At 41.3% G+C, this 144,179-nt stretch overlaps 5 protein-coding genes across 9 annotated transcripts; all 5 read right to left on the bottom strand.

Annotated features, from left to right (window-relative positions):
• Nucleotides 1-39,186: 39,186 nt before the first annotated feature.
• LOC115373726 (kelch-like protein 10) lies at nucleotides 39,187-52,816 on the bottom strand. Of its 2 annotated transcripts, XM_030072243.1 has the most exons (8): nucleotides 52,696-52,816; nucleotides 52,348-52,416; nucleotides 50,491-50,548; nucleotides 43,427-43,688; nucleotides 42,402-42,888; nucleotides 41,442-42,059; nucleotides 39,770-39,919; nucleotides 39,187-39,682 (listed from the first exon to the last, which is right to left on the bottom strand). In XM_030072243.1, exons 4-8 carry the CDS (start codon nucleotides 43,570-43,572, stop codon nucleotides 39,317-39,319), a joined length of 1,767 nt encoding a protein of 588 aa, XP_029928103.1. In that variant the 5' UTR covers nucleotides 43,573-43,688; nucleotides 50,491-50,548; nucleotides 52,348-52,416; nucleotides 52,696-52,816; the 3' UTR covers nucleotides 39,187-39,316. The 2 variants fall into 2 exon arrangements, with proteins under 2 accessions (XP_029928103.1, XP_029928112.1); XM_030072252.1 differs by lacking the exons at nucleotides 43,427-43,688; nucleotides 52,348-52,416; nucleotides 52,696-52,816 and adding an exon at nucleotides 51,942-51,998.
• A 3,115-nt stretch (nucleotides 52,817-55,931) lies between these two features.
• Nucleotides 55,932-107,410, bottom strand: lrrfip1b (leucine rich repeat (in FLII) interacting protein 1b). Of its 4 annotated transcripts, XM_030073510.1 has the most exons (19): nucleotides 106,524-107,410; nucleotides 82,633-82,719; nucleotides 80,855-80,872; nucleotides 79,724-79,771; nucleotides 76,724-76,768; nucleotides 75,891-75,941; nucleotides 72,159-72,236; nucleotides 71,333-71,368; nucleotides 70,357-70,482; nucleotides 69,254-69,424; nucleotides 68,639-68,731; nucleotides 68,179-68,271; nucleotides 67,347-67,439; nucleotides 66,660-66,795; nucleotides 61,187-61,236; nucleotides 60,836-60,950; nucleotides 60,084-60,163; nucleotides 59,434-59,538; nucleotides 55,932-58,675 (listed from the first exon to the last, which is right to left on the bottom strand). In XM_030073510.1, the coding sequence occupies exons 1-19, from the start codon at nucleotides 106,611-106,613 to the stop codon at nucleotides 58,565-58,567; spliced, it is 1,626 nt and encodes a 541-aa protein (XP_029929370.1). In that variant the 5' UTR covers nucleotides 106,614-107,410; the 3' UTR covers nucleotides 55,932-58,564. The 4 variants fall into 4 exon arrangements, with proteins under 4 accessions (XP_029929370.1, XP_029929378.1, XP_029929394.1 ...); XM_030073518.1 differs by lacking the exon at nucleotides 80,855-80,872; XM_030073534.1 differs by lacking the exons at nucleotides 67,347-67,439; nucleotides 68,179-68,271.
• On the bottom strand, nucleotides 61,599-66,650 carry LOC115374521 (uncharacterized). Its single transcript, XM_030073499.1, has 2 exons — nucleotides 62,083-66,650; nucleotides 61,599-61,964 (listed from the first exon to the last, which is right to left on the bottom strand). The coding sequence occupies exon 1, from the start codon at nucleotides 66,047-66,049 to the stop codon at nucleotides 62,795-62,797; it is 3,255 nt and encodes a 1,084-aa protein (XP_029929359.1). The 5' UTR covers nucleotides 66,050-66,650; the 3' UTR covers nucleotides 61,599-61,964; nucleotides 62,083-62,794.
• Nucleotides 107,411-112,133: 4,723 nt separating the features above from the next.
• On the bottom strand, nucleotides 112,134-129,255 carry mlpha (melanophilin a). The gene is made up of 14 exons (XM_030073537.1): nucleotides 129,146-129,255; nucleotides 125,006-125,227; nucleotides 122,918-123,030; nucleotides 120,930-120,971; nucleotides 120,304-120,362; nucleotides 120,055-120,144; nucleotides 119,488-119,599; nucleotides 117,955-118,142; nucleotides 117,747-117,830; nucleotides 116,917-117,147; nucleotides 113,938-114,099; nucleotides 113,042-113,098; nucleotides 112,495-112,540; nucleotides 112,134-112,265 (listed from the first exon to the last, which is right to left on the bottom strand). Exons 1-14 carry the CDS (start codon nucleotides 129,253-129,255, stop codon nucleotides 112,216-112,218), a joined length of 1,566 nt encoding a protein of 521 aa, XP_029929397.1. The 3' UTR covers nucleotides 112,134-112,215.
• A 13,212-nt stretch (nucleotides 129,256-142,467) lies between these two features.
• LOC115369694 (E3 ubiquitin-protein ligase TRIM63) lies at nucleotides 142,468-143,588 on the bottom strand. Its single transcript, XM_074933727.1, has one exon. It carries the CDS (start codon nucleotides 143,515-143,517, stop codon nucleotides 142,468-142,470), a length of 1,050 nt encoding a protein of 349 aa, XP_074789828.1. The 5' UTR covers nucleotides 143,518-143,588.
• Nucleotides 143,589-144,179: the final 591 nt, after the last annotated feature.

Genomic DNA, 144,179 nt, shown 5'->3' with positions numbered 1-144,179 from the left:
TAAAATAAAATAAAAAAATAATAACAACAATAATTAAATAATTAATAAATAATTTGTAATATATATGTATATGTATACATATATATATATAATATTTGTAATATACAACATAAAAATAATTCAAATAACTTGAAAAATATTTTTAAAAATAAAATTACATAAAAGCATAAAAAAACATCACTTCAAAATACATACCTGCATACGTAGATTCACTCTGCTCAAATGACTGTCAGGGATAAGCTTTTCTAATTTCAGCAGTTTTGCTTCCCTTGTGGAGTGTACTATTCAAAAGCTTCCCAAAGTTCGATAGTCTTGGGACCTAGTAGAATGTGAAGCTATAATATGTTATGTAACAATAAAAGCTATTATTGAAAAGACATGTGAGATACCCCGGGAGATCATCAAGAAGAGTGCTGTAAATGAATAGCATGCAGAACCAGCACACTAAAAGGCACTCTGCTCGTCTTTCTTCTCTTCCCCTCTGATTTCAAAAACACCCAAACTTGGACAAAATAGACATGATTGAAAAAACAACTGTAATTTTGCAGTAATAGCCCCCCCACCCCACCCGCTATTTCAACATATCATATTTGCCGTTTATGAGTAATTTTGCTCAACATGCAGCATTATGAACATACAGAACTCTCGAAATCCAATCACCAGAAAAACTCGTGGACTTTTATGGTGGGAAGAAAAAAGCGCAGGAGCCCATTACGGTGACACAGCAGCTCATTCTCAGCCCTGCTATTATGCAGGTGACTCACTAAGTAGCAGGAGACGTCGACTCCCAACGGAGAGGCATGTCGAGTCCGAGGCAAATGACGTGAATGGCACAGGAAGAAAAAAAGAACGAAAAGAGAAAAAAACAGAATATTTTCCTTTGCTGCATGTAGATGAATGTAGTGCTGGGAATGAGTCAAAGATTTAATGGTGATGAGCAGACGGATGGAAGTAGTGAATGGCATTTTGAGCTGTAATGTTTACTCACACACACACACACACACACACACGTGCACTAGAAACGTGTCTTAATGCAGGAACATGCATTGCAGAAATAGCATGCAGCACATATCGCCCACCTCCCTCACACACACACACACACACACACACACACACACCAACCTACATAAGATTTCATCTGCTAATGTCCTTCTTCTGCGTGGTTCTGTCTTCTCCCTCCGTTTTCCTCTCCAGGATTTTCATGTCACAATCCCCAGAACAGGCGAGATTTGGGCCCATATGGACAGATTTCTGTTTCTCTGTTGACTTAATGTTCAGTCGCAGAGCTGTAATAGAATTTATAGCGGTGAGAGTCAGGCCTGTGAACACAACAGTCGATCTAACACATGCTCTGATTGGGATATTATCACGGAAATTAAATTACCATGGAATTAAACTATTCCTCATGTTGCTGGGGAACCGCCTGACTCTGAGCCGCAAAACCCAAAGCTCCCAGATAACTGTAAAAATAATGATAATGATGATCATAAACAACTTTAGTTGTGTAGCACCTTCCAAAACATTGTCACAAAGTGCCTCACAACAGCATAGTAAAATACAGAATCCAATAAAAGGCCATTAAAATAAAATAAAAGCATTAATTAAGTGTAAAAATAAGAATTAAATGAAATATGATAATAAAATAATCATGTGACACACAAATCTCTGAAGAGAAACCCTGGAACCCACTAAAGGACCTCCAAACCCCTATCAAAGACCTCTGGAACACCCTCAAGAACTCCCAAACCTCTTCAAGGACCCTGAAACCTCCCTGAAGGGACCCTAGAACCCATGGACTCTGACACATATCACTAACAAAAATCACTGGGATCCCCTCATGGACCCAACACACTTGGCTGTAAGACCTCTGGAACCCCTTTTTAGTGGGTTCTAGGACCCCTAGAATCCAGTAAAACACCCCTAAACCTCTATCATGGATCACGGAAGCCCTTCAAGGACCCGCAAACATAATTTTTGTGCCTGAAAAGACTCTAAATGGCATATAAACTTAGCAGCTTTCTCAATACAAGGTGAGAAATCCACTCGTGGGATGATATAGTTCCAGTTATTTCCAAAGCAGTTTCACTTGTTTCAGGAATTTAAGGAATTTCAAGGACATCCAAACCTCCCTCAAGGAAACGTAGAACCGATGGACCACCATATCTCTTACAAGAATCGCTGTTCCTGACAAACCACGAGGACCTCTGGAACCCACTAAAGGACCCCTTACACTCTGCTAAAGATCCCCAAAACCCCTGTTAAGGATCCCAGGAACACTCTCAAAGATCCACCCATACCTGCCACAGGGACCCATGAAGTTCCATCAAGAACCCTCAAACTTCCAGTAAGGACCTCAAGACCCCCAAGCCATATCAAGGTGCCATGGGACCTTCTGAAGGACCTCCAAACCTCTATTAAAGACCCATGGAACCCCCTTAAGAACTCCCAAAGTTCTATGACGCACCCCCAAACCTGAAATCCCCCCAGGTTCCCCCGAACCTCCAACAGGAACCTACAGCACCCACAAAAGGACTCCTCTTTTTTAAGGTACTGAGGCAGATTTTTCAGGTATCAAAAAATTTGTGCTTATACTTTCTACATTTTAACATAAATATCTGCACTCTCTGAACTGTACATTTTCAAAACAGTGTTGTAAGGACCCATGGAACTCCATCAAGACCCCCAAACGTCCCATAAGGACCTCTAGAGCGCACAGGAGGACCCCAAGCCTTAATCAAGGTTTCTTGGGACCTTCTTAAGGGGTCTCAAACCTTTATTAAGGACACCTAGAACACCTTCAAGAATCCCAAAACTTATATCCAGTACCCGCAAACCTGAAATCCTCCGAAGGTCCCTCAAACCAACAACAAGTACCTCCAGAACCCAAAAAGGACCCAGAAATGTATCTGATCAGTTTAGTTTTAATACATTTGAGGGATTATTGATTATTTTTATTTTGCATTGCACATCTTCCCAACATCATGAGCGATTTCAGTCTAATTGGGTGGGACAATAATGTATAGGAAAGACGACTCCTTGGTGTATCCATCCGTGCACATCCTGCATGACAGTCGTAACAAGACCAAATCGACAAGAGAGGGAGGCTCAGTGGATATGTTGAATGTGACGTCTGTGACAGGGAGAACCAGCGGCAAAATGGACGAAAATGAACAAGCCAACACTGCTGACGGAGCAGATTCACAGCAGCAATTAACAGAAACAGCCTGTTATCTAAAAAAAGATCTGTAGAAATGTCCGTCAGATGGCTTCTTTTCACTTTTATACTTTGGGTACATTTCAGAGCCTGTACTTTTTACTTTTGACTAAAGAAGTCGAAGCAGCACTTTTACTGGAGTCTTTTTTTCTTTACATCTATACGTCTACGTCAGTACAGACTGTTTGTACTTTTGCTATCAGGGATCTTTGGACATCCCTATGTAATGACCAGGGCCCAAAAAAAGACTCAACTGCAGGAACCACAACAAACGGCAGGTGTAAAATCAATGAGGGGTTTGCTGAGAGCCAGGCAAAGGGTCATAACACGGGTGGTCAGTCCAAACAGCAGAGGTGCAGATAAGGAGCAGAGAAAACCTCAAACAAAACCAAGCATGAGTCAGAAACACTGCAGACTTACATGTGGACACAGACGTGATCAGAGTCAAAAGGCAAGGTGAGGTCAATAACATGCAGAGGCAGAAACACGAAGAAAGCGAAGGCTGGGAGGTTCGGCATGAAGGCCAACAGTGAGTGAACCAGGAGCTGCTTAGACACTGACTCTGATGGAGAACAGGTGTGACTGATTACCTGCGGGAACTAGAGGGAAGTGAAGTGACACGATGAGGATACACACAGAGGTACAAAATAAACCAGGAGATGCACAAGAAACACTGAGTCCTTCAATTTTTAATTTATTATTTTGCTTTATTTATCCATTTTACTGACTTTACTTTGTTCATTTTGCACTTTATTTATTTGTTTTACTTATGCAATGGTTGGTGACCTTCGTGAACACAAAAGACACCAACAATTTATACTATACTATTTATACTTATAATGTTATTGTTATCGTTATTGTTGTTATTGTTGTTGCTGTTATTGTTGTTGTTATTGTTGTTACTGTTGTTGCTGTTGCTGTTGTTGTCACTGTTGTTGTTGTTCCTGCTACTGTTGTTGTTACTGTTGATGTTGTTACTGTATTGTTGTTCTGACTACTGTTGTTGTTGTTCCTACTACTGTTGTTTTTACTGTTGCTGTTGTTGTTGCTGTTCCTGTTGTTGTTACTATTGCTGTTGTTGTTACTGTTGTTGTTGTTGTTGTTGTTGCTGTTGTGGTTCTGTTGTTACTGTTGTTACTGTTGTTGTTGTTACTGTTGTTTTGTTGCAGTTACTGTTGTTTGTTGCAACTGTTGCTGTTGTTACTGTGGTTGTTATTGTTCTTGTGCTTGTTGTGGTTCTGTTGTTATTGTTGTTGCTGTTGTTGTTACTGTTGTTTGTTGCAACTGTTGCTGTTGTTACTGTTGTTGTTATTGTTCTTGTGCTTGTTGTGGTTCTGTTGTTACTGTTGTTTTGTTGCAGTTACTGTTGTTTGTTGCAACTGTTGCTGTTGTTACTGTTGTTGTTGTTGTTATTATTGTTATTGTTATCATTATTATGCATTAGTTTATTTATTTGTATGTACTATGAGTATTATCATTACCAGTAGCTGTTGCCTGGCCAGTTTAAAAATAAAAGCCCAGTCTGTCTCTGTCTCCAAGTGGAGTGCATCAGTCGGAGCGCTCGGCTCACCAGCCTCCCTGTCTGTAATTACATCTCCATCTCCAGATTGTTGTTGCCAGCCTGATATATCGGGATGCCAAATGGGCTGAATAGATTAATAGGTGTCTGTGTGGGTGGGGGAGAGACTGTCAACTTGCTTTAAAGCGTGGCTAACCCTGAAAGACTTTCATCAGGCGGGTTTCAGGGGAGATTTTTTTTCAATGTCCCATGATGCTCTGAAAATAATGTTTTGAGAAGCAAACTGTATGAAGAAAGGCACGGAAACACTGAATCCAGGGAATTTTTCAGCGTGAAGACGGTCCGATTTAGAGACTTTGAATATTGAACATCTCAGTAACATTACTGAGGCAGTATTGTACACACAGATTTGACTTTTGTGCCTGAAAAGCCTGTAAATGCGTATCTGAAGGCGCATTACACAGCGGCTGCCCTTTCAACAAGTCATTCAGTCCCATGTTAAGTGTTAAAATCTTCCTTAATACAAGGTTGCCTAACAAATCCACCAGTGGGACGAGATAATCCCACCTGTTTCCACTGCACTTTCAATTGTGTCAGGGATTAATAGTATAAACATGCTAAAACAAGGCAGAATAAAGCAGGTCAGCCACTAGGATAAAAAAAAATGACACTTGATTAAAGAAAATTCTGGAAACAAGTCGATTTAGCACTGGAAACAAGTGGCATTATCTCATCCCACTGGCAGATTTTTGACCTTGTTGGAAGAAAAACAAGATTTGAACACTGAGGATGAGACTGGACTGGTTAATACTGATATTTTTTGCAGCGCAGCAATGTTAAAATCTATACTTCCAGAGAGAGAGATATGTAATCGGAGACGTTTTGATGATGTATTTTGCACCTCAGCTCTGGCACTGCAACCAACGCTCTCGTCTTGCCAGTAAGTCTCTTTTCCACCGAGCTGAAATCTAAATTGAAAGACGGCGAGGAGGACGGATGACGGGCACAGCCACGCCATGCCGTCTTCTCACTCGCCAAGCCGGGAAGTCGGCGTCGACATCAGCGGCCCGGCTTTGCTCCTCCGCCTCCGCAGCTCAGACGGCGGCTCGTCGTCCCCGGGAGCCCTGGCGTGAGCCGCGGCGCCTCGGCTGCATCTGCCGCGGAGCCTTTGAACAGATTGCAGCTAATGCAGTCTCTGGTTAATTCAGGCCGTCAAACAGTGACAGCCGGTCCCTGGAAACTGTCACGGCAGCTCCGAGAGTGCTGAGGCAGTGAGGAAAATCTGACATGAAACGTCTGCCGGAGAGCGTCAACACCTGGAAGGAACTGTGAGGAAACTGTTGAAAGTCAAACGCTGTGCTTTTATAGCTCCAAAAAAAAAAAAATCATCATAAACACAGCATCTCTTTATTTCCAAGTGTACAAATCCAGTGAAAACATGTGGTGAGGCTCCCTGTGGTGCAGAGGACCCTGTTTGTGGTGGTTTGTGGTGGACTGGCGGGTGAAGTGAACCGAAACATGAAAAAGCAATCGAACGCACCATCAAAAGCAACAAAGACAGACTAAGAAACACAAAAGCAACACAAGACAGAAAGAGATGAAGGTTAATATATATATATATATATATATATATATCATTTGTCATTTGAACTCTGGTGGCACCAAATGAAAATGTCTTTTACCTCTAAATTACTTTAACTCATTTTTCGTGAAGTGACCTTTCGTTTTTTGTTTTTTTGTTTGGAGCAAAATCCATCTTGTAAAATATTTCTTAAAACAGAATAAAAATATGACATTGCATCTCCCGGCAGCTCAGTCAGGTATATTCCTTATAAGTGACATTGCATTATGCAGAGACGATCACATTATGCAAGCGCAGTAACTCATGACAGAAGGTTGTAGTCACGAACGTTTTAACACACACACTTTGTTTCTGATCTGGTAGCAAAAAATCAATCATCTCTGAGGGAAATTAATGAAGTTATAACATTTGGATGTTTGTTTGTGTATGTAAAAGGAACAACATCAGTGTCTTGAACAAAGAGAGCAGATCGGACAAAGAAATGGACTCCACGTGTTTTTTTTAGTCCCATTGAAGAGGGAAACATGCAGATTAATAACATGTTGTCTTAAATTACAGTTTATGAGAGGGATGATGATGTGAAAACCTCATGGATTTACCCCACAGAGGCAAAAGCGCTGAATCCCGACTTGAATATTTGGCTAAAAGTTTGTGTTCAGCTTAACCTCTGACCCCTGAGGCCTTTAAGCGCTCACACATCACATGATCACTTTATCGACATCAGTGGCTGAAGTGCTTGAAAACCTAACGACACAGGCAAAAGTCTATTTCTAAATCGTGTTAAGAGGTAATATATGGCTATTTTCCCCACAGGCCTTTGATAACAAAAACAATAATGAAAAGTTATTACATCAAAGCAAAGTGGTTAAGATAAGTTGGAGTAATTTAAAAGTCATTTAAAAGATATGTTCAGGTGTCTCGGTGCTGTTTCGTCTGAGTGAGCGAGCCGAGCTGAAGGGGGAAATGCTGCCGAGCGTGCACAGCGGAGCGCACCTGAACGCATCGTGCACAGATGTGACTTGGTGCTGCTCCGAGGCTGTTCAAAACCAAACCGATGCATTTACCAAGGGTGTCAGAGTGAGTGCACGCTCTCTGCTTTACATGCTTTTAAGACATTTTGTGCAAAACTGTAAACACGGGTTGTTATTCTGCCAACTGCTTTTACCTGTTTTTATTTGCATTTTCAATTTGTGCATTAAAAACCCCAATGGAAACACTGAATTTTTAAAAAAAAAAAAAAAACTTCCCAATATCGCAAAAAAAAAAAAAGTTTTGACGCTTGAAGGAGGTGGAAAAGTTGGTGTATCAATAAAAGGAAAATGCGAATAAGTTGCTATGGAAACAAGTTTAGAGAACAGTGAGCTCACTCAGAAATCAGAGAGGAAGAGTGTGAGAACTAGAGGAGGAAGAGGAGGAGGACGAGGAAGAGGAGGAGGAGGAGTCTGGAAGAGAATCTGCCTCATCAGAATTGGAAATTTCAAAGCCACTGGATTTTTAGTGCTGAATTTTTTCACATTGAATTTATGCATTTATGAGTATTTTTTTTTTGCCTCTGAATTCAAATATTCAGATTTTCAGATTAAAAAATTCAGTTGAGTTATGGCAAATTTAACACGAGGAGGAGGAGGAGGAGGTGAAGAGTGCAGATCGGGACGCATATTTTTGTCTGAATTGACCCGACTGTCCTCCATCCCTGAAGTAGCCTACGTGTTGCCTTCAGCATCATCACGTAAACCCCAGCACTGTACAGGAAGTTGCCCAGAACAGACAGCAGGTCCACCATTTTCATTTCGCTCACACTTAAATTACACCGAGGTGGTTGAACCCGAGTATCATTTCTACATTTTTGTCCGAATCGAGTGCATCAGTGTGTCGTTGGTGCCTGGATGATGGTGTGTGTGTGTTCTGTGTTGACAAAAAAAACATGATTCTGATGTTTTGCTGCTTTGGTGTGAGGTCTTGTGGTTAATGTGTAGGCACGGTAATGCACCCAACTCCAACACCCACACACACACACGTACACACAGAGCACACACAGACTGTACACACCACTCAGCAAACACAGCGTCCACAGCCAGGCAATGTGTGTGTGTGTGTGTGTGTGTGTGTGTGAGGGGAGATTCACGGTTCACGAGTTCAAAGGTAAACAGCTCGGGATGAGGGCGATCAGACTGAAACTGATTGGCTCGGCTCGTGTCAGAAAAGCAACCAATGATGATTGAAAAAAAAAAAAGAAATAAAGAAATAAAAATGTGTGTGTCTAAAGAGACTGACAAAGTGACGAGGTAACGCTTCCAGAAAAGTCTTACATGCGCATTCGAGAGGCTTTCCTCCACAGAAGCATACACTCATGCAGCTGCACTGAATATGGATGAAACTCGGAGGCCGGTCTGCTCGCTTTTCACTCCACGCGGCAACTGGACCGGAAAATTATGCCCATATTCCACTAAACTGTCCTGTGGTTGGCTCTAAACGGGCCTCGCTGCTGTATTAGTGAATGCATTAGTGAATTAACCGATTTAACAGCAGAACGACGCTGCGGTTTTAAATGAGTGCAAGTATTCAGTCACTGAACAAACAAAAAAAAAAAAAAAAAAAAGGAAATGGAAAAGAAAACATCCGCCGCCATCTCTCTGACATTTCACTCGGCCAATCAGATTATTCCTGCTGTCGGGAAACGCTCAGATAACAAAAACCCCTATTTGCAAAAGATAAACAGGAACTAAGGACGGAGATTTTAAAAATGTCAGATAATCATCTCAAAGCATGAGGGTCGATATGTTTGTTTTTTTTTTTCAGATGCGGTGAGGTCATCGGCTCCACTCGACAGCCGATCTGATTGGCCCGCGCGATGGCGAGAGGCGCTCGGCAGAGATTCCCAGAGGGTTCCCGGTGGAGCCGGAGATGGCCGGGGCGAAGACCGTCGACTGTCAGCTACCTGGAGTCTCTCCTCCTCGGGCTGACGACGCTCTCAAATATTCATGAGCGCTGCAGCGTGCCAGTAAATACTTCTGTCAAATCTGTTGTAGGAACAAAACGTGACGAGTGTAAATATGCAGCGAGCAGATGGAGGGGCGGGAGATAAGCGGGATTATTCATTTATGAGTTTGCATGTCATGGACACAAACAGGGATACGCTCCTGAACTACAAAAAACAACTTCAACATGAAGCCAATATCCAATTTGCAGAAACCCGGCGTCTTTTCTGCACGTTTGCAATGTAAAAGTCAACAAATTGAACATCTAAAAGTGAGATACGGGTGCAAAAAGTGAGATGCAAAAAGGAAATGCGTGCACAAGCGGCGACATGTGGAAAAAGGAGCAGATATGACGGTGCAAGTGCAGAGGGAAGAGTAAATTAAACTGAAGGCAGAAGCATATCGGCCGCATTTGAATATTGTTTTGCAGCATTTCAAAGTGTTTTTTTTCAGTCACTGTGAGGCCATTTGAACTTTAAAAACCAACTCTTACATCAGGATTTGTAGGACAAGTTAATACCGCTGTGCTTTTGAAAAGGTTAATAACTCGTGTCCTTGGTTGTCAGAGTAATTTCACTTTCGCAGACACCATATAATGAACTTCAGCGGGTGATATCTCCCAGCTTTGCTTATGCGCCGCCGTCGTGTCTTGGAAACGAGCTCTTCAAGTATTCCCCCGGCTTGTAATTTTGTTTGACTCTCTTCCCGTCTGTTCTCTTTGACAGGCCTCGTCTGGCGGAGCGCCCTTCCTCCCTGTCTGATTAGCTCGCGCTTTCAGTTGCATATTTGTATATAATTTGCATCACATTGAGAGCGACGCCGCTTGAATCGAATCCAAAGCCGGAGCCGAACGCCCTCCTTTCCGTCCTCATTATCTCGTGCATTAGAAAGCACTTTGTTTACCGCCAAAGACGAGGCTGCGTCCAAGTGGGGAAAAGTAATTACAGATATTCGAAAAGTCATATTTTGACATGTGGGCAACGGGAACTGCAAAATTAACAGTTCATATTTAAAATCCAGCGTCTCCTAGAAGCTGCAGTGATGACATACGACCGGTGATGTTTCTGCTCTGCGGCCTCTGGTGCAAACAAATAAGAGATAATGTGCAACCGAACCGGTCACTGCTGCTCATTTTACCCTCGTTAGGCCAGGGATAATAAATAAAAGAGTTTGAATGCTGGAGGTGTTTTATTTTTATTTTATTTACACATTTCCACTTGTTCCTTCTTATTTGTGGACACAGAAATTCATCTAGATGTATAAAATTTAGAGCAAATTTAGTTTGTGTGCTGCTGATGTTGGAGTGTATCATTAACGTTTCTAAAAATAGATTATATAAATTATAACTACAGCATCATCAAAAGGAATATATGTGCATATATGAATTGAAGGTATAAAATGTCTGCAGTATCCAATTAATCCATCATGTTTTTCTTTTTTTTTTCCTAAATTTATTTATTTACTTAGTTATTTTTGGTAGATTTCGAGTAAATTTTTTTTTTTTTTTTTGTTTTTGTTTTTTTGTCTTGTACTTCTCTTCTTTGTGTTTCTTTATTTAAAAAAATTTTTTTGACATGAAAGGTTGATTGTGGAAGCGGTAAAGCTGCAGATATGTCAACAATGATTGAAAAAATAAAGTATAAAAAAATAAAAATAAAAATAGATAACTGAATATGCCGATGATAAACTTTCATATGTCGGCCGTTTTTTAACTGAACTATGAAACTAAACTTACCCCTGCTTGAAAACTATTGTGATAATTTTCCAGTATTTGACGTTGACATGACATTTACACCAACACTGAGCTAGCCAAGTCATTTGTATGTAGGTATTTGCCGTATTTAATCCATTTATGCAATTAGGTGGTAATGTTTCCGTATAGCTCGGCTGTCTGGCTGTATGAAATATAGTGTAGGCAAAAAAAAAAAAAAATGTTTTCAAAGCTTATTTAACTAAATTTATTCCTCTCGTCCTATTTCTATAATGCATTCCCAAAGTGTGCAATAAATATCACCCTGTCGGGATTTGTGTTGCAATACTGACCGGCCGGCTGTACTTTAACCCGCTTGTTACACGACTATGTATCAGAGAAAGCGTTAAGGAAATATGACACATAATATTAATTCTGAAGCTGTTTTATTTGCCTCCAAAACTGAGGCTGAAACAAGCAGCCCATGCACACTGTTTGCATCCAAAATAGCAGCAGTTCTCAGCCTTTTTTTTAATAATGTGCTGCCTTTGAAATGCAAAAATAAAAATCCTATATGCAGAGGGTCCAGTTCAGCTCCATCAGTGTGAAACAACAAGCTGATACTGAGCAGATTCTCTTGTTTGTGTTTCTGCTTCTTCTTCTCTTCTTCCTCCTTGTTTCCAGCTGTATCGCTGCTACACTTCAACCACTGATCCATATCCTGGATTTTTTTTGTCTTGTCTTCCTGGTCAGCGTGAACAAACGTCCTTGCTCCACGACCACGGCAGCAGATATAAACCACAAACACACACATCTGACACCGTTAGGAAACCCAGAGGGAAAACTGAAGATACAATGTGCTTTATCAGACTTACATTTTGATTTTTCAAATAAACTTATGACATTGAATCTTGCATACCCCCTGCAGTACACCAACATACCACTAGGGTGCACGTAGCCCCATTAGAGAACCATTGACGTGGATGAACTGATAGTCCGACTTCTTCTTGTGGTTCATTTCTTCTGTTTTCAGTGAATCGAGCTTTTTACGTTCAGGTAACATCCATGTTGTAATTACATCTCGGCTCCAGTAGGTGTCACTGTCAGCTAGCCTGATTAAAGATTAATAATAAAATGAACCAAACTTTCTGCACGGAGTTGCATCTACCAAACCGCCTTGATCTGACCACTCATCACCACAGCATTTTGTAGCAACAGATATTTGAAATTATTTTTATTGTTAGGGAATTATTACGGACTGACTGACCAATCAGAGCAGAGTATTCCACAGGTCCTGACAGTGTGTAGATGGGTTTTTGTTGCTGTTTGCTGTAATGCTCATGTGCAGCATTGAGCGAAAAAGTTAATCAATATGTCTGCACTGCTTTATTTTTTACTTTTTATGCTTTTTTTTTTTTTTTTTCTCCAGAAGGTTGTAACTTTTTTCTGTAACTTTTGGCTTTTCTCTCTCTCTCTCAGCTCGGCCGCCATGCATTTTTCATCCCGTCCGGCAGAGTTTCGAAGGAGTTTCGCAAGCCTTGAGTGAGCTCGAGCAGACGAGCATGTCATAATCCTTCAGCTGCAGAGAAAAAAAAAAAGAAAAAAAAAAAGCTTTCCACAACAGATTTTGTCCGAGGCCGAGCGAAGTGAAGATGCTGTGATTTTTTTTTTTCTGTTTTTCCCGTTTGCTCCGACTCGACTTCAGTTGGAGGGCGAGTTTCTGCAGCCGAGCGCCAGACGGACCGCCGGTGAGAGCCGACCGCAAACCAGAGCAATCTGTTGACCCCCGGTGAGATTATAAAAGAGTTTTATTGATGATCCACAGAGCGAGGCTGGAGAGAGAGAGAGAGAGAGGGAGAGAGAGAGTTGAGCTCATTTTCCCTCAGCATTGAGTAACCTAAACACAGTGTACTGCATGTACTGTAGGCACACACACACACACACACACACGAATACACATACACACACTCTCTCTCTCACACACACACACGCACCTTTTGCCCCCTTTCTTTCTGCGTTACAGCCGTTTAAGGTCGATTTCTGCAGTAAATTCATATTTTGCATCATAGAAATCAGTAGAAAAACTTGATGTCACTTGAGGACAGATTCTTCTAAAGCTCTTTTAAAGACATTTTCAAACGGCTAAATGTCTGTTTTGTCTTGTTTTTTGTCCTTTTATTAATCGTTTCCATCGCCTGGTTGCTCTTTCTGTGCTGCACAGGAAGTGATGCGGTTTATTTGGAACAAAAAAATGAGAACGACCGAAAGTATAAACAGGAAAAAAAAAAGTAAAGAAAGTAATAAACCCGTCAGTCTGCACAGGAATAACTGGTGTGTTTTTATTCTTATTCCTGTACTGATTCTGTATGAATGAAGTCTGTTTGTTCCAATGATGTTTTTTAATAAGTTTAATTCACGCTCCTGTTTCTTTGTACAGAGTCAGGGTTAGCTGAAGGCAGAACACCTCAGCAGCGCCCCCTGCCTCACCACACTCATTCATTCCCAAAATACTGAGCACATTAATGAACAGACTTTCTATAAGGTCCACATTTCTGCACTATACATCCTTTTTTTTTTTTTTTTGGATTGGTCTTATGTGCTATTCTAATGTTTTGAGATACTGGATTTCTGATTTCCGTGAACTATAAGTCTAACTGTGGTACTTTTTGGTTTAAAGTATGGAAAAAAGTATGGAAAAAATTAGCTTTTCCATGATAATCAGTTTTTTTTTTTTTTGATGCACCTGCATGCTACAAGTCCGGCCTTTGGGAACTGGGCCACACGGGTCAAACACTCAAACATCAGTTTAAGCTGCTAAATTATGTCGTGAACTGCCGGCATCGTTTCCAAACACACTCGGCTCAGAGAAACACAACCCGCTTGGCCGAGATCTGCCACGGGAGGTGGGTTAGATAACCCGGCTCAGACCAGGACGCCCGTCTCCGCTCCGCTTTACGCCACGGCGCCATTTCCCATCAGGCGGCGCGCTCACCGTGAGAAACACGAGGTCTGAGGGCCGAGTGTGAGCAGCAGGCCGGCCTCACAGGGCCCATTCAGAACGATGGGTCAGCCTGATACTGGGAGATTAAATTCCTCTCAGGAGTGTCGGGATACTGGAGCTGCTGGAGGAGAGAGAGAGAGAGAGAAGGAGAGAGAGAGAGAGAGAGAGAGAGAGAGAGAGAGAGAGAGAGAGAGAGAGAGAGCAGCTTCTTTTGTGCAAATTCTACTCAAACTTTTGACAACTTTCACGGCTTCGTTCATGGCTTTGAGATAAGGCTCGCCGTGTGTGTGTGTGTGTGTGTGTGTGTGTGTGTGTGTGTGTGTGTGAGAAGCCGGGACCACCCATCAGCTGCTCTGTGATTGGTCGACAGCTGCAGAGGCTTATGGGTATTGTATTCCTTACTCGGATCCCCATTCATTCCCAAAAAGCGGTCGCAAACCAAATATGAGCCAAGCGTAAAGATCGGTAAAAATTACTTTTACGTATGAAACACAAAACAGAAACCTGCAACGAGAAGAGAAATGAAATTATCAGACATGCAATAAGAAACAACACAAAATTAAATCATTAAATCAAAACTTATGGAACAGAAAAAACACAATAATATCTACAAGAAAGTCATCTGTTTTTCTTTTGGTTACCTTTTTAAAAAGGAAAATCCGCTGTTAGTCTGTCTGATGTCATCATTTGTATTGAAGTGTGTTGTAGTTGGTGTCACGGAAACACACAAAAAAAAAACTTATTTTCTAACTTAACGAGAGCTTTAATTTCTTCTCCCTGCTGAAGACTATCAGCTGACTTGATTCAAATCAGCTGCAATCAGTGATAAAGGTTCATTCTGTATAAAATTGACCAAATCAGGAAAAATGTCCCACCTGACCGCCTCAGATTCAGCTGATTTTTTTCCCCACAGAATCTTTTACAGATTCAGTGACACCATGCAGCGTTTTACATTCACACTGTGAATATCTTCAGAGTTACAGCTCCTCAGAGGTCATGCGGGTCGGTCAAAATGTCTCACTTTTTTATCAACATCGATTTCTCTCGAAGTTTTGAGCCTCATAACTTGACTCCTAGCCGAGAGAGCCACATGAAACTTTCAGGGCTGAGAAACACTCTGGAGCTCTTTTGAAAACCGCAACCAAGTCAGTTTCACAGCCAACCTCGCTGTCGCAGTCCTGAGACAAAACTGCAGATTTATGTTTTCTCTCCCTTGATGACGGCTGCTCTCTCTCTGCTGTCTTCTTTTCTTTTTTGGAGTGAAAACTTAATTGAAACATATTGCATTGGGGAAAGAAGTAAAGTGGAGTTTTTAACAGCAGAAAAACTCTGACTTATGCATGGGCAAGAGCGATGTGTGTGCAAATGTGTGAGCACAAAAAAAAATTAAAAATAAATTAATTAATTTTAAAAAAATGATGTGCATTACCCCTTCAAGGACAAAATCATAACAAATATAGGCTGCTTCTAAAAAAATCTTAAAATAATCTTCACAGATTGAGAAAGGAGGCACTCCAAACAAAACCAAAAAATGTAATAATAAATAAATATAATTATAATAATAAGATTGAGACAAAAAAAAAAAAAAATTAATTCATAAAAAAAAATAATGTGCATTACCCCTTCAAGGACAAAATCATAAGAAATATTTTCCAAACAAGACGGCTACTGAAAAAATCTTAAAATAATCTTCACAGATCGAGAAAGGAGGCACTCCAAACTAAACAAAGCAAAACAAAATAATAATAATCATAATAATAATTATGATTATTATTATTATTATTATTATGATAATAATAACACGTCATAGGTGGTGTAGGTTCATTATGTCCTAAGTAGATTACCACTACTACACTAAAATTGTCCGTAAAAAGAAAACGTTGTGGTAATAACACGTCATGTTTCAAAATGCATCAAACTGAACGGCGTCCTGAGGAGGTTCTTGTTTTTCTCCGTCTTGGCTTTTGGTTTCTATTTTGGGTCGACTTATCGCTGCCTGGAGGTCACAGTTCACCTTTAAACCAACGTCAACGCACACACACACACACACACACACACACACACACACACACACACACACAGAGGCTCGTTCCTGTTCCCTGGCCTTCTGTAAAATCCGGAGCTTAAAGCGGCGGCGTGTGTCGGGCCCGGCGAGGACGGGGCCCCCGGTCACACACCAGCCCAAACTGTGTGTGCGCTGATCGGCCCGTATCTGCAGCCGAGCCAACGGCCCGAATCAGAGATAAGCTGATGGAGGGGGTGGGGGGGGTCTCAGCACCCGGCAAGAGCCAATCACGTGAAACGGCGAAGCCTCTCATCAGTGTCTTCAAGAGGGGGTGACAAAAAGAAGATGGCGGCGGGGCTTTATGATTTATTTAACCAAAAGGGAATTTAAACTATGCTTCTTAATTTTAATTCTAATTTTAAAAGCCTTTAATTTGGCAGAAAGGAACTTAAAACTTTGCACAAATTGCTGTTTGGGTACAGACACGCAAAACCAGGTTGTCTGAGGAGCTATTTCACCTGTAAAACTTTGAAAAATTAAAATCAGAACTTCATAATTACCGTCTTGCAACAACAAAGAGCTGTCAGTCATTTTGTTAAAGCATAAAAGCAGCTCTCGCTTTTTGTAAATGGTGAATATCTCATTTTCGGAGGATAATTAAACCTTTATTTTCACAAAAGGAACAGTAATTAATAAAATGGTGACATGATGAGGAATAATCTACCTGTAATCTAGTGTATTATCTGTATGTACGTTGATTTATGTCGTCTAAAATGCCACCAGGCTGTGTGTCACTGCCTTGATGCTCCAGTGCCACCAAGGCAGAGTCCTGATTCCTGATTCCTTGATTTCAGTGAGACCGCTGAGTCGTGTCTGCAGTGTGGAGCTTTTCCACCAGTCAGTTTATGTCAGTTCTTGTCAAAAAAAAAAAAAAAAAAAAAAAAATCTGACATTCACCATCAAAGCAAAGTCAGATCTGTGAGAGACGGTTTGCAGAGTTCAGATAAACAAGAGCGGTTTGTGTGGAAGGGAACTCGGGACGGAGACGGGCTTGAATTTAGATACGAAAACATCAAAACGCCGCGTTTACTCGCTGAAACACGACGCGGACAAACGTGTTACCTAAATCCAGAGGCATCAATCTGGAGTCGGTCCCCAGATTAATGCCTTCCGCTCTTCTGGGAGGCTTTCTGCCAGATGTTGGAGTGTCTGTGGGAGTTTTTGATGTTTTTGATGTTCTGATGTTGGACCAGAGGGCCCGGCTCCCAGTCTGCGTTCTAGTTGATCCCAAAGGTGTTGGATGGGGTTGAGGTCGGGGCTCATCCACACCAAACTCAGCTGGCCACGCCTTTATGGAGCTGCTCTGTGCACTGGGGCTCAGTCCTGCTGGGACAGGAAAGGGCCTTCCTTCCCCAAACTGGTCCCACAGAGCTGGAAGCAGAGAATTGTCCAAAACGTCTCGGTGAGCTGAAGCGTTCAGATTTCGGCCGTGAAGCTCCCGACACTTTTACGCACTATGAGCCTCGGCGCTCGGCGCTGTAACTTTACGTGGTGCCGCCCCCTGGTGGCCGAGTCGCTGTGGCTCCTAAACGCTTCCACTTTGCAATACAGTCGTCCCTCGCTATAACGCGGGTTCACCTTTCGCGGCCTCGCAGTTTCACGGATTTTTTTTTGTGCAATTTTGCATGTTTTTTTTTTTTTAACAGTGCATTGTGTTCTGCATCCTGATTGGCTAATGGACGGTAGACCATTGTCAATCAATCTCCTCCGTGCCGTGTCTCCTGTACAGTACAGAATGCGTTCATTCATTAATACTGGACTTATTTTTCTACGAAGGTTTGAACTTTGAGAGTTTAAACAAGAGAGAAAAGTGAGAAAATGTTAATGCCTGTCTGAGAAAAGTGTATAAAGTGTGTAGTGAGGAGTTTTACAGCCTTAAAACATCTAGAATAATTGCAAAAAATAAAGCTGACTACTTCGCGGATTTCGCCTATTGCGGGTTATTTTTAGAACGTAACTCCCGCGATTAACGAGGGACCACTGTAATCCCACTTCCAGCTGATGGTGGAATATCTAGGAGGGAAGAAGCTTCAGCAGCTGACTTGTTGCAGCGATGGCTTCCTGTTCCATCACTATTCCAGCAGCACCTGGAACTCAGTGAGCTCTTTAGAACCAGACGCTCTGTCACTGATGTTGGTGAAGGCAGACTGCATGGCTGCTGCTGGAGGTTACACACCTGAATCAAACACCTGAACTCAGTGATGAAGAGCTGTGTGTATGTGTCCAAGCGTGGGAAATGAAAAACAATCTTATATTTGTGTGTGTGTGTGTGTGTGTATTGCAATGCTAAAAGTTGGAACAAACTTGGGGTTTGAGCCGTCTACATGTGCAGACAGACTCCCTTCATCTGGTCGTATGCGCTCTAATTTTTGATTTTTGGTTCTCTTGTTGGGAGTTTGCTCCGCCTCTCAGCTCACCTCTCCGGCACAAAGCTTTACCCCCTTATTTAAGCGTATTTTTGCGCATCAAGCAGGACCATCATGCCCTTCGATCCCAAGATGCCCTTCAGCTGGTTGTCCCCAGAGTGCGAACCGAATTAGGAAAAAGAGCTTTTAGTTATTCTGGTCCATCGGCCTGGAACGAGCTGCAAAAGGACCTCACACTGCCAGGACTGGTCACGCTGGGAGAATTTAAAACTATTTTAAAAGGCTATGAAACCAGATCTCTTGGACAATGCAGCTGTGTCTGATAACTCACCTGTAATCTGAACTTTGTCGTGAATGTTATGTTTTTTTGCCTGTTGGAATGTTTTTAGTGTCTTTTGCCGGCTCGCTTGGCCACATCGCTCGTGTAAAAGAGGTTTTAAATCTCAGTGATGCTCATCTGGTCAAATAAAGGATTTGATTTGATTTGATCACCTGCCAATCAAATCGCGTCAAAGCGTGCCGGTTCTGCTGAGACCAGCCGACAGGAACGCATTCCACTTGTGGAAAATCAACAGTATTTTCCTTCTGAAATCACAAAAAGGGCTCTAACATGACCGTGCATTGTTTATCAGCTTGTTTACCAATAAATAGCGACACACTGCTTTTTTTTTCACCTGTTACCTGTTTACATTTCAAAAGGTAACCTCCCCAGCCCCGCCACAGAAGCATCACTGTAGTAAACAGAGAAGTGCAGCTGGAGTGATTTCAGGCAGGTCGAGGGAACATCCTGCAGCTCATGTTTTTTTTTTTTTTTTTTTTTTTGTCAGCCATGCTTCAATTTTCTTGTCTTCTGCTCGTCTTTTCCTGGTGTATAAACAAGCCCGTGAGAGCGCTCAGGTCACGTCAAGGAGGAAGGCGGCGGGCGGAGGAGTGGAGGAGGATGAGAAGGAGGAGGAGGAGGGGGGGGGGTTGAGATATGACTTGGTGCTGCTGAGGTTCAGACCAGATCCCATTACAGGTAATACGGCCTTGCACTTAATCACCCCCTTGCCTTTTCCTCTCTCTCATTACTTACTACTTAAATGCTGTGCGCTGGGCAGATTAGCTTCTCTGTGTGGATCAATCAATTTCCATGGCAAATGGAGCTCTCAGCCCCAAGGAGGATGAGGAGGAGGAAGGGGAGGAGGAGGAGGAGGGAGGGAGGGAGGGAGTGTCGAATGAAAACCGCACATCTCCACAGAAACGTGCATTTCCACCAGATGCTCGTGTGCTTTTTTATTTTATTTTATTTCTGAAAGGGCACGACGAGGGTTTCGACAGCTTTCGAAGCTCATTCGACGCGTGCCAGCTCTCGTTTCGAGGGAAAAAAAAATAATAGAGAAGCATACACGGCAAAGGAAGCCGCAGTTGCGAGGTATTTCCCCCCGTTCCCAGAAGTGGTTTGACGGCGGGACGCTGAAGGATGATCTGCTGAGAGGACGGGTTAAGAGAAGGGGAGATTGTCCCTGGAGGTGTTACGGGATAATTGTTAGTCAGAGGGTGACGGGGAGAAGCTCTCCACAACCGGGAGAGGTTAATATCCAGGATTAAGAGCCTGCAGCGAGACAGGAGAGGAGAGGAGGAGGATGTTAACCCCTTCATCGCTCACTGAAATCATGTCGTGGACTTAGACGTGCAGGGCTGAGGTTTAAATGGAGCTTAAAGGTGGAATCTGATTCGAGTTTTTCCGTTTAGCGAGACTTGCCTCTGCATGTCACGGGGAAATCGTGCACCTTCTCCTGCAGCACGTTTATCTGACGGCTGCAGGAGAGGAACATTTGCATGCAAAACATCGAATGTGCTGCACTGTTAGAGTGTAAACCAGCCAGATGCAACATTAAAACACCACTTATGGGTTAATGCAGCAATTATTTAACTCTCTTAAATAAATACTACTTTTACTGAGAATACTGCTGTACTTTTACTGAAGGAGCATGAAGGAATGCAGGACTTTAACTTTTAATTTCCATTATATTATTGATCCTTTTACTTCTGAGAGGATTTGAGGACTTTTTTGGTTTTTTTATTTATTTATTTATTTATTTATTTATTTAGCTCCACCACTGGCTGCGTGCAGAATCCTCCACAGGGGATTTTGGACTGCACGCTCCAAATTTACCGCCTCCAAAACGGCATCAGGCTTCTGGCTCTCTGCAGGATTATTTCTGCCCCTGAGATACATTTGCATAACTAAAACTCTCTATTTTAAGATTGGTGGTCTTGATGTCTCTCCAGTGGCTGTAATTAAAGACAAATTCCTCTTCATGCTGTTGTTTACTGTCGAGGGAGACAACATTCACTGGTTTAAGTCAATGGGAGAGACGCCTTGGTGTCAGTGTTGAGGTTGTTACCCCAAAAAAGACATTGCACATTACTTGTTATTTTTAAAAAAGTAATTTAAAGGAATACTCCAGTGTTTTGGTAAAAATACGATTTCCTGACTTCCTGACTGAGACCAGATGTTGGACACCATCCTCACCTCTGTACGTCTTGTGGTTCAGTTGCATTTCATCTTAGCTTAGCACAAAGACTTGAAGTCTATAGGAGTGGTTAGCCTAGCTCTGTGCAGGTGAAAAAAATAAACTAACAGCAACTCTGAAGCTTTTTATATACCAAACACAAATGATCCTCTGTGTAAATAAGACAGCTTTGGAGATGTGGTAAGGTTTGTTTTTTCACTTTGAAGGAGCAAGGCTAACGACTCCCATAGATTTCAAGTCTTTATGCTAAGCTAACATGAAATGCTACCCATAGGAGCTGAACCACTGGACGTACAGAGGTGGGTCTTCCTTTAACTCATTCTCTCCTTGGAAAGTAATTGGTTACTCTACTCTTTACATTACTTTTGCTTTACTCCACAACATCACCTCAGATGCATTGTTGCATAACGGCCATTTAACAATATAATAGTTAATGATTCCATGTGATGCTGCAAGCCTGTTCACCTCTGCCTTTGTTTCCTGTTTAAAACCAAGTTTTTTTTCTGCTCGGTCGAGGTCCTTTGCAGGAGCGTGGACAGATTTGATGTCGTGTTCCCAGCAGTGGACAGTTGTTTCCTGCACCTCACCATCACATTCTTCTCCTTTCGCGCAAAAAAAACCCCCCAAACAATTAGAAGTAATGTGCACGTCTTCTCCACCCCTCAAAAGTTGTAAATCATTCTCTCTCTCTCTCTCTCTCTCTCTCTCCCCCTCTCTCTCTCTCTCTCTCTCTCTCTCTCTCTCTCTCTCTCATGAACTCTCTCCAAAGTCACAGTAGTTCAGGCGACTGTTGTGCAAACATGCATGGAAGGCATGTTTAATGATTATGTAATGCAGACGACGACGTAACTGTCTGATAAGTGACGTGCCGTGTTCGATGAACTCAGGAACAGGAACGCTGCAGGAGACACTTTTGTTTCTGTCAACGAGCTCCAAGGCGACCGTCTGAACTGCAGTTTGAGTTCAGATGACACAACCCTCGCTCGTCTTTCACCAGTCAGCATCCTGCTATATGTGTGGAAGAGGGGGTGGGATCAGATAAGTTTGACTTCCTCCCACTCCTTTTCAGACATGTGAGTGGGATCTATGTCTTCTGGTTAGGTCTGCCTTGTAATTTAATTATTTTATTTTACTTTTTTTCTATTTATATTTTTTGTCTTTTCATTAATGCATAGTAATCTTATTTTTTTCACGTTTGAAATAAGCAAACTAACTAACTAACTAACTAACCGATATAAAGTTTGTTTACCTTTAGTTTTCATATTTTACCAAGTTTAAATTAGCCGAGTCGAGTCTGCTCACACTGCAAAAACTCAAAATCTTACCAAGATTATTTGTCTTATTTCAAGTCAAAAATGTCTTATTTCTAGTCAAAATATCTCATTACACTTAAAATAAGACATGATCACCTCAGAAGTAAATTGTTTTTAGACAATTGTCTCTTGTTTCAAGTGAAAATTTGCTTGTTTCATTGGCAAAATTTGTTTCTTGTTTCTAGCTAATTTTCACTTATTTCAAGTGAATTTTCACTTTTTCCACTGGCAAATTTTGCCAATGAAACAAGCAAATTTTCACTTGTTTCAAGTAAATTTTCACTTGAAACAAGAGACAATTGTCTAAAAACAAGTTACTTCTGAGGTGATCATGTCTTATTTTAAGTGTAATGAGATATTTTGACTAGAAATAAGACATTTTTGACTTGAAATAAGACAAATAATCTTGGTAAGATTTTGCGTTTTTGCAGTGCAGGCTCTTGTCTCCACTGCAGGCAGAGACTGAAATTCACGAGACGCTTCAAGACATCAAGGACTGATATAATTGGCTGAAAATGCTGCACATGGCCCAGCCGGTGCCAACATTGGCTGTGTATGTAGTTTAATTAGGAAGTGGACCTGTAAAAGCGGAGACTCGTGGGGCTCCAGCGTTCAGCCAGTCAGTCTTCTCTCCGCTCCCTGTGGAGGAAAATCTCTGGAGTGGCATTCTGTGAGTTTGTCTCCTCAGAATGGATGCGGTTATGGTCTGTTTGCTCAGACGCCACAAACCAACACCTGAGAAGGAAAAAGGCGTTTGCAGCAGAAGCACTTCAACCCGCGCAGCTGTCACACACACTTTCCCAGATGTTCTGCGAACACAATCCAATAAATCAGCGAGCGAACAGCGACAGGACGTCGATATCGTTCAGCGCCGGGTTTTAGTCGCGGGTCGGGCTTTTAAAGAGCTGCAGATGAGACAAAACACCCGTGAACATAACATTTAGAAAGTGGAGCAGACAGGGTGTGCACGTGCAAACATTCATAAAAGCGCTTAAATGCAAAGAGTGTAAAAAGAAGAAACCAAGGAATTAAATAGTGCCTAGAAAGAAGATTTGATTCACTGTAAATGCACCAGGCCTGACCCGAACCCAAACCCTGCAGCAAGTAGAGACGCAGTATGGATGAGACTTTATGGAAAAATGATGCTTTTTCTGAGTCTGATGGGAAATTTAAGGTGGAATCAGGGGTTCAAGGGGTCGACATGATAGAAATCTGTCCTCTAGAAGTGGCAGAGCCTTCATGCAAGGCTTTTCTCAGGTCGTGGACTCAGGAACACACGCGACAGAGGAGTTCAAAAACAAAAGTAAACAGCCACAACAAGTTATTTCCTCTTTTGGTGAAGAGACACAAACAGGACAGAGTCGGGCGGCGCGGCGCGGCGAGGCGAGGCAGCTCCTGGTTTCCTCCTCCGCCGGCGAGCACGCAGAGGAGGAGAGGGTTCAGAGAGTTCAGCCGCCGCCTCGCCGCCTCCTGACCGGCGCTCCGCCCCGCCTCCGCTCGCCGCGCCGACGCCGTGAGAAACAGGATTTGCCGAGGAACCCCTGCATTTAACCCCGCGTCGGCTAAAAACCTGCGTTCGTTTGCTCGCTGGCACCGGCACAGGCCTCTCGCGCTAATCCGTCAAATTCGAGCGCCTCTCCTTCGTCTTTAATTTTTCTGAGCTCCACCTGAGGCTCTTGCCTGTTTGAGGCGAGAGGGGGGCGGAGCCGAGCGGCCTTTGATGCCAGAAACTTTGTTCATTTTCGAGGAAGTCGGCGGTGGCTTCCAGAAATAAAGGCTGTTGATTTGTCGAGCTGCGCCCCCCCCCCCCCCCCCCCCCCCCCCGCTCCCCCCGACCCGCTTCGCCTCTTGTCAGCCGGGGTTGCCGTGTCCAAAATTTTTTTCTCATTTGGCTCCGTCTCTGAAATTCAGGCGGGGAGGAGGGAAGAGGAGGGGGGGGGGGGGGGGCCAACCTGCTGAGCCGCAACAAAGAAAGAGCAACTTTTTTTTTGTTGTTTTTTTTGCTCACTTTGCAGGACTGCTGGGTGAGAAAACCCTGTCAGATATGTGGCGACGGTCCAAGCCAGCTGTTCTTTTATGAAGGGCTTTTATTCTCCGTAATGACCCTCTTTATTCACCAAACACCGACGGCCCGGCCCTGGTATCTGTGCCATTCATCCCTGCAGCTCGCAGACCTGCCAGCTGTCAGAGATGCCGGATGCAAAAACCACTGCTGTCAGGCCTGCAATTAACTGAGTGTGCGTGTATCTGTGTGTGCATGCGTCTTTGATGTGTGTGTACGAACATCCACACTGGAAAATAATCTCCGTTTTGAAGCACCCGGTCGCATCTTCAGCGCTCAAATCTTGTTTTTTTTCTTCAAACAAGATGAAAAATCTGCATGTGGGATGAGATAATCCCACTTGTTTCCGGGATTTTCTTGAATCAAGAGTCATTTTCTGGATCCTGGTGGCTGATCTGCCTCATTCTGCCTGGTTTCGACATTTTTATACTTAAAAAAAAAAAATCCTGAAATAAGTGAAACTACATCAAAAACAAGTGGGATTATCTCATCCCACTGGCAGGTTTTTACATTGTTGAAGAAAAACAAGATTGTAACACTGAAGATGAGATGGAAATGTTGACTTAAGATGGAGATTTTGCAGTGTGTGTGTGTGTGTGTGTGTGTGTGTCCATCAGTTGCCGCAAGAGCACTATAATTCTCACATAATTAAATATAAATGGAGTAGTATGGTCATTCAATGCTATGCAATATGCATTTGTGTGGGTTTCTGGGAGTTTGCATGCTCTTATACTCTCTCTGTCTGTTTCTCTCTCTGTCACTCACACACACACACACACACACACACACACACACATGCCAGGCCACTCAACAGCAGCTGTAATTCATGCACAGCGTGACACAGTCAGAGGCTGCAGTCAATACAGTGTAATCTGGCTCTAAAGCGGCATCATTTCACCCCTGGTTGAGCCGGCCGATCGATGAGCGGGGAGCGGCTCGAGCTCCGACAAACTGTTTCCCCCGCCTGACAGGCCGGAGCGCCGCCGCCAGGGCCGCCACGCCGCCGCCGCCACCGCCTGCTCCTTCTCAGTGATTAGTGAACATCGGCGAGCGGATTTAACACAACGTCATGCAAACACAAACAGCTGGCTGACAGACGGAAAAGCTCCCGTGGTTTTCTGATGGAGAAGCTGACAGCCGCCGCCGTCAGAGGAGCGGCGGAGAGCTTTCTGGAAACGAGACGTGACTTCTGTTTGAGTTATCAGGCCGCTCTCGCTCCCGCAGCTTTGTCACGCCCCTCTGCATCTGATACTGACACCAAAGGAACTTACGAGAAGCCAAAGGCACTTTTTGGCATCAGTGTTGTGGTATAAAGAGCGAGAGAGTCCACAAACACACAAACAGAAACACACAACGTTCACGCACGACACCCGAATTCAATTCTTTATTTCAGCAAGACTTTTTATGTGTGACCAAGTTTCTGTTTTGTTGCCTAAATCTAACCTTTCCCCTAATTTAAGTAGTTTTTGTTGCCTAAATCTAACCTTTCCCCTAACTTAAGTAGTTTTGTGCCTAAATCTAACCTTTCCCCTAACTTAAGTAGTTTTGTGCCTAAATCTAACCTTTCCCCTGACTTAAGAAGTTTTTGTTGCCTAAATCTAACCTTTCCCCTGACTTAAGTAGTTTTTGTGCCTAAATCTAACCTTTCCCCTAAATTAAGAAGTTTTTGTTGCCTAAATCTAACCTTTCCCCTGACTTAAGTAGTTTTTGTGCCTAAATCTAACCTTTCCCCTAACTTAAGTAGTTTTGTGCCTAAATCTAACCTTTCCCCTGACTTAAGTAGTTTTTGTTGCCTAAATCTAACCTTTCCCCTGATTTAAGTAGTTTTTGTGCCTAAATCTAACCTTTCCCCTGACTTAAGAAGTTTTTGTTGCCTAAATCTAACCTTTCCCCTAACTTAAGTAGTTTTTGTTGCCTAAATCTAACCTTTCCCTAACTTAAGTAGTTTTTGTTGCCTAAATCTAACCTTTCCCCTTACTTAAGTAGTTTTCTGCCTAAATCTAACCTTTCCCCTGACTTAAGTAGTTTTTGTGCCTAAATCTAACCTTTCCCCTGACTTAAGTAGTTTTTGTTGCCTAAATCTAACCTTTCCCCTAACTTAAGTAGTTTTGTGCCTAAATCTAACCTTTCCCCTGATTTAAGTAGTTTTTGTGCCTAAATCTAACCTTTCCCCTGACTTAAGAAGTTTTTGTTGCCTAAATCTAACCTTTCCCCTAACTTAAGTAGTTTTTGTTGCCTAACTCGAACCTTTCCCCTAACTTAAATAGTTTTTGTTGCCTAAATCTAACCTTTCCCCTGACGTAAGTAGTTTTTGTTGCCTAAATCAAACCTTTCCCTAACTTAAGTAGTTTTTGTTGCCTAAATCTAACCTTTCCCCTAACTTAAGTAGTTTTCGTTGCCTAAATCTAACCTTTCCCTAACTTAAGTAGTTTTTGTTGCCTAAATCTAACCTTTCCCCTGACTTAAGTAGTTTTTGTTGCCTAAATCTAACCTTTCCCTAACTTAAGTAGTTTTTGTTGCCTAAATCTAACCTTTCCCCTGACTTAAGTAGTTTTTGTTGCCTACATCTAACCTTTCCCCTAACTTAAGTAGTTTTTTTTTTTGCCTAAATCTAACCTTTCCCCTGACTTAAGTAGTTTTTGTTGCCTAAATCTATCCTTTCCCCTAACTTAAGTAGTTTTGTGCCTAAATCTAACCTTTCCCCTAACTTAAGTAGTTTTGTGCCTAAATCTAACCTTTCCCCTAACTTAAGTAGTTTTTGTGCCTAAATCTAACCTTTCCCCTAACTTAAGTAGTTTTTTTTTTTGTTTTTTTTTTGCCTAAATCTAACCTTTCCTTAACCATAACCAAGTAGTTTGTTGTGTAAACTTAACGTTTCCTTAACCTTAACCAAGTGTTCTTCATGTCTAAACCCTAACCCTAACCAGGTTGTTTTGTTAACTCAACCTTAACTTTTCCCTAACCCTAACCAGGTTGTTTTGTTAACTCAACCTTAACTTTTCCCTAACCTTAACCAAGTAGTTTTGTTTCTTAACCTTAACTTTTCCCTAACCTAAACCAAGAGCTCTTTATGTGTGAACCCATCCTAACCTTAACCAGGTGGTTTTCTTACTTAAGCCTAAAGGCCCATTTATGCTCCCTTTACGTATGAAAATGTATACGTCTGTGTCAAACGATGTTACCGTCACTGCCCGCGTACTTCCATGAGTCCTTTACGTCGGCATGGATGTTAACCAATATATCCACCAGGGGGCAGCCCTGAGTCAAAAGTTTATGACAACAACAAACTCAAAAACAAGCACAGCGACTGTGGAGGAGATATTGATAATGCACCTCTTGCATAAAAGACAAAAACTGAGGTGACGTTGTAGGAGGCGGTGGTCGGTGAGCATCTCATCCTGATGCCAAAGGGGTCAAAGTGCATTCCTCAAACCGCCATTTTGTGTCCTTCGGTCTCATTTGGGAGGCGGGTTTTTCCTTCCTCGGTCCAAAACGGTCCCTCATGATGTTTTTTATGTCTTTCCTGCTGACAGACGGACGGACAGCTTTCCTACGCAGCGTCGCTTTACACCCTGAAACTGCTTTGAACCAGAATCTCTATCAGCCGTTTTCACTTTTTTGGAATTAGAGATGCTTTTGTTGACGTGACCTCTTTTGAATTAATGAATGAAGAGGAAACTTCACCGGGTTTCAGACAACGCCATTGATCCAAACCTCTCCCTCTTTCTCTTTTGAAATGAAAGAAAAGCCTGACGGACGGACAGCTTTCCTATGCAGCGTCGCTTTACTCCATGAAACTGCTTTGAACTGGAATCCCTATCAGCGGTTTTCACATAGAGGTCATATATTTATTTTGGAAGTAGAGATGCTTTTGTTGAAGTGACCTCTTTTGAATTAATGAATGAAGAGGAAACGTCACAAAGCCATCGATCCAAAGATCTCCCTTTCTTTTTTGAAATGAAAGAAAAGCCTGTTTTGTGTGATGCAGACCAAAACCACCATACTATTACAGTAGAGCAACACCCTGTTTTTTCCATCAACATGCAGATGTTTCCCGCTGGCACAGATCCCAGATCAGATGCTGGATCCTGTTTATCCATCTTCAATCGGCAGGAGGAAAACGGGAAGCTGAACTTGGATCAGCCGCTCGCATCAAAGATGATGTGGGTTGTTGTTTTTTTTAGCACATAAGCACATCTAAGTATTTCCTGTTATGACTTGTGCCTTGCCTTACCTTTAATTTATTAATTTTGTCAGTTTATTTTATGCATTGTTGTGTTTTAAGTGCCACTACAGTGTTCCAGATCACACTGGACGTGATAAACCTGCCCCCTCGCTGACCTTCTGTCCGCCGGCGACTCTTTCCTCAACCAAGAGGAAGCTGTCAGGGCTCCGATCACACGGCAAAGCACAAGTCTCTTTTAGCAGGAAAGCAGAGAAATTTAAAAATATATATATATATTGTGCGCCACTGATAGAGCAACCCAGTCGCCAGAATAAAGTGTTGTCAGTTTATGATTCTGCAAACCAGCAAAATCTGAAACGCGAATAATTTGCATATCAGCATTTAGAATTACAGCCAATGTGGAGGAGCCTGAGTCAATGTCATGTGAGTTAACTTTTGCAACTTTAGTTACTCTCATTAGCTTCGTTAGCCACCAAAACTACTTGGAAAAGGTCATGGTTTACGTTATGAAATGTTAACTAAAGTTACAATATTAAATAGTGAATATTACCTAAAAACATGTAGTTCTCGAACTCCGGTCTGCAGAAGCAAAACCTCCAAACGAGACGTGCTTAGCCCACTTTATACTCACATTTCAGCGTCTCCTTGGTTAGCAGAAACATAAAATGCCAACATTTTTTTACAAAAGGGGGCGTGGCTTATCACAAAAAGGCTCATAATATAACTGTTCAATCAGAGAAAGGGCGTGGCAGTGGGCGTGGCCTACCTCAACAAGCCACAGAATGTTTTAACAGATGAATGTAAATTTTGACACAAGGTTTGTCCTTGAACAACACCTAACGACCTGATTGGACCACTCCAAGGCCACGCCCACTTCTGTTTGGAGACAACATGTTTATTTGTATTTTGATTCTAAAACCAAACGTCTTGAATTAGTTATTGACATGCAGGAAACTGAATGTATCCAGCTGCATGTTTATAAAATGCTACTCTCATATTTACATTGGAATTCCAGGACTCTTTAATAAAAAGTTTGTTCCCTGTAAGCCTCAATAATAACCTTTTTAATTCGTAATCATCCATCCTCTCCATTTGTGAATTCCAAACAAACTGTGTCTGTTTTATTGTGGAAAGTTTGTTTTGTGTCCATCTGAGTTTGGGTTGCCATTTGTGACTGAAAACCCAGAACAAGGAAAAAGAAAACACCGTCTGGTCATTCAGCCGTCAAGCTGCCGAGTTTTTGATTCCTACGTCACCATCAGGCCGCGAAAAAAAAAAAAAAAAAAAAAAAGGTAGGAAATTAACCGGGAAAGGTCACAGCGTCCTGAGAATATTAATGTCACAAAAAAGATCTCAGAGAGCAAAAAACGGCATGAAATCGGCAAAGAAACGAGAGAAATAAAACCTAAAGAGAGAGATAGAGCAGGTTTTTTTTTTATCAGTGTGTGTGTGTTTCAGTAGAGGAGAAGATACAGGACAGATGGATACTGTGGTGAGATTACACAAACTGTGCACTTGACCGGCGGTGAATCAGTGTGTCTGAGACGCTTTTCTAGCTGGAAACGACCCGCAGACGAGGCGAATCAGACGAAGCGGCCCGTCCGGCGGCGGCTCGGCTTCCAGCGGCCAGACAGCGGCCGGCGGGCCTAAGAATAGCAGCTTCCGCCTCGGCGTACAGGAAGTGGGTCACAGGAAGTCTCAGGAGGGTCATCTATCCTGTTTTAACTCTGCTTTGCTTGGTAAGCATGAAATAGGCCACAGGATTAAACCGATTCCTGGGTGACAGAGGAATCCTCCAAAACGGTGTGTTAACAAGTCTTCGCCAGTCAAATCTCGCTTTTTCTGCAAAGGTAAAAAAAAAAAATTAAATCTGCCAGTGGGATGAGATAACCCCGCTTGTTTCAGTGTGTTTCAGGAAAAGGAAAACAGCTACAGATGAGTGTTTCTGTTGCAGAGGTGGAGAAAGTGCTGCTGCTTAAAATACCTGCAGCCTCGTGTGGTGCTTATGCAGGGAATTAATCAAGTAAAACAGCAGCAAGCAGGAAGAGAGAAGAGAAAAAAAGAAAAAGAAAAAAAAAGTCAAGTACTTAGTTAGCTGGGAACAAAAATAATGTGACGGGACGTTTTTAGGTCAAGGTTTCAGCAGCTCGTTCCGCTCGCTGCAACAAAGAGTGAGGATCAGGTGACACATTTACATGCACAGCAACTTTCTATTATTGCACAGAAAATGACAATATTCCTAATTTGGATATTCCTAATAAGAGTGAATGTTTATATACAGCACATTATAGCAATATGCGCCTAATTTTGGGTTTTTGCCATGGTTTATGACCCCATCTCATGCAATATTCATCTTCATTATTCATGTAAACAGCTCAGTAGGACTGTTGTCTTTCTCAGAATAAGGGCATAAACCGGAATATCTTGTGCATTTATTCCCTGATGGGCACTGTAATCTGTGATTTTTGGTGCTGAAGCTCTATGATCATTGCCTCCAATGTCATTTGGCTTCATTTAAGTCTGATTGAAATGTTGAAACGAGGCAGGATGAGGCAGATGAGCCCACTGGGGTCAAGAAAATGAGACTTAATTCAAGAAAAATTCGGGAAACGAGTCAAATAGCATCTGAGACAAGCAGGATTATCTCATCCCACTGGTGGATTTTTGACCTGGGTTGAAGGAAAACAAGATTTGAAGATGAGACTGGAGGACTTGTTAGGATGGAGATTTTGGACAGTGAGACTCATTAAATTTCACTTTGTGAGCCTCTAAGCAGAAAAATTCACAACATTTCCTCTCACAGAAAATGTAATTCCACCGCTTTAACTGTATGATAAATTCTTAATCTAAACTAAAAGCTGTTTCAGTCCTGGCTGCTGCCATGTCTCACTGACATGTTGTGAAGCCAAAAATATAAAATGATGACTTATCAGCTGCTGTATGAACACGAAGCAGGGAAATATTTAATCTTTTCATGACAGTGATGGACGTCGAGTTGAGCCTGAGCCTCCTGAGCTGGAACCGCGAGTGAAAATAATATCTTCACAGTGACAAACACACACACACACACACACACACACACACACACACACGGCTACCTCACTGAATGCACACACAGGGCGTTTTTCATCATACACTGAGTTTGGACAGGAATGGAAAACACACTCACAAATGTCATCTTAACTGTGTGACGGAGCAGATGTGGTGGCAGAGAAATAAAATTTTTAAAAAATTTAAAAAAAAAATAAAAAACTGTGTCACAATGCCAGACATCAGACTTCTGTGATTGGCTGCACCGGCTGTCAGTCACCTTTAAAATCTGATGACATCAACAAAAAAATTGATGATGACTGATTCACAGAGTTTTGTATGGATTACTGCATGTTTTTATGTTTTTAAAATGTAAATTCCTACATTTAACCCTTTCAAACTGAGGACGTGTGGGTGGGGATTTTTATGTGGGTTTTTTTTTTTTTGTGTTGTTGTTGTTTTTTTTTTTACTATTTTTTCAGGAATTATGTGGTAATTTTATGGTAATTTTCTTGTCATTTCATTTAAAATATGTAATTATAATAATACATTTTGATTTGTTGTAAATTCCCTTTTTGGCTAATTTAATGGTAATTTACGGGATTATTTAAATTCAAGAAATTAAATTATTTTTTTTAAATTTTGAACTTTTGTTGTTTTTACATTTTTTATTTTTTATTTTATTTTTTATTTATTTTTTAATTTAATTTAATTTAATTTAATTACAAATTTTTATTTTTTAATTTTTATTTTGCTACTTCCTTTTTCCCCATAATTTTTAATCAGGAATCAAGTGAGTTAACTTTTTTTTTTTTTTTTTTTTTTTTTTTTAAGCATATTGACAGGCTGTTCTTGTTATGTCTTTGTTTTGAGTATTTTTTATTTTTTTAAAGTAATGTTGATGTTTTGTGTGGGAGGAGCAGCTGTTTGACATGGCACTCAGATAACTGGGATCATAATAAATCAATAAACCCAAACAGGCCAGATTTGGTTTCCAGCAGCATTTTCAGACACGGGCGACTCGGCGTTAACAAACTCTGTAAAACACACGCCGTTCGCATCAGGAAGCCGCTGGAAAAGGTCAAGGCCGGCCTGGTGCTCGGTATTGATTTGCCAGCCGGGTCGTAACCGTCCAGTTTCAGGCCCTGGAAGAGGCTCTGCTCTGGTCTGGACCCTCTGAAGTGGCCGTCAGGGGAAACTGAGCATTTAAAGTCAGAGACGAGCTGCTGCGACAGCCTGGAAACAAAACCTACACCTCATTAATGCAAATACATTATGTCAAATTTACACTGATACACTGATATTCCTCTTTTATTGTTATATTATTCACTTTATTTACATCTGATTGCACATTCGTATCTATTCCTCTATCTATTTACTTATTTTTATGGTTCTAATGTTGTATACTTTCAGTTATTTATCAATTTATTATGTTTTTCCCCCTATATATACTTGTCTGTTCAGTTTAATTGCATGTTTCATTGCTTCATTTTGTCTCCTTTTACTGTTTTTCCGTGACTTCTTATTGCATCCACTTGCATGAAAACCACTCATTAAGTAAAGTCTGGTTCACTGATTGATGTAAATTTATTAATGCGAACCAATTTGTGCAAATGTGGATCCTGATTTGCAAAAAGCATGCCCAAATTTGCAAATGTGACTCAGTATCTATCACATAGCCGTGTCAAATATGTGTATGTATAATTACTGATCATTAACTGATGGAAAAGTGATGGGGTTCAATAAGTCGGCACTTCTTTCCACTCCTTTGCGAATATGAAATGTGTTTTGGTCATTTCTTTCGCACTGAGCTGTTTATAGTTCTCTGTCTCTGCTTGTTTTTTTTTTGTTTTTTTGTTTTTTTTCATGTTTTCCTTCCTTTTACATGTTTAAAACAAATAAAATAAGCAAAAAAAAAACAAACAAAAAAAAAACAAAACAAATAATGTACATATATTAATTGAATCATTGGGGTTATTTTCTATATGATTTTTTGCACATTGTGTGTAATTGTATATTTTATTTATTTGTGTCAATAAAACTAACTGACTATGACTTTGTAGCATAAATGTATAATTGCATATAATATTTTTTCAAATTTTTCTCACTAGATTATTCCACTGTTTAAGACATGTTTTTATGTCTTGTCCCTTTATGCTGCTTTTTGGAAAATGTACCATATAAAATGTTATTGTGCTTCCAACAGTGATAATACTACTTTTTTTTTTTTTGTTTCTTGCATCCAGATTTATGAATCTCGGTGCACATTTGCAGAATCAGACCCTGTCAAACAATCAGCATGTTTTTTTGTTTTTTTTCTTTTTTCCTACCGCCCAGTTTCCTCCAACGTGTTCGACATGGCAGGTGGTGCTGCTGCTCTGCTGTCTGGTGTCTCTCTCCAGTGATCATCACGTCTCTGCACAGACGCTGCACATCTGCTGCTGTGGCCGGGCGGCCGAGACGTGTGAGCCTGTCATCAGGCCTCCAGGAGGATTTTAAACTCTGACAACAGGCTGCAAAAAAAAGAATAAAAATGACTGCAAATGTTTTTAATCTGGACTGGAACAAGGCGGTTTTACAGTTTCACTTATTTTCTGTGTCCAGGAGCCTCAAAGTTACGAGGAGAAAGTGGAGATGCTGCTGGACTGCTCCTCATGGACTCTTCTTCTCTTCTTCTTCTTCTTCACCATGCAGCCTGCCATCCTCACCACAGGGTCTAACTGTACTGGTTATGGACTTTGAGGTGATGAGCTGACGAGGACCAGGTGAGCTGGATGGCTGAGGCCCAGCAGGTGTGCATCACAGCAGGGAGCCAGAGCATCTTAACTGTAACTCCACTGTGTTTGGCAATAACTCGAAATGTAACTAAATACTTTTGCAAATGAAGTAATGCAGCTGCGATGACTGAAATATACTCTTTACTTGATGTACATGATGCAATGACTGAGTGAATCCATTAATCAACATTACAGTGAACACAATGAGCAATGTGAGCTCTCTGTCCTGGTTATTTTTCCCTCTTTGACATACACAACCAGTGAGTTGTAGCCTCTGTGCAGGTGTGCGCACTTCATCCACCTCAAAGCAAAGTGTTTCTCATCTTCTGAGGCACAAGACTCGTGTACGAAGCTCATCGCTCAGTGGACGAGGACGAGCCGCTCCATCCAAACAGCCAAGGCCTCATTTTAAACCCAAGAATCCAAGAGTCTGTCGCCTTCAGACAAATAATGAGCGAAACAGCCTGTGTGGGCTTCAGTAAGAGAGCTGAGGCAAAGTTACTTTCCCTAGTAGCTGATTACTTATATGTGCAGGATTTGGTACTTTTAAGAGAAGTAACTGTATCTCAATGCTAATTTTCAGTCCTTTTCCAAGCACCATCATTCGACAGCACCCTGAAGTTTGAGGAAAACACAGAAGCCATAATTTAAAAAAAAAAAAAAAAGCATGCCATCAAAACTGAACTTGTTCAATATCCAAAACAAAATGTCCTGCAAAGCTTCGACAGCTCCTTCATGGAGAGTGTCGCCCTGGTTCCCGTCCCTCAGTGTCAAAAACAAAAACCGCCTCCACACCTCTGCAAGCCGCTGCTCTGAAACCACCCGGCCTCATTCCTCCAGCAGCAGAGGACGGTGGACTCAGCCCTGAGCTTGAAACATGCCAGTTCACAACTTTATGTCACATATTTTTTTTTTTTTTTTTACACAATGCACATATTCTTACAAAAATCGAATGCACATTTTGCTTATTTTCCTTCTTTATTTCTTCTTATTCCACTGCTTATTACTCTCCAGAATCTGAGCAACTGCAGCTGACCCAATTTATTATTTATTTCAACTCTTGCACTTTAACATTAGTCAGATGTAGCTTTTCCATATACTTTTTCAACCGCTTGTCTTCCTTTACCCTTTTCATTTTCCATTTTCGTCAGTTTGAAACAACTAAAGTTTACAACTTTATGTTCACATATTTTTTTTACACAATGCACATATTTTTACAAAAATCTAGTGCACATATTGTTACATCTCTTATTTCCCTTCTCTATTTCTTCTAATTCCACTTATTTCACTGCTTATTATGTACAGTACAGGCCAAAAGTTTGGACACACCTTCTCATTCAATGCATTTTCTTTATTTTCGTGACTATTTACATTGTAGATTCTCACTGAAGGAATCAAAACTATGAATGAACACATGTGGAGTTATGTACTTAACAAAAAAAGGTGAAATAACTGAAAACATGTTTTATATTCTAGTTTCTTCAAAATAGCCACCCTTTGCTCTGATTACTGCTTTGCACACTCTTGGCATTCTCTCCATGAGCTTCAAGAGGTAGTCACCTGAAATGGTTTTCACTTCACAGGTGTGCCTTATCAGGGTTAATTAGTGGAATTTCTTGCTTTATCAATGGGGTTGGGACCATCACTTGTGTTGTGCAGAAGTCAGGTTACTACACAGCCGACAGCCCTATTGGACCACTGTTAAAATTCATATTATGGCAAGAACCAATCAGCTAACTAAAAAAAAACGAGTGGCCATCATTACTTTAAGAAATGCAGGTCAGTCAGTCCGGAAATTTGCAAAAACTTTAAATGTGTCCCCAAGTGGAGTCGCAAAAACCATCAAGCGCTACAACGAAACTGGCACACATGAGGACCGACCCAGGAAAGGAAGACCAAGAGTCACCTCTGCTTCTGAGGACAAGTTCATCCGAGTCACCAGCCTCAGAAATCGCAAGTTAACAGCAGCTCAGATCAGAGACCAGATAAATGCCACACAGAGTTCTAGCAGCAGACCCATCTCTAGAACAACTGTTAAGAGGAGACTGCGCCAATCAGGCCTTCATGGTCAAATAGCTGCTAGGAAACCACTGCTAAGGAGAGGCAACAAGCAGAAGAGATTTGTTTGGGCCAAGAAACACAAGGAAGGGACATTAGACCAGTGGAAATCTGTGCTTTGGTCTGATGAGTCCAAATTTGAGATCTTTGGTTCCAACCGCCGTGTCTTTGTGAGACACAGAAAAGGTGAATGGATGGATTCCACATGCCTGGTTCCCACTGTGAAGCATGGAGGAGGAGGTGTGATGGTGTGGGGGTGTTTTGCTGGTGACACTGTTGGGGATTTATTCAAAATTGAAGGGACACTGAACCAGCATGGCTACCACAGCATCCTGCAGCGACATGCCATCCCATCCGGTTTGCGTTTAGTTGGACCATCATTTATTTTTCAACAGGACAATGAGCCCAAACACACCTCCAGGCTGTGTCAGGGCTATTTGACCAAGAAGGAGAGTGATGGAGTGCTGCGGCAGATGACCTGGCCTCCACAGTCACCGGACCTGAACCCAATCCAGATGGTTTGGGGTGAGCTGGACCGCAGAGTGAAGGCAAAGGGGCCAACAAGTGCTAAACACCTCTGGGAACTCCTTCAAGACTGTTGGAAAACCATTTCAGGTGACTACCTCTTGAAGCTCATCCAGAGAATGCCAAGAGTGTGCAAAGCAGTAATCAGAGCAAAGGGTGGCTATTTTGAAGAAACTAGAATATAAAAGATGTTTTCAGTTATTTCACCTTTTTTTGTTAAGTACATAACTCCACATGTGTTCATTCATAGTTTTGATTCCTTCAGTTAGAATCTACAATGTAAATAGTCACGAAAATAAAGAAAACGCATTGAATGAGAAGGTGTGTCCAAACTTTTGGCCTGTACTGTATATTTAACTCTCCAGAATCTGAGCAAATGCTTAAGTATTTCTAAAGTATTTCTGAGCACACAGACTTATTTATTTAAATTCTCTTGCACTTTAGCCTTACTCGAACATGGCTTTTTTATATACTTTTCAACCAACTATTACACTTTTTATTTTCTATTTTCATGTATCTGTGTCTGTTTGTCTTGTTGATTGTTGCTCCAAAACTGAATTGCACCTTCGGGATTATAATAATAAAACTGTATTGAACTGAATTGTGAGTTTAAAGAGGAAATGGAGGATTTGAACAATTCGAATGTTTAATATAATAATATATAATATATATTAATAATATATATATATATATATATATATATATATATATATATAATATATAATAATGCCATTAACAATATAGAAGCCATATATCCATGTTAAGAGCTAAGTCAGGCTTCAAATAGGAAACCTTCCAAAAGAGGATGAAAAAATAAATAAGTAGTTTCACAGCCACCCAGCAGCAGGTTTCACTGAGGATGAATTGGCAAATTACACACGTTTTTGGATGCTTAACCCTGAAAAAGACCCTGACACACACACTTACACACACACACTTTTGAGTCAACAGCTTCTACTTGTATTGATGAAACAGACAAAACTGCGAGCTTTCAGATTTCACACTGATCTGCAAAACGCCGCCACTCTTCCTTCCTTTGTGATCAACTTGGCAACAGGTATGAAAAAAAAAACAAAAAAAACAGGACTTTTCAACAACTTCTGCGATAATTAGCTTTTAATGAGCTGGAATAGACGAGCCAAGGCCGGGGCTAAATTAAATTATTCTAGCCGTTGTATCTGGTCTACAAAGGCTGCGTTTCCAGCAGAGAGCTCTTTAAAAGAAAAGAAAAAAAAAAAAACAGAGCGCAGCATGACAGATTGACTGCAGCCTGCGCGCCTTCGTCAGGAGATGAAGCGATGACTCACAGCAGATAAAGGGTTTTTAATCGGGGACTTAAACTGAGCCTCCCTCCGTTGGCAGAGCCGGACCTGCCGGTGCCAGATGCAGATGCAGAGATGCAAAGAAAAGTGCCAGGCGGAGGGTGCACGTCGAAAGGGCGGCTGCTAAAAAAAAAAAAAAAAAAAAAAGTCTCTAGTCTCTAGATTCCAAATTTCAGACTTGGAAACAAACCCAGTGTACTGCTGAATACCATCACTGACAATACATGACCATTATATTATATTTCCTGCTGTATAACATATCCTGCTTGTATTTTAATTGGTTTGTTTGGTTGTTTTTACTTTGGTTATTACTGTGTTTGTGCTGATATTCAGAGCTAAACCTAGTAAAGTTATCATATTTGTCATGAGTTACATGAGGAATGGGACGATATTAAGTCAAAATAGATTATCATGATGATCATAAATCGGGATAATCGTGAATTTCCTCACATGAAAAAGCTGTCTAGCTCAATGACATACAGTCCTATATATGCATATATGCAATTAAAATATTTGTTTCTTAACACAATGTAAAGTAAAGTGGTTCCAGTATGATTTTGCTCCATTTTTAAGATTTTTTTTTTTTTTTTTTTTTATGAATGAATTGCAATTATTTTGGATGCCTGTGTTGGATAGAGTGATGCTACTTTGTGCAGCTTATGAAGAATTTTTTTTTTTGTCTTTCCCTTTCACAGGGAGGTCAGAGGTCAGGATCGCCTGTAGAGCAGCACCTGGTCCTGTAATACAAAGCTACCAAAGTGTCATGGAAACCAGGGCCAAAACCACCATTTCAACATTGGGGGGGACAGATATTGAATTTGCTATTGAATTGCTAATATATTCCAGCAATATTGGGGGGGACATTGTTGGAGTGCCTGAACATTGGGGGGGACTTGTCCCCCCCAATGTATATGGACGTTTGGTCCCTGATGGAAACTGAAAAACATATGTGATATTATAGGAGTCACGAAGGAATCTGTTTTTTTTTTTTTTTTTTTTTTTTTTTGATGCAGAGAAATTAATTTCATTTATTTACTTTCCAAAACCCAGTCTGTGATGCCAAGGTGTGCAGGCAGGGGGCAGCACTGAGCTGAAACTCCGTCTGGACGTTAGAGAGATTCGATCGACCCTTCGGAGTCGGCCTCCGCGGCGGGCGGGAGCAGCAGGGCGGCGCGGGGCGCGGCGTACTCGGCGATGTTGGGGAGCCCGTGCATCACACAGCAGCTCACGGCACTGCGGAAGATGTCCATGTTGTGGGCCTCGTACCACTCACCATCGTCGCCGTCGTAGCACTCCACGTTGAAGGTGGTGGTGAAGCCGTTGAAGCCGCCGACCGCGAAGAGCAGGTCGTCCACCACCTCGATGCCGAAGTTGCTGCGCGGCGTCAGCATGGAGGGCATGTTGTGCCAGCTGTTGATCACGGGGTTGTAGGCCTCGACGCTTTGCAAGCGGTTGGTGCCGTCAAAGCCGCCCACCTTGGAGATGAAAGGGTCACGAGTCAAACACCGGTAACTCTTTAAGACAATAACTCGACTGTTTCAAATGGCTCGAGCGTTCCTTACTGCGTAGATGTGTCCTCTGTAGGCGACGACGCCCACCCCACTGCGCCGGCTTCTCATTGGTGCAATCAGCGTCCACTGGTTGGTGTCGGGGTCGTAGCATTCGGCCGTGGCCAGGCACTCATTCCCATTGAAGCCTCCGCAAATGAACACCTATGGGAAAGCAATCAGCGTTGAGCTTTAGCACATTAATTGGGGATGCCTTGATTTTTTTTTGTGTTCCAAAGTAGAGAACACCCACATGATGATAGGCCAAAGAGTGATGGATCGATAAATGAAGCTTTGGAAGCCGTTTTCTCTTAGATTTCCTTGTGAGAAAGATCCTAAGGAAAGTCTATGTGGCATTCAGGAAAAAAAAAAAAAACAACACACAAAACGTTTGAGCTCAAATCTTTGTCAGCGTTGTGGTTATTTTTAAAAGACTATAATGCTTTGTAAAATGAATAAAACAATTCTTAAAAATATTACAAATGATATCCACTCTGTCGACTTTATCAGCTCCACCTGGCCAGTGTAATTCAGTTCAGGTCAGCAGCTCTGCCATAAATTCTACTTTTAAGAAAGTTTATAATGTTCAGTTTGTGTTGGAGAATGTCTAAATTTAATTCTGTGTTTATTACTGAGGTTGTAGTTTGAAGAGCTCTTACTGGACTGCATTACACTGAGAGGTGTTTCCGATTTTTTGTCCTCGCCCATTTATATACAAAGAGGTTGGACAGAATAGTGGAAACAGCTGTCAGTAAAGTGCAGCACTAACTATGAGCTCAATGCCAAACACAGAAGTGAATGAACACCTCTGTTACCGTGACAACAAGACAAACTGAGCATTACAGGCAGCAGGAAAGCAAACTTTATGGCACAACAGGTTGGATTAGATTGGATTAGATTGTACAGGTGGAGCTGATAAAGTGGCCACTGAGTGTAAATATTATTGCAGTTTAAATCCTATATTATTATGTAACTGTAGAACTGAAGGAAACAGAACAGGCAATTATACAACATGTAATTGTGTTGTAATCAGAGTTAGTGTGTTAGTTGAAATCATGTTAATGTAACTAAAAAAAATGCCTTGAAAGCTGATTACTCTCAGGCTGCAAATCATACTTGTGCTTGTCAAAGAGCCGACAGGTAAAAGAAATATTATTTTGACTGGAGCAGTCATGATCATGCTTCATCAACCCTCCCACTACCTCCAAATTTAATAACATTTTTTTAGGTAAATTTGTCCCCAGAAATTTAAACCCCCAGACAATGATTGTAATAAAAATTGCTTCCCATGTTTATGCATCAGCTACTTTATGTGTCTTGTTGACCTGAATAGCCCTTTAAATAAAACATCCTCCATACATCAAAGTTTTTGTGGGAATCATGTTTTTTCCCTCCCAAATGTCATATTAACTATCATTATTCTATTCAAAACAACTAAAACTTGTTGTAAAATGTGTAAAATGCTGACATTTCTCATATGTTGACCACAAAGAAATGTCCAAAATATGTTTCGGAAAAGTCACGAAATATGTAGAAAGCGATGTTTATCGTGTATTTAGAGACGTTAAACACCCAATGTGCTCAATTTGACCTCAAAGAGAATAGGAGGGTTAACTTCTGTGTCCTGTCCCAGGGTTTTACAGCTGATTTTTTAAGTTATTTCTATCCGCTCTTAAGCTCCGCCCACCTTGCCGCGGAGTGCTGCGGCGCTGGCATCGCTCCTCTGTTCGTGCATGTGCGGCAGCAGAGTCCACTGGTTGGTCCGGGGATCGTAGCGCTCGGCCGTGTTGAGTCGCCCGTGTCCGTCGTAGCCTCCCATGGCGTAGATGCAGCCGTTCAGGGTGACCACGCTGACGTAGCAGCGGCACGAATGCATGGGCGCCGCCTCGTGCCAGGTGTGGGTGCGCGGGTCAAACCTGCGCACGCTGCTGAAGTAGTCGATGCTGTCAAAGCCGCCGACGCAGTAGACCATGCCGTCGAGGAAGGTGGCGCCGTGGTACGCCCGAGGACTCTCCTCGTTGGTGGTCACGTTGATCCAGCGGTCGGCGCGGGGGTCGTACGCCTCGATGCCGTTGGTGGGACCGCCGCCGCTCCAGCCGCCGATGGCCAGCAGCACGGCGTAGGGCAGGCGCTGGCCGAACAGAGGGGTGTGGCCGTCCGAGTTGGGGTCTCGGTTGTTGAGGAGGTTATACATGGCCAGGAAAGTGCTGTTGATGATGGACTGACACTCGGCGTCGTCCTTCACCAGAGCGTGGTACTTCACGTCGTTTATGAAGTAATCAGTGTTCATGATGGTCAGGCGAAACTAGGCAAAGATTACAAAAAAAAAAAGGCAACAGTTAGATATTTACCAATCCTAACAGAAATGTGAATTAAGGAAGATGAAGGAGAGCATATATTAGGATATTAGGTTTCTGTGATGTCCTAAAAACAGCAGAATACGTGTTGTGTCTGTCATCTGAAGACTAGCTTTGGCCTTTGCACTCCCTGAAATTTGATCTAGGAATGCAACAGTGATACTGCAGACTGCGATACTTGAGTCTGATCTCAAAGCGGCTTTTCTGACATCTCAGGTCAGTCCTGATCTCTTGTTTGGGCACAATCTCAGTTGGCTGAATAAAAAAAAACTGAGTGTATCGACAGGTACCTTGGACAACAGCAGAGCCATGTGGCGTTGGCGGTCCTCAGGCGAGTGGCTGATCCAGCGGACGACGGCCTCAAATACGGTTTTCTCCTGCCTCGCGTTGAGATCGTCCCTCCCGATGATGACGGCCAGCTGCTCGGCAGTGAGCTGCAGGAACCCCTCGGAGGCGACGACCTCCTCGAAGCGATGCAGGATGAACAGGAAGGCCTTGCGCTCGAGTTCGGGGCAGCAGTAGATGTCCGCGAACTTCCAGATGCCGATGCAGTTGTCGGACCTGAGATGCTTTTCTTGGAACCTGCAGCAGGCGTCGATGATGCCCTTGACGGTGAACTGGTCCGCCACCGCGCAGAGCTCCTCCACGTTGTCCTCGGTCACGGGAACGGAGTGTGTGTAGGCGTACTCGATGATCAGACGCATCATCTTGGACGACAGGCCGGGGATGTTGTACACTTTGTCCTCTGGTTTCGTCCACTGGGAGTCAAAGAGCGCTCTGTGGGTTCAGGGTGGAGATTATAGAGGGTCACTGAAATCTGCACAGTATTTAACATTGTTGTGTTAGGGTTAGGGTAAATTCATTAGTCTGGCCTTATAGTCAACTCTGTGGCCTTATTCAATTCAACTGCAGCAAATTTTGACCAATGCAGACATGGAAAATTTAATTTAGGAGTAGTGTAAATTGTTATGTCTACATGTACGTAACATTTCCCCGAACTTTTTGAAATGCTACTGTATTAAATCTAGATTGAAACTGTCATTGCATGAGTCTGCACCTTGAACTTTGATTTTTATGTTCTTTGTTGCTTTTAAAATACATTTTGAAATTTTTTTTTTTTTCATCAAAAGCACCATGAACCAGTGACTTGATGTAAAGAGAAGTTAAGGCAGGCAGAAGTTTTGCACTAAATCTTGTTGTTTTTTTAAGTTTATTCACTATTTTCATTTTTAAAAATATGTGTTTTCCCTTTTTTGTTTATTAAAATAAAAATATAACACCGCTGACGTCCCTTCGCAGAGGGTAAGCAGCTCACCGGAAGTACGGGCTGCAGCTGCAGAGGACGACCTTGTGGGCGTTAAAGTCGACGTTGTCCACTCTGATCACCACGTCGCACAGTTTCCCCTGCAGACGGAGCTGGTTGAAGACGGCGAACGCGGCGGCTTTGCGCTGTCCGTCCATTTTTGCCGTATCGATCAACAACAACAGCAGCGAAATCTTCAAACTGGACCTTCGGGGTGATCGATGAAGTCGTGCTTCTCCCAGGCAGGCGTCCCTGGTTGTGCTCAGGCCAGGAACTTATGAGCCAATCAAGAAACTCTCTGTCAGATTCTGGAATGGGCCTTTATTGAGTCACAAAGCCTCACAGTGGACACAAATCAAAGCAATGGGTGTTATTAACACTGAGGTCATCCATGGCTACCAATTAAACAAACGAAAACACCCCAAAAACCACACAAAAATTCACAAAAAGTTTTTATTTTAAAGTGTTTTCTCTTCCATCCACATCATACAGTAAAGCAGTAAAGCATGAAAACAATACAGTTGCTATGTGGAGATTTCCACCGTGGTCATTCTGCATTTTCCTCCAAACTTTTTTTTTTCTTTTTTTTTTTTTTTTTAAATATAAATCACCCATCTATAGATAAATAAACCAAACTGCAGCAAAATATTTCCCTTTTTTTGACATTGCCATGCATGAATAATGTAGTTTATTTTGTTTATTTGCCAACACAAAAGGATTTTAATATCAGTTTTTGACACATTTTTTTTTGACACATTGTCTTTCCACATATTTAATACATGCCATTCAAGTATATTTGTCTTTTCTGCTTATTGATTTCAACAAAGAAAACTGTTTCATATATATTCTTGTTGCAAACGTCTACATAAAAAGTTTTGTCGGCTGAAGTTTACAGCTGAAGTGAATGGTACGCCGCTGATTGTATTTGAATCGTGCATTAATTTGATTTGAGCGTTTGCACGGTGCGTTCAGTTTTAATTTGTATTTTTATGAATGTTGCTTCGTGATACTCGTCCTCATGGGGGTTTCCGGGGAGACGAGTGAGCAAAAGAGCAGAGAGAGAAACGAGGGAAACATGCAGAGTGGATGGCGGCTTCAGGTTCAGCAGACTTGGCCGCTTTGTGCTGTTGTCACCGAGTTTCCATGCACAGGAAAGACTTTCCTCGGCTCCTCGGCTGGCAGAGGTTTTTGTTTTTTTTGTTTTTTTTAAATCCGAGTGCAGCAGAAAAGCTGGGAGGCGACCTGCCGGCGGAGATAAGCAGGGAAGAGGAAGAGCTCCATCCAAACTTTTTTTCTTTTACAATGAATAACTGCACACACACTTTTTCATCACTGCATTGTCTGTTTTATTTATTTATTTATTTTTTAAAACCTTTTATTAGAAGTGACGCTTTAACATTATGATGCTTTGACACCGGTGATGAAGTGAAGCGATGCCACTCAAAAAAAGAGGATTAAACGAAGAACTACACAACTGAATGGACATATTTATGCATATACACACATGAGCAATTATCTGCATTATAACATGGGCATACACACACACACACACACACATAAACACACCCCTGCAGAAATTTGCATAGGACTCAGCACACGTTTCCCGCTGTAGGGGAAACCGGGACATCACATGTGTTGAGCCTTTACAGCAAAGAGGTTTTCACAAGTGGCAGCTATTTTATTACTTATTTATTTATTTATTTATTTATTTCTTGCTTCAGACATGAGCACGGCCCCAAAACAACCGACAAAGCCAGTCGATCTCAAACAAAAAAACAGCATAAAATCAAAGTCAAGGCTCTGACCTTTTGCTTCACTGACAAACAGGAGAAAATAGATGTAAAAGAAAATCAAAACTGCTGCTTGAAAATGAACAAAATCCAACTTTTTACAGGTCATACACTCTTCTTCGCGCTTCAATGTGCACATTTACCAAATCTCACAACTACAGATGAACGCTGATGTAAACGCTGCGTAGGCACAGAAACACACAGGCACTATTTCCTGCACAGAAATCAGTATTTATAAGAAAAAAATAAGACAGACTTCACAGCATGCAGAGTTTAGGCTGCAGGCTGGGCGAGAAGGGGCAGAAAATACGATGAAAGTCTGAATTTAAATGACATTATTATTGTAATTTTATCATGTCAGTATAGTAACTGTCCTTAATATGCATATTGTATACATTGATGCACACTGTTTTTTTGGTTTTTTATCATCTATTTATCATCTGGGTGCTATTTATTTATCATCTGTTTATACTGTAAATTTGCACATTGCCCCCATCTCTGCACATTGGATACATCGATGCACACTGGTTTTATTGGTTGTTTGCACATTGTTTTTTTGCACATTGGGTACTTAGATCTTTAGATCTCGAGGGTCATCTTTTATTCTTTATTTTTGATTTACTTATTCTTTATTTTTGATTTACTTAATCTTGTAGTCTGTGGATACTGCTGAAAACTGTGACTTTCCTTCGGGATGAATAAAGTATTTATCTATCTATCTATCTATCTATCTATCTATCTATATCCAGTTTCACTATGCATGTTTAATCTGGACAGGCCTATTTATCTATTTTACTTATTATTAGCACATTTATGAGTGAGAATGTGTGTGTTGCAGTGTGTCACACATAATCCAGATGTGTGTGACGTCAGCGATGGAGGCTCTGTTGGTGCTTTTAGTCGCCATGTCTGAAAAAACAAACAGGCGTATATATGGAAATGAGCTAATTAGGGGCGTGTCAGCGTGCATTAACGGCTGATCGGAGCGTGCATGAGGCTCGCGCACGTGACGCGATTACACACAGACTCAGATTTATACAACAGAGGCATGCACGGCTTTAAAAATCTGACTAAATGCATGTGCAAATCTCTGGCTTTGTGCAAACACACTCTTTTCGTCACGAATCTGGGCGGTTTCACACATGTGGACGTGACATCGCCTCGCCTCCGGTTGGATCCTTCAAAGAGCCAGAAAAACACACCGAATAACTTGCAAAGTGCATCTGCAGTGGCTGTTTTTTTTTTTTTTTAATCAGAGGTTCCTTGCATGCTGTGTGTCGGGAAACGTCTGACAAAAACCTCTGCGGGTTTCAGACCAGCGGCCACGATCCAAGCCTCCGCCTGTGGAGAAGCGGAATAGCAATGAGCGCTGGAGTTCAGCCAAATGGGTCTCGGAGAGGGTTTGTGCTCCAGTAAAACACACGGCCGCGCGTCCACCAGCATCCCCGAGCAGAACACAAGCAGCTGATTTGGGAACAAAAGAAGGAGAGACTAACTAGCTCCCCGGCCTCCAGTCGGCTGTGGCGTCTAACCCGCATATCCATAATTAAAGCAAATTCTTGGCCAATTATCCCTTGAAGAAGAGATTTCTCAATAGGTAGAGATAAAACTGTATAAAGAAGCAGCCCTGAGGGGTATTATTTCCAAATTCAAGATGTGGGTTTTTTTTATTTTTTTTTTTTTATGTAAAAGTAGATCCTTTTTATCTGTGGAAATCACAAAGTGAGGCTGCAGCGGAGAGGAAATTCACCCAAATTAACCTCCGGTGTCGGTGAGGGAGACGGTGGGAGACGCAAAGAAATGAAAAATTAAAAGCTGCGAGACACTGAGGGCCGATCCCGGTTCAGCCCTCACTGACACCTAAACCTCCGTCTGGTGCAGAAGTGGGGCGTCCCGACTCTTTTTGAGATGCAGCGTGTGCATAAAACTAACTAAACTAAAATAAAAATACACAGAAACTGTCTTTTAGTTTGTCAGTTTGGTCGAATGTGTGAGTGCAAGCAGCAGGAGTGTCGGGTTTCTATTGCAATTTGTATTCTGAGCTTCTTACATCTCGACCCTGACAAACAACACAAGAAAAGACACAAACTAGTCAAAACTCAATATTTTATATTTTGCAACAATAAAACTAAACCGAAACAAGCAAAACCCACTGCGGGAACTAAACTGAACTGAAAACAAACATTTAAAAACTGAAATAAATTATAATATCTCTGCTCCAAACCGAGTTTTTTTTAAACATATAACTTATATTTGCAAATTTACCACGCAAAAATGAAAAGCCTCGGTTAAATGATGATTTTGTGCATTGTTTTGACTTATTTCCACGTCCTGCGAATGGCGTTTGAAAATGTAAATCCAGCTGTGAATTTAATTTCCCCGCTTCTGTGATGTCAGCGCGGGGCGGAGTCAGTTGCTACGGTTACAAGCCGCCGCCCCCTCCTGTTTAATGTTTAATCGTACGGAGGCTTTACTCCACAAACCTTTTCAGGGCCAAATGTTTCTGCGTTCGATCGAGGGATCTGTTACAAGTCTGTCTTATCACCTTTACTGATCTGTGGATTTGTGATTATTGATTATTGATCTGTGTTATCAGATCATTCAAGAGGAGGAACTGGTCTGGTTTCCTTTGATCGACCAAAAACCTGCAGAGATGAGACCTTTAAACTTCATCTAGAATGAGTCTGAAGTGATAAAAGTGAAGAGAATGATTTTTTTAGGTGGAGATGAAATATTTTCAGTTTTGAAAGAAACTGAAAAATCTAGAGGAACTGAGCTGTGAAAAGTTACACACAGCCTCCCGGTTCACTTGAGTCCAACTAAATTAATATCAAGTTTAATGAACTGGAAAAGTAAAGCCTGTTTGAATCATCACTCAACTTTTTTAAATCTCAACTTTTTTTTTTTAGTTAAAACAAAAAGTTTAAGTGCGGTGACATTTCCTACATAAAAATTAGAAAAAAAGGCTCTCTGACTTTCGGGTTAGGGCCCCGAGAAGATGAAATGTGTGTGCACTTCACTGACATCGGGACTTCTGGCTATCAGAATCCTCACACAGTGACCCGTCGCCGCCGTTTGGGGGCGTCTGTCGTCGGGTAAAGTTCACGGCAGACTCCAGCGTCTGTGGCCTTTCTATCTTTCGGTTTATTCTCGTTTTATGTAAAAGAAACAAGCCGCTTGACGCCTTGCAGCGACTGTGGAGGGCGATCTGTTCGCTTCAGCGTGCAGCGAGAGAGACGAGTCGGCGTTAAAGCGGCGTCGGAGGCCCAGCTGTCCGCATAATCACACAGCTGGAGCGATTTCCTCCTCTGTTTTTCCAGATTTGCAACACCCCCACCACCCCCCACCCCCTCTAATTACCTCTAGCAATTTCTGATTCAAATGTGAAATATGCTAAACGAGTGCAGATCCTGTCTGCCGCCGCCGTGCATTTGTGGAAAATAAGTTAAAGATCTAAGTGGTTTGCAGTTTCTTTGGATGCTGATCAGCAGCTTTAACATTAAATGGAAACACTGCGTATGGCATCATCACATACAGGCATTTTGCTAGATAATACTAGATAATATATATAATATAATATAGATAATAATATAGTGTACTAGATAATAAACACTTTAATTTATCATACATTACTATGAATCCAAATTTCTCTCACCCAGCATAATGGGTGAGAGAGAGACTTTGCTGCTCGTGACTGGTCCAACACTTTCATGCACACACACACACACACACACACACACACACACACACACACACACACAGCAGCCCACGACTCTCAACAACTGCATCTAGTGGACTGCAACAACCCCAGACCACCTGGGACGTCTCTGCCATATTGCAACAACAACAACAACAAAAAAGTCAATAACCTGAAATAACCTGACTGACCCGCCCAACACACAGCCAGTGATTTCAGGCTGGGTTTTTTTTATTTGTTTGTGAAGTAAAATGCTAATTCAGACAGGCTTGCAGATGCCGTTGGCAGCTTGGTAAGCAGGCAACACTAGCCAACAAGTTTAAAGTCAAAATATTATCAAGAGAACGTAGAAAAGTAGGAGAATATAGGAAAGAACATAGGAAAGTAGTGTTTGTTTCTATTAGGACACTGTCTTGTTGGAAAAGTAAAATAAAATCCAGACTATATAGAGGAAAGATGAAAAAGAAAAAGACAGCCAAAAGAAAGAACTAGCTGATTTAAAAGTAGGTCTTGAGTTTGCCTCTAAAGAATAAGTCAAACACTAAAACTTTAGTCCATTATAAGACGTCAGAACACAATAAATTCTGCCGTTATGATGTTATTGGTTATATGAGGCTAATGCAGTGCAGCTGTTTGCTGTACTGATGAATTATGGCTTCTTTGCTAAGCGGGAAGCAGAAGATTTGCTTTCAAAAGGGCCACAAGGGCAAGAAAATGCAGAGGTTCCAGCTTTTTATTTATTTTTATTTTTATTTTTTTGCACTCTGACCTTGTTCAGGCTGTATGAGGCTCCGGTGGCTCGGTTGCCCCATTTACTTCAACTGAGTGTTGAATTTCACCATAGTAGATCAATCAGCCACATTGTTGTGTTTGTTGAAATATGATTTACGAGTTACACTGTTAAAAATGTCATATTTAATGTAACTTATTACGCTGATTACTTTGTGATTACTTTTCTAGCAAATGTTTAAAAATGGACAATGAAGCTGAAACACCCTAAAAATAAAAGTTTAAAGCAGCAACAACAAGCCGCCTCGAGGTGGTCAGACGCGGAAAGACACGCTTCGATTTGATTGGCAGACGAGAGGCGGAGAGGCGGGGCAAATTCAAACGAGCGAACCAATCAAAACCAGCTCACAAAATTGGAGCAAACAGAATGGAGGTTATATTCTGCATAGGAGCTTCAGGAAATATTCAGATATAACCCCAGGATTTTCATCAGTAACTGTAATTTAGTTGCATTTTGTTTTTTTCTCAGTAACTGTAACTGATTGCAATTACATTTATTTAGTAGTTTAATCTCATGTATTTTGCTGTTGTGCCTCACTTCTAAAATACAGAAGCCGTCCTGTGAGTCTCTAAGTTTTTTTTTTTAATAAACTCTCATGTCTGCAGACAGTCCAGAATCACAATTATTATTTCTGCTTCAGCACGAGATCGGCTGCAACGTCGAGGTCAAGATGAAAGCCACACGAGAGGAACTTGGAGATGAAAGCTCTCTCTCTCGTGTGTGTGTGTGTGTGTGTGTGTGTGTGTGTGTGTGTGTGTGATCGTGTCGGGTGTCCTGGTGGTGAAACTCATCATGTTACCTGCTCAGGAGGGTCCAATAAGGAAGGTCCTGCTCCACATTTCAGACACTTTCAGGCACTACAAATCACAAAACTGCAACATTAAAATACCTCTTACAGGTTCATGCAGCAAGAATTTTACTGGGAATACTGGTGTACTTTTACAAACCTAACACTGTCCTAACAGAAGATGCATGAACAGTGAATAATTAGGTCATTAAATAGGATGTAAACACTTTATAAATCATCAATAAGGTTTTCATACGGCGATGCAGGCTCACTATTTGGCAAGGTCAGCTGGAGAGAGCTTTAAAGTGGGATTTCAATGAGAAGATGCAGTGCAGCAGTACGTTGATCTTGCCAAATAGTGAGCCTGCATGTAAAGCGCTGACAGCTTAATTTATGACCTAATTATACGGGGTGCTCTTATTGTGAAGTGGCGTTCAGTAAAGGATCTGGGGGCTTTTTCATTTTTCCCCGAGCAGTTTTAACACATGCAGAGAAAACTGTGTATGTATTTTTTTTGTTTGTTTTTTTTTCTATAGCGGCTCTTCCTCTTTTTTTAATGAGTGGGTTATTTGAATTCTGCATTTTTGGAAAAATTAGAAAAATTAAAGTGGTAAGCCCCAGTGAAGTTTGCTTACTTTTAATTCTTAAACCTGAAAAAAAAAAGAAAAAAAAAAAGAATTGATTTAGTGCCTAAACCACTGTAACTTCAACATATGGACGGTACATGAGGAGGAAACAGAGTATTACTGTCTCCCAGCTTTAAAAAATATCAGCTGGCATTATTAAATATATGTTTTTACTGTTTCTGAACCCTTTAAATCTCGGTTAGAGGGCAAATTAGAAACAGGAAAATTGGCAGGAAAAACAAAATGCTCCAAATAAACACAACCCATCCAGGCACAAACTGAGAAATTTGTAGATTTAAAAAATTGGGTTTTTCAATCTTAAATTAAATTTGTCTTAAGGATTTTTTTTAATGTTTTGCTGTGCCTTGTTGCTTTTTTTTCTCAACATTTTAAAGTAAACATGTAAAGTTAAATTGATTTCTTAACTCTTGAACTTTGGATTCAGATTTCCTCAGAAACTACTAAAAACTCATGGATGCAAAAGTCCCATCGGCTCTGTTTTATTTCCTGTCATGTCTTTGGGACAAGACCTTGTCCTGATAACATGACATGCCTTCAACCTGCTGGATTATATATATGATGCGATGCTGCCCCCTGCTGTCACAGAGCTCAATTGCACCAGTCCAAACACAGACTGTCTTTCTCCTAAACTAAACTAAAATAAAAAAAAAAAAAAAAAAAAAAACAAAAAAACATGAACACATGAAAACCTCTCATTATTCCTGGATTTGCACCATGAGGGCTATTTAACATTTATGTTCCTTTCATTTAATAATTAAATCAGACCACTGCAGCTGCAAAAGGGTTAATTTAATCTGGATAGCTCAGTAGACGTACTTCATTGATCACAAATTGGTAAATCCTTGTGTTGCAGCAGCCGCAGGTTGTTCAAATGTTGAACATGAGCAAACTAAGCCTCTCCACACTAGGAGAGAGAGAAATATATTTCTTTAAGAAAAATAAACCCAACAAATAATAAAATAAATAAAGTGGATCAATGCAAAGAATATAAGAAAAGAAAAAAAAACTTTGTATGTCACTTCTCCATGCAATGACCAGATGAATGAATCATGTTCTTCATGTTTTTTTGTTGTTTAGTCTCTGTTGTGTCTTTGCTCATGTGTCGTTTGGTCTTTTAATTTGAAGGTGAGAGACTTTTCCCTGCAGGAGGCAATTAAACGCATACGGTACTTCATTTTCATTTTCATTTTCATTTTAAAAGAGAAAAGCTCGTCTGACTCACCATAAATGTATCTGTGGTATTACTGGGAGTGATTCTGCACTGATGGGGGATTCTAGTGTTAGTCTGGCACTGGAGGTCAGTAAAAAAAAAAAAATGATGTTGACTTGAGAAACAGCTCAGGAGACAGAGGTCTGTGCCAAAAAAATAAATAAATAAATAAAGGGCTGTGGTTTCATTAACCAAAAGCAACAACCAAGCACAAGAGAGACACTAAAGTTCTGGGAAACTCAACAAGGAGCAAACAAACTGAAGTTGCTACCAGCGACACAAAAAAAAAAAAAAAAAAAAAAAAAAAAATCAAATTCAACCACAAACAAGCCGGAGCTGAGCAAACATTTAAATACTAACAATATTTTAACTGGTGATGAACTCCTCCCTGGATGAGTTTAATCAGTCAGCAGTCAAGAGAAGGGGAGCGTTCAGACACACTGCACATAATCCTGACCAAACACAACCTGCTCCATGTCATTTCTCTTGGATTAAATGAGCGACAGGCCCTGCTAATCACCGGCTCCACCCTGCACCTACCTGTGCACAGGTGTCCTGCACGGTCCGGCCTGATGACAGGGACTGCTGCAGGGAGAGGCAGGGACTATAGAAAAGGAACAGGGGGAACCTTTTCACAGTGTCTTTAGGTTGCTGAGGTTTGCTTCATCATGTTGAAGGTTTCAGATTATTTACTGGATTATTTCTACAATGCTGAGCTGATCAAACCCATGGCTGTTTATTTTCTATTCACCAAAATCCCCCCATCTTTTGTGGCCACAGTTTTAATCCCAGGAAGCTAAAATTTGTCATGGAGGTCAAGGGTGTGTGTGTGTGTGTGTGTGTGTGTGTGTGTGTGTTCATGCCAATTGGCAAAAAGTGTGTGTGGAAGTGGACGAAATCCCCTTTTTTCTGAGCAGAAAAAAGCTCTGTACATCCAGTGGTTCAGTTCCTATGGGTAGCATTTTGTGTTAGCTTAGCATAAACAACTGAAGTCTATGGGATTCGTTAGCCTGGCTCTGTCAGAGTGTAAAAAACAAACCTCACAGCAGCTCTGTAGCTGTCTGATTTACACAGTGGATGATGTGGATTTGAAACAGACGGAGGGATAAATGTGTCCAGCCGCTACAGATCCACCATCCAACTTCTCCTACAACAATATTTATATTTAAATATGTTAATTCATATCAGGAAATACAAGGTTTGCATGTACAACGGTGTTAAGAGAGGAAAGACCCTCTGGTTGTTCATGCAGGGCCAAAGGATGGAGAGGAACATCTATGCTTTTGCAGAAGATTTCATGTTTTTAAATTGCTGCGCTTGTTTTTTTTTTTTTTTATTTTATTTTTAACTACTGAATATAAAAACCCCACAAAAGGAAATGCTAAATAACTTTTTAGAGTCATTACTTCGTCCTCACATAACCAGCGATGAGGTGTCTTTATGCAAAACACATGGAAGACTCTTCAAACCCTTCTTATTAATTTTCTGGACCAACACTGACTCGATGTAGAAGCTGAGATTACAAAAAGTGCAACCAAAATGAGCAAAAGAGAGATAATCATAACCAAACAAATAATTAAAATTATTTATCAGGGCATAAATATTTATATTCAGTGTTTCAGTCAAAGAAAAACAACAGCAGTAATACAAAAAAAGGAGATTATCATTATTATTATTATTATTCTAAAATGCAAAAGAGAGCATGTACAAAAAGCAGAGCTGCTCCTTTCCTCTCCACTGGAAACCATTTCGGTTGTGATTATTGATTAACTTAAAAGAATTAATGCTATTTTAACACATTTTCCTGGATGAAATCGAAGCTATGACAAATAAAAAATAAGAGACAGAGAGCAGGAAGGTGAGTTGTTGTTGCATGAGTTTAATATAGTGCTTCAAAACGTCGCCTCCAGGACCTTTGACACCGATCAGGAAAACCCGCCGCACCAGTATTGGCATCAGATCAAGTCGATCAATCCCACATCCTAATCAATAGGACAGAACAGGAAACCCAAAGTCACCCCAAAGTCAGAGCACCCCCCCTCCTCCTCCTCCTCCTCTCTGGAAACACACACACTGAAATATTGCACAGTGTTTAAAACGAGCCGCTCGTTCTCCGCCTCGCCAAAGTCGACCAGTTCTCATGTTCGGCGAGGCCGGGTCGCCGCGGCAACCACATACATTCAAAAACAAAAGTGTTATTGCGGTACATTAGTCAAATGATATTGTTTGTTTTTTTTCCCCATGTATTTTTTTTATGTATTTGTTTGTTTTGTTTTGTCCCGTGTGAAGAGTTTCGTCCCAAACAGCTGCAGCTCACAAGCGCACCTGATTCTGTCCAAACCGGCGTTTGACTGTAAGCGAGTCCTAAAACGACTACGAGAGCCCGTCCTCCCGCCAAAACGACCCCACAGGGCGTTCACACAGCAGCTCACAACCACCTGTAGTGAAGCGCCCTCTGGTGGTGGTGTGAATAACATAAACACTGCGGCGGCGTCGGATAAAGTATAAAGAGAGGACACCAGGGTCCAAAATGTTTGAAAAGTCTTCACAGCGGCCACAAACTTGTTCCAATTTAAAAATTAATTTCATATTTTTGTAGGAATTTTCGTCCTCTTTCCGTCGGCATAATTTTCGAAGCCGTGCGACGTTTACTTTAGACGCCAGGGGCCTAATTAGCGCCAAGTGTGCGCCTCTTCACGCCAAACTCCATGGAAAAAACGACGCCCTTGAAGTCGGCAACGTTAAATGGTTAAATGGTTTAATGGTTGAACTCAAGTTCAAATCCAGGCTAAGGCAATTCTAGGTTGCTAACGTTAGCTAGCTAGTATTAACAATCGTTCACTAGTGTTTCCTAAGCTTAACCATGACGACAAACCTTTCCCTAACTTTAACAATAACCATTTCCGAACCTTAACCGAGTGTTTTTAGTGGCTATAGGGATCTAACGTTTTCCAACAAGCGTTAGCCCGCTAGCTCACTCAGGTTGTGTTAGAGATGCTCTCATGAGTCGTATGCTTGTATATTAGCTTCCTAATATTAGCTTATGTTTTGTAACCTTAACCCTGATCTTTCCCCAAAAACCCTTCACTAAACCTTAACAAAAGCCTTTTCCTGATCTTAACCAAGTATTTTTTAGAGGATAGCGAGTCAGCTAGCTAGCGAGCTAATAGCTAGCGAGCTTGAAAATGCTCCTGAGGCTTATTTATGCTACTTTTACTCATGAAAATAAATACATCTGTTTCAAATGATCCTCCTTTATGGCATGACTGAGCCTTTAAAGCAGCGACAAAATCCTAGTGTTACTGAACATTCGCTACAGTTCATTCACTAATATTAACGTTCGCTAACATTTCGTGACCTGTACCTTGACCTTTTCCTAACCTTAACCAAGTACTTTTAGTGTAGCAAGCTCGCTAGTTAGCACGCTATTTAGCACGCTAGCCTGCGAGCTTATGGCTAGCTCACTGAGGAAACGGCCTGTGTGGTCGTCTGGACCGGAGGATTTTTTTATTAAAACTACATTGATATCATGCCAGCAGTGGTTTTGCGAGAGCAGGCGTCTGCATTTCCAAAGTCTTGATTGTTTTTTTTTTTTGTTGTTGTTGTTGTTTTTGTTTTGGAACCAAACTCTTCACACGTTCATTCATTCAGCAAAGAGCCGCGACACTCACACATTTACAGGCTGGTGATGTTACATCCCACGTGTCATGACAGGTTTCAGAAAAACAACACACACAAAATAATATTAATAGCAACAATAATAATAATGATGATGATTAAAAAAAGGACATGTACTGGATATTCCTGATTCAGTTGTGCCAGGTGTGTTTCCACCTTTTTATCATATACTGTATATACATATATTTATGTGCACACACACACACACGCGCGTTGTGGCCTTGTTTTCATACCAGAACACACACATTCTCCTCTGCTTTCTTAAACTGAGGTGAATCACACTCCTACATGAAAATGTAGAAAACCTGCGGCCTCTTTCCCAAACCACACGGCAAAAACGTCTCACTCCGTCTCAACGTTCCGGGTTAAAATCTCGTTTTTGTTCAGCGGGATGAGATAATTCCACTTGTTCCCAGTGCAGTTTCAGGATTATTTTTCTCGTGGGAACAAGTATAAATCTGGTGAAACAAGGCAAAACAAGGCATTTCAGCCACAAAGATCAAGAAAATGACTCTTGATTCAAGAAAATTCAGGAAACAAGTTGATTAGTGTTGGAAAGAAGAGAAACCATCTCATTGCAACTGGCAGATTTTTGACCTTATTTAGGAAAAAACAAGATTTTAACACTGAATATGAGACTAAATGGAGATTATGCACAGTTTTCGTCACTGTATACATTTAAATGCCTCAGCAGGCGTACTAATAAATTGATATGGTTGTTTTTTTCAGAAATAATACCCAGCCCGACAGATCTTTAGACAGAAATAAGACGGAGGGAACGAGGCCCGATCAAAACACAGAAAACTGGAAAAGAAAGAGACAAAACCAAACCAGCACAACTTGACTGCTGCAGGGAGGCCAGCCCAGTGTGTGTGTGTGTGTGTGTGTGTGTGTGTGTGTGTGTGACAGCGGCCCCTAGTGTCCGAGAAGAGGTAGCGCCACACGCTGCACAGAGGAGCTGCACGTCGACGGAGGCGGACTCGGACCAAACAGGACTTGCAAAAAACTCTGCAGCTGTTTGTGTTGTCCGACTTCGCGGGCCAAGTGGGCGGGGCTTAAAAAACAAAACAACACAAACAATAAAAAAACACACACACTCAACTGCCTTTTAAATGCCTTGTCGCTCCTAAATCAAAACGGGGTACATCAAAATTTATCATAAACATAGCATGCACATAACTTGCCTTATTATTGTTAATCAATTACTTAAATACTGTTTTTGTTGATTTATTGATTAGATTAATTGATTGTTGTTGTTATTTTTTGTGGAATAATCCCTAATCCCTTTAGAGTATGAAAAAGAGAAAACATAAGAACAGTTGGCCACAAAAAAATGATAAAAATTGTGATACGAAAATGTGACAGTATGTATGGGAAATTATTTATGGCTTGGAAATAAACATAACCCTATAATTGGAATTATAAAATTTTTTGTTATAATTTTTTTAAAAGTTACATTGTTTTGTGGTTGAATTGAACAGTGAAGCCTGTATTGAATCTTACAAGCAAATTTCAAAACAAATCTGCAGTTTCTGTTATTACTTAATGTGTCAAACTCCGCCCACGTGGCGCGCCAAGAGGTCGAAAACAAACCCCGGGCAGAGTGTGTGTGCAGGCGCTGTTTGGCCCGGGTCGGGACTCCCGTGTGGCCCAGAGCTACAACACGGTGCTGCCTGGTGGAACGACGTTTTCCTCGACAGATAACTTCCTCGAGTTTGTTTTGTGCTGCTGTCCTTCTACCGACACCCAGATCAAGAAATGCTCCACGCTGACTCGTTTTATGGTTTGTTTGAGCTTGCACAGACGCCAGGCGGGTGGAGTCAATAAATTTAGACAAAGACCGGAACAACTTGTTTGCTGCTCAACCCGTCAATTTCTTCTTTTTTTGTTTTTTTGTTTGATTAATTGATTAACCACAAGTACAAGTTACGGCGTCTTCAAATTGCTTCCTTCGTCTGACCAGCAGCCAAAAAAAAACTCGCAAAGTTTTTATTTTATGATATGAAGAGAAAAGTAAACTCATTTTCGCATTTGTGTCGCCAGCAAACGTTTGATATTTTTCACTTGATAAACGACTACGAGGATGACTCGATTATCAAAAGTGGAATCGATTTGGAAGTCGTCGAGTACTGAGGGAAGTTATTCTGATATTTCCAGGTGGCTCTCTGCGCAGAGTGAAACAGGAAGAATTAAAATGAAAATAAAATTTTTTTTAAAAAGTGCAGGGAGTATTGAGCGAATCCTCTGTGACGGAGGTGTGTTTGTCCTCTGAGAGCGCCGCTGCCTTTCCTCCACTCGTCTGATTGTCAGTCCGTCGCTGTCGGAGGTGAAGATGAGAACATGGCACGAGGCGGGTAACTGTGTGAGCCTGACGTTTCCTCGTATCGGACAGCTTTTGCATCACAAGCCTTCGCTCGCTTGGAGCTGTTTTAGAGTTTTGTTTTGTTTTTGTTTTTTCTCAACTGGCCGGTGAGGTTACCGCTAACCTCGCGGGACAGTTGGAGAAGGAAAGCCCTCCTCCCCTCCTCCTCGCTCGGCGGTGCAGGAGGCGTCACTGCTGGGCCAGCAGGGCGTTGCGGTTGGCCTTCATCTTCTCCAGGCGTTTGGACAGGTGGCTGTTGGCCGCCTCCAGCTCGTCGATCCGGTCCAGGGCCGACCTCAGCTGCAGCAACAAACAAAACAAAAAAACAACAGAAAACAGGAAATGAGAACCTTTCCATTTCTTTGCACGTTCACCAATCAGAAAAAAGAGACTGGCCTCCACCACAAAACAGCCCACATACAGCATTTGCACAGCAGCTTATTATGACATATACTTATGTTTTAAAGTTAAGCGACCTCTAGTGGTCATGTAAATAATGACACTGTGGTTATCACACTTACTCTGTTAAATTAAATAACTTCAATTTCGTTGTACAATGCACAATGCACAATAAAGATCTATTCTATTCCAATTTATTATGTTTTTAATTGTTGGATATTAACCACAAATAAATATAAAATGCTCATTAAAATTATGTACGTTTAGGAAACCCACTCTAAGGACTATGTATTCTGCAAATCAAAAGAAATATTAATATTATTCACATTTTTTGTGCACCATGACTGCTACTGTCGATTCTTTTAGTCGATGTCCCTCTGCTGTCAAAGAGAGCCTCATCTTTCACAAGTTTACTCATGTTGTGAAAAGACTGTGTGTATGACTTAAAGCCGAATTTAAAGAAAAGTGTTTGGAACGGTAATTTATTTGGGAGAAAGCCATTGTTCACACCTGTGGTTCGTATTAGAGGGTAGAAACCAAACATTAAAGAAAAATCCGAACTTTGCAGGCAGTGCCGTAAAAACTGAGCCGTGCACACCGACCACACAGGACAGCCGCAGCAGGACAGGTGAAACATGGACAGATGGTGGCGCTCTCACCTCTCGCTGCAGCTTGCGCTTCTCCACCTTCAGCTCGTCCTCGACTTTCTCGGCGCTCTCCGACGCCGTCTTGTAGCGCGTCACCTGGCCCTCCAGCCGTATGATCTGAGGAGACGCAGCTTTAGGTCAACACTTCATTGTTGCTGTATTATCATTTATAATCTCTTTGTTCATTTATCTTTATTATTTCACTCTTATCTCTTATTTTTTCCTTCTATATAGGTTTAATCTCTATTATTTTGCTCTTCTCGATTGTGTTGTGTTTAACTTTGAACTTTGTATTGTGTTGCTGCAACTTTTTTGGAATTTTTTAATTTCTTAAAATCCTACAAAATATGACTCACAGAACATTTTACTCCTCAAGATCCACTTGTTTATTGTTTTCTTTTGTTTGAAAGATTATTTCATATTTGCATTTTGGGGATCTGGCTGACACTCTAATCCAGAGTAAGTAACAGGTAAATTTCATTTCCTAAATTCCCAAATTCCTCAGTAACATTACAGGTAAAAAAAAAAAAAAAAAAAAAAAAGTAAAGAATGAGGTCACTGTACTCCAACATTAAAGGTAAAAAAATCATAATTTAAGACAAAAGCTACTCAAGCTACTGAGAGAGGTAGGACATTTATTTTGAAGAAAATTTTGCACTCACGTTTTGCTCCAAAGCGGTGACTTCCTGCTCCGATTTCACGAGTTTGAACTTGAGATCGCTGATCTGCCTGTTGGCGTCTCCTGTGTGGAACAGAGCGACGTTCAAGAGCTGTGTCAACTCAACTGACCCTTCACAGTAAAAGCCTGACAAAGACTGACATCAGTTTGAAACATGGCACATGTAAAGTTTCATGGCATTCAGGCTCAGGGTTAGGGTTAGGGACTCACTTTCAACATCCTAACACCTGCCAGCTGGGATTTTAGAATAAACCAGGACTTTCAAACTATCATTGGTTCCTACTAAAGCATTCTAATGTGAAAACATTATGCAGCAATTGCTAAAAAAGAGAAAAGAAACATAAAAAGGAATGAATCAACAATAATAAACTTTCCAAAGTGAAAATATATAACTCTATCAGGGAAAAAAGCAATACATAATCAGTAAAATGTTTATTACAACTCAAAAATAATATTGTGCCACTTAAAGTGTATACAGTACCTGAGAAGGTTAAAAAAAACTGTGTTAATTATCATATATCAGATATGCATCAGAACGTGTCCTGATGTTCTGAGCTGTGACGCATTTCTTTCAGCTCTTTTTAAAACAGTTTTGCCTGTGAAGTGTGTGATGTCTGATCGTCGGCAGAGCGTCGCCTCACGTTACTTTTGGGGATAAACCTTAAAAGTTTAGTTTTAGGGCTCAAAGGATCCAGAGTGTAAGCGAGTGTGAGGCCAGACCGGCGGTGAACTCACTCTGCAGATCCAGGATGTGGGAGTCCAGGCCGTTTTCCAGACCGCCTTCCTCCGGGCCGTGACCGTCCGTCCCGTTCTTCTGTCTCTGCTCCAGCTGGGACTTCAGACGCCTCACCTGCACACACACACACACACACACACACACACACACACACATAAACACACACACACAAGAAAATACACACATTTCAAAAGGAGGTCAGATGAGCATCCAGGACACATTTGGGAATCAGCAAATCCCATATTTTTAATATTATTTTGAGCTAAAGCAGTTAAAATCTTTTTTTTGTTTGTTTGTTTATTTGTTCTGTTTTGTTTTTTTAATTCCAAATGATTTTAAATTGTTGTCACCTGATCCAGCAAACTCTCCCGTTCATCGACCAGTTTCCTCAGCCGGAGCTCTGAAACAGACAGCAAACCATCATCAATTAAAAAAAAAAAAGATAGATAATGTCTGAAAAGAAACGTGTAAATCAGCATTAATCAATAAAAAATAAGAATATTAAGGTGAACATAAATTAAATTAAACAAAAATTTAAAAAATATTCCTCATGAGGATAATAAGGTAATTAGGCTTTTTGTGTTTCTTTATGTTTTTGTATTTGTAAAAAATATATATTCATTTTTAAATTATACATGGTATATTTTCTACTTTTTTTTTTTTTTAATCAGAACTGTAAATATATAACTCTGCCAAATAAATTAACAATAATCCCATGAGGAATGCTGAATGTAACAACAAATCTCTGATAATAATCAATCAAAATCCTGCACTTTGTCTTTCAAATTATTTCACTTTGAAATCAAATTTATATTGGACAAACTGATTTAAATTGTGGATTATGAGTCAACATTCAGAATTATCTGTTATCAATCATCAAATACTGTAAATCTTCATTACTAAGAATATAAAACTGAAGTACCATAATTATTGAGTTAGCATCTACTTCAAGATTAACCGTTAAGATTTAATTTGGTCTTTCAGTCGCTTACCCCTGCAAAGGTTATGGATGACACCGCAGTGATCTTAAGGCAGCTGATGAATAAATCGCTGTAAATTAAGTTAACATGGCTGCCACTGGTTTATTCATTATAATCCCTCTGCAGAAAATCAAGGAACCAAGAAACACTTTCCAGCTGTGCTACTTTGGATGTTAACCACTGTTTAATTTGTGGGCTCAGTGCAGACATTTAATAATGGAGATGAAAGAGAAATTTTCATTTGCACATGTTTAAACATTAATCACAAAGTGCCAGCAGTCGATCATATTGATCTAAGAAACCCCAATCTTAGGACATTCAAACAGTCTTTATGATGATGATGATGTATTTTTATACTTTGCAAGACAACAACATACAAGTTTCATTGTCTACTTGAGTTTTTAAAGACTAATTTTTCAAGAAATTGTTTCACTCACTACTCAAAGCAGTCTTATCCCTAACAGGAAAAATGACTCACAAAAAAGTGACAGCTTTTGATTTTAGGCTTCATTTTCTCACTAACAGATTTTGAAAAATAAATTCTCAGAGTAAAGTGTGGCATTTCCTGCACCTTTGATATGGAATTCAAATTACGGTAATAAGCAGCCTCTGTTTACAAAATAATTTTAATATGCAGTTTGAGCACAGATTGAACATGAGGAACAAACAAAATAAAAGCCACAACATGTTTACTCTTGGCAAAACACAATAATACTGTAACTCTTGAACTTTTATGCACAAGACACACAAAAACATGCAATACACACACACACACACACATGCCAAACAAACCATTTACATCAACAACAAAGTTAAAACAAATCCATTAATCAACTGGACAAACAACTGGGCATCGCTTAAATTACCGACTTCATGAAATCAATGTTAGCAGCTATTCTCATGTAAACCATGTAAACCTTTTTTTTTTTTTTTTTTTTACATTTTAAAGAAAAAATTCACAAGTTTATTTTTATAAAACTAAGAAATCTTGCAGTCAGTGTTGTCTTTGTCCAAACTGAATCTTTTAAGTCCACTGCGTTTTTTTACGCCGGCCACCACGGGAGGGATTTCCACTTTTTGCTCTTGTGCTATTGGTTGCTCTTCCTCTGCCGCCTCGTTTTCAACAAGAAGGTTGGCTTCTTCACAGCTGTCCATTTCTACAAACGATGCCACTGTCTCTTGTTCAGGGGCCTCGTTATTTAGTCCTGGAGACTCGTCTGTCATCAGGTCCACCTCCATCCCTTCTTGTCTTCCACAAACAGGGAAGCCCGTCATAGTCAACTCTGGAACAATCATCACCTCGATCTCATTGGCAATCATCTCTAATTGTTTTTTGACCTTTTCTGAACTTTTACCAACACTGTGAGAGCGTGCCTTTGACGCTTTATGCAGCTTAAGTCGTGTGTCCTTTGGACCTTTTTGAATCATCTCCTGGTGGCTTTGACTTCTAGGAAAGTTCCTAGGTGATTCAGGGATCACTTGTTTGTTTGAATTACGAGCATCTGCTGTGATTGTGTAACTCAATGCTGCCTGATCTTGAAGAGCACTGTGTCCTTTATCATTCTTGCGATTACCCAATGCATCCATCAAACCAGGGTCTGACCTGGATTTAGCTGTTTTGGTCACAAGCGGTTCATCAAAGTAAGACTCATTGAAAACAAGATCATCAGAATCATTCCTCGTCAGTGGGTCGTCTTTTTCAACATTGAATTCCTGCATAAAGTCAGCAGAACAAGCCCCTAACATTTGGACCTGGGTGGACTTGACCTTTACCTCACACATAGCGGATGAGGCAGCCCGGATATTGTTTGGCGTTTCTTGGTCAATCATCGCCTGATGATCTCTAACCTTCTGCTGAACTGAACTAGTGGAACCACATGAATCTTGGACATGCAAAGGCCTCATCAACATCTCCTTGTCTGAACTTGAGCTCTTGAGAGCCAAATAATCCTGTGTTGTTGCAGAATTAGCTATCATTGGATGTCCAACAGTAATCTGCTCAAAATTTACAGGCTCTCTCAGCTGATATGGTGTGGGTCCATTCCTTTCTGCTGAGTCCTTAACTATTTCAACTCCTGCAGTTTGTTTAACATCCACTGGATTATCTGTTGATGCATCACTGATATCACTCCATATATTCTGTTGATTATACGTAGCATCACATGAGGGATTGCTCTGCATTGGATCAGACACATTTTCTAGGGAGTTCCTTTTCGTCTCCTCCACATCTGATATCCACTGGTGGACGGATCCCGCAATTTTGGGAATTACTCTTGAGGCTATTTGAGTGGCAACATCTTGACTTTCCATAAACCCTCTTATCATGCTATGAATAATATTTTCCAAACCATTCCAATCGCCATCAGGGAGATCAGATGAGACAGTGGACATCTTTGGCATCTGCTTTTCATCTTTACATTCTTGATGTTCGAGTACGCTGTCTTGACTTCTGTCTTGGTGCTGTGAAATCTGGACCACTTCCCTCTCGGCTTCCTCATCACTTCTAGAAATCATCTGGTGGACCTTGAATCGCTCAGGCATACCTGACGTGGCCTCCATCAACGGCATGTACAGGTCAACGTCATTTTCAAAGTTTGTTCCACCAGACACCACACAAGAATTAAAAACATCATGGTTACTGAAGATAATATCTTTCTCCAGCGTATCTGCAACATTCTGCACACCTTTCTGTTGATGCTTCTGGACACTTTGGGTAGCAAATGTCCTATTGTTTGATACAGCACCACAGTCATCTAGAATTGTCTCCTTTGCCATGGCTGTGATATGTTTTGCTCTTTTATCTTCCACTTTGATATTTTGAAGACTTTGACTGGAGCCTCTGCAGCCAATCATACCCAAATTGTCACCGCACATGTTGTTTTCTGGACTTTTTGGACTTTCTGGACATTCGGAGGTTCTGCACTTAAGCACAACTTCTGCACCTTTGCGGAGAGGTGGATTCTCTGGTGTAGCTTTACGATACTTTCCATCCATTTGATCATTTTTCAAACTTTCTCTGCTTGTGTCCCCACATCTTGGTGCTTCGTCGTAGACATGCTTCACTGATGACAGTGTACAAGGCTTGTTACTTTGCTGTTCTTGCGCACATGAAGCTGCGGTAATGGGTACCACATCTATGTCACTGCAGGCACTCTCTTTCCCCGCTTTTGCTGTGAAGTGCCTGGCAATTCTGTCTTTATTCTGGGAACTTAGATCGACACTGAATGAACGTTTTATCAAAACTACCTTGTCAGAAGATGGCGCCTCATTTTCTACCATGTGTGCTTTTTGCTTTTGTTCATTTAGGTTTTGTTGTGATGCTGTTCCTTTATGGCCAAGGATAATGTCCTTTGCAGTCCTAGGAGGAAGAAGCCCTGTTTTGTGTGCTTTTCCAATGCATTGTCCACTAGAAGCTCTGCTAATAGGCGAGACTGTCTCCTCGCATTTTTGTTCAGCTTTATTCCTCTTTGTTTCACTAATACATTCAGGCTGCAAAACTCTTGGAGTTCCTCCCAAGTCTGCTTGAATTCTGTTATTTTTGTTGTCATATGAATGTCCCATTTCCAATTTGTCCGATTTGACGGCTTCTTGATTTGATACGGCACTTACATTAATTTCTGCGTCACAGAATTCAAGCTTCTTTTCTTTTGAGTTTTTCTCGGGTTTGGCTCTGCCTTTCAAAAGTAGGTCATCGGCAATTAATCTGTTGATTGCAGGTTTCACCTCGTAAAGCTGGGTGGTGGAGGCTGGCTGGGTGTGTTCAGTTTCTTCTTTCCTGACCGAGGATCGTTCTGTTCTGTCATTTATAATTGGGTGTTTTTTCATTCCTTCATATCTGGGCAGAAGACTTCCATCAGGCCTGCTTTGACATTTCTTACTTCCTTCATGTTTAGTTTGATCCTTGTCACTTCCTTTGTTTCTGGGTTGTTTTCTTAAGCTCTCCTTTCTGACGAGATGTTTTTCCTTGTCCTCGTTTCTGATTGAATGCTTTTCCATTCTGTCTCTCCTGTCTCTTGCCTGCTTCTCTGCTCCCCTTATTTGCTTTGATGTTTCTGTTTTAATTTGTTCAGTGGAGAACATGTTCAGTGATTGGGACCGTTTATATAACCTCTGTGGGCTAAACACAGTGCTCTCCTTTGGAAGTTTACTGCTTTCTGATGTCTTGCCCCCGCCATAATGCAGCCGCTCCCGTGATTTCCCTGGAAGACCATGGGAGGACCAAGCACAGTTCATTGGTTAGAGATGGACAAGTAGAAAAATGAAAATTATTTCAAAAAATTGATTATTGCCTTGGTGGGAATTAACCCAGAGCTGAGTCGACGACAGATGAATCGAGGTCTTGATCACAGGAGAAACGAAGAAATCAGAAGTAACAACAGGGTTGATTGTAATGTTCAGCAGGATGATATTGACATGTTGACATTTCATTTCAGTTTCAGTTAGTTGGGTTGTGATTTTTAAAACATCAAAGCAATACAAGATGATCACACAACAATTGAAACTTTATTTAAACAATTATAAATCAGCACAAAGCTGTCACTGTCACATTTAAACACAAACACAGTATTTTCAAGAGTCTTATTCCAAAATTTTCCAAATGTTGTATTCCAACAATGCACATTTTGAAGTTCATTATCAAATTAATAAAAAAAATGTTGACAACTCTTGTTGTTAAAAAAAAAAAAAAATAGCATTGTTCTACAAATTATCTTGTAAGAGATGGAATACAAAATTGTGGATCTTTAATTTCGGAACAAAACTCTTCATGTGCTAAATAACAAACACTATGTTAGCTACGCACAGTTGCATGTTAAAAAGGGGGGTGAATAATAATGGTGCTTACCGAGCATTCCCTCTCCACCGCCATGAGAGGGATCCTGAGCCAATCGGGAGGCAGATTCTGCACTGACGTCATCAGCCTCGCCCTGTCCCGTCTCCCCATTGGTGGTGACCTCAGGAGAAAGCACGACTCCATGTTTCTGTTCGGGAGGGAAGAAGCAAAGCGAGTGAACCAATACGCAACAACAAGGCTCAAGTGAATTGGAAATGCAAATTGGAGGCAGCAGTTTCATCTGGAGACATTTTTCTAAGGGTTTGCCCGCTTTGCCTGGTTCTGATTAATGATTCTGTGACTCTTTGATCCACATAGTCAGGGAAATTATCTTCACCATCGCTACTGAAGATGTAGGGTTTTATTTGGAACATTTTCTCTTTGATTCATGGTGCCATTTAGATGTCACCCCACCAATGGCTCTGCTTATCTTTTGAGAAACAAAACGTCAACAGGAATGGATTCAACCTGTGAAAATTTATGTGGACGGTGCCAGCAGAACTTAAACATTAGCATCAATCTACACAACACTGGCAATAGATACGGAAGCAAAGCATGTTGTTAAATGTGTTTAGAGAAGTCGGGATGATGCTCTGGCTTTGAGTTGGCCCAGGAAATGCATGCATGGTTATTTTACTTTGGCAGCAGCATGGGACGTAAGCGGTGACCGCGGTCCGAAACCATTTTCTACTCCTGTACCTTGAGCAGATCTCTGAGTCGGACCACCTCGTCCTTGTGCCGGTCGCGCTCGAGCCGCACAAGGTCCGAAATTTCCCTCTGCCGCTCCAAGGCCTGAGAGCCGGCCCGGTGGCAGAGGAGGAGGCGGCGGTTAGTAGAGAAAGGAAGGAAAACACTCAGGTTGGTGACGGAGAAAGAGCAGCGATAAAGTCAGAGGAGATTAAGTGGAAATGTGTTGGAAAGTTAGCAACATGTTAAGACTGAAAAACTAGAAATTAGAAGGCTAGCAAAGTAGGTGCAGGTTGAAGTTTTACACATGCAAACATTTCTCGAAGGTAGAGCTGCTGTGGCGGCAGAAATAATCTCATTGGTTGAGTTAAACCTCTTTGGGCGGAGCCAAATAGTTTTCTGGATAAGTACTTTTAGACTGAAAGGATTAGAAGGAAGAGTTATGAAGGGAATGCTCCAATGATTTGGGCAAAATAAAATTTTTCTGACTGCCCCAGACAAAGCCAGGCTAACAACTCCCATAGACTTCAAGTCATGCTAAGCTAACACGAAATAGGAACCAAAACAGTGCACGTACAGAGGTGAAAATGGTTTCCATCATCCTGTCTCAGTTTATTTTGCCCCACATCGTTGGAGCTTTCCTTTAATAAATTTTCCTTCTTATCCTTTCAGTCTAAAACTACTTAGTCAGAAAAATATTCGTCTCCACCCAGAGAGGTTAAACTCAACCAATGAGATTATTTCCTCCTCCAGCTCAGCTCTGCCTGCGAGCAGCGCTGGCATACGTGAAGCTCCGCCCTACAACCTAAAACTCAGCGGAGGAGTCGGTGTTGCATCCTCGTACCCCGATCTTCTTCTCCTTCCACTCCAGGGTCTCCTGCAGGTCGGCGATCTCCCCGGCGTAGCTCTCGCTTTTCAGCCGGAGCTGAACGACCTCCTGGACACAGGAGGTGACCGGAGGCACAGCAAGAGGAGGAGGAGGAGGAGGAGGAGGTGAAGGAGGGACAGTGGACAAGAGGGGAAGATCAGCCAGGAGAGAAGATTAGCCAGCAGGAAGTAAAGCAGAAGTGGACACAGCTGGAGAAAGGTGGATTAGTGAGAGCTGGGGCTGCACAGTGCTGTCGCTGTTGTATCTGCAGATATGATAGAACATGCAGATACAACTTTTATGTCATAGATTTTGGTCAAATCAGAAGAACATAAGGTAGCCATTGGTTTGATTTGAGTGTTTTCTGGGTTAAGTGTGCAGCCCCAGGATGAGCTGAGTGTTGTTCAGCGGCCGGGTCAAGGACGTGAGGACTCACCGTCAGCAGCTCTTCACTCTGCTTCAGCGTCTCTCTCATCTCCTTAAACTGGAACTGCAGGACGCTGTGGGCGTGACGCTCCCTCTCAAACTCCTGCAGGGGGAAACCACACAGCCAACACACAACACGTGGAGTCCGATGTAAAAATGAGACCTGAAACATCTGAAAAATGTGACACAATACTCTCACTAAATGATTGCTAATGCTAAAGAGCATATGATCATTGGATAATTTGATAAAAGTCAATTTTTATGGCCAGCAGTAGCCCCTTAACATACAGAATAATAACACATGTATGATGCAATTATTGGCATTTTTATAATATGAAGTAATTTACTGTTACTTTACTTTACTATTAGGCTTTTTTTTTTTTTGCTTTTATTACAGTTAAAAAAAAGTTATTATTCATTTTTTGGGAGCTTTTTTTGCAGCTACTGAAAAAAAACTTTTACTATGCACTTATTAAAATTCCTGTCCAAACAAATAAAGCAGTGTTTCTGACTTTATCCAGGTGATACTGATATTTCTGATAAGCCGGTATCAAAAGCATCAATATGTGGGTGCGGCTTGACTCTGAGGCTCCTGCCTGTGACCTTTGACCTCTGGCCGGCTGACCTTGGACTTGTCTTGGCACTCGCGGCGCGCCTCCCACAGCTGCTCCTCCATCTCGATGAGCGCCTCCTTCAGCGTGTCCACCTGGTACATCAGGTTGGACTTCTCGTTGTGCAGCTGGGCGTTGGACACCATCGCTTTGCGGTACTTCTCCTCCGACTCCGCCAGCGAGTCCTGAGGCGGAAACAAGAAAATAAATAACCACATAAACCCACTAAATAAATATGTACTAAATATGTACTAATACTCATCAATCAGCCGGTTCATTTTGTGTGGAATTTACTCTGTGAAATAGACTGACGGTCACATAAATTCACACAAATTAAGGTTTTGTTTGTTATGATGTACAACTGAAATAAAGTTTTCATTCTATCAAAGGAGAAAGGGAAAAAGAAAGAAAGAAAGAAAGAAAAAAGACACAAAATAGAGGAGGAAAAGAAGGAAGAATGGGAGGGAGGGAGGGAGGAAAAGAAAGAGAAAAAGAAAGAATACAGAGAAAAAGGACAGAAAGAGAAAAATACAGAAAATAGAAGAGAAAATGAAGGAAGGGAGAGAGGAAGCAGGAAGACAGGGAGCAGAAAGAAAGAAAGAAAGAAAGAAAGAAAGAGAAAAAATGAAAGAGAAAGAAAAAAGAAAATTCAGAAAATAGAAGGAAATCAAGGAAGGGAGGGTGAAGGAAGGAAGAGAAAGGTGCATAAAATAGGAGGAAATGAAGAAATACAGAAGTACAGAAACACAAAAGAATACAGAGAAAAGGGAGAGAATACAGAGAATAAGAAAAAGAAAAACGCAGAAAACAGGATAAAATTAAGGGAGGGAGGAAAGAAAGAAAGAAAAAGATACAGAAAACAGGAAGAGATGAAGGAAGGAAGTAAGGAAGGAAGAAAGAAAGAAAGAAAGAAAGAAAGAAAGAAAGAAAGAGGAAAAAACATAAACTAGAATAAACGAGAGGAGCAAATGAAGGAATGAAGGAAGGAGGGGAGGAAGAGAGAGAAAAAGAAAAGAAAAATACAGAAACCAGGAGGAAATGAAGGGAGGAGGGGAGAGAGGGAGAGAGAGAAAAGAGAAAAGAGGACAAACTGCAGACAGAGGCGGCGTCTCCGTACCTTCATGTCCCGTATGGACGCCTCCGTCTCCACGGAGAAGGACGTGTCGCAGCTCCCCCTGCGGGACGACGCCCCGCCCAGCGAGGCCAGCGTGGCCGCCGACAGCGTGGACGCCGTCCTGGAGCCCTGACGGGACAGAAGAACCAAAACCTGAGCTGGGACACACACACACACACACCTCACACACACGAGCGTGGACCGAACCGCCAGCGTGTCAGAGAGCAGCCAGCCAGCAAACTCAAATTAATTATTATTATTAATTATTACAGCATTAGTAAATAAACATGACACATTAATCACAGCATTAGAGGAATATTCTATATTAGATTATGTGTCTATTTCAAATCCACATAATCCACTGTGTAAATCAGAGCTCATTAAATGTGTCCAGTCTGTTTTCTATGAATTAATAACATTTAAATGTTGGTTTTACCTGCTTTTACTTGAACTGAATTAGACAGTAGCGCTTTACATGAAGGTGCTTGTGATAAACGTTAGTTAAAAGGAAATAAGGCCCTTATTTCCTTGGAGACAGACGTCAGATCAGATACAGTTTTATTTCAATAAATAAGTTAAAATCTAGGGGAGCAGCACAAAATGCAAAACACAAAACAGCTCGTGACAGGCCGCCTCCTCCTCAGGTGTGGATAATTAAGCTGCACTGCACTGCTTATTAACATTAACAGGTGTTAACTATATACATGTATTAATAACAGTATCATAAACATGTTTACTCCTAGATTATAAGACATAGATTAGCACTTACAAGAAAATGAACAGTTCATAGACCACAAATAGATGTAAATAAGTTTCTTATAATTATCTGTAATAGCATTACGAACTAATTTATTGAGTTTAACTTACCTATCATGTCACTGTTAAACCTTTACTAAGTGTTTTTATTATTATTTGACTTATAAGATAGATAATAAATGCATTTCCTCCATGCTAATATCAGTATGACAGTATTTCTTACTTTATCCAGGAAGTCTCTGTCGGGCCGCTCCTCCACCTGCAAATAAAAACAGAAATTTGACTGGTTGACTCGGGCACTGCTAACTTTTGGTCAATGACAGTGATAATTCAGTGTATTTCTCTGATGACTTCAAGCCAAAAGAGGCCCATCCTGACAAAAACACAGACGCAGCGGACACAAACACACAAAATGGAAACTGCAAGGCGTGAACGTCAAGGAACACATCCGCCAGGCTTATAACGGTGACATTAAATCATCAAATGTACACTTTAAACTGTTTGAATCCTTAGTTGGCACCATCTGCTCCAGGCCGGGCAGGTGAAATGCCCTCTTAATCCGGTTATTCAAGCAGGTAAACATCATAAGCCAATCAGAATAAGGCATCAAAAGCTTCATGTAAGCAGCGTAACCCGATCAGCTGCGGCGGGGTCAGTGGTCGGGTTTCTCCGTGCAAAACGAACCCGTCAACTTCACCTGGAACTCACTTTCACCTGGTGGATCATTTCACCACTGGCTGAGATCAATAAGAGAGTGTGAGTGTGGAGAACGGCCACCAGGGGGCGTAAGAGGCTGCAGAGCAAAGGATGTGCTGCAACACCTGCAGGGAGGTGTCGTGCAGGACTTGGACTGTACCACACCTTGTTTTTTTTTTTTCTTTCTCTATATTCTCAAGGAAAACAAACTGGAGGAGGAGTGTTTCTATCGGTGTTGTTGTTGTGAATGTGAGGCAGAAAAACGAGTGAAGGAAACGATCCGGAGGAGGTGTGGAGGTGCTGACGGCAGCAGGGGCAGCGGGTGACAGAGGTGACCGAGGACGAGAGCTCACCACTGGGCTGGCACGAGCCGAACTCGCCCTGGAGGAGGCCCGAGAGCTGGAGCCAAGAAAACCACTGTAGTCTGAAGGCTGGAGGGAGGGAGGGAGGAAAAGAGGAAAAGAGGAAAGAAAGGGAGAAGGGAGGGTGGAAGGGAGCGGGGAAGAGAAGGAGAGACGGTGGAAGGGGGAGTGAAGGGAGCGAAGAGAGCAAAGTGGGGAGGAAGGGAGGAAGGAAGGATGAGAAGGAGATGCGAGAGAAGGGAAAGATGCAAGGGAAGGAGGGAGAGAGGAAGAAAAGGAGGAAGGAAGGGAATAAGAGAAGGAGGGAGGCAGGGTGGAGGGGAAGGAAGGAAAGAAATAAGGATGCAAGGGAGGAAAGAAGGGAAGGAGGAAGGAAGGAAGGAAGGAAGGAGGGGAGGGAGAAAGGGAGAGGAAGGAAGGAAGTGTGGAAGAGAGAAGGGAGGGAGAGAAGGAGGGAGGGGAGAGGAAGGAAGGGAGGGAGTAAGGGAAGGAAGGAAAGAAATAAGGATGCAAGGGAGGGAAGAAGGGAAGGATGGAGGAAGGAAGTGAGGAAGGAAGGAAGGAAGGAAGAGAGAGAGGGGAAGAAATTTGAGGAAAAATGAAGGGAGGGTTGAAGAAAGAAAGATGCAAAGAAAGGAAAATACAGAAATAGACAACAGAGAATTAATAGAAATAAAGGAAGGAAGGAGGGATGAAGGAAGGAAGGAAGGAAGGGAGAGATAAAGGAAGGAAGGAAAGGAGAGATAAAGGGAGGAAAGAAAGGAGGGATAGAGGGAGGAGTGAGAGAGAAGAGAAGACAGAGTCAGTGCTGTTAGTTTTCAGGTTAGCAAAACATTCAGGAGGAAGAGACAGCAGCAGGGAGGAATAAAGGGACAGTACACCGTTTATAACAAGTCTCTCTCTCTCTCTCTCTCTCTCTCACACACACACACACACACACAATTGTAAAATACATGGTAATCTAGATTATTTTTATCATGTCAGTGAGACAAATAAGCATCTACTTTATATAATACTGTGAATATATATATATATATATATATATAAATATATATGTGTGTGTGTGTGTGTGTGTGTGTGTGTGTGTGTGTGTGTGTGTGTATATATATATATTAGGCCTTTATAGTCACTGTGTTAGTAAGTTAGTATGTTAGTAGATTATTTTATATGATTAGAACAGAATTAGATTAGGATGAAACAGAGTTATAGAGATTTATAGAGAGTTAGAGAGGTCAAACTGACAGGCCATGTAGTCTTAATCTTATTTTATTTTTTTTTTAAATAGCTAACCGAGTAAAGAATAACTTCACAAAATGAGTGCAAGTTTCCATTTTCCATTTGCATCCATTTATCATCTGTCCATTCAGCTGATAATCCCTCCATCCAGTCATCCATCCATCCACTCATCTATCAATCCATCAATCTATACATTTAATCTATATCTCTCCATTCATCAGTAACGACAGAATCATCCTTTATCCATCCATCAGAACATCTACACGTCCACGTTCACGTCCACGTCTATCCAACCCTACATCTACTGACCAGACTCTATCAATATCTATCGATCTATCGGTCTATTGATCTATCGGAGTGAGACCTCGGTGTGCAGGCGGGAGCAGAGGCCGGCCCTGTGGCTCTGGCAGAGCGGGGAGGGCTGCAGGACAAACACACACCACAGGTTTCCTCATGCCTCCGCTCAATATTAAACAACAATAATTAATATTGATCAATATCAAACACACTGCAGGAGCTGAGCTGAGACGTGCCGCTGTCAAATCACAAACTTTTTGTCACACACAAACACACAATTTATCCATCAAATCAACAGAACGGCTAATTTAATGAGGTGTTTTTTTTTTGTTTGTTTGTTTGTTTTTTTGATAAGAGGCATCATGATGATATGAACTGATCAATTAATCCATTCATCTAAATTTAACAACACAAGAAAAAAAATAAAAATAAAGAAAAAATAAATAGCATATAATTAAAAGAAATATATGAACATATATATAAACAAAACAAAAAATAAATTAAATAAATTAAATAAAATTAAATACAAATTACCTGAAAATTAAAAAAAAAAAAAAAAAAACATATAAAACTATACTTTGATTATTAAAATGATATATTCAAACATCAGATGCTTGTGCTTAACTGAGTTTAAATGTTTATGAAAAGAGTCCGGACTAAGTGGACAGAAAATGACCCAAACATTAATAAAAAATAAATAAATAAATAAATAAATAAATAAAAACTGAAAAAAGGTATAGTAGAAGATAAGCACCCCCCCCCCCCCCCCCCCCCCCCAAAAAAAAAAACCCTTTAAAATAAAAATTAAAACAACATAAAAAATCATGACTGAAAATGAGAATCAGGTCTGAAGAGAATAATAAAAGTAGGTATCACAGAGACGAAGATAGACAGGAGTTGAAAGAGAAAGAGTGTGTCGCTGTTAGTCGGTGGAGTGTGTCCAAGACAAACACATCCGCCGACGGTTCACACCCTCCCCCAGAGGCCGCAAGAAAAAAAAAAAATGCAACCTGACTTTCCTGTTCTGCAGATATTCATCCCACAGCCACAGCAGCAGGCGGGCAGTCTTTGTTGGCAAAATAAAATGTTTTTTTTATTTTTATTTTTATTTTCTTGTCGTCTGCCTGTTTGGACGGAGGGAAAGCTCCCACAGCCCGAAGGATGACAACAACATTTTTAAAACCGACAGATTCTCCATTCCTGCTGAGACGTGGACACACAGACCTGATCTCAGCGGGACGTTTTTTTTTTTTAAGAGTGTCTTTTGCCTGCTTGAAGCTTTAACCAACCACTTAATTAAATATATTTAAATTCCTGCAAATGGCGTCTGAAAACAGCCTCGATTAAAGTCACAGAAAATGACCAAAAAAAGTGGAAAAAATACAAAAAACTTTAGAAAATCAACAAAAAAGAAAGAAAAAAAATAGATTTTTTTTTTTAAGGATAAAAATTTTGAAAAAAAAAGAAAAATCACCATAAAATTCCCTCCAAAAATTATAAAAGTAAATTTAAAAATATAATACGATACAAAAAAAAAAAAAAACACTTGACATGAAGCGATAGGAACTGTCTTTTAATGCAACATCCCACTTTTCTTCGACAAAAATGTAAAAATGTCACGTTATACGATTTCAAACACATTATCTAATTAAAGACCCCATTAAGCGGACTCTTACTTTCTTGATTTGAAGTTTGGTGCCATGGTACAGGGAAGGATCATTCACAAGTGCAAACCAACAGGATGTCAGTTTGGGAGAGAAACACGCTTTTATTTTGAAGGAACAGGTGGCTGAGAGAGGATGTTTACAGATTTTGTGAGGGTTTTTATTGGCTGAAATTTTAATTAGCAGCCTCTGGTGCAGGATGATGTCACTTTTTTAGGATGTTTGACAGGAAGTCGAGGTCACGTGAGGTCGTTTCCACGGGGGCTTTAATTTAAAACTGAATCTCTGACACAATTAGACACAAATTAGATGTGAAATTATTAATTTAGAAATGCAGTCAAATCAAAATGAGAAAAGAGGGAAGTCATGTTTTTAAAAAAAAAGACAAACTGGGAGACCAACCAAGAGTCTGGTCACACTCCTGTCGCACGCACGGCTGAACATGTGTGTTATGTAAGAGGGTGTGTCACCGTCAAGGTGTGTGTGTGTGTATGTGTGTGTGTGTGTGCAGACGTGACACACTCACCCTGAGGCTGCCCCGACTCCCCACCGACATTCGCTCCTCATCGTCTGAGATCTGAGAGAGACAGAACACACACACACACACAAAACACACATACACAAAACACACAAACACACAAAACACACAGACACACACACAGAGAGGGCGGATCAGCTGGTGTAAACACACACACACACACACATACACAAACTTTATCAGGAGAAGGTGCTCCTTGCTTCAACTTTTAGGCAGCATTTTGTATCCCAAAAATAAATAAATAAATAAATAAAAATCACAAATCACAAAAAAATCCAACCTGCTTTGATTTTACATTTTGAATGGGACTTTGTTTTTTGGGAGGAGGAGATCACAGGGAATATGTTTATTATATTTTTTTTTAATTCATGTTTGAGTGTGATACAGTTTGAAGTTTGAATAAATTACAACTTGGAATATTTCCCAAATTTCCCAGCTCAACTTCCCATGGAAAGTTTCTGGAAATTTTCCTCAAGTTTTCCACCCCTTTTCAACCCCATACCTGTGTGAGATATTTATCCACCTGTCTGTCTGTCTGTGTGTCTGTCTGTCTGTCTGACTGACTGATTTAACTGTCCTGCCTCACAGGAACAGCCTTTAAGTGTTTTTGGTGTCATTCCCCTTTAATTTCACTGACATTAAGGCAGCGTGGTTAGAAGAAAAAAGAGAGATGTATCAGTCCAGGAGAAAGCAAGAGAGACAGAAAAAAGGATAGAAAGAGAGAAAGAAAGATAAGTGAAAAGAGAAGGAGAGCGACTGAGCAGGACAGACTGAAGAGAAGTGAAGAAGAGGAGGAGGAGGAAGAAGAGGAGGATACAGACCGAGGTGTGTCTCCGCGAGTGGCGAGAGTATCTCTCGCTCTCCTCCTGCAGGAGCCGCCGGGAGAGAAGAACAGAGCAGGTTAGAGGAGGAGGAGGAGGAGGCAGGGAGAGGAGGAGGCAGGGAGGAGCGGAGGTGAACAAGGTTTTCCTCTGCAGGCCTCAACCAAGACCAAGACTGCTTTTATTTTGAAACTGAGCTTATTTTAGGGGATATTATTCTGAAAATACTACCAGTTTTGTTCAGCATCAGTTTGATTATTTCTTGTGATTCGCACACATTTAACACAAATAAACACATATAAAAAACTGACTGTCATGATATGGATTTTAAAACAAATTGCCTTACTTTGATACTTAGCTTGGTCATTTTATTTTATAGAGTGGTTTTTACTGTGATTTATTTTTGTTTTCCACTCATTTTTGCTTGTTTTGTTTCCTTTTGCTGCCCTTATCTCTAGCCTTATTTTGAAAGATGCTGTACAAATCAAGTTTTAATAATGGAAACAGTGGTTTATTTCATTTTTCTTTACTTTTGCAGTCTGTTTCTAAAAAAAGAAAAAGCAGCACTCAGAAGAGTTTATATTTATTGTTTCTGGTTTTTGATGCTTCCAGATGATTCCAGCTCTGGAGGCACGAGGCTGGAACCGAAAACCCCAAAATTTAATCCAAGAGGAGGAGAAGCTGTGAGTTCAGCGCTCTGCAGAGGAAAACTGCTAACAGACACACAGCAGCCGGGCTCCGCTCCATTTGGATCGCTCACACACACACACACACACACACACACACACACACACACACACACACACAGGGAGAGGAGCAAAGGTTCCTATAAGCTGGCTGGAATAGAAATGAAACGCGGCCCGACCTCCAGACACACTGACACACACTGAAGAGACTACTGACATACATGCTTCAGGGGGGATTAAGCACACACACACACACACACACACACACTGCTGGGGGCTCTCTATGTGTGTGTGTGTGTGTGTGTGTGTGTGAGTGAGAGAGAGCCCTCCAGGTCATGTGACACGGGTGTAATCCTTTCCGTACGAGTCACTGCTATCTAGAATCCTCAACCTAGACACACACACACACACACACACACACACACACACACACACACACGTGCACCTATCTACTCTCATGCTGAAAGCTTATGAGTGGAAATTTAACTAGCTAAAGTCATAATACTACTACTAATAATAATAATAATAATAATAATAATAATAAGAGCAAAACTAACACTAATGACAAAAAGAATGGAAACTAGACAATTTGGCCTTCAAAATAAAAGCATGAATAACATTTGTCATCATTATTTCCATTAGTAGTGGTGGTAATAACAGCACTTATATTAAAACTATACAAACCAATATCTCTTTGTAATGTATTATAGCCTTATAAATATTAACTATAGCAAATGCATTCATAAATATTGATTATTTAGGCATTAAAGACACACTTTGTTATTGTTTTTATGTCACTAAGCTGCTGAGCGATGAACACAAACATCAGCTCTGACTGTGCTCGCTAAATAAAAACACATAACGCACTAATGCAGCGTGCAGCGCCGCTCAATCAGACATGGATTAAGAGGCGATTGGCTGTGAGGAAACTGCTGCTCTAATCCGTGTGTGTGTGTGTGTGTGTGTGTGTCTGAGCCCATGCGGGGAAAACAACAAGCAGACACTGATGCTGAGGGCAGCGAGCAACAAGCATTCCCTCGCCGTCATGCAACTCTCTACGTGGCCGCCGCCGCCGTCTGGAAACCTCGTATCTCCGGATTCAGCTTTTTTTTTTTTTTTTTTTTTTTCATAGTATAGAGGGAATAAAAGTGTGTGTGGAGGCTTCATGAGTCATGATTTAGCTGTTCACAAAACGCTGAGTCATCTGTGACCTTCAGTCGGTGAAGCAGCTTCAGGCAGATGAACACCGATATCAACTGAAATCAGCCGTATTGTTGGAAAAAACATCAATTTATGCTTGTTTTTTTACATTTTTAATTTATTTTTTCTACTTTCACTCACTGTTTATCAGTTTGAATTTAGGATCCTGCAGTTTCCTTTTTTTAAAAAAAAAAAAAAAAAAAAATTAATAAAAAGACGTAGGATCTATTTGTCTCCTCCGTCTGTGCTCCTTATTTTATATATTTTGTTTTATTTTCCATGTGTGAAGCACTTTGCCACTGTGAATGAGAAATAAAGCTTTATTTACTTATTTGCTATTATTTACCTGCTTTGTCTTCAAATCCACATCTCTAATTATTGTGTAAATACTTTATAAAAGCACCAATAGTCATCCCTTTAATGTTGCTGCCGTATCAACATCGAGGTATTCAAAAAAATAATGTGATGTTTGAGTTTGTCCAGTTGCAGGTTAAATTTAGTGAGAAAAAACACACATTTTGCAGCGTAATCTGGATTAAAACAACCAGAGTTAATGCAAATTCAGTTGAATTTCTACTTGAATTTTGTAGTTTGTAGAATTTTCTGGTTGAATTTTTGAATTTTTTTCTTCCTACCCCAAATTCCCTGTTAATTCCCATATATTCCCATTCATTCCCATGGAAAGTTCCTGGAAATATACTGGGAATTCTCCGCCCCTTTGCAACCGTAATGGAAACACACAGTATTGGTGACTTTGAAGACACTTAATGGGAAATTTAAGGGGAAATCAGCATTTTGAGTGTCTCCTGTTCTAGTCTGACACCGGAGTATCTGCAGTTATCGTTTGTTTGTTTGTTTGTTGTGTGTTAACGAGGTGGAGCCGGAAAAACAGGCAGAGCAAAGCATTGTGGGACGGGTTAACAAACTCCAAGAGTCGTGCCAGAGGCCTGAGCAGGATTTTTTTTTTTTTTTTTTGTGGTCCGGTTCTGGAGGCCGACACAGGTCACAGATTACTTAACGCCCCCCTCCCCCTTTCGTTTGGCAGCAGGATGAATGTGTGGCGATACGAGGTTTCCGTCGGCGCGGCGGGGCTCATGCAGTCGCTCGCTCCTACCATCCACTGCTCAATGTGGCCCCACTTGCTGTCCAGACCATAATACTTCTGCAGGCGAGGCAGAAGAAGAAGAACAAGAGGAAGAGGAAGAAGAAGAAGAAGAAGAGGAGGAAGAAGAGGGAGTTTAAACATCAGCAGGGTGAAGGGGAGAGTTAAAGAGAACAAGATGAGAAAACCAGCAAATGCAAAATCCTCTTCCACCACGGTGTCAAAAAAGTCAATTTAACACTTTTTAAGACTCATTTTTGGACAAATTGTCTTTTTTTCTTATCCAAATGTAAGCATGAAGGCAGGTCTAGATGTTTGAGGTCAGTTTTAGGAAATTATATGGTCGGAAATTTAATTTACAGCATTTTAAGGGTTTAGGAGACCTGCAGACACCCTGATGTGGTGTTTGTTTTGTTCATCTTGCAAGAATGCAGGAACACTCCAATGTTCTGGGCAAAATCCCCAGACGTTGGACACCATCCTCACCTCTGTACGTCCAGTGGTTCACTCCCTATGGGTAGCAAATTCCTGTTAGCTTAGCATAAAGACTTGAAGTCTATGGGAGTCGTTAGCCTGGCTCTGTCAAAGTGACAAAATAAACATTCCAGCCGCCCCTGAAGCTGTCTTATCTACACAGAGGGTCATGTGGATTTGAAATACACACTCTTCACTTTGACAGAGCATGGCTAACGGCTCCCATAGACTTCAAGCCATTATGCTAAGCTAACGTGAAATGCCACCCATAGGAACCGAACCACCGGATTGTCTCAGTCTGGGGAAGTCGGGAAAAAAAAACAATATTTGGCCCAAAATGTTGGACTATTCCTTTAACATCAAGGACCACAATGGAAATAAGTCTTTAACGTTATTGTATCATCGCTGCAACTGTTTGAATATATGTGCAATTGCTTAAAAAAAAGAGGAAAAAGAAAGAAAAGCATGATAAAATGCAGATAATGTTGGGTTGAAAAAAACTTAAATACGTCCTGATGCCTCAAGACAAGCAAAACCAACACTTTGAGAATCATTTGCAAATGCCGACACTGAGAGACATCTGAGATGAATTAGTAAGACAATTAGTGAAGAAAATTAGAGAGGGTTAGAGGGCAAAACGAGGAGCAGGATGTTAGGGAGGAGTCCTACCTTCTGGGCCTGGTAGAGCTGCACCAGGCCAGGAGGAGCCGGGACGAGACGGAGGAGAGAGGAAAACCCAAACAGAGCCGAGGTTAGAGACGGGACAGGAGCGAGGAGGGTTAGCAGCTCGGGTTAAACAGACACAGGTGAAAAACCTCAGCAAAACACCAAAGCAGCTCCGTGTTTTTAAAGACTTTAACGTTTTGATTCCCATTTCCAGTGCTCTTTTATGATTCATGCGGCTTGGTGGAGCTGAAAGGTTGCAGCATCTTCAAACCAGGTATAATAAGGCAGATCAATGATCAAAGGGAAATGATGAAATATGCCGATTTGCACTGGGAACAAGATGAATGATGACAGTGTTATCTCACCAAAACAGAAAAAAATAAGAAATTAAGACCAGATATTAGGTTAATTTGATTTCTTTCCCCAAATTGTACAGGCTAATTTGTTCCAAGAAAGGGTTTCAATTACACCCTCCTGACATTTTCCGGTGTATTTTGGCTTTTTGCAGGATGCCGACTCTTATTAAAAACCTGACGAGGAGCTTTTGGCCGGCCGGCACATGAATCACCGCCGTCGAAAACAACACCTCTCTCGAATGAGGCGTTAAATTCGACCAAAATAATCCAAATTCAAAAGCATCCGGCTCAAACTAACTTCACTTTTAAACTCTCAAATCAATGCTGCAGTCAAGATAATGCAGTGTTAATATGTTTTCTCAAGCAGGGCACAGTGTGTTATGTAATTTAACACAAATGCAAATATGTAATGACACAAATTAAGAGTGTGTGTTCAAAACGAGAATGAAAGCGACTCATAATTCCACACTACTTTGTTTCTACATCTACACCCAAACTGCCATTAATCCCGTGTGTGTACATTTGCATTTGCATGTAGAAAAGAGAGTTTTTTTTGGAGTTACTCACCACAATGGAGTAAGGCATATCCAAACACTAAACCAGTTAAGCTAGCAAAGCAGCTCCTGAGCTCCTGTGGGCCCAGCGAGCCGCAGAAAGCTCCTCCTTCCAGCCGAATCAATGGGAAATGATTAAGGCCGCCCGGTCTTAAGGATATTCCAAGTTACCTAATCAATACTTTGACCTTCAGCCCTGGAACTGGGTTTACCTCTGGCCCCCGGTCAGATGGGGATCAGCCTTGTTAGTTAACTCCTCTGGCAGCAAAACAATAACCTGGAGCCAATAATTCATATTTGCTGATAAAACAATGAAGCCAGGTGAATTTTTGCCGAGTACAGACTGGAAAAAGGATCAAAACGCTGCAGTTTGGGGTTATAATCATGCAAAAATACCTTGGAAAAGTATTGCGTCATTTTATTTTTTAATTTTTTTTTAAACCAACTGGAAATGATGTAAGACGTCATGTGACCTACATCTGGATGTCTTCTGTCATCTCCCGCCAAATTCAAAATTCAAAACAACAAGCGCACCAATGCAAAAAAAATAAATAAATAAAATGAATATGTAAACAGATTTTTTTTTTTTTTTTTTTAACGAATGTCTCCTTTAATTATTGCCCCTCATTGTGGGACAGTCTTGCACAGGAGCTGCATATTTACATTTTTCAGTATACTGGATTTGCATACTTCTATAGTGCAAACATGCATTTTAAAAACTTGTTTATTATGGTATGTTGTTCGCTATTTATCATGTATTTTTTCAGTTTGTGGCAGTTCAGTGGAGTGGATTTTGGAATAGAGTGGCGAAATAATTATTTAAAAAAAGAAAGGAAGGAAGGGAGGGAGGGAGGAGTGGTGCCCGGCTCACCTCCTTCTGCTGTCGCTCCAGCTCCTTCATCCGAATCTCCCTGGCCTCGGCCCTCGCCGCTCGCTTCGCCGCCAGCCTCGCCTCCGCCTGGACCACAGAGAGAGAGAAGTTTCAGTTCATTCATGTTTTTCCATGTTTTGGCGCCGTGTTATCAAGACTAATAATCAGGCTTATTGTTGGGATCATATTTTATTTATTAAGGAAAATAATCGAGATGTGCATTTGAGCTGTGATCATGCAGCTCTGTGTTAAACATCAGTATTTTTGCACTTTTTCATTTTTTTGTTTTTGAGAGACCAGAGAGCAAGAGAGAAAAAAAAATGATAGTGCAGCAGAATCTAATCTCAAACGGAAACAGAGAAAAGAATAAAATAAAATCAAATAAAATAAACAAGGTGACACACAGAAGCCTAACTGAGGCAGATAACAGAGTCCAGATGAAAATGAGGATGAAGACAGAAGATTAACAACATTAAAAGTAAGGAAAGTGAGACTGGACAAATTTAAAAATAAATAAATAAAGTAAAATAAAAATAGTAATGTTAATAAATGAATTTTAAAAGATAAATGAAATCAAAATAAATTGAATAAATAAATTACATAAAATTGAATTAAAGTAATTAAATTAAAAATAAAAACAAAACCAAAAAATAAATTATAATAATAAATTAAAAAAACAAGCCCAAAAAAATATAATGACTTAAATCAAATTAAAAATAAAAATACAATTAAAGTTAAAACAGAACAGCAACAACAAAAATAATGATAATCATGAACAAGACCAAAAAAAAAAAAAAAAAAAAAAAAAAAAGCAAAACACAACAAAACAGCAAAACAAGACAAAACATCCGTCAGCGTCCGCTCGGCCGGCCGCTCCCCTCTGACTCCCAGCAGATGAAACGAGGCTTTGATGCTAAATTAGATCAGCGAGGTGCTGCTGCGCTCTGCTTATCAGCGGATCCATGATCTCATCAGTTACCGCCTCTGTGTGAGGAAAAGCCCCTGACAACAGCGTTTACAGCCATCACGGGACACTGGAAATCAGTTTCAGGCACATTAGCACCGACACGCCCGGGGCTGCCGACAGAGGAGCCGGCAGAGGGAGGTCACCACCGGGGTCACGTGTGTCATATCTCAGGCCAGGCTGTCGGCAATTAGGATAAATATAAATGTGTGCAGACTGGGGCCTAAACAGTCTTGGAGTTGCATCAGTTGGCTTTGACTGGAAAGCCGAGACTCTTGTGGATTCAATGAGCCACATTTGATTCATATGTGATGATGTTGGCCCCCATAGCAGCCACTTCACTGTAGAAAATGACCTCTAGTGACCTCTAGGAGAATCACAGCCTCATCAAACTTTACAGACACAAACTAGAGAGCGAGGCCGTTCAGAGGAGCTCTGGTTTTCCAGGTAGATCTACAATAAAGGGTGATTTTCTGACTCATTTCCACAACAGAACGCTAAACAAAAAATGCGCTTCTTACAGAAACTCTCCAAATCTTACGAGTTTTTGACACCAAATCAACACATGAATTTTCCTGTGGTGTCCTAATGTGGTGTTTTGACCATTTTTATTCATTCTCAAATGGCAAAAATGGTTAAATTTTGCAACAAAGCAAGCCAAAAATTGCTGCAAAACTTTATGACACATGGGAATGACTATCACATGTTCCTATCACAATGCCCTATCCCTTATACACTTTGAATATATAAAGAAAAAAAACTCATCTAACCAAAACAACGACATTTAATACAGCTTTATGACTATAATAACTTGACACACAGAGCTAAGCTGCATATCAAATTAATCTTCAGGTTCCCAGTTTTCAGATGATGTTTCCCACTTCTATTTGGTTTCTACTGTTGATCTTTTATTTCCCTCTGAATATCTCCTGCGCCATTAAAGAAAATGGCTCTAAGAAAGGGCCGAGATATTAAGGGGTTCACTACTTAACCTTAACGTACATCATAAATGTCTAATATAAGGATGTATCGCAGCCAAATATGTATGTAAATGGTGTTTGACGAGTGAAAAAGTAGGCAAACTGGGTTTAAACGGGTTCATCCTCAACTTCCTCCACACAAGTTTGAGCTGAAAGGGAGATCCGGGGCTTTGCTCTATGAAAGGTATCCTAGTTTTCCCAGGAATCAGCAGCGGGGATTTCTCTTCAAAAAGCCCGCAGGAGGCTGTGTTTTATCTCCTCGGCTCCGCACTGAAAGCAAACCGGGTGACAAGATGATGGAATGAGGACTGAGACGCTCTTTGTTTCTCCGTGAAGTCGGGAGGCAGAGGAGCTGAAGATCCGCCGGGAAAAACTGAAGATTTTACTGCTTTATTTTGCCTTTTCCTTTATTTTTCAGTGAACCAGGCATTTCTACTGTGACACCAAAACTCGACACTGAACCAACAGCTATCACATGTACACTCTCTAAATCAATATTCATGACATACAGTGAAAATAAGACGGCTTCAGAGCTGCTGCAAGGCTTAGGCTTAGTTTATTCTCTTTGACACGACTCCCACTGACTTCGAGTCTTACAGGCTGCTGGTTTGAATCCCCGAACTGACTTGAAAACCTAAAGGCCCCATGAAATGGACTCTTATTTTCTTGATTTGATGTATTTCCTGTTGAATCGGGAAGTTTGGGCCTGATAAAGTGCAGGGAAGGATCATTCCCAAGTGCAAACCAATTTTATTTTGAAGGAACCGGTGGATGAGAGAGGATGTTTAAAGATTTGTGAAGGTTTTATTGGTTGAAATTTTATTTTGAAGCCACAAGGGCAGGGTGATGTCACTCTTTAAGAGGCGGAGGTCATGTGAGGTCATTTCATGGAAACTTTAAAGCTGCATAAATAACTACTTTTACTGCCAATTCAGCAATCAATATTTTTTTTCCCCCAATCATTTAGTGTATAAATCTGATGGAAAGAGATTAAAAACCAAAGTGATGATTTCAAGCTGCCTCCTTAGCAGCCAAAAAAAGCAAAAGTATTAATTTTATAAAGATAAGAGAGAAAAGGAAGCCAGTCTCAGCATCTCAGTGAAGCTGGAATCAGAGAATAATTGGATTTTTGACTTGATAAATGACTAAAGTGATGAACTATCAATCGATGAGGACACGCAGAGGTGGATTTCAGTCTGTTAGAGCAGTTTTTAGGCCTGTGGTGTTTCGGCCAGCAGGGGGCAGGATTCCCCGGTGCTTTCGGCTGCAGGGGGGGAATGTGGATGAGCCGGCGCTTGTTGTCGTGCCGGGCGACACACCCAGAGAGGCAGCGCGCCCCGCGGCCTGCATACCAAGTCGCTCTCAACTGTCACTCGCCGTCACCGTCTATTATCAAACCCTGCAGCCCGGCAACCTGACACGCTTCCTGCTCGTCTGGCTGCTCCCGCCGTGTGAACGAGGGCACGACTCTGCAAAAAAACCCTCCTAACAAGCTGTCCAGCCCCTGTCTCTAAGCCTGGTGGAAAAACAAAAAAACAGTTTGATTTGCTCTTTAGTTTCATGCCGATAAAGAGCAGACGGTGATCAAACCAAAAGAAACAAGATAATATCACAACAAAAGTTGAGCTGCAGTGGAATGAACTGGCATTATGTCACCTCATGATTTCTTGTTTTCTGTCTTTTAACCCTCTGAACCCTGGATCAACGTCACATTTCTTGTGCTTAAAAGCTTCTCACATGCATGTAAGCCTCTGAAACCTGAGCAAACTGGTTTGTCTCCATGTTTCAAAGACAAAGAGGAAAAAAGGCAACGAGCAGCTGAGCAAGAAATGAGCCGACAGCTGATATATACTGAAATAACAAGGAAATGACCTGAACATTAAGCCAAAAACAAAAAAAACCCCTGAAAATTAGTTCAATTTTTTTCCTGTAACATAATGATTATCATTATTATTTTCTCCATATTTTTTCCCTAGTTGTTTTTTTTTTGTCGTTGTTGTTTTTGTTTGTTTTTTGGGGGGGCTACTATTTTTTAAAAAAAAACTTTTTATTTATTTAGCTATTTATTTAGTTATTTATTTCAATTTTCATTTTTTTATTTTATTTTCATTTATTCATTTTTAAAATTTTCAGCTAATTTCCAGTTTATTTTCTTGCAGCCTTTTTCAATTTCTTGCATTTTTTTTTTTTTTTTCATTTTTTTGCTAAGTTGCTCATTGGCTTTTTCCCCATGTTTTTGAGAGAAATCAAGTCAGTTGGCTCAGGTTTCAAAGGGTTAAACGCTCGTGACGGGCGTCTGAACGCAGCCCTTTGCACGGCCACTTGAAACACGAGGAACCTGCCTCTGCTCCAGGTTTCAGCGGGCCGAAGAGAACATGATTTCAGGATTACGATCGTCGCGGCATGAAGGAGGCAGAGGTGCCTCAGCTACTCAGTGACCTGATAGAAATCACTGTTTCCTGCAGGGAAACGTTTTGGCTGCAGGCCTCTGGGTAATAAAGCTGTAATCACTTAGAGACGCCGCACTGCCAGGAAATATTGGATATTTGTGACCCCGGCGTTAATGCCTGTTGTTCCACGTCCGTCTGCTCCCGGCGCTCTCACAGATTAAATCTGTTAACGAGCCGGGAGAGACGAATGGCCGCTCTCCAATCTGTGCACTCCACTTCTGCCTTCTCCTCTAGGTGAATTATTCAGTCCAGATTGATTTGAAGCTGAAACTGATCATGTGTACTGATTTCCAGCTCCGCACCAGAGCAGCCGGGAGTGAGATGCCTTGCTCAAGGGCGCTCTCATAGCCGTGGTTACACAACACATGGGTGGTTCCCGTTCAGTTTCGACGGCCGGATGATTCAGGCGAGTCAAACCGGCACAGCTCCAGATTCCAGCGTGACTCTGTAGCCGCGACGTGAGGGATTGGCAAACCCAAATCAAGCGAAAATCATCAAAATCATCAAAAATCACTGTGATGGAACCGAAGCTGTCAAATCTCACACAGAAACCTAATCTAATCTGAACACGCACGCCTCTACACCAGAGGAACGTGGTTTATATGTAACATTTATATTCTTACTCTTTGATACGTATTTGACCCATATATAAGACCATATAAATTGTGCATGTGCATATCAGAATCAAAAATACTAATAAATATTGATGCAAAATGTCAAATTAGGTCGGCTGCAGTCGCTCAAACTCTCAAGAGAAGAATTAAATTGCACGAAATAGAAAAAGAAATAAGAAACATAAAAATATGGGCCTTAGAAATGAAAAAACTGTGTGCATTATGTCCAAATATGTGTATTAATCCTACAAAATATTATCAATATAAACACATAAATAAGAAAAAAAGCATATATGACAATTAAGGGTTGTGAGGGTAGTGATTAAGGGACAGAGTGTTAAGTAACTGGTGATTTCTGATGGTCCTTGAATGCATCACCTGCGCCACAAACCACTGCATTCAGTCTAAAAAGGTATTTACATACATGCATACAAGCTTTTTATTCTAACAAAAAGCCGCTGATAAAAGCCGCCAGAGCCACTGGCATGCGGCTTGTTTTCAAACGGCTGAGTTTTTTGGCTGCGGCGTTCTTAATCCCTTAATCTCAATCACATTTCCACAGAAGCAGATCCAAATTAGTACGAGTCAGGATGGGGTCACAGTTTCTGATTCCAAAATCCAAACGCTTCACACTCACAAAGAAGAACGAGGTCCTCAAACGCCTCAAACATCAGGAAAACGTGAGATGAAAGGAGTCGAAAACCAAACTTTTTATGTGCCATTTCCCAACTTTAAGAGCGGGAACCTCTCCCCCCGGCTCTTTTTTCCTTTTTTTCCATACGTTTCCACTCAAAACGCTGACGTAATAACCTCCATTTACAGCATATGGAAAAACTAATAAACGTCCTGGACACCACACGGCGCAGCCAAAAATAGAAGAAGGAAAAACTCCAATATTTCCACTGCCAAGTAAGCAGCAGCAATTTAACAAAGCCCTATTACCAGATAATTACAACCACAGCGGCCAAAAATAGCCGGTGAGACGGCACTTTAATCTGCCGCTCGCAAGGCAGAAACAGCAGTTTGGTCTTTTTTTTTGTTTCTTGCTGCTGCTTAAGACAGATGGGAAATCCATCAGCAGGACGCATTCCTCGCTCTTGTTTTAACGACGGCTGAAGTTTTGTTTCCTCTTGCGGACCGCAGAGAGGAGCAGAGGGAGACGAGGCTTCAGTTTGATCCCGAAACACCTGAACACACCGTCGGGAATCTGAATCTGCACCCTGACATTTCTTTTTTTTTTTTATTTGCATAACTTGTCGATTTTATACACTTTATGCACTTAACACAGCCTCTTCGATAAGACAATCCTGTTTTTTGTGTTTCATTTGCATTTTAATATATTTGGAAGATTCAGCATCCAATATTCAACATATTCAAGTGTGGGCTGACCGACTTTGTGAATTTGGTGTTAAAAAATAATCCGATTTCCCTCTCTAACCTTTTATTCACCGTAAAATAATCCCTGCACCATCAGATCTCTTCACTGGCGCAGAGGGGGCTTTTATTTTTTAGGTGTCAGCGCTGATACTAAAACAAATTTTCTGATGCACATGTTTTTATATTTCTTGTTTTTTATGATTTTATTCTTCTCTTGAGAGTTTGAGACACAGACTGCATCTGACCCTATTTCCCCTCTGGGATCAATAAAGTATTTCTGATTCTCTCATTTTTTACAAGCCCAAAGTGTTTTTTGCGAGAGCCGTCGGCATACGGCAGCCTCGGAGGGTCAAACGAGCGCTGCTGCAGATTGGAAGCGAGGGCTAAGCAGGTCAGAGGCGCACGTTTGTTTCCGAGTCTCTAATCTTTCTCCTGTCACCGTTTCCTCTTCGGCCCTGTGATATCCTGCCATCACATTTTTGTATCTTATATCGAGTTTCGGTTTATCGTCCCATCCCGACTTCCAGCTGTTGGAGGACCAGGGTCAAAGGTCAGCAGCGACACCTAAAGGACACTTTGGTCAGGGACTGACACATTTTTTTTTTAATTTTCCATATTTTCCATATTAAGTCCTTATTATAATTGTTATTATTATTATTATATTTATTTGTATTATTAGCCTTTTTTTTTTTCAAAATTTAGCTGTATCTAACATTAATTTTTCATTTTAATTATTTATTTACTTATGTTTTTATTTTATTTTTTAATAATATTTATTTAATTATTTTTTTATTTATTCATTCATTTATTTATCATTATTTTTTATTTTATTTTATTTTATTTTTCTATAAGTCAGCTGGGTCTATTTAAACTGGACGGGTTAATATGAAGTTATGCTGACTCGATTATGAAACTGATAGAAGGTTGATGCTGATGAAAAAATTAAACTCTGGACGATGCAGCCATGTGTTCATGCTGTTGTGTTGTGTGAGGAATATTCCGGAGCCGCTGCGGGTTTGACTCCCAGGACGTCCCGGGTCGGCCCACGAGCCGCCCGCTGAAGACCCGCCCCGCTTCAGAAACACAAACGAACAAAAACAACAACACGGCAAATGTTGGTTTTGGACGTGGAGGTGTTTTCCCACTTCATCCCAGCGGGTTTAAACTTCTGATTTAAATGCACGGCAATAAAATACAGAAGCAAAGCAAACAAACTGATAAAATACGACTGAGCAAACACAGAAAAAGAGATGCAAACAGCGATGGAAGCAGGCAAGATAAACCCCCTCACCGGACGTTTTAGGGGATGTTATTGTTATTTCTGGCCACCGTTTCAGCAGCACACGCTCTTAAAAAATAAATTCACAGCATCTGCAAAACTGAAAAACAAGCATGTAAGTAACTTCAGATTCAAAGCAGGGGTGGGCGTTTTTTTTTTTTGTTTTTTTTTTAACATGTTTTATTATGTGAATTTCTCTCCTAAAGTCTTGCCCAATGTCCCACAAGCCACAAGACGCAGCTCCTGTTGGTGTGGAAACTGGCCTTCAATGCTGCAAAACACCCATATTTACAAGTTCATAATCTCACATTACGTCTTAAAACACTGTTTGGTGGCTTGTAAAAATGACTGAGGGGGAAAAATGGCCCCAAATCTGGTGTGGTTCTGCAGAATCTTCTCGATTCCAAGTGACCTGACCTGACTTTCTTTTAAAGCAAAACTCAGTGAGTTTCATCAGGGATGCTGCACCGATTCCTCCATCAGCGCTCGTCTAAATCAATCTGTGATGGGTAAGTGAATGCATCGTAACTAGTTTTGCATTTTAATCATCATCTACCTTAATAATCATGTTCACTCGCTCAAAATCTAATTTTCATGCCCCCTCTGTTATGTCAGCTTAGATTATTTCATAACACCCCGTTTGTTGAGTTCAAGCTCCCGTTGCCCAACCGTCCCAAACGGGCGACTGCTGTTGCATCACAGCACCAAAGACAGCAACAACAACAACATAAATTACAGCACCAACACTCATAAAACTGAAATATGGATCCAATAAAAAGCCTGATGAGTTTTAAATGACAGAAACAAAGACATGGTAGTGACAGCGCACACAGCCAATCAACAAGCAACTGCAATTAAGAGCAATTATATTAAAAATAATAAGTAGAAGTGATGCAAGTTGGCATGCCTGATGCTAAGCTTGCAAGAGGCATACTCTCTCTTGAATGATGACTAAATAACAGTTACTATGGGAATAAATCAGAATTCAGCGATTCAGGAGCCAAATCCATTAAATGCATCAAAAACAGCATTAATTAGGTTTTATTTGTTTGCATTTTCAGTTGAATCGAGCATCCCTGGCTCTTCAGCGCTACAGACTCTCACTCTTATCTGTTTGACAAGCCTGCCAGCCCATCAAATACACACCTGCAAGGCTGTCAGGCTGATTCCTGCATCACGGCAGAAAAAAAAACAGTCAAGGACAAGGAGATTACCACCGGTCATGAATTTAAGAAGCAATGTTATCAGCCTCACATCCATAAAACGAATGTACAGGGCTGATACTGCTGTTGTTTTGGGACAGAGCCAGTGAGGATCTAGATGAATAAATAATAAACATTAAATGCTGACAAAATGACAAAATGTCCCAGAGCTCCGTCTCGGCCCCCGCTGAGCCGGTGCCCTAATGTACACAAGTCAGCAATTTGTGGTTTTTAATCTTCTTAGGATAAGTGCGTGCAAATTTAAGTGCTGTGAGCAGCAGCACTGGCCTGCCCGGTGTGATCCCGGCTCTTTACAAGCTGCTTTCTGGGTGGAAATGAACCGTAACCCAAGTGTCGCGGGTCTGATCACCATGGCAACCTCTACCGACGGACTTTTTTTAAACACTGAACCCCTCAGGTAAAAGTCTTAAAGATGAATGCACATTAACTCATGATGTTACACTTGGATAAAGGAGTTTTCAGGTGCAGCAGTGCACTAACGTCTCTTGTACCGTTTGAGAACCGACCTGCACTTCGACAGGTTTCAGAACCGAACCTCGCGAAGCGGAAACTGGGTAGAAGTCGGGTCGAATTCTTGTGAAGGACCAGAAATACCAACAAAGCGTTGGTCTCTTCCATAGAACTTGTGGTGGCCCCCCTCCGAAGCCAATGACGTCTTTGGTTCCACGCTTTGGATGAGCAATTTTATGGAGCCATGCCGGCGTCAGCTTTTTGGCACCAGTATTTCATCAGTGGTATGCACTGGAACCAGCACCAGAACCATGTTGGCGGCAAAGACACAATGTTGGCGGCCACATTGGAGGTCCTGATCTTTTGGGCAACAATGGCTAAGGACCCTTCACATTTCTAAAACATGCAACTTTAACTTGACTAAACTTTGGAGACGAGACTTTTAGATTTAAAAACATGTCTTGGAAGAGCCGCTGTGAACGAAGGAATAATCTCATTGGTGGGTGGAGCTAAAGAACTACATTTTTTCTGGCTAAGTACATCAGAGATGGTTCCGGTTCTGGTCCCAGCACGGTCCAACTCCTCATTATTCCCCTAATCCTGACTTTCCAAGTAGTAAATACAACCGGGGCAAGACACTAACATTTTTTCGAGACTAGGAAGCTCACATTAAAGGTTATAACGATATGGCATGAACGCAGAATTTGTTGTCTAGATTAGCTGGTTAGCATAGCTGATGTTTCAAGTTAAAACTAGCTATTTAGCTCACAGTTACCTAGCCAGCTGATCTTCCAATAACATGAATGCTACGATCATGAATGAATAAAGTCATTGCCATTTATATATTTTAAATACATTTCAACCAGATTTTCTTTTTTCCCATTTTTTGTGGCATCCTCAGATTATTATTCCACTGGTTGCTTCAGAGTTGATTCTGCTCCAACAGCGGTCAATGGAACAAACGTAAATGGCATTGAAAGACTAGGATTACTTTTCCGAAATAGGAAGATCGGTGTTTACTCTTCACGATCCCAGAATGTTTTCCTGAGAAAGATATCGCAAACGGAGCACTTTGTCAACAGTCGTGGCCTTAGACAGCAGAATTAGTTTGGGACTCTGCCGGCTGAACAGGGTCTAGCTACAGCGCAGAAGGTTACAGTTTGAAAGGTAGTGCTTTGGTTTGTGAAATAAAGTAGCCCTGTTGATTTAATGATCGGCTTGCAAACCCTTTTTCCGGGAGAAAATCCTGAGAGTGTACACCGAGCGTCCTGCTTCAGAAGAGCAACGTTATCTTAGTTTTTCCAAGCCGTTTATGATTTACTCTTTGATTTGCCCATTACTGCAGCTCACTGATATCAGGATCAATACTGAAGCAACCAGTGAGATGATGCTCTCTGTGTCCGGATAATCTGTAAATAGGGCCCTGGTTCCAAAACAGTGAACTTGCCCTTTAAATCAGCCAAAGACATTATTTCTGCCTACAGAGCAAGTGTTTGGAAAAATAATTACAGGATGCAAAGGTCAGTCATGTGTACAAACTCTTGGCCTGGCACAGAACATCACAGAGTAATGACCTGTCCTCCATGAACAACTGCATCACCTGAGCCCGAAGCCTCCACCTGCTCAGGTGAGGTTAGCAGGAAACTCCACGGCGAATCCTCCTCTGGGTGAACAAAGTCTGAAACCAGAGCCGTGGCTGTGAAGAGATCTACATCTCCTCTGTTTCATCCGTCCTCTCTCTGAATTTGCTGAAAATCAAGAGCACGCGTTCCCCAATTTGCCGGCGAAATCCAATAACGAAATTACATCAGGAGGCGTGAAATGCAAAACGAACTCATGTCCGAGGAAAGTCCCCGTCTGGCATAACGGCGTCTTTCTCCTGTCCCAGCGACTCGGGGCGCTGCCAAGCCCAGCCGGCACGCCGCTCGCTGTCCCGGGACACAACAGTGAAGGGCTGCATTTTGTAAACCGTGAGTGTCCCAAACATAACAGAGCCACATTACCGCCCCACCCAGAGCCACCGCAGAGTTTCACAACATCACTGTTTGGATGTCCGGACAGTGTTTCTGTGTTTCTGTGGTTCTGCTGATCACATTATCAGATTTAAAATGTTTTATCGAGCAGCTTCTTCTCTGTTATCAGTGCACTGTGAACACCAGCATGTGGGACGAGTCTGACTGGTTAAATAAGGAATATAACAGACATTACAGAAAATAACTGCCCATTCTGATGTACGGCAAACATCATGGTACCATTAACCAATCAGACCAGTGTTTATTCTAGGATGACGAGTGTGGTGACCCATGTCTAATCATTTTTTTATTACAAAAATCTATTACCATTTATCATTGTTCCATTTGAACAGATTATTAAATGTGGATGTTAATTGTTGTGATTATGGTGATTTTTTTTTATAGCAACAATGAACTTCAATAAACATTTCAGTAAGCGTGCCAAAATGGCTTTTCCACCTTATTAGCTAATTTTGCATGTCATGATACACCCCCTTTTCACAATAAAAGCAACAAAAAAAATCGAAATCCCAAATTCTGCAGATCTTGGAAAACAATGTAGCCTTAATGCCCTGCTATAAACCTGTGAGACCACCTGGAAATAAAAAAAAAGCCCTGGTTCAGTGAAGAACCCTCCTCCATTGCATGAAGTGGTTCTTCTGCAGTTACTGGTTCTTTATGGAACCACACAGCCTTTATTTAAGGATCACCTCCCATCAGGCTTCAGCTTTAGTTTTTACACTGTTTATACCTAACAATTGACTGATTAAATGCAAAACACAGCTGATTTATTGATCAACAGTAAATGATAATTATTGGTAGATTACTGATATTTGATTGTGCGGCTCGATGATAAATAATATAATCCAGAGAAATGACAATTCAGCTCATGGAGACAGAGATTAGAGTGTGTGTGTGTGTGTGTGTGTGTGTGTGTGTCACTGCTGCTGCTGCAGAGGCTTAAAGGATGCAGGTCAGTGGGATAGAGAGCCACCAATCCCAATCCCTGGTCTACACACACACACATTCTCTCTCACACACACACACACACACAGAGAAACACACAGTGGGGTACATCAAAGGCCACAGCTGTCAGCTCGCCCAGTAGGTCAGCGCTCAGCAGTGTGAGGGGGCAAAGCCGAGCGAGACCCACTTCTGCCCTGCCAGCATCCACACACACACACACACACACACACACACACACACACACACACACACACATACAGACACACACACATGCTGACCTCTCAGCTAGACAAATCATAGCAGGAGGGACCACACACATCTGCTCATAAATTTCCATTAAGATGATTTATTTTCTGATCATTACTGTTGTTTTATTTTTTTATTTTATTTTAATTTAATTTAATTTTCTTAGTTTTTTATTTTGTTTTATTTTATTCATTTAATTATTTATTTATTTATTTATTTATTTGAACTGCCGAGGATCACATCCTGATTTTTTGCTTTTGTTTTATTTTAGTTTTATTTATTTATTTATTTATTTAACAGTCAAGGTGTTTTTTTTTATTAGTGGTGCTAATATGAATCAAAAAGCAGGTTTGCTGGTCACAGACGGGATTTGGCTCCTGGCTGCCGTGATGCAGCCGCTCGGGGTTTGAGGAGAAAGGAAACCCGTCACTCCTCCGGCTGCGCCTGCTCCTTTCACAAAGTGGGATGCTCCTGTCACAATAAAAGCCCCCACATCACCGCGGCGTCCCGCACACGAGGATTTGCGACGCAGCGTCTGTTTTCAGGAGGAGATTAAAGGAGCATGCCGCCTCTTTTTTCAGCAGTAAAGTGAGTTTTATGGTGTGTGTGTGTGTGTGTGTGTGTGTGCAGCCTTCCGGGAGAGCGGCGACAGCACCAGTGGGTTTCCGTGAGACGAACTGGTTTTTCTTTTGCAGAACAAATAATACCTCCGGGATTATGTGGCTAATTAAGATGGAGACTTTCAAATCAACTGTGTGTGCGTGTGTGTGTGTGTGTGTGTGTGTGTGTGGGTGAATTTCAAGTGGCCAAATCGTTCACGGCTCAGATCCCGGCTCCTGTTGAGATCAGTTCTGGCTTTGGATCGGAGTCAAACCATTTTTTCTTTTTTCTTTCTTTTTTTTTCCACCCTTGATCGCAGCGTTCCACGGAAATTGTGCGGCATTCCCCTTTAATGCACAGACTCGGCGGGACGTCCGGCTGCGCGTGGCTTTGGAAACGTACACCAAGCTCTTGTTTTAAACTTTATTAAACCGTCTGACCGCGTTGTGTCTTATTTCTGTGGCGACTTCCAGCTTCACACCTGGAAACTTCCCAGTCAACCCACTAAAGCAGCTCAGGGGCTCAGTGCCTTGCTCAAAGGAACCTCAGCAGGAGTTCAACCCGGTGAACAGATTTTCCTGCAGACACACACACACAGAGCCAAGTGTGCACTCTCTGCCAACTAGCATTAATATTAATGAGCGTGCTGACAGCCGGGCTGGGCAGCGACCTTTTCTCCATCGTCTGTCAGTAGATTTACGCTGCATATTAATAAAATTATTACACTGAGATACACACTTCTGCTGCATATATCGATCACGTAACATCATTTTCTGTCACTTGTTTAATTATAATCATTTATCTTTCTTTCCTCTGATTTAACTTTAGTTGTTTGCTGGTAATTTTACAAGACCTTTGGGTTTTTTCTTCCACCCACTGCATATCGATTCGTCATTTTTCACAAACTTTCATTTTAATATATAGAAAATTTTATCATTTACATTTGTCTTTGTTATTTTATACTAATACATATAAGCTGTTTATTCATTTAAATTTATATATGTAGCGCATGTGTGTGTGTTTTATTGTATGTACCGCTCAGGAGATGCACCGAATTTCATTGTACAGCTGTACAATAAAGGCATCCTATTCTATTCTATTCTATTCTATTCTATTTCATCTATTGTCATTTCATATCTCATTGCACAAACAAATTAAACTAATCTACGAGGCAAACATTGATCACTAATAAAATCTCAATAAAATTAGGTATTATTTGAAAATGACAGTCATGACATGGAGGTCAGTGTGCTCTACCTGCACATGATTATTTAATTCACATTTTATCAGAGAAAATGCACAGGTGGAGGCGAATAATTACATTTCCTCATGATACTGTAAGTGAGAAGTTCTTTTGTGTGCTTTTACTTTTGAGTACTTTTTCTCAAGTCAGTCATTTGACTTTTCCTTCAGTCCATTTTTACTTGAGTTTTGTCCTTTATTACATTTTAAATCAGATCCATTACAGAAAACAAATGATTAATAACAGACTGTGGAGGTGAGACACTTTTTAGTTTTACTGCAGTAGATTTTTACAGCAGAACTTCTACTTCTACTGCAGTCAGATACCAGCAGAGGAACAGTACTTCTACTTCTACTGCAGTCAGATACCAGCAGAGGAACAGTACTTCTACTTCTACTGCAGTCAGATACCAGCAGAGTAACAGTACTTCTACTTCTACTGCAGTCAGATACCAGCAGAGGAACAGTACTTCTACTTCTACTGCAGTCAGATACCAGCAGAGGAACAGTACTTCTACTTCTACTGCAGTCAGACACCAGCAGAGGAACAGTACTTCTACTTCTACTGCAGCACCAGCATTTTATCAGCGTTTGGCACGTGGCAGCTGGTGCATTCAGACGAGAAACCACATTATATTTTTATGTTATGGTTTGTTCTGCTGCTGAGGATCTGAGCAGGAATGCCACTGGATGATTTTTTTTTTTTATTTTTCCAGGGAGTGTTCACAAGGCTGGGAGGAATTTATTGGGCTGGTCCATGAGCCAGGCATGATAGATTTCACAACTGGGGGATCATGTGTGTGTGTGTGTGTGTGTGTGTGTGTGGCTGGAGGATGGGTAATGCCAAACAAAGCCAAACAAATGGCGAGGGAGGAGACGGGCGAGGCTGGCAGAGCAATTCCAAATGTTGAGCCTGCAAATTTCACTGAATTCAAACTTTAACGTGTGGAAAAAAGAAAAAAACAGTTGTGGGAATCTGCTCAAAGCGGCACCGAGCAGCGTCACGAGCTGCCGGCTGCAAATCGAAGGAAAAGGATACCGGAAACTGGTTTGATGTGCGAGCTGAAGCCAAAGAAACGAGAGAGGAGAAAGACCTAATGTCGTTGCATCCAGCTTTTTCTGGATGTTTCCTTCTTTTTTGGAGTTTCAATTCCTCACTTTCTGTGGGTAAAGAAATGTGATTTTCCTTTAATTTGGGAAGATAATAGTCTGTTATATTCTACTTTATTGCACAATAAAAACACTTGAAATGTTTAAGTGCATAATCTGGGATGTATATGACAGTATGTACAACCTGTCTTGTGTTTTTTTCTCTTTTATCGTCACTATTTCTGTATGTAAAGCTGTGGCAGACTTATTGTTGAGGAGCCTGTTTTAATAAATAGTCAAAAAATAATTTAATTTGGGGATAATTTAATAAGGCGAATGTATGGCGTCTTAATTAAGGGCCAAGGAATAATCTTCCTCGTCGCAGCCCGACTTTGGGATTCAGTCAGACTCACTGCCTTCAGACCATGACAGGAGCAAAGAAAAAGACACAATTTCCCCCCAAAAAAACAAAAACAAATATCAATCCTTGCATTTGCACGGAGTTCATGTGTGGTGACCTTTGACCTGTGGATCTGCACAGCCGGCCAACAGAAACATGGAGGAGTCTCTATTGCTGGAAATGTCATGTTGACCAGTTCTGTGGATAAATTGAGCAAAAAATAAATAAAAATATATATATTCAGAATGATTTAATGAATATTTTAAGTTTCTGTAGATACTGACTAACTACAGCAGCACGTTAGAGGTTAATTTTTGCACCCTGGCCTTGTTTTTAAATGCCTGCTTTGTGCTCATGATGCATGACATCATCTTTTTTTCCTGCAAAGATCAGAGATAACTCATGAAATAAGATGTAACCAGGCTTCGATAGGAAAGGCGTAGAAATTTTCACCTTTTGCAGCTTTAACAACATGAATGCATCCCGGGATAAATACCATTTAAATAACAGCGAGTTGTTCGGCACAAGGGAGACGATTACTCATTCGGCTTGCCAATTTGCATTTTCTGAGCCAGTCTGAGGATTCAAAGCAGCAGCCACAGACTCACAAGACCACTTCACTGTCCCTCGGGATGCAGGCAACACACACACACAGACACACACAAGGACTGAGACCGTTTGTTTCTGATGGGACTGCCTCATGGACATTGATGTAATTGTCAATTACGCAGCAACAAAGCAGCTCCTGAGTCTCCTGTGTCCTCGAAACTGCCTGGTTGCATTCTGCACCGATGAGCAAAGTCAATACGGCTCGTTTGTTTGACTCAACACAGACTGGAGGAGGCACGGCTTTTACGTATCGGATGATAAATGGTGAAGTATTCGCCGATACTCGCTGGAATCTCTTTTAATTTGCTCTCAAGTGTGTCTCTTTGGCTCCGGTCTCAATCAATCCGAGCCAATCGGTTCCTTCAGACTCCTGATCTGCAGCCGAGCGAGGCGCAGGGCTGAGACTGCGCTCACGAGTTTCCCGGCAACAAGTTGTTCCTAAGCGATTAAAAGCAACAAAGGCGACCTCTCGAGCCGCCGATGCCCATTCAAACTCCAACTCCAACCCAAAAAAATGTCCATGTGTAGCCCTGCCTCTCTGCTCAGTGCTTGCCGATGTTTGTGGGCACAAAGCAGAGTTCAAAAAAGGGACAAAACGTTAACCGGAACCTGAACACACCGCCGTGGGACCCTAACCCTAACCCTATCTTGAGTCTAACCCTAAGTCTAACCCTAACCCTAACCCTACCCCCTAACCCTAACCCTAACCAACAAGATGTAGAATAAGATGTTTAACTTCAGCACGACACTAATAAAAAGCTCCTCTGCACATTAATATTCATGTGATTTTCTTTCATTAAAGTCAAGCTGACGGTTTAAACGACCTTCATCGTCCGGGGCGTCAAAAGCACCTTGCAGCAGCTGGCTCTGTGACTGCAGACTGGCATGGATCTGAGTGAGCAAGCCATCTTTCTCACAGACACCGAAAAAACACTGGTAAATGTACAAAGCAGGGAACATATTCAGGGGATTTCAGAGAGATTTCTTCTCCCTCAGCCTTTCATTGTGTTTCATCATCATCTGCAGCGATGCTTCAGTAAATATCCTGCCGCATATTACAAAGATAGTATCTTTTCATTTTAGCCAGATGAGAACAATGCCTGAAGCAAAGCAGCGAATGATCTACTTCAGGTCTTTTTCTTTTTTTCTTAATGTTTTGCCTTTACTTTGAACAATGTTTGGACGCTGATCAACCCAGGCAATTCCTCTTAGTGATAAAAAACATCAGAAAGCTTTAAAAAAAAAAAAGAGGAAAAAGAGCTTCACTGATGTTTGGACACCACAGTGGAAGGACAAGAATCGTATTTAATGACATTTTTACCCGACAAGACAATCAAGGAGGAAGAAGAAGAAGAAAGTTCACAGACTTTTGAACCTGACAAGAGGAAAAGGGAAACATCCTGATATTTTGGACCCGATGTGAATTCTAGAAAGAGGTTGGTGAAAGTTGTAAACACCAAGCAACTTGTTGGAAAGCTGTAGGAGGAAGAGGCGAGTTTTACTGACATCTGGACCCGAGAGGCTACAATTAACAGGACGGGAGGAGTTTTGCGGACATTTGGATGTCAGACAAGATGCTAGAAGGAGGAAAATCAAGAGTTTTCATGCAGTTTGGAGGCAATGTGACGTACAAGAATGAGGCAGATGAGCAGCGGCTTGTTGGAAAGCTGAAGAGAGAAGAATCGATGCAACATGCTACAAGAGGAGGATGACGAGAAGAGTTTTTCTAACATTTGGAGCCAAGACAACAAAGATGAAGGAGAATTAAAAGAGTTTTCATGACATGTGGACTCAACATTAAAAGCTAGAAGACTTGATAAGAGAGCTTTCTTGACGTTTGGACCCGATCAAACACACAAGAAGGAGGCAGACGAGCTTTTTCAAACACCAAACGATTTACTGAGACGCTGCGGAGGAAAGAAAAGGAGATTTTACTCGTCTTTGGACTCAGGACGCTGCAATAAAAGAACGACGAGAGGAGTTTCCCCGACGTTTGGACGCAACACAACACAGCAGGAGGACGACGGCGGTTTTTACTGACGTTTCGACTCAATCCAACAAGAGAGATGAGAGTTTTACTGACATGTGGACCCCAAGATACCACTATAGAAGAAGGATGAGGACAATTTTCATGGCATTTTGGACCAAACACAACAATCTAGAGGGAGGACGAGAGCTTTCCTGACATTTAGACCCAAGACGTCAACACTGCACGGAGAGAGATGAAAGGATTTCTGACATTTGGGCTTAAGACATCGCACCTGAGGTGGACGAATGAGAGTTTTGTGGACCCAAGACACCACAAAAGAAGGAGGATGAGAGGAATTTTCATGACATTCAGGAATGGAATGGAAGCTTTCCTGACGTTTAGACCCAAGACACCACAGCTGGAGGAGGAGGATGAGAGTTTTCCTGACGTTTGGACGCAATCGGACACACCAGAGGGAGGCAGATGAGCTTTTTTTTTTTTTTTTTTTAATACAACAGACAACTTGCTGGAAGGCTCTGGAGAAAAGATAAGGAGTTTTCCTGATGTTTGGACCCAACACAACACAGTAGGAGGACGAATGAGAGTTTTTTTTCTGACATTTATACTCAGTGCAACAGAGAAGATGAGAGTTTTCCTGACATTTGGACCAAAGACACCACACCTGGAGGAGGAGAATGAGAGTTTTACTGACATTTGGACCCAACCGGACACGACAGAGGGAGGCAGCTGAGCTTTTCTTTAAACACCAGACATCTTTCTGGAAGTGTCTGGAGAAAAGAGAAGGAGTTTAACTAATGTTTGGACTCCAACTGCTAGAGGAGAAGGATGGCGAGAAGAGTTTTCCTGACGTCTGGACCTAAGACAGCACACCTGAAGAGGAAAAATGACAGTTTTACTGACATTTGGACCCGAGGCGCCACAATTTAAAGGATGCGAAGAGTTTTGCGATCATTTGGACCTCAGACGAGACACTAAGAGGAAAATTAAGAGTTTTCGAACAAGTTGGAGGCAATGTGACACACAAGAATGAGGCAGATGAGCAGCGGCTTTTTTTAAAACAACCACACAACTTGTTTGGAAAGCTGGAGAGAAAGGAAAAAAAAAAAAGAGTTTCACTAACGTTTGAAGTCATGCTACAAGGCAAGGATGACGAGGATGACCCAACACAAGAGCCTTGAAGGAGGAATAAAGGAGCTTTTCTGATATTTGGAGCCCCAAAAGCAAATTAGAGGGAGAATTAAAAGAGTTTTCATGACATGTGGACTCGACTTAAGGAGAACTTAAAAGGAGACAAGACACTAGAAGGTGAATTAAGACATTTGGACATCTGGATACGAGGCAGATGAGAGTTTTACTGACATTTGGACCCAACTGGAAACACAAGAAGGAGGCAGATGAGCGTTTTTTAAACACCAGACAGCTGTGAAGGCTGTGGAGAAAAGAAAAGGAGTTTTACGAGTCAAGACGCTACAACAGAGGAATGACGAGAGGAGTTTTCCTGACGTTTGGACGCCAACACAACACAGTAGGAGGACGTTTGGACTCAATGCAACGATGAAGATAAGAGTTTTCCTGACATTTGGACCTAAGACGCCACACCTGGAGGAGACGAATTAGGAGCTTTACTGACATTTGGACCCGAGACACAACAGTAGAAGGAGGACGAGGAGAATTTCCATGACATTTTGGACCAAACGCCACAATCCACAGCGAGGATTGAGAGCTTCTCTGACATTTAGACCCAAGACGACAGGCTGGAAGGAGGAGGATGAAAGTTTTTCTGACATTCGTAACTAAGACAGCAGGAGGAGGAGGAGGCGGCTGGCGGTTTTACTGACGTCCGGACGCGATGCGACACACTAGAAGGTGGAAGACGAGAGTTTTACTGACGTTTGGGGCCAAAGACGACACACTAGAAGGAGGCAGATGCATGTTTTACCGACATGTGGGGCCACAGGGGCTTGAGGCAGCATCGAGGTAATTCCTTCCAGATGTTAGGGTCAGCAGACCTTTGCCTATCGCCGGCCAGCACCATCTGAAGAACAAGACATCTATGACAACTGCTAGACCTGTTTGGATGCCGCTGTCAGCGCGATGATTCACAGCAAAAAGGTTGAAACTTTGCCTTTTCCGCGGTGCAACTGCGAACGTCTCAATTTCAAAGTGGCAGGTGAAGTCGAGTCTCAGCTCTGCCCTCTTTCCTTTAAATCCCCCGTGAGGAATTTGATTACGAGCCGTAAAGTTTTATCAGCGGAAGGCGGATCGCGTGTTGTCAGGCTGAGAAATGACCCGCGGAAGCCAGTCGATCTGCCTTCCACTCCAATTTCAACTTTTATTCCTGAGTTTCTTGTGAAACACAGCACTGCTCACAGCCTTTCCACCAAATCATAGACACCACCGTTACCATAAACATCATTACAAATCAATAACCGCCATATTATATTATGCTATTACTGAGTACCACTGTTGAAAATGAAGTGCTGCTTGGGATTTCTATGGCCTATTCCCTCTCGCATCCGTGCCTCTTTTGATTTGTCTTATATTCCCTCCTGAATCTGTTCAACTTGTTAAAAATCTGCTATGTTGGGAGTTTCTGAAGCATCTAACAAAGAAAACAAAATGGGGAAATCGCCTACGGGAAGACCTGGACCGTCTGGTTAGCTCGTCCTGAGGCCGACCGTGACCTCTGACCTCCCTCTGGAATGTACAGAGGAACCGAGATGGCTAATTTGTCCATCGGGGATCAATACAGCCTCTCCAAAACAAGCACGTCTCTGTCTTTTGCACTTCCTGAGGTTAGCGGTGAACGGCCGAGAGCGGACACGGCGGTGAAAAACACTGATAATTCATCTTTTTACCGATGAATTGACCGTGACAGAACCTCAAAACGGATGCACTGGAGCACAAAAGCTCAGCTGATAAGCGACCACATCTAAAGACACAGCCAAACAGCATCTAGAGAGCTCGTTCCTTCCTTAATTTAACATAAAACCTGCTAAAAAAGATGTAAGAGTGAACCAATGGGGTATCAGTCTGGAAGAGGAAGGCTGTTTTTCTTAATTGACGCTGTACGACCGTTAAAAATATGTAAAGCTTCACTGGTTGGAAATTTGATTCAAGTCTCCTGGTAAAGCATGAGGTTGGCATTAAAGACACGCAGCTTTCCAGGAGGGGAACGTGATGGCATTTGGAAACAAAAACACAAGATTATAAACATTTGAGTTTGAGTTCTGCGGCGTCTATAATGTAAAATGTGTACGCTGCAACATGAAAACACAAAGTCGTTTTTCATTATATTTCGTCTCGCCGGGGGAAAACCACGAGAAAATTAAATAACACCGAGTTGAAAGTATTCCTCATTTTTCTGGAAGCACTTCAAGGACCCCCGCAGGGCCCCGGGACCCGGTTTTTGGGCACCACCCCAGCCTTTACTATGTTTTCCCCTTACCCAGCAGTTCTAGTAAACACGCCCGACACACACACACACACACACACCACCACCACCACCAGCCCTTTCATTTATCTGTATCTGTTGACATTTTCCATCCACATTCCTGCCTATGTAGGCCAAACCAACAACGTCGCTGCTTCCACTTGGAGATAATAGCAGCTTTTGTCCACGGGTGGGAACGCACAGTGTGGCGTTTGAGGGCACACACACACACACACATACACACACACTGATGAATAAATTACACCGATGACCGCTGTGTTTTCTCTGCTGGGGGCTGGATGTCAGAGGAGAAGGACGCTGCCCATCACTGGGTGTCCTAACCCCTGGGCTCCAGAGTGCTGAGGTAAGCACGAATGTTAAACCGAAACCCCCTGATTTGGAAAAGGACACCGTGCAAATGTCACGGTGAAACTACAGGAATGATATAGGGAGACCGCAGAGGATGCCAAAACACCATAAAACACAAGAGTCATGATAAAGACACATGTAAGTCCCATTGTAGTGGATAATATAGGGATACCACAGAATATGCAACACCATACAATGCAACATAGAGACACATTTAAGTTCTATTGTAGTGAAAATATAGGAATATTATAGGGATACCACAGAGGATGAAACTGTAGGAATGCCACAGTGGATGAAACTATGGGAATATTATAGGAATACCACAAAAGAAGCAAAAGAACAAAACAAAACAAAACAAACAAACAAAAAAAAAAAACCATAATATACAATAGCGTTATAGTAAAAGCACATTTAAGTTCCATTGTAATGAAACTATAGGGTTATTTGGGGATACCACTGAGGATGGAACAATGGGAATATTATAGGGATACCACAGAATATGCAACACCATACAGTGCAACATACAGACACATTTACGTCCCATTGTAGTGAAAATATAGGAATATTATAGGAATGCCACAAAGGATGGAACAATAGGAATGCTACAGAGGATGAAACTATAGGAATATTATGGGAATACCACAGAAGATGCTAAAAAAAAAAAAAAAAAACACCATAACATACAATAGAGTCATATTAAAGACACGTTTAAGTTCCATTGTAGTGAAAATATAGGAATATTTTAGGGATACCACAGAGGATGAAACAATGGGAATATTATAGGGAATACCACAGAAGATGCTTTAAAAAAACAACAACAACATAAAAAAACACCATAATATACAATAGATCATAATAAAGACACATATAAGTTCCATCATAATGATACAGGAGATGAAAAACACCATTTAGACCAGCAGGATGTGTGTATTATCATATCATACACATTATAAATCCCTACTAATACCAAAGATGCTGTATAAAAAAAACAAAAAAAAAAAAAAAAAAACATCATTCACTCCAATAGGAATACTATGAACTCATCACTGACCACTGCAAACAGGAATGTTAGGAGATGATAAATGGGATTATTATAAACTCACTATTGACTGCTATACACAATAACACGTTAAGTTCCTATGATAATATGACAGGAGATGAAAATATAATCCAGTATAGACACGCTGTAAATTCTAAGTGATGTTGCAGTGGGAGGAAATGGAAATATCATGGACTCCAATGAGATTAGTCACTATTTCCTGCTGTTATGGTGATAAAAATAAGCATAAAGTGGGATAAAGTCATTATAAACTCACAGGGGAGTCTCAGACACACTATAGGAATAACACAGGGATGTCAAAACCACGATAAGACGCATTTCTGCGGTTAAATATGACAGAAACAGCGTCCATCCGTGCAGGGACACACACCGGAGGAATGTGACAGTGATTTGTCGCTGTGGGTGAAGGCAGCCGGAGGATTTTGCGCAGTGTGATCCAGCCTAATCTAGGCTTGGCTCCCAAACGCATGAGGCTGAATCGCACATCTTAACAGCGATAATAAACTAAAAATAGGAATAATAATATTGATGAGCTCACCTCCCGGGCGATCTGGTTGAGGGCATCGTCCTCGGCGGTCAGCTTCTCCCTGTTCGGGATCCTCTTCCTGCCAGTGACCTGAGTTCCCATATTTATTTGGCCTATTTTTTTTTTATCCTGTGTTTGCGGGCTGCATACGTGTCCGGCGCAGACAAACAGCAGCCTGTGCGCGTTTGGGATGCGGGAAAAAAAAGAAAACACGCAAAAAATTCAGCTGCTGCTCGACCGCATGTTTCTGAGCCGCTGTCGCTTCAAAGGAGACGCAAAAAAAAAAAAAAAAAAAAAAAAAAAACACCTCAATATCGTCCAGGTGGAGGAGGATGCCTGTTGCTGCCGGAGGTTAGAATAAAATAAAATAAATTAAATTAAAATTAAATTGGATGTCCTCGGCTCGTCAGCTCCTTAATCCGCCAGGAAACATTTTCAGCTTCTGTTTGGGACGGAGAGACAGAGAGAGAGGGAGAGAGGGAGAGAGGGGAAAAATGTCACGACTGGAGGCCGACAGGGGAAGGCTTGTTGTGTCGTGCCGGAGCCGCAGGTTTGAGCCCGGGCCGTGAACGCATCGCAGCAAGAAAAAAAACACGCACACACACACAGACACACACACGCACGCACACGTACACACACACACACACACACACTCTCGCTGTCTCTGTCTCTCACTCACACGCACACACACACGGACCGCAATGTCAACAGCGGAGGGAGGAAACTTTTATTGCAGCGTGAATCCGGATGGTGGCGGTGACGATGATGATGATGATGATGATGATGATGGTGGTAGTGGTGGTGATGATGTCCACAGGCGCACGGGCGGAGTCAAAGAACAGGGTGTGAGGCAGAGCCACGACGGAAGTGAGGCGGTTTAGCTTTCAGAATAAAAGGCTGAACAAGGGCACAAGTAAACAAAATCACTGGTAGCAGCAGCAGCAGCAGCAGCGGGATATGAGTTACAAGAAAAGCATTTATTTGATATATATATATATATATATATATATATATATATATATAAAAATCTCTTTTTAACCCATAACATAACACATACCTCACACAGTAAAATAATGACAATAATAATAACAATAATTGCTGTTTCAATTTAATTTAATTGTATTTCATTTAATTTTATTATTTTATCATATTTTAATTTATTTATTTATTCGTTTATTCGTTTATATTCAATAAAAACCAGGTCATGAAGCACTGAAATAACTCACATAATAATAAGAATAAGAATCAGACTGAGAATAATATCACTATTTTAGTGTTGTTTTTTTTAATTATTTATTAATTATTTTATTTTATCACTTTATTTTATCATTTTGTCTTATTGTAATTAAATTTATTTATTTATTTATATATTTATCTAGCTAGTTGGTTAGTTAGTTAGTTAGTATAAAAACCCAGGTCATGAATCACTGAAATAACTTTTTTAAACTATTATTGTTGTTGTTTTTATTTAATTATTCTTTATCTTTTAATTGATTTTATTATTTATTTTATTTTAATTAAATTAATTAAATACATTAAATTTATTAAATTTATTCATTATTTATTTATTTATTTAGAATAAAAACCCAGTCATCATGAGGCAGTGGGATAATGTGATAAATGTCATTTTAAATAATGTGATGTCATTCATTCCTCCTTTAAACATTATCATCCGTCTCTCTCACGGAGGTCAAAGGTCAGGTAGGGTGGAGCTTCCTGTGTGAGTCTGAGGTCAGTCACATTTATTTGGCCCACAGATTAATTCTCATTTTTAAATTCGGTTTCAGGAGGTTTATAGTCAGGATTTTATTTTGAAAGCGGAAGCCGGAAGTGCGGTGTGCATTGTGTCAGCTTGACGCGCGCGGCGGGGCCGTGTTCCGGGTCGGGCCTCCTGCTGCAGAGCGACCGGATGAACCGACACACCAACACATGGCTTCCGGCTGCACCTGTCAAAATAAAATACCAGACTACCTCTGCAGGGTCATTCATTTATGGAACAACACAAAGTTCAGAGTTTAATAGAAAAGATATTGCCGCTTTTAGGAATATTTCAAATTAAAATGCAACTGATGCTACATTATTAAAAATTGTCAGAGTTTTTATTGAGAGGCTCATACAAGATTTAGGCTTCCAGTATACACAACAGAGAAAATTAGCCGCTGTTGCAGCAAATATAAATAAAAAATAAATAAATAAATAAAACAGCAATAAATAATTTCAACATAAATAAGTGTAGAAATGCACAGCTGCAGGGATAAAGTGTGTATCAGCGGCGTAAAGAGAGCATCAGTTTGATCCTGCTTACAATTTCTTATGTCTTTAAGGTTTATAATCGTGGTTAAAATCGCTCCTGCAAATTAAAATAAATAAATAAATAAATGAAGTGGCTTTGATTTACAATAGATACCGGTGCATTATTTTGAAGGCGGAATCGTTCAACTTCCGGTCCAGCTCTCGCTGTCGTGACGTCACGTGGATCGTCATCCAGCAGTAAACCTGCAGCTCCAGCCTCTTCTGAAAAAGAGGCTCTCCTGTAATAAATATTACACAAAAATACAAAAATACACTGACACTGACTCATTATCCGTCACTAAATATTACAGGAATATTAGGGTGCATTTTTCCAGGTGGTTATGTTTTGTTTGTACTGAAATAATAATTAACTTCATGTTTTAAAAGCACAAGAAAAACAACAACAACAAAAAAGCCAGAAAGTGAGTGCTGCGTGAATCATATTTGATAAATCTGAATTTTGCACTTCTTTTGTCAGTTTCTATATTTGCTCTCTGTCTTTTTATGTTGTGTGTTATGAGGACAAGACGATTCAAACATGCCAAGTAGATCATCCTGCTGTTATGCAGCCGTGCAGCGCCCTCCAGTGGTGACACACAAGACTGCAAGTCACAGCTGATGACTGCTGTCAGACTGATGTTGGGCTTTGATTGAATGTTGGATATTTGTTAATCGATCATTTTATTTTTTTCCATTTACTTTTTTAGTTATATTTTGTACAGGAGTTATTAATTTGAAAGGCAGTGATGTGACGATGTGTTTTATTGATGCACTTCCTGTCAATTAATTCATTTTATTTTTTATTTATTTATTTTTAATCTGTAAAAAAAAAAAAAAAAAAAAAAAAGAATCTGCAAACATCTAAATTGCAAAGAGGAAGAGTATTTATCTATTTATTTGAACTTAATTTCATTTATTTTTTTTATTTTATTTTATTGCATTTTTTAATTTATTTTTAATCTGTAAAAAAAACAGCGACAAATCTGCAAAAATCTTTTCTATTAAATCTTTTCTATTAAATACTGCATGAAAATAAATTTAATTTAATTTAATTAAAATTAAATTAAAAATCAACATAAATTTTTAATTAAAAAACAGATTAATTAATTAAAAAAATAAAGGCATCAACTACTAAACCACCTGGTGTGCAGTGTTTCAGCCACTAGATGGCAGCAGCAGCAGGATGTTGTCATTGATCACAGCGTCACACCTGCAGTTTGAACACTGAACTTTATTGATACCAGAGCGAGCGCGCAGGCCAGTACAGTACAGGTCCAGTCTGATACAGCAGTGTTGTCCAATATCACGTCCAGCGATCAAAGCTTTGATTATTACCTATAATCACATACACTTGTAAACATGCAGACTGCAGATACATGTGAATCAATACCTATATCTCTATTAGCATCATACAGAAAAACTAATTTGTTAATATATTTTTTTTATGTATTGTTACAGCCTTTTTGGTCCTATTATTTGGTAGCCTGGACCTTTATTATTTTCCACACATGATCCAGTAAAGTTCATCTCACTGTATGATATCATATCAGAAACACTAAGACATAGAGCCAAGTTGATCTGGAATCATTACCGATAGGCATCACACTGGAATCCAGCTTATGAGAAATTAAAAAAAATAAAAACATGGTCTTTATATGAGTATAATCACATTTTTTTAGGTTGTAATATTACATGAGGCACAGGAGCAGCCACTGGGAAAGTCCCCCGTCGTTAAAAGAAATTATTTTAAAAAATCACGTCAAAGTTAAGAGAAAGGAGGATATCTGAATAATCTTTGCCCTCAAATTAGTAACTTATGCCCTCACTTTAGTAATTTGTAACCCTGAATTACTAATTGAGAATTAAACAAATTACTTAATTTCCTCCAGTTGTTTACATGTTCATGGACTGTTTGGATTTAATACAGTTTTACGCTGATAATACAGATTTATTGTGGTAATACAGCTTTACGATGTTAATACAGTTTTATTGATCTTGGACTGAAATGCGAGGATTTAGTGTTTCGAGCTGAGGATTCATGAACTGGATTACATCCACTGCTGTCCTCTAGATTAGACTTTGTCCAAGCTTTTACAATTTTTTTTCCTGTAAAATACATTTCAATGATTTCAAAGATAGAATAATGTTGTGTTTCAAACACGCAGTATATCATCGTATTTCAGTCCAAGAACAAAATAAAGCTGTTTTACATCCAAACAGCCCGGGAATGAATGGGTTACATAAAGAAACACATGATTGAGTAATTTGTGCCCTCAAGCTACTAATTCGAGGGCACAAATTATGAAAAATATTCTCCTTGGGGTCTCAGAGGATTTGATACACTTTCCAGTCATTTTTATTTCAATGTCCGTTTGAGTTAATTTTACTGTTAGTTATAGTTTTAGATTAGGACCCTGTCTCCAAAATGTTAAGTTTGTAATTTACTTCTTGCTGCTTGTGCTGTGTAACACAAATAATCAATAATAAGTTGCTTTTTTTTTTTTTTTGCTCGAATCAATCAGTTTTACTAAGTTAGGTCCACCTCACAATTATGACCAATTAAATAACTCTGTGCATAAAAATAAAGACAGATACATTTCATATATGTTTTTACTGTAGTATGTCTTCTGAGTAGATGTTTTTAGTTTGGTTTTAATTAATCTTTTTATTTCAGTTTACATTTTTTAAACAACTAGTTTACAATAACCTCGCAAAACCGTCGGATCAACATGGAGAGGAGCTTCCACAATGGCTGCTACTGTCAGACGAACAAAGTTTCCACTGACAAAATGTTCTCCACCTATTTTAACCAGCAACTGTCACCGCCTTCACTTTAATACTTGAACCTTTGGGCGCGACCAAACAAAGAGGGGTTTTGTTAAAACTGGTGAGGCCACAGAAGATGAAGTTCATGGGAGTAAACAAAAAAAAAAAAAAAAAAAAAAAAACTCAAAAAGGAAGCACAGAAACGATCACGACACCATTTTGCTTTCTGTAGATTTGTCCTTATGGAATAAATTGTTATTTATGGGCAGAAAACAGATGAAATACATTTAATGTTTCATTTATTGTTGGGAGGAGCAGCGAAAATGTTAAGAGTCCAGCTGAAAAGAGGAAAAACTGTCAAAATCTGCAACCGTGTCTCCACTTTTTCATCGTTTTCTGCGACTAAACCCGGCGGTCTCTGCAGGTAAAACAGGTGCGCTTCCTTTTAGATAACGTATGTGCATATTTCTCACTACGTGACCCTTCCAGCTTAACAGCGGAGATGGAAAAGCGGCGGAAAAAGCGGGAGACAGGCCACAGTTTTCATCCCGTTAACCGAAAACAGGTGCGTTGTCATTTCTCAGCTCTTCTTAAGACAGTCGAGGAGGTTTTCGTTGCGGTAGGAATGGGCAGCTTGTGATGCAGATCAGTACATATTATTTGATTTCCACTGGGATCCCGCGCCGTTGCTGGTTTCTGTCGGCGAGAGGAACACCGGGTTATTATCAAAACAGTTGACAGCCAGAGCTGAAATTTAATAGGCAGCATGTGGGTAAAAAAATCCCCCTACGCTTCTTCTCTCCAAGTAAGAAAACCCAAAATTGCAGTTACACATCCAAACCCAATGGCAGAAACGTATTGTCCACTAACATATAAATTTATATAGATAGATTCAGATACATAGATATAGTGTTTCAGGCCTTACTTGCTGGGTGGTCTTGCATTGTCCTTTTTCTTTGTGATCCAGAAACCTAACGGAGGTGACAGAAAATGAAAAGGAATAAAAGACGAGACGCCAGCCTTCAACTCATTACATTGCAGCATTTCATCAATTGTGCCATATAAAAGCGAGGAACACAGTGGCTGTTTGAGCTCAGAAGAGTCTGATAAAGTGTTCGTCACTGAGGCATCCTGTTAGAGATGTTAACACGCCTTGCAGCGGTTGAAGGCAACAATATTTCATAATCTATAATCTACAATATTTTCACATCGTTGCAGAAAGATTTTTTTTACAAGCCCTGTGATGCATATGTAGGGTTTCTCTTCTATTTTTTGTGGTTGTCATCACTTAAATGGCTGTCCTTATTAAAACAAATTTCAAATCATGACAGGAAGAAAAGAAAAAAAAAGTTTGAAAAGTTTTGATCATCATATTTCATTGTGAATATCCTCTCAAAACCTTTACTGTCACATGCTTGCGTGTCACTGTTGATGGATGATGTCACTGTTTATGTTCAGCTTACGCAACTCACCTTCTTCTTGGGCACTGCAGTGCTGAGGGCAGCGATCTTGGTTTCTATGTCAGAAACCTGCAGACAAAGATTGGCGTCACATCTCAGGAGCAAATAATCTACATCAGATTAGATTTACATGGGTGTTATGATGTGACGGATGACTAGAACTAGAACAAGTGCCAAATGCACTCGTTCGAGCTAATCCGCCAATTTCCTATCACAAGTTCATGACCTAACACTTACACAACACATTGTTATATGTGATTTTGAAGGACACCTTTGTGCTAAAATGTCATGTCATTGTCTCTGGCGTGTTTTTGTCAATGCTGCATTGTTACTGACACGACATGTGCAGCAGCTGTTGAAGGCCCGGTGGAGCTTCTACTGCTGTTCAATTTGCAAAGTGGCCAAAGGATTTTTATTCAGTCCTGAGTGAGCTATGCTTAGGCTTATGTGCCATTCACAACATTAATCGGATTTTTTCCTTAAATAAGCCAATAGGATGGCAGTTCTAGCTCAAAACAGGCCGTTCAGCAATATAGAAAGTGAACTATATCCACAGTTACAGACTAAGGGGACATCTGATCCTTCTAGCTAGGAATGACCAGTGCAGCAGTCCAAAAATCAACAGCTGAGATTGAAATGGCCTTGCCCAACACTTCAGAAATGTGACCAATTGCAGTCTAAAGAAACAGCTGATCCTCCTGGCTTGAAACAGCCAACCATTACACCAAGAAGTGGGAACCGTGTATGATTTCATAAGTCGTAAAAACAAGGTCCGTTTTGATATTTTGGACCCCAGCTGAGGTTATTTTCGGAAGAGCAATCACACCACAAACAAGCAAAATATCAGCTAAAAAAACACAGGAGTTTGTCTTGGTGGCACTGATGACCAGATACGAGGCTCCACCCACCTCACTCTCGGTGTTTTGAACCCGGGCAGCCGTCATGGCCACCACGTCCTCCAGCTCCGACAGCTCCGAGTCCGTTGTCCCTCCGAAGCGGTTCTTGGCGTTCATTTCCATCTGCCTCAGCTTCCTCTCGAGCTCATAGGATTTCCCTGCTGTCATGTACACCTGGCGGACAGCAGAGCAAACACAGAGGACTCTCACCTCACTGGCACCAAGCAAGCACCGGTATACTTACAACTAGGGCTGGGTATCGTTTAAAATTGGTTGAGAAGGCTCAAATTAGATTAAAAATTAGGCCCTCCAGTTGGCTATAATGCTGCTTATCCATGACAAGGAACTTTATATATTGCCATGTTGAATGTACGACAACTTAAGGGTACAAATGTACAGCATAACTTTTTTTTACCTGACCCGTTTTGCTACACTATTAAAAACAGTGATGAACTCCTAGAAACTGTTATTTCTTGCCAATATTTTGAAACTTTGAAACCATTTCGTGACCCAAAACCGATACTGAGATCCGGAATCAATGCAGCACTGATCAGCAATATTTGTTTTCTGATACCCAACCCTGTTCATAACATATTTCAGACACAATAGCCAGGGAGAATCAAAGCCAGTCCAGACATTTCTCGCATGCTTTTAGACAAGGCGGGTTTGCGTGGCTTAGTTTCCTACAGACAAAACACAGGTTGTGGGGCAAAGAGAAGGAGAGGGGCGTGCAGTCATTGTTTGAAGCTTACATTTTCCTCAAGTTCTCTGTAAGCATCATCTGCTTGCTTTACGTCAGTCCCTACTAAGTGAGATCTGTCAATCGGCTCTGAGAGGCCGTACTCGATCATTGCGTTTTCTGTGGCATTAATGGTTCTCAGGACCTCAGTGGTGAGGTCACAGAGGGCAGCGGCAGTTGATCTCTGAAAGCCATGTAAAGGGAACAGATATTAGCAGCTGGAAAACACCGTCCAAATCTGCAGGAGCTATGCTAGCCTGGCCCGAAAAACCACACAACACCTGGGGGTTTGCTGCGTTCCCAGTGTGGTTTAGTTTGGCTCAGTGCAGCGTACAGTTGGGCGGTACCATTTGGTTCCACCGGAAGTCAGTTCTAGATATGCTCTATTTGTCCAAATGAAATTCTGATGTTGGTTATGGACAAGAAGTGGCAAATCAAAAGTTAAGAGTGAAATCCAAACTTTCTCGTGTGCAGAGAAACCTGGACTCACCAACCTTCGATATTTTTACCTTTCTTGTCCCTTTGGTGTCCTTCGATCAGCAGAATGTGTTGAAGAACCCTTCCAAATCAATCCAAAGTGAAAAATAATATCAGTTCTCATGCTGCTAAGTCTTCAGGTTTGCTTGCACTGATTGTATTTGACGCCAGGCTAGGTAGCTCCTGACCTTCAGTATTATATTACCTGTTACATAAGCAGCAAAGTGTCCTGCGGGCATTAATTAACTGCGAAGGCAGTCGGTTAGTAAAAAAGCGGTCATGCAGTCAGATTGTTCACTGATGCCTGTAGTGAGGAGGAAAAAGATTCAAGTTTACGTCATCACAAGTACCTCAACAGATTGCAAGGACCTGGCAAACAATGAACAATGAAGCAATGCTTTCTAGAAAGGAAGAGTTCATTTCTACAATTCAGACACCCAGGAATACAGGTGATCCAGTTTATGCTCTCATAGACTTTGATGTCTTTTCACATAATTTGCAATGAATTTTAAGATATCACTTTGTGACAATATTTGCCATATCGCAAGTTTCTTGTTTTGGACTGGAACTCTTCATATGGAAATGGATTAAGCATAAAAAATAAAGGCATTCTGCACCTGTTATTCTATTTATCATTTACTTACAGCCTTTCTTTTGTGGTTAAGCTGACCCATGCCATAGAAGCAGTTTTTTGTTACATTCATACACAGCGGAAACTTTGATGTTTATACCAAGAGTCGAACTGAGGGGTTGAACAATTTAAAAAAAAACTCCATATATGCTCCATATTTTTGATTTTGGTGACCACAAAGTCACCATACCAGTTGGTTGACCATCTTTCATGGAGGTCAGCAGCTTCCCAGTTCCTGTTTATGATGATGTTACTGATGTTACTTAAGCAGCTAGAAGAAGATGTCTGAGTGTTTCCACATTTGGTTATTTTTAAACAAACCAAACTGAGTCCTTTAAGTGAACCACAAAGTGGAAAATGAGTCCAGTCCTCTTCGTGTCCACATTGTGAGTGGACCCTGAACACAACTCGTCTCTCCTTTCTGGTATCGATAAGCTCTCAGCTCAACTTTTCCATCATGTTGTTGCAGAACATTTTGAAGAAACAGATGAGAAATGTTCTGTTACTTGTTATTTTTTTCTTTTTGTCATATTTGCTATAATTTGTTTTGATTAGATTCCTTGTGATTCGATTTCATTTCATCGACTCGATTTGATTTGAGCTAATAATTGCCCACGCTGCACCAATTGCAATCCAGACCGGCCTGAAAGGTTTCCTTCTCGCTAGGATCCCCCCAATTTTTCGCCAATATTGGCTATTTTTTTAAATTAATTATTATTTCTTGCCTGCCCTGAGGGACCAGGTTAGGGGGTGCCATTTTGTTTTCTATATGTGGGCCAGTAAAATCTTTTGAGGCACTACATGAACTTGAACTTAAATCTGAAATACAGAGAAGGGAACCATTCCATTGAAATACTTCAGCGGTTTCTTTGTAAATCGCCACTTTCCTTCTTATTTTTAAGCATAACCATAAACAAACTGTACTTTTTGGGGCTCAGTCGCTGTTCATTTGTCACGTTACTATATGTCTGAAATTTGCTGAGCCAGTGGGCCAGAGTCCGCTTGAGGAGCTGCAGTGGATGGACCAAATGTGAAAACACTCAAAATCAGACCTGCAAACAGAATGAGCGCAAGACAGTCCGATCAAACAAGATGCCTCCCCACTGGCCCGTGCTCATGTCGCCTGTCCCGTCCTGGTCCCTACCTTCTGGGCCTCGGTGGGCATCTCGTCGCTGGAGGAGCTGAGTTCAGGGTCCTTCAGTGCTGGGGGCATGGTGCTGCTCTTGGCAGCGCTGGCCTTGGCCAGGGAGAAGGGCTTCTTCCCGGTCTCCTCGTCTGACGAGCCGCCCTTGTCACTGATGTTCCCTACCAGCTCGCTCAGCTTCTTCCTCAGCTTCTCCTCCTCCTCGTCCTTCTGGCTGGCCGGAGGCGCGGTCTGCATGGAGGCACAGGTGCAGTCAAAATAAACCCCAACAAAGCATAAAATAGAGCACAACAGAACCAAACCACGCAGCACAGTAAATGCATTCCTGACTTTTTACATAATGTACATAATCAACATTTTCCAAGATCAGGCCGTGTGATTTCAGGTGTTTGAGAACAAGACGAGATATGAACTTTCCTGGGTAACACAGTATTTTTTTTTTTTTCATGTTTTTGCAACTACATTCATTTGCCCAGCACTGTTAGTGTTTAATTCACGTTATCCTACCCATATTTCCTTTTATTTGAGGAACAAAAAGGAAATATGGGCAGAAAATGGACAAATTGTTGTAAAATTGTGGCCAAAACAATCATGATCCCAAACATTTATTTTGCACAGAAAAATAAAAAAGGAAAAGAAATTAAGAAAATAAAGTAGGATTTGCTCTTCTGGGACTTTTTGTTTCTTTTGTTCTGTTGCTTTATTGTAGTTTGCAGACTGTCTTGCATCAGGGTCTTTGTTTATCAAAAGAAAATAAGGTCATATCCTGAGTCCAGAGCAGATGTATAATCTCAGTCCCGTGTTGTTTGGTGTCTGGCTCTCGGTCTCACCTCGTCACCGGGAACAGTCATCTTCTCCTCCAGTCGGTTCAGGAGACTCTCAATAGCTGACATGCGCTTGTTCAGCTCATTTATCTACAAAGCAGAAGGGATTAGGAGGAGATTGCCATGTAATATGATTATACTCTCAACTCTATTCCCTCTACTGCACTGATTCTCAGAAAACACACACACACACACACACAAACAGATAACATACAGGCGGGCCCTGGCCCAGGTTCTCCTGCGAGGAGGCTCTGCTGTTGCGGCGGCGGAACGGCTGCTGGTACATGGATCCGAAGCGCTGGTACTCCTCCTCGTCCGACGTGTCGACGTACTGATGACGAGCCATCGAGCTGATCTTGGACAGAGAGCGAGTCCGAACCATCCTCTGCTCAGCAAAGTCATCTGCTCATGAGAAAAAAAAAAAAAAAAACATTACCTGATAGTTTCAGCACCGAGAAGGCAGGTTTACCTTTTGTGTTGAGTGGAAAAGTTGCATTTTGGTTTTTTCTTCATTTCGGTTCACATTGACTTAACACAAGAGAACCAGGGCTTTACAGCAAAACTAACAGAAGCACTTGTTTCTTGGGCAGAGTTTTGGTAAACAGGGTTCAGGTAAGGTCAGGTAAATGTTGAGGTTTCACCGGCGAGTTTCTTCCCTGTGTAATATCCTTTTTTCGGTCAGAAGGAAGAGAAAACCACTGTTGATGTGGCGACCTTAATCAGAGAAAAGTTCAAAATAGGCGATGCTGAGGTTGAAAACAAAGACAGACAAAAAAGTAAGGGAGGTTTTTCAGGTCACGTTGGGTTCAGGTGGTTAATTAATGCACATTAAAGTGGGTCAGGTGGGTGCGGCTATTGAAAACCCTGACCTGTGCATCACCATAACCTGTTGCTCTGCCAGGTTAGAGATTGAAATAAAATTTGATTCCAGTTTCTGTAACTTTAACTGTCTCCTCCTCTCTGAATATGAGCATCACTTCACATTTCCTTTTGTTACAGTCAGCTTTCCAAACATCAAGGACCGCATTCGTCTCATTCTGCTGTACCCATAATCCCATGCATTTTGGGGTTGATTCCTGTCGTCCTAACAAACCACAGGAATCCTGAAAAACTTGGTGCCTTACTTGTGTACCTGATCCTCGTTCACACTGACTCTCTCAGTGGGTCATTTCATCACTTTTTGGACAAGCTAACAAAACTGTATCCTAAAAAGTTGTCTGTTGACATAATATTCACCTTAACCCCAAGATTTAACCCACAGGAGACCTCATGTCTAATTATAACTTCAAACAGAGATGATTTTTTGTGATCATCGATTTATGAAGATCCATTTAGGTTTGTGCTTGTTCTGCTGCGATTGGACCTCCCTGCAGCTTTTCAAATGACTTTTACCTGGCTGTACATTCTCATATTGACCACGATAACATTATACTGGAAGATACATACACCTAAATAGTGCTAAAATATATTGACAATTGGATTAAATTATGCCTAACAACAAACATCTAAAAATCTACTCAGATGTATGTGTGTATTCAATCTAGTCTGCCTAATTTTCCAGGATTTAGAAATAAAATTAGACCACACTTTGCCACACAGTCCAACTTCTCACATTCATTGAACCATAATTCAGGATTTTTGTGTCAGATGCACAGGTTATCATAAACTCTCAACTGCGCTTGCATGCACGTGTATGTTCGGTCTCAGGAGGTGTGTGTGTGTGTGTGTGTGTGTGTGTGTTACTCACCGGGCCGCATGGCGTAGCGGTCCAGGCTCCTCCTGCGGTTGCTCCGGTGGTGGTACATGTCGTTCTGGAACTCCAGGTCGTTCCTGAATCCTCCTCGCTCCTCCTGCATTTGCTGGAAACATTTCAGGTGATATCAACTCAACTTTGAAGAATTACTGAAGCCTTTTAAAACTCTTTCTGTATTCTGTACCACTTGTTGTTTGATGGTACAGTTTGATCAATACCAATATTTTTGGGATTCACAATGCCAACAGCTGATATTTTTTGCCAATATCCACAGAGTTTGACCATGTTCATGCCAAAAAATTACAAGGATGCAGCATCTGGTCTGGATTTTTTCTCTTAACTGGAAATAAAAGCCTATAAAACAGCATTTAGACCTTCATAGGACAGATTGATCTCGTTAAAGCAGAATGATTCATCCATGCGAATTAATCAACATGAACTTCACTTGATCTAGGAGGTGAGTCTTATTCTTCCACTTACTAGCTCCCAGTGTAACTTATTATTAAATCTGTTATTATTATATTATTATTATTATTATTATAAAAGCTAATAGCAGTCTACCTGCATGGACTGCCGGCGGGAGTTGGGGAAACAATCCTCCGGGTCAAAGTCAAGAGGATGAACGGAAAGGAGACGTTTGCTCTTGCGCATCTGAGAAGCAAAACGAAACAAAAAACAGGTCCTTAGTTCACAGATCCAAACCCCTCATGTCTCAAACACTGACAGCTTCATTTTCCTCGGATGAGTATTTATTTTTTCATGCACTAAATAGGATTTTTAAATTTCCTTTTTTCGTTTCTTTCTTTTTACCACTTTGTACCGCTGGGCCTCAACCTCCGCGGGGTCGTCCTCGCTGCCGTTGTACACGTCTGGAGTCAAAAGGGTAATCGAGCGTCACTCGCCAGTTAAAGAGACACTCAAATCTGTGTGAAGCCTGACCTCTAGTGGTGACAAGGAGGATGCACATGAAAAAAGGTGTGAAACATGAACTTTTGTCCCTTTACCGAATGGTTTTAGTTTAATATTAGCTACATGCATGTGCAAACGTCACATAACGTGCAACAGTAACATCAACTGCACATGAAATTGGAGTTTTGCATATCCACCGCATGTAATTTCACTGTGTAAAGTCGTGCACAGATTAAAGAGACCGGGTTGTTTCACCAGTAGAGGTCAGGCTTTACTCAGATTTGGGTTTGTGGGTTATTTAGCTCCTCAAAAAAACTAGTAACGAGTTTAAATGAGTTTGTGAATAAGATATGATGTTGAAAAGAAGCAAAAATGTTTGTCATTGCAAACCAAATGCATGGATACACATACATGTTAACACATACCTACATTTTGAGATTTTACCCTCTAAAGATGGAATTTCTCGTAAAATATTTTCCTCAAGTTTTGCTCGAGGACGGTATGAATGTGTGTTTTCAGAAACTCACGGTGGACGTCGGGCATGCTCTGAGTGTCATCATCGCGGCCGCCTGGGAAAATAAAGGAAATGTTACTGTTAGCAGGTAGCAGGAGGCGCATTTAGGCTTTCAGTCTCAAACAAAGTGATCACTTTTGTCACATTCTGGATGATTCATATCCAGTTAAAGAACATACAGGTAGAGCTGCTCTTTGTTCACCATGTTGTTGGGTTGTTGTCACCTAAAATAATGTGTTTCAATACTGCTTCCTTTAATATCTATAGCCCTTTCCTCATGTTTTCCACTGGAAATGTACTTTTTTTTTTTTTTGTTATCCATGACAACAGACCCTTCACTGGCATTCTGGCTTCCGGGCCTTGTGGTCACACTGCCTGACTGAATTAGTTGACCTAACACACACACACACATAAACACACACACACTGCATTCACTTTGAATTAAACACCTCGTGGTTACACCAATAAAGGGCCTTAAGTTTGAGTTGCAGCATCTCTTCCACTCAAAACACATGCTTATGACCAGATCAAGGCCAAAGCTGTTGATTTAATTCAGGGGAAAAAAATACTTTCAGAACAAATATCAGTTTATTTACCAAGTACAAAATGTTTAGGAATTTATTTCAAAATAAAATTAGAACTAAAACGTTTAACATTGGGCTCCTTGGGACAAAATCAGAGTTTGATTCCTTTCTTATCTTTTTCTTTTAAAGCGTTTTATGCCTGTTTAACTTTATTTTACAGTTGTTTTTTTATTCATGTGGTGCTCTGCAAAGTGCCGTCCAAATAAAGTTAGTAATTATTTATGATCAGGAATCATTGCGCAGAGGGTCAGGATGATTTTGAGGTATGATTAAAATTTCCCTGAAAGTTCCCTATTTCCTGTTCAAGCTCCTTTATAATTATAATTATGAGTAAAAACTTCAGCATATGTTGTATAGCTGAGGCTCGTGGCTCTGCAGGCAGCCCGTCCTCGCGGCTCAGGCGTGTTGATCGGCCCTGTGGTGATGGGTAAAGGCCATGTGAGCGAACGCACTTTGCATCACAGCGATCCCAGCTGACGGTCTGGTGACCAAATGTGACTGCAGCGTGTCGGATGATTTGTCCTTACATGTAATATCCACAGCTGCCGCTCGATTACAGCAAAGAACAAGCGATTATCCAACATTAAAGATGCAATAAGTCTAATTTTCTCTGCCCCAAACGGCCGTAATGAGGCAGAGACAGAGATTTAATCTGTTTATTGCTGCAAGTCGCTCTGATCGCCAATAGAGGGCGATAGAGCTCACAGATTACTTAATTCCCCCTTAAAGCAACAAAGCACAGACTGTAGAGAAAGACTAATATAGGAGAGAAAAAAAAAATCAGGGCTTCATTCACCCTGCAGCTCAAAGTGTCCCGCTGTGATTTTTTTTTTCTCCTCACATGTGACTCAGATCTGATGTTTTCTCCTCAGCGTCAGCAATAAAAAAAATCTGCATGGAGACGCATTTATTTCAATTCTTATCTGGGCCACATGGATATAAGGAGCAAAAGCAGGTCAGACTTGTGGTTGAAAGCTTAAATCAGAATTAATGAGCATTGCCAGGGAGAGACTCAAACGGTAACGGTGAACAGGGTCATTTCGGAGGACGGCGGTGTTGGTGCTGCTGGGACGGCGGCAAAACAAAAATGTGACGTCTTTTGTCTGTGCCACCCGGGGCGCAGGTGTCTTTTCAACATCACTGTCAGTGCGCGCTGGCAGGGGATGCGGGTTACGTCCAAGAATAGATATGACCATCATCCAAAACAGCTGGGTATGAGCAGTAAATCTGGAATCCAGCATGACGGCCCGCAGCCGGTCACCTCACTTTGCTCCCCTGCATCTCTAAATCACATCCACACCACATGTCGATGTAAACAAGTTGGAATGCTTTACATATATATAAGCTCAGTTCATATCCTAATGCGGTGAAAACAGTACTTTTACTTTAATTTGTTGATTTTGTGGCCTTGACTCACCCTCTCCGTTCAGCCTCTTGTACAGTGACCTCATGACCTTGGCGCTGCCGAAGCGCTTGAAGCGGTTGCGGACGTTGTCGTGGTACCATCCCACGGTGCCGACCTTCAGGACCCTGCGGAGACGGTTCACACACTTCAGCCCCCTCAGTGTTAACAGTTTGGTAATTTTAGCATCTCATGTTGAGTGACAGTAGATGATTTACTATGTCACATCAAAACCAGAGGAAGCCGTGTCAGTGCCGTGTTTCCCCTCATCTGGACTTTGTGTCTCCCTTGAAAACCTAACACTGCTTTGTTAACGTCAACCATGACCTTTCCCTAACCTTAACCAAGTGTTTTTATGCCAAAACCTCACATTTCCTAACCTTAAACAAGTGGTTTAGGTGCTTAAACCTAACCACAACCTCTTCATTTCCTGTGTATAGCTAACATTACCTTGCTGTTGTCTACCATGACCTTTCCTTAACCTTAACCAAGTCATTTAGGGTTAGGGTACAAGCTAATGTCATATGACATGGACGTAGGCCAGAGGAAAAGAACAGGCCACAGAAATATAGCCATGTCACTATTTTAGAGCTTTTATTGTGAAACTAATAAATTTTTCCTTGTTGCTCATTTTGACTGAGTTGCCATAGAAGAATACTGACCATTTAGGCTGCTAATTAAATTGCTATTGATTTTTGTTATACAGCCTATAGATTAATACATTTAAAAATATATGTCACTAATTTGAATAGCACACAGTTTTATTTTTGGGTTTGAGTTGCAGTTCAGTCTTAAACCTGAGGGGCAGTAATGTGCTAAGGTTGGATGTAGCCTGCAAAACAAACAAACAAACAAACAAAAACCAAACAACCAGGGGCTGAGAAGAAGAAGAAGAAGAAGAAGTCTGTCCTCCTCCTCTCCTCTGAAAGATGTGAGTCCATGTTTAGAGAACTAAAGCCTCTGTGGCAGCAGGTAAAAGCTCAAAAGTTGATTTTTTAATTTCATTTCATTGTCACTGGTTCAGGTGTGTTAGCATCTCATCCTGCTGGCTAACCTGCTGCCCCTGTTACCTCCAGCGATGCTAACACTGACAGACACTAACAGATGCTAGCAGTTGGCCATGTAAATCTGTCTTGTATTAAACCACAGTCATTCATGTACATATAATTAAATGTATTTGTACAATATAAACATACAGTGACAGGCTTCATGGGGCTGTTGCAGTTTAGTAGGAACTTATTATTTTAATGTTAGTAACTTATTTGGCCTGATTCTGTGTTGAAGTCATTAATTGATTGATTGAAGTTCTCTGGACGGGCTCACACACCATCGAGCTGAATTTATTCTCACTCTAATCTCAGCCTGTGTGTTACTGTGGAGGAAGAGGAGGACCGCTGTGATGAAGGACCCTCAGCTTCACACACTCATCACGGTGTGTGTGTGTGTGTGTGTGTGTGTGTGTGTGTGTGCATTCACCTGCTTTACAACATGATTTGCTGTGATTTGCATCAGGATATTGGCTCATCCTGTCACTGAGCATAAAGTCCACTTGTTAATAAAACTGCTGTGGAAAAGCTAAATGTGACTGTTGGACATGAAGAAACTGACTGAGTCCCTGTGCTGCTGCAGGTGTGTCCGGTCACAGGAACACACACAGCGGGACAGCGGTGTGTCCCACCTGTTGGTAGGCCTTCATGTTTTATTTTTCATAGGAATTATATTGGACTTTCTGACTGACACGACACCTGAAGGCTCTGACTCTCAGGATTTTGTCTCTTGCAGATTTTTCACACTCAACCCCGTCTGAAGATGTTTCCAAACACCATGCAAGGTGAGAAGACCAGGTGTGAGAGTGTGTGTGTGTGTGTGTGTGTGGTTGCTCATGCTTATACTTCACCCACCCCTATCAAAAAGGTCTGGACGCGCCCCTGTGCTCACACCATGATGCATTATGTATATTTATCATGTTTTGTGTAAATTTGATGTTGCAGCATGACATTTATGATTCATTATGGCGTGTGCTCAAGTTTAAACATGGCATTCGGGCGTCATCTGGATGATTTTGGTGTCAATCCATCAGAAAACTCTCCGCCGCTCGCTCACCTGGTCATGCGGCAGTTGTCGCACACCCAGCCGTGCTCCTTCTTGTTGTAGCGGCTGCAGGCCTTGCATATGTACATCTGGCAGTCCAGACACTGGCGCTTGCTGTTCACCAGGAACTTGAAGGGCTGCAGGCAGCGGATGCAGTGCGAGGCGGTGAGGTTGCTCTGCGAGCCCAGCAGCTCTCGCTTCGTGTCTTCTTTCTCGATCCTGTTCTTCAGCTGGCTAAAGGACGGGAGAGACGACACATCATGGAAACAAACGCCAGTTTCAGGGTTACTCCAGCAGATGACCTTAGAGGTGCAATATCTACCATTTTAGGGTCAATCTACTTTTGAGGCATTTGTCTGGGTGTGACTAATGACTTTTGACATCGCTGTTTTATCTATAGATTAATAGATGTGATTAAAGAAATAAAAGGAAGCAAAAATCTGCATTTTTTCAAGCTGAAACCCCCAAAATTCACAGATTATTCAACAAATTTTTTCCGTCCTGGTCATTACCATAAACAAAACCGTCACTGAACAGACATTTTACTTTGCAAACCACTGAGTTTGGAAAGAAATCTGCAAGAAACAGGTGTTCATGAAAGAAAATAACAGGGATTATGGGAAAACAGGTCTTAATTTTGAGAAATATTACCACCTTCTTCACAACACACTGCAAAAAGTCCAAATCTTACCAAGATTATTTGTCTTATTTCAAGTCAAAAATGTCTTATTTCTAGTCAAAATATCTCATTACACTTAAAATAAGACATGATCACCTCAGAAGTAAATTGTTTTTAGACAATTTTCACTTGTTTCAAGTGAAAATTCACTTGTTTCATTGGCAAAATTTGCCAGTGGAAAAAGTGAAAATTCACTTGAAATAAGTGAAAATTAGCTAGAAACAAGAAACAAATTTTGCCAATGAAACAAGCAAATTTTCACTTGTTTCAAGCAAATTTTCACTCAAAACAAGTGAAAAATGTCTAAAAACAAGTTACTTCTGAGGTGATCATGTCTTATTTTAAGTGTAATGAGATATTTTGACTAGTAATAAGACATTTTTGACTTGAAATAAGACAAATTATCTTGGTAAGATTTTGAGTTTTTGCAGTGTATCTCATCCCACTGGTAGAATTGTTCGAAGGAAAAAGATTTTAACACTGCAGAGGAGACAAAATGACTTTTTTTTTTTCGGTGTATTCAGGTTAATTCAACAGCGGTCAGTCACAGCGAGAAGCCACTCGCCTAATGAATCACGGAGCTGTTTTCCTGTTTTCGCCTGCACAACCCAGACGCTTTTGGAAAGTGACATCATGAAGAACAGAGCACCCTTTGTATTTCATGTGACACAAACAATTTTCGAGTGGCCCTGTGGCCTCAAGCGGGGCTGACGCTCACTTGCAAAACGTCCCACACCATCCTCGTCCTCATCCTCGGCGGGACTCGATGCATGTACGTCTTGTGAGGCTGGGCTTATCTAAGGAGGCCTCGGGCTGACCGGGAGCGCTTCAGCCATACAAAAGCTCTTTTTCAGCAACACCACACTTCACATATAGTTTTGCACATTCGTAACTGTGGAGGGACTCAAATCTTTTACTGAAGTGAAAATAAAAAATGCATTAATGGAACATAACTCTCGCTCTGACCTCTTCTACGATGGGTTTGACTTTCGGATGTCGGTGCAAAACGGTGGCTCTAGAAATTAGAAAGCCTCGCTCTTTGATTTTTGAGGGACTGACAAGGAATCTGATCTCAAACTCAAACCAGAGCTGCTGGAAACATCTGGAAATGACGTCGCCTCATGTTTGTTGTTTGTTCCAACCCTCCAATGAAACTGAAAGAACTGTTTCCTTAGTGGGCTGGCAATTAGCTTGTTAGCTGTTAAAAATGCTAAAGTTAGGAAAAGGTTTGTCACAACGTTAGTGTCATTTTGCATTTTTCATCATTTTTTACTCAAAACTGCCACAGCAAAAAAAAAAAAAAATGACAATAAATTTCAAACCCACCTGGGATATTGGGCTAATGTGAAATAAAATGACAAACGCAAAAACTGAAGACATTTTTTCTATAGTTTAAATTTATATTAGCTCATTTTGTACATGCACAATATAATTTTAGTTTGTTATATTTTTTCTTAGTTTTTATGTTTATTTCAGTAAACAAAAATGTTTTTTCACACCTAGTTTTCATTATTTCCTTCATTTTCCTTAACAACAATCATAACCTTGGTTTGTCATAATGGTTAAGGTTAAGAAAAGTTCACAGTTAAGGTTAAGAAACATGAGCTCGGCAATAGTGCTGATACTAGCCAGCTGAAAACAAGGTTAGGGGTTCGTGAAGGGTTTTCTTTGTAATGGTTAAGGTTAGGAAAAGGTCAATAGTTCGGTAATAGTAGCTATTTAAAGTTAGCTACCTAAAGCTACCCTTAATACTCCACCACTGTGTCGTCATTTACACGACCACTAGAGGGCGCTTAACTTCACATCACTATCAACCTTACAGAGGTGATAATAAGCTGCTGTACAAACACCGTATGAAGTCGGTTTTTTTGCAGATGAAGATGCAGATGAAGACAGTCACACCACCAATATATGTTTTGTTTTTTAACCGTAAAAATTTTTTCAATGTCATTTTTTCCTCCTGTATGAATGAAAATCAGTTTTTGGGGTTGAATCAGTCGGGTCGTGCTGCAGCAGCTGCATTTTACTCCGTGACAATGCCTCATCCCATTCTCAGTAATAACGCCCTAACAAACCGTGTGACGGGCCTCTTGTGCCACAACATCGTCTTCAAAGTTGAGACGAAAATCCACTTTTTCAATTAAACGGCTCAACAGTGACTTGACCCTCGAACGGCGACCCCCCTCTTCGGAAACTCTGCTGTTGTGTTTGTGAAAGTGTGTGTGAGTGTGTGTGTGTGTGTGTCTCGGGGGCTGCTGGGAGTTTGAGGGTGCAGCGGCGCGGCGGCACAGAGGCGTCTTTGTGCGGCGAGGAGAATGGCCCTCACGGCATCCTGTCCTGCGGGCGAGACGCACGGCCCAGACGCTGCCTTGTGACTGAGCCATGATCGGCCTGATGAGCTGACTCACAACGGCAGCTTTCACACAAGCCAACCATCCCTCGCTCGCTCTCATGAGCAGGGAACACACAATCACACACACACACACACACACACACACACATATAGCTGACGTACAGCGCTGACATTTATCTGCTTGTGTAAGCGCTGAAACTGAGAGGGAATATGAATCATTTGGGGGGAAAAAACTTCAATTTATTATTCAATTTAAATCAATTTTATTCTGTTTACCTTCAATTTTGTAGGACGTTGTGTCTTATTTTATTGTCTATTTTTCCTTTCCTTGCTGTTTATTTGATGTTACTGCTGCTGCTGTGTCACTTTGAATTTCCTCTTCAGGAATCAATCTATTTGTCTATCTATCTATCTATCTGTCTATCTATCCCTTCATCCTTCAGCCACAGAGTTGTTGCTTTATCACCGATTCGTCTGAGTAGATTTTTTAAAATTGTGGTTTTGATTGATCATCTGTCTTTTCTGTATGTTGCATAAACTGCACAGCGATGCAGAATTGCTATTTTGTCATTTTCTTTCATCTCATTACGTCCTTACAAATTCATTTTATTATCTGTGATCCATACAAGTAGGTCGTTGTTTCATAAATGGCATAGAAAAGTAGTTTTCCTTGTCTGATTTAGAGTAAATCTCCAGATCGGTGGGGTTTGTCACACACAGTAAAGGAAAGAGTAATGTATGTGAAAGGCATTTCATTCAGCTTTTCTTGGATCCACCCATGTAAGATAGAACAAACGCTAAAAACAGAGTTGCACAGACTACACTTTCTATTTCTCTGCTGCTTCAGCTGCTAATACCTTCTAGGAGAACAGAGCTACAGATCATTTGTGAATCATTTATCGTGTGTTTAGGAGAAGGAATGAGTGAGCAGGTGTGTGTGTGTGTGTGAGAGAGAGAGAAAGAGAGAGAGAGAGAAAGAGAGAGAGGAGGCAGGGAGGGGCAGAAATGTGCTTTAGTTTGATTATTTTTCTGTTTTTCTGGAAGAGACAGACATATAGATCAATAGACAGACAGACAGACAGATAGATAGAGAGACAGACAGGTAGAGAGAGAGACCCACCCGAGCCTCTCCTCCTCCTTCTTGCGCAGGTTGAAGTCTCGCTGGATGACGTCCCACACATGCTTGGCCTCCTCGTCCGTCAGCCTGGACAGGTCCAGCTTGCGCTCCATGGCGCCCGGCAGCTGGAAATATTCCTCCGAGTCACAGACGGCAGATGGGAACGCTGTGGGGAAAAAAAAAAAACGACAAAATCAAAGTTTACTGAAATAGAAACATAATGAAAACCCGCTTTTAGGCCCAGACAGGCCTCATGGTGTGGCTCAGATTTTCAATTCAGTGTTAAAATACTGTTTTCCTTCCAAAAATATACAATATCATTTAACTCGTGGGATTATGTCTGATTAAGTGTGGGATTATCTCTCAAGAAAATGACACTCGATTGGAGAAAATTCGGGAAACAAGTCGATTATCGCCGGAAACAAGTGGGATTATCTCATCCTTAACTTATTTCAAGAAAAACAAGATTTGAACACTGTAGATGAGGTTACATGACTTGTGTTTTTGTTTTGTTTTTTTTTACAGTGCACTCAATTGCCCATTCCTCTGTTGACTTCAGAAAAACAATTTTACACAATAATCCTATCGAGCATGTCGGTAATTAACAGACTCAAATTGACCCTATTGGCTAATGTCCTTGTTTTAACCCGGTTTGGCACCAGAGCCAATAAAAACATGATCCGAGCGTCCCCGTCCCCGTCTCCTCTCCTGGCTCCGTCTTTTATTTGAAAGGAAGTCAGCAGCAACAAATGCAATTTCAGCGTCTCTGCATTTGAGTGAATTTAACTTCAAAAGCTGTGAAGTCCATGTTATGCATTATTCTTTAAAAAAAAAAAAAAAGAGCAAAAACAGCTGCAGTTGGAGCAATATTTGACTTCAGTGTTAAGTTAATGTGATTGAACAGTGTAAACAGCATCAGTGCACTGTGACAGGAAGTTACTGCAATCCTCCGTCTGCCACTTACAGCAGCTCTTTGACATCCTATACATCCACTGATTTTTCCCATGTTATTCAATTAGAGCAACAAAGGAGTGTGTAAGTTAATTCTGCACCAGACAGGTTTTTTGAGAATTGGATTATCCCACATTACGGGGTCAGAATAACCCGATTGAAAAAAGGCCCGAGCGGCTGGTGTTTTCAAAGCTTACCTTTCTCCTCGGGCTGTGTGTGATGAGCCGAGCTGCTAATTCCTGAGAGAAAATTCACGAATGAGTTGAAGCGCGGCTCGGCGGATCACATGCCGCGAGTCAGGAAGGCTGGACGTCCCTCTGCCCTCCTACAGGGATATTTAATAAGAACACACACACACACACACACACACAAAGCCACACTTGTGTATCTGTAACACTCATAAACCCATAAAAACACAGTCCAATCTGCACGCCGACGTCCGCAGGAACAGAAGTGACTGATTTCATTTGTTCATGTTACTGTAACTGAACTATTTGCACTTTTTGGATGTTTTCTTAAAGTTTGCCTTTGCCCAAATATGGACTTCCACATCCACCGCCGTTTCTCAGTCGGGGAAAAAAATCCATCCCTTGTCTCAGTCTGTGATTTAAGCTGGCGTTTAAAACTTTAAAGCTGCTTTAATCTGTGATTGTTTTGTCTTAAATAGAACTGGATCCACTAAAATTCTGCTGCCGCTTTCCGCTAAATTTCCCACTGGATCATTAGAAATTCCCAATTTCCCCTCAGGGATCAATGAAGTATTTCTGATTCTGATTCTGACTCTGAAAATTAAAAGATCATCGTCATCGTCGTTCTAGCTGCTGCTGAGACGTAAAAAAAAAAAAACGATGACAAAAGGATAAAGATGAGGAGAATCACCACAACCACAACAGGACGGGGTGGCAAACCACTTAGCCATTAGCCATTGTTTTGTTTTTTTTCTAAACTACACCAATAACGTTCAGGTTGTGCAAGGTGAGAAAATTTCCTTTTTCACATATGAATGTCACCAGTTATTTTGAAGGAATTAGGAAAATCTTGTTTATCAGATTTGAAACTGTCCTTTCGCAAAAAAACAGCCCCATACAGCGTTTGTACAGCAGCAAATTACGACCTACAGTTACTTTTTAAAGTCAAGCGCCCTCTAGTGGTCCTGTACATAACAACACTGTGGTGTCACGTGACATTTCTCCCTCGCTGGATCTGTTTTTGGATCTGGAGGTCTCAAAAATGCTGACAAGTCAGCTGCATGTTTTCCCAATTTCCAAATTTCCAGATAAAAGGATCGAGTTTGAGAATCTGTGCTCTTGTTCAAAGTTACTGTTTCTAAAAAGTAGCTTTAACTTTGAATACATTTTACAGTAAATGAGCTACTGCAATACTTCTACTTAAGTAATACATCAGTAAAATAATGTTGCCTCGACTTAAGTACTTTTTTCCAATACATATTTACACACAAAGACAAAGAAAACAACGTTCAGGTTGTTTGCTAAGAATTGAAATCCGTCATGTGAAATATTAACTAAATGTAATTTGTATTGTACGACCTCCGAAACCGGATTAAATATGTAACTGTGTCCAGTTTGTTTGAGTTTGTCTGAAACCAGGAGGATGGGAGTTGCTGCTGCACAAATTGCTCTCTCATCTGTGTGTGTGTGTGTGTGTGTGTGTGTGTGTGTTTGCTGTGACATTAGGTAATACTTCTAATTTATGTGAAAGCAAAGCCTCACTTTACTGTTAATGCTATGAAACAAAGAGAAACGTCCTCCTGTCATCCTAAACTGTTCCTAAATCGATACCAGTGTTTCCTTGTTTTATTGATGAAGCCGTACGCCGTGTGTGTGTGTGTGTGTGTGTGTGTGTGTGTGTGTGTGTGTGTCTCATGCAGTTCTACCTGCCAAACAAGCCTGAGTCCCTATTACACCATATACCTCTCCTGGACTGTTTTCACCATCACCATCTCTGTTAATGATAAATATTATTTCTCCTGTCAGGCTCAGAGTCTCCTCGGGCTCCTTTACAAAACCTGAAACTACATTTTGACCCCCGGCCCCTGAAGCTGCAATGCAAACAGTTCCTCAAAAGATTCACAGTCCCGTGGGAAAGCCCCCGAGGTTGGAACTAAACGAAGTTATGGGCGTTTGTGCAAAGGCCCACTTGTTACCACGCCCCCTTGTGGCCAATTCAAACTGCTCCTCCAGTAGAAGTACTGTTCCTCTGCTGGTATGTGACTGCAGTAGAAGTAGAAGTACTGTTCCTCTGCTGGTATGTGACTGCAGTAGAAGTAGAAGTACTGTTCCTCTGCTGGTATGTGACTGCAGTAGAAGTAGAAGTACTGTTCCTCTGCTGGTATTTGACTGCAGTAGAAGTAGAAGTACTGTTCCTCTGCTGGTATGTGACTGCAGTAGAAGTAGAAGTACTGTCTCTCTGCTGGTATCTGACTGCAGTAGAAGTAGAAGTACTGTTCCTCTGCTGGTATCTGACTGCAGTAGAAGTAGAAGTAGTGCAGTAAAAGCTGTGATCTTTTCCATGCACTTAGAAAAGGAGGAGAGAACACGCTGCACACTGCATGCTTTTAAAGGGGCATTATGCTAAAACTGAAGTGAGGACCCTGTAGACTCAAGTGGCACATGTGGAATAAGCACATCATAGGATTGTTGAGTCTACATGGTTCTCATTGTCCAAACGTACCCGAATTTTTTTTCTAAATGAGTCTAAATGGTCCTCACTGCATTTTTTATGGTGCAGCTTTTATTGTGAAAATGACAAAAAGGAGAACCAACAAAGTAGAAGCAGGTTCCTCTTCTCGTCTTTACTGACTTGAGCTTTTATTGTGAAAGGCACCACAGTCTGTCATTGATCATTTGTTTCTCTGTAATGGATCTGATTTAAAAATGGACTGAGGTAAAAGTCAAATTACTGACTTTACAAAAGTACAAGTACAAAAAAGCTACTCAGCTGCAGTAACACGAGTACCCGCCCATGCAACACTGACATTTTGAACAGTGGTACTGCTTATATAACAGTCATACTCATAAACACACAAACACACACTGCATGTAGCACACACGAGCAGTGTGTGTGTGTGTGTGTGTGTGTGTGTGTGTGTGTGTATGTGTGTGTGTGTGTGTGTGTGTGTGTGTGTGTGTGTGTGTGTGTGTGTCGACTTCAGCTGCTGTTTGGTCAGTTGGTCAGCTGGAGAGTCTGCAGCCTCGACCCCATTCCTGGCCCCATGACTCTCCCTGTGTGTGTGTGTGTGTGTGTGTGTGTGTGTTTGTGTGCGTGTGTGTGTGTGTGTGTGTGTGTGTGGTTGGGGGATGGGAGGGCCTTGTTTAGCAACAGTTTACATGTGAGGACTAACTTTTGAGAAACCACAGTTCAAAAGACTGAGGACATTTTGGTTGGTCCTCACCAAGTTAACTGGCTAATTTTAATTTATTGGTTAAGATTAGGATTAGACTGGGGTTAGATTAGGGTTATGTTAAAGTTTGGGTTATGATTAGGATTAGGAATAAATCGGTTATGTCTCAGATTAGGGAAAGGCTTCAGAGGCTGTAATGAATGTAAGTTAATGCTTTGTCCCCACAAGACCAATGTGTGTGTGTGTGTGTGTGTGTGTGTGTGTGTGTGTGTGCGCTTAACTGTGCATAATGAGTCCATAATGAGTGTGTGCATATATATTGTGTGTATGTGTGTGTGTGAACTTTTATCTGCATTTGTGTGTGTGAGAGTGTGTATCTGTATTCATGCATCCATGACTGTGTGCTCATTTGGGTGTGTGTGTGTGTGTCAGTGTGTGTGTGTGTGTGTGTGTGTGTGTGTGTGTGTTCCTCTATTTCTGTACTAATGGGAATGTCCTCTTAAAGACAGTGAGACAGGGAAAATCCCCCAGTGGGACAAGATTTTTATGATCCTTACCTTTTTAAAACACAAACGATATTCAGATGGTGTCTCGATTCACAAATTTGACATTTTTCTGTTTCAAAACAGGAAGTTCAGGTGGGCTCTAACACGGGGACGGACTGCTCAAAACCTCAAAAAAGCTTTTCACCACAATCATGAGAAAAAATCCTGAAATAAGTGAAACTGCACTGCAGACAAGTGGGATTATCTCATCCCACTGTCAGATTTTTAACTCATTTGTGGAAAAACAAGATTTGTACACTAAATATGAGACTAAATTAGTTAATATGTGTATTTTTGCAGTGAACAACACCTTAAACTCTTTTGTCCTGCCTTGTTTCCAGAAAAAAACCCTGAAACTACACTGGATACAACTGCAGAAAAACAAGATTTTAACACGGAAGAAGAGACTAAACGGCTTATTTTTTGCAGTGTGCTGTATGTTATGATCCGGCGAATTAGCCAACAAGTTGAAAACGTCACGCAGGCATGCAGTGTTGTTTAGGATTAGATGTGAAGGAGTGAATGCAGCCGGTGGACGGGCCTCACAAGCCTGGTAATACATCCGTGCGGGTGCATGTGCGCGCACGTGTGTACATTAGCTGCCGGCGGGCGGTGAGCAGGCAGTTTGCCCTTCACTGGCTCAGGCCCGGCTGAATCACAGCTCTAAATTTAGCCTGCAGGCGCTGGCCGGCGGCCGGCTGGGCCTCGGCCAGGGGAAGTCCTGCCTGTTGCTCTTATTAAGGCAAAGCAAAACAGCCGCCACACTTAGAAAGCTGCAGCCCCGCCGCTGCCCTCTACCTGCGCTGACGGTCGCCCTTGTAAGAGATCCAGTAAAGCCTGCAGAGGACAGCCGGTCTGTTTTAGCACGCTGAGATTAGAAACGGGAGGTAAAGGTTGGCTGGTCAGTGGTCAGCACCTGACTCTCTGTCTCTCTGTGTCAGAACATGGCTGTGCTGTCTGAACCGGACACTGCCTGACCCACATTCACCACAGCCGCTTTGCTCCCCTGAAATCACACTGAAAAGGCACAGGAGCTTCAAAAGTGTAGAATCTGAAATTATTATTAAGTCAGGTTGTCAGTATCGGCTGGTGGTGATGGTGGCAAGATGTATTTCCACATGATGTATGTGTGTATTTGCGAGACAAAATCGTCAAATGAAGGCTGAATGAGTCCAAAATCGACAAAATCCAGAGTTTAATTCAATTTTTTAAACAATCAAGGCCTTACATCACGTGCTGTCTTTTCAAAGACAGATGAAAAAGTGGGTTCTCAATGGGTAGAAGTACATACGATAGCATATTAGGGCCATTTTAGGGAGAAAAAAAATATATATTAAAAAAAAAACATTATGAAAAAACTTGAGAAAACAAGATTATAGCCACAAATTTACAAGAAAAAAACTGGAAAAATATTTTTTCTTTTCTTTTTTTTTTTTTTTGGTCAAGGAACAAAGAACCAGGTTCTGCCAAAAACCTAAGTAAACAAATAAATAAAATAAAAAGTTTATTTAAAAATAAATAAATAAAACAAAAAATACATTTAAAAATAAATAAATAAAATAATTAATACATTTAAAAATAAATAAATAATACAATTAATAATGTTAGGCCCAGTACAATGGCCCTAAAATTATAAATACATGAAACAGAGCAGGTGGGATGTAATGTACAAAAACAGAGAGGAAATAGCTTCAGTAACCAGTAAGCTGTAAGTCTCAAGAAACAGACATAAAAATAGTCTCGGTAAGGCAGGCAGCTACCAGGTTGCAACACGTTTGTAACTCAGTCTCTGCCTCTCCGAGCCTATTTTTATGTCCATTTCTTGTTTTGAAGTGCCAGAGACTGAGAGCACAAGTTACAGCAAAAGTTTATAATGCATTTTGCAGTTTCCCACCTGCTCTAAGCATCAGAATATTGAAGTATTTCTAATTTATTAATCTTCAGCTGCATACTGTCTAGTTCAGCCTAGTTCAAACTGTAAATATATTATTAGTGACTTTAAGTGCTCTTGTACAGGACTAGCAGTACTTTGGTTTTACGGCAGGAGCTGGCCTGTGAACGCTGGGTTATGTATTCTCTCTAGAGGTGAGTGAGTGCATTCATGGTTATATGTTCAACAGTCACAGTTACATCAGTGTGTTACATTAGTGTGTTGTGAAAGGTGACACTGAACAAACTGGATTAAAATATTGTGATGGAGATTCTGTTGGACTCTTTGGTTAGTTGTTTGCTCTAGAGTGCATATTTTTGTCCGGATCCGTTCCGAGCCCCAGATTTTGCTTGTCCTCCATCTCTAGGTTACATGTACACCCAAAGTAGCCGCCATATTCATCATTTTTCACTGAAATAACACTGATGAGAGCGAACCCGACCTGAACCTGAACATAACTTGTAAATATTTGTCCAAACTCGTCCCAACTCCTCATGTCCCGACAGGTCCTGAAGGTCCTGGGTCGGGTATCCTCACTCTAGTTTGCACCCGTCAACTTTGGTTGAGTGCAATGATTTTTGCTCTTCATGCAGCAGGGTAACAAACTACAATGTGTACTTTGTTAGGATATGGCTGAACTCAAATAGTCAAATCAGGCCTGTAAAAAGCCAGGACGTTGACACTTTCTTTACTAGTCTTTTTTTTTTTTTTAAACTGCAAATAGTTGAACTACTCACCTTCAATCAGAACACAAAATGGTATTTTCACTTCCAGCTTGGATCTTTGATGACGTTTTCCAAGCAACAGACCTTCATGCTAACACTTTGGCATACGCCTCAGGAGGTTGACATGCCAATGGTCCAACGGCCCATTATTATGAAACTCCAGTAGTCTGAAAAATGTCTTATTGTGCAGAAAGCTCATTGGTCCAACAGTCTGATATCCTGAAAATAAACCCCCATTCCTCTGAAAATACACACTCTGTACTTACTGGAGTTCAGTGCCTGCTGCTGTGGATGCTGAGTTTTGCATTTTTCCACCTCATTATTCTAACCCCTAACTTAAAGAAACCCCTGCATACACTACACCAAACTTAACCAAATTCAAATTTTTCGGCCTCCCGGGCCTTCAGAGCAATGGATGTTTGTTTTTCAGGATAACTGGCTGTTGGAATAATGGGCTTTTAGTCCAACAGGACATTTTGGGACTGTTTGGGGTTCAGATCAATGGGCAGCCACATATCAGAGTGATAGAAAGGGCTCCATGTTAACACTTTAGCATTTAACTGTGAGCATGTTTTAATAAACTGCTTGATATAGTGAAGTGTTAGCATGGAATGCAATAATAACAGAATAAATGCCACTTTTACAGACTGGGTCCTTGAAGACGTCCTGAACCCCTCGATAATACAGGGCGTCCACAAAGTCTCTTTACAATTTAAAAGATCTGTTACAAAAGCAACTGATGAGATCCGTCAATCAGATTTGTTCTGTGTACTCAGTGGTTATCAAAGTTTTTAATCACGTTGCATTTGTGTATTTCACGTACCCTGTTGATGAAATAGATTCTGTTAAACAGACCCCTAAAAAATGGCTCGTCCTCAAGAAAAGGCACAGGGTGTATCGTGGTTTATTGAAACAAAATCGGATACGAAAACTCAGCGAAACTACAGGGTTAAGTATGGAAAACATCCACTGTCAGAGACTTTATGGACACCCTGTATTTTTGTGTATTTTTGTGTTTCTTGCGACACAAGGAGAACAGCCTGCTCTCCTTATTTACCTTTTCGTAACATGTCTTTAGATTGACAGAGGCACATTGTGAAGTGGCGCTGCGTCCCGTGCGCTCACCACCTCGTACACGTTTGTTAGAATGTGAGACCGCGACCCCCCCGACCCCCGAGCGCTAATATATATATCTGACATTGACATCCGAGCCACGCCGCCACAGAAAGGCTGCACGCACCGAGGTGAGCTGCAGCCATCACAGAGAATTCAATCTAGCTCACCTGCTGGGCCTGTACCTGCCACATCCATGTATGGTGCGTGTGCATGTGTGTGTGATAACACCGAAATAAATCCCCCCTCTCTCTCAGTGTGTGTGTGGTTTAAATCAGTGTTTCATGCTTACTTACATGTTTACTTCTATGAAATCAAAGAAAAGTCCAGCTCCTTATTTTAATCTGTATATGCTAAGTTTGGTTGCACTTAGTGTGTGTGCATATGCATGTGTGCCGCATGTCTACGTGTGTGTGAGTCTGCACGTTGGTACAGTACTGAGTGTGTCTGCCACCTGTCTGTGTCTGCAGTGTGTGTGTGTGTGTGTGTGTATGCTGTCTGTCTGCTTTAAAACAGCTGTGTGGGCCGCTGAGCTAAATTCAGACAGGCAGCCATGTCCACCTACAGTACTGTGGCTTTCATTTCACTCCAGTGAACTCTGGCACTGTAAACTACAGAGACAGAGAGCCACAGAGCCCAGTCGCCTCGGTGGAATATGTTTTTACGTCTCTGCAAACCAACAAATACGGTGAAACCTCAACGTTTCTGAAGCAAAAACACTTTGCATGTTAACATTTAGACTTACAGCCAATGTGGTGGAGCCTGCGTCAGCTTTAGTCATCTCTGTTTACTCCGTTTGCTTCGTCAGACACTAAAACCGCTTGGTTGAGGTTAGGAAAAGGTCACGGTTAAATATTAGCTACGTAATGTTATGTAAGTGGATTGCTTTACCACCAAAAAAAAAAAAAAAAAACAGGAAGAGGGCGCTGTTCCTCCAGAGCAAATAGAGCGAAGCAATTTTCTCTATCTTGCTCTCTCATTTGTTCATGTAAATATGATAATTACACTATTCCACAGGTCATTTAACAGAGATATATACTGATAGATAGATAGATAGATTTACTTTATTGATCCCAAACTGGGAAATTCCCATTTTAATTCCCATTTTAACGTGCAACTTAACTTAAAATGCATTGCTGTATAGAAAACAGAATATTTGGGTGTGTGATCTTTTGTCTTAGCGTGTTCGGTAGTGTCATGATCTGAATTTTTTTTTTGTTTCTGCATGAAAAACAATACAACTGCCAGCTTTTCCGCTGCTTTTTCTGCCCCGCCTCGTCTGACGGTGTGTGTGTCGGATCTGTTTTGTTTGCATACCAAATCCAGCAAAAAGACACGTGCGATCGGATCCGATTTAAATTACGCTCATGGGTGGTTTCGAAATGTGACTCAGATTTCTAGAAATGAAACTCAGTCTGAGCATTCAGATCGGGTGTCAAGTGTTTTTTTTGTTTTGTTTTTTTTTCCCACCGTCTCCCTCCATGTGACACTTATTTGTCGCGTGGAGAGTCTCACGTTGCACCGAGAAGAGCAGAAACCAGAAAAAATGGACGGCAGCCAGGAGGGAGCGCAGACGAGGAGGCTTTGGGCAACATGGTCTGCACTGAAACTCCAAAATGCAGTTGTACAAACAGTCACAACACACATGAAGTGATAAGAAATTAACAAAATTTGGAAAACAAGTCAGATTTAGCCTCTGAGTGAAGGCAGCATATCTCTGTGTCTGCGTGCCTGTGTGTGTGTGAGAGCTCCAGTATCTGCAGAGTGAGTGTGTGTGAAGCCGAGCTGACAGCCTGTCGGGTTTATCAGCGCCCGGCCTCTTCACAGTGACCACGTGGCTTTCTGAGTGCAGTCAGCTGCTGCAAGTGTGATGGGGGGCAAGGTCGCTCCCACACCGGGCGGGACGGGGGGCGGGCGGACTCCTCTTTCCTTTGTTTCACAGCATTTCATTAAAAAATATTTCTCCCTGCCTGGATCTCATTTCCTCTCCTCGCACCTTTTATTTTTAGAGTTGCAAGTTCACCTTCATTTCACCAAGCAGCCTCACAGAGATGAACAATCTCAGTTTACGACACCGCACGTTATATTAACTGCACTTACAAAACAGGAGCTGGTTTGTCAGTGAAGGTCGCAATAAGAAAAAGAGTTAAAGGCAGCAATTTAATGCCATAATTATGAACAAGGGAGGAGGGAGGTGGAGTCTGTAGGTGCTCCCGGGGCAAATAATAATCCAAATAATAAACCATCACTTGTGTGAAAGAGACTTGGTGTAAAGTAATAAAAAATTTTAGTAGGTAAATCATTAAAAAAGTCAACATGTTTTGACAAGAGCCTCACCTGTTGTTGCATACAACCAACAGGAGGATATCACATGACCCAGAGAACATCATGTGTCAAGTAAATAGAACAAACAAACAAAAAACACAAGAGACTACACAGAAAAATACATAGGCTACACAAGTGTCATAAACGGAAAATATGGGTTTGAGAATAAAAAGAGAGAGAGCCTACACGGGACTGAAACAGGTGGTTGAAACATTTTGGCTTTATTAGTGATTTAGCCATTCAGATGTTGTTTTTTTTAAAAATATTTCCCTTTTTGTCATCACATTTCCTGATATTTAGACTGTCTGCATCACCTATTTGTTTTAAATACTAAATACTAAATGTTTTTCCTGTTTCCAAGAGCGCCTGATATTTTCTCCATCCTTGTTTGATCCTATAAAGCAACCAGTCGTCTTTTTTCTCTTTCACAATATCTGCTCACCTGTTCTTTTTTTGTTTTTTAGAGTCATAAGGATGGTAAATTATATTTTGAAATAGCACAGCATTTCATTCACACATTGGGAATAAATTTATTTCCTCAAATTTTACCAGTCAGTTTGTCGATAATACAGATGGCCCAAAGTGTCAAATCGGATTTTTTTTTTGATTTTTTTTTTCATGTTATTCACTACACTGGAAAAAACACAAAGCAAGTTTTTGTTGATTTTATTCCTGTTGAGTATTAAAACTAAAACGAAGTGTTTTTTTTTTTTATTTGAAACAAAGTCCTCAGTGAGAAAACAGATTGTGAAGTATTTGGAACAGCTGGCCTGAAGAGTTCAATTAAAACATGAGATTTGAACGATTTAAAAAAGTAACACCCACTCTCACACAAAGACTGATCAGATTCAGCAAAATCACGGGATTTAATGGAAATGTCGGGAAAAATGGTCAGTAACTAAACCACTTTGTATTTTCGAGACTGCGAATGATGAATTTAACTTGAGAAAAGGCCAAAATGTCGTTGATTTATGGCTGTTTTGATTATTGGAATTAAAATATCTGAAGTTTTCAGATTTTTCTAGACACAGTTTCTACAAAAAACAGTGTGGCTCAATTTTCTAAACGTAGAAAATGATTGTTGTGAGGTTTTATTTGCCCCCTTCAGTTGGCGGCCCTCCCTCGTTTGAAGGTTAAGGTGATATTTATCATGAATATTTGTGTCTCTCTGTTGAACCAAAGCTCCTCTATCGGTGCTCTTGTGCGACAGAAATAGATCCAGGTGACGAGTGAGGCGGCTCGGTGAGCTTTTCATTTACAGTTTAAGGTCGGCCTGCTCTTTGTGTGACGATGACATGATGCGGTGGAAATAGAGCAGGTCAGCGAGGTCGCCCGCACCGATTTGGGCAAAGTGCTTCGCTTCGGCCGGGCGTCTTTCCATTCATGAAGAGGCCCGATAACGGCGCTGGGCCCGACCCTCAGCCGGCAGCGCTCCCAGAATACCTCAGGGCAGCTGGGACGGTGTGCAGGGTCAGGCTCGGAAACACGAACCCCCCTCCCATCCTCCTCAACGCAGCTATTCCAGTCCTCTCACCACCTCGCCCATTCATCCTGGTAAAAATAGCCTCTATTTTCACCAGACAGAAGACTAAGTAAGGCTATGAGGCATTTTCATGACCCATGTAAATATAGGAAAATGTTGCACGGCTAAATGAAGCGCCCTCAGTGTGTTTCAAGGTGGGAAACTCCCGGAGAAGATCAGCTGTGAGACGAGAGAAATGATGATGTAAAAATATATTTATATCGTGATCCATCAGTGGTTTCACAGCACATGATGTTACCTGTTACCTAACTTCGTCTCGCCTGGTGGTGCGTAATGCCGCTCTCCGAATCATGACTCCAAAGAAAAGACACAAATCATATCTGAATTCAACTTTATTCACACCCTCAAGGACATTCGAAAGTAACAACAGTGTCTGAAACGATCAAGTGCATCATTTGCATTTCAAGTTTTCAGTTGGACAAAGAGAGACATTTTGAACACAATAAATATACTTTGTTTTTTTTTTTTTGTTGGTTTTTTGTCTCGTCTAGACTTGAAGGATGCGTGTGAAAAGCATTCAAGTGTAAACGTTTTTTTTTTTTTACTTTGTGATATCAACTTCAAGAGATATCAAAAGGATACAGTACAATATAAATGTCGAGGAAAATACAAAAGTATAAAAAAGAAGCAAGTCAATACAAAATGTTTCATTTTGTACGTGTAAAAAAACAAACGTTCAAAAAGAATTGCACGGCTCCACTTTTCCTTGAATACCTGACTTTCTCATAAAGCAGCGTCTTCCTCAACCTTTCTCTATTATCTCATCGTCTTCACTCAGAAATGTCCCAAACTTGCGTCAAAGCCCTTATCTCCCAAAGTAACGCCAGAACAATTACTCCTCCTCTTCTTCCTCTTCCTCTGTCACCGCATCCTCCTCTCCGCCATCATCATTCAGTCCAAAGTCCATCTGACTGAGCAGGGCCTCCACGTCCTCTGTGTCCAGGGTGAGGTGGTCCATGCTCTCGAAGCCCGGCTCGGGCCTCTGCAGCTGGGGTCCTCTGGCCGTCTCCTTGGCCTGATTGATGAGATCCTTGGAGCCGAGCAGGAACTCGGCCACGCCGCTCTTCTCCATGCTCTGCGACACCTTCTCCTTCAGCTCGTTGCTGGTCTGCAGCTGCTGCTTGTACTGGTCGGCCAGGGAGCGGAGCGTGGCCACCTTCTCCTCCTCCTCTTGCGAGATCTGCTCCACCAGCTGGGCCTTGCGCTCCTCCAGGATGGCGTAGAGCAGGTCGAAGCTCTCTCCGAGGCGCCGCTTCTGCAGGTCGCCGTTCTCTTGGACGATCTTGCACGTGTCCTCCATCTGGGCCATGATGGCCTGGATGCAGCTGTTCCCGGCGGCCAGCATGTCCACGGCGTTGCGCAGCTCGGCCTTCTGGCTCTGGTAGACCGTCTCCAGCGGGGAAACCTCGCAGTCCTTGTGCTGGCCGAACACTTTGCACATGGAGCAGGTTGGCGTCTGGCAGGTGATGCAGTAGATGTTGATGCGCTCGTCCTCATGATCCTTGCACTTGGGTGCTTTGGTGTCCTTGTCCTTCAGTGGGGGATCAAGGGACCCGCCGCTGTCGCCCTGCTTCTCCTGCTGCTGCTTGTAAATATCAATGATGTTCTCCACCAGCAGGTTCCTCTGGAGCCCGTAGACACCGTGGCGGTCCAGCACCACCTCAAAGCGGCAGGTAGGGCAGCGGAAGATGCCGCCGGAGTAGTGGTAGGGGTTGCGTGAGTCGTAGAGGTCGCTGGCGCAGCCGCGGCACAGGTTGTGCTGGCAGGGCAGGATGACCACCGGCTTGGTGAACATGTCCAGGCAGATGGGACAGCTCAGCTGCTTCTCCAGGCTCTCCATGGGGCTGGGAGGGCGCACCACTTGGCCCGTCTGGATATCCATTTTGCGGGGCTTCTTTCTCGGTTTAGGTTCTCTGAATCCTGAAGGTCCCTAATCACCCGGATTAGGTGTTGACTCTCTTCCTTTGTGTCTTTTTAACAGACTGCTACAGCGTGTAACTGTCTCGCTTCGTTTATTTTAATCTGCCCGGCCGTGAGAAAGCCCCGAGCTTTTATACCCCCGGGGATGGACACCCGATCCCCGACAAACCATCTGAGGCACAGTCCGAGGCACACCCCTCCGCTTGTTTGTGAGGCTCAGTTCGGAGAAAATAGCCGCCCCCCCTCCTGCTTTGGCACATGCCATACTTAGCTTCCACCCCCGCCCCCGCCTGTTGCCTCCCTGCCTTTTCTGTGGGAGAAGTGCAAACGGGACGACAACCCAAACAAGCCCCCTTGTGACGGGACGGTCTGAGACTGGCAGCACTTCATGCACTGCCAACAACAACATGTTGCAGGACACTGACTGACTCCGAAATTCAAATGTGTTTACATGTTTGATTCTGCATCTCCAGTGTTGAAATAAACATGGGCATGGTGTGTTTTCTGCCTCACAAATCAACTTGGTAAACACATTATGCATGATCCATATGTGTTTTTATAGTGTGTTTGGTGTATAAATTATTTGTTTTCAGGACTAATTTTCCACAAAAGCAAATGCAATTG

The sequence above is a fragment of the Myripristis murdjan genome, chromosome 2, assembly GCF_902150065.1.
Source record: "Myripristis murdjan chromosome 2, fMyrMur1.1, whole genome shotgun sequence".
Lineage (NCBI taxonomy): Eukaryota > Metazoa > Chordata > Actinopteri > Holocentriformes > Holocentridae > Myripristis > Myripristis murdjan.
Note: the sequence above shows the minus strand (reverse complement) of the source record. Positions and strands in the feature narration are given on the sequence as shown.

Coding starts and splice junctions, on each gene's coding strand:
- LOC115369694 (XM_074933727.1), bottom strand. CDS start 143,517: ATGGATATCCAGACGGGCCAAGTGGTGCGCCCTCCCAGCCCCATGGAG.
- mlpha (XM_030073537.1), bottom strand. CDS start 129,255: ATGGAGCGCAAGCTGGACCTGTCCAGGCTGACGGACGAGGAGGCCAAG. Junction 120,363..120,929: donor GAGCATGCCCGACGTCCACC/GTGAGTTTCTGA, acceptor TTTTGACTCCAG/ACGTGTACAACGGCAGCGAG. Junction 114,100..116,916: donor TGCCCACCGAGGCCCAGAAG/GTAGGGACCAGG, acceptor GCTGTCCGCCAG/GTGTACATGACAGCAGGGAA.
- LOC115374521 (XM_030073499.1), bottom strand. CDS start 66,049: ATGAACTGTGCTTGGTCCTCCCATGGTCTTCCAGGGAAATCACGGGAG.
- LOC115373726 (XM_030072243.1), bottom strand. CDS start 43,572: ATGGACGGACAGCGCAAAGCCGCCGCGTTCGCCGTCTTCAACCAGCTC. Junction 42,889..43,426: donor AGCTGCAGCCCGTACTTCCG/GTGAGCTGCTTA, acceptor CTGAACCCACAG/AGCGCTCTTTGACTCCCAGT. Junction 39,683..39,769: donor ACAGAGGACACATCTACGCA/GTAAGGAACGCT, acceptor TTCATCTCCAAG/GTGGGCGGCTTTGACGGCAC.
- lrrfip1b (XM_030073510.1), bottom strand. CDS start 106,613: ATGGGAACTCAGGTCACTGGCAGGAAGAGGATCCCGAACAGGGAGAAG. Junction 76,769..79,723: donor GCCACATTGAGCAGTGGATG/GTAGGAGCGAGC, acceptor CGGCTCCTGCAG/GAGGAGAGCGAGAGATACTC. Junction 60,951..61,186: donor GGGAGAGTTTGCTGGATCAG/GTGACAACAATT, acceptor GTGTGTGTGCAG/GTGAGGCGTCTGAAGTCCCA.